At 49.1% G+C, this 112215-nt stretch overlaps 6 protein-coding genes across 7 annotated transcripts; 4 read left to right on the forward strand and 2 right to left on the reverse strand.

The window, feature by feature from the left end:
* Positions 1-9354: 9354 nt before the first annotated feature.
* Peli3 (pellino E3 ubiquitin protein ligase family member 3) lies at positions 9355-20074 on the forward strand. Its single transcript, XM_032891207.1, has 7 exons — positions 9355-9520; positions 10568-10720; positions 13632-13761; positions 15399-15500; positions 16880-17074; positions 17386-17574; positions 19085-20074. The coding sequence occupies exons 2-7, from the start codon at positions 10569-10571 to the stop codon at positions 19652-19654; spliced, it is 1338 nt and encodes a 445-aa protein (XP_032747098.1). The 5' UTR covers positions 9355-9520; position 10568; the 3' UTR covers positions 19655-20074.
* Positions 20075-23824: 3750 nt separating this feature from the next.
* Positions 23825-48369, forward strand: Dpp3 (dipeptidyl peptidase 3). Its single transcript, XM_032891208.1, has 18 exons — positions 23825-23883; positions 25011-25285; positions 27854-27943; positions 28421-28558; positions 29239-29313; positions 30801-30894; positions 35344-35474; positions 35570-35700; positions 35780-35838; positions 36644-36838; positions 37015-37127; positions 37494-37586; positions 38820-38882; positions 38985-39109; positions 39218-39338; positions 40892-41071; positions 45451-45613; positions 47810-48369. Exons 2-18 carry the CDS (start codon positions 25016-25018, stop codon positions 47983-47985), a joined length of 2217 nt encoding a protein of 738 aa, XP_032747099.1. The 5' UTR covers positions 23825-23883; positions 25011-25015; the 3' UTR covers positions 47986-48369.
* A 599-nt stretch (positions 48370-48968) lies between these two features.
* Bbs1 (Bardet-Biedl syndrome 1) lies at positions 48969-64737 on the forward strand. 2 transcript variants are annotated; one of them, XM_032891209.1, is made up of 17 exons: positions 48969-49050; positions 49388-49464; positions 49594-49628; positions 51517-51789; positions 52288-52334; positions 52428-52466; positions 52563-52635; positions 54442-54573; positions 55544-55650; positions 56990-57110; positions 57250-57408; positions 59304-59373; positions 59952-60110; positions 62082-62215; positions 63289-63423; positions 64036-64122; positions 64368-64737. In XM_032891209.1, exons 1-17 carry the CDS (start codon positions 49004-49006, stop codon positions 64452-64454), a joined length of 1782 nt encoding a protein of 593 aa, XP_032747100.1. In that variant the 5' UTR covers positions 48969-49003; the 3' UTR covers positions 64455-64737. The 2 variants fall into 2 exon arrangements, with proteins under 2 accessions (XP_032747100.1, XP_032747101.1); XM_032891210.1 differs by lacking the exon at positions 63289-63423.
* Positions 64738-70460: 5723 nt separating this feature from the next.
* Positions 70461-76634, reverse strand: Zdhhc24 (zinc finger DHHC-type containing 24). The gene is made up of 3 exons (XM_032891211.1): positions 76308-76634; positions 74920-75197; positions 70461-71536 (listed from the first exon to the last, which is right to left on the reverse strand). The coding sequence occupies exons 1-3, from the start codon at positions 76586-76588 to the stop codon at positions 71241-71243; spliced, it is 855 nt and encodes a 284-aa protein (XP_032747102.1). The 5' UTR covers positions 76589-76634; the 3' UTR covers positions 70461-71240.
* Positions 76635-77432: 798 nt separating this feature from the next.
* Actn3 (actinin alpha 3) lies at positions 77433-92968 on the forward strand. The gene is made up of 21 exons (XM_032891212.1): positions 77433-77608; positions 82351-82465; positions 82708-82827; positions 83132-83218; positions 83305-83392; positions 83855-83933; positions 84017-84098; positions 85020-85105; positions 85414-85506; positions 86032-86262; positions 86387-86534; positions 88461-88611; positions 89147-89255; positions 89343-89483; positions 89777-89959; positions 90380-90514; positions 90604-90783; positions 91704-91850; positions 91937-92002; positions 92443-92601; positions 92683-92968. Exons 1-21 carry the CDS (start codon positions 77465-77467, stop codon positions 92839-92841), a joined length of 2703 nt encoding a protein of 900 aa, XP_032747103.1. The 5' UTR covers positions 77433-77464; the 3' UTR covers positions 92842-92968.
* Positions 92969-93764: 796 nt separating this feature from the next.
* Ctsf (cathepsin F) lies at positions 93765-99549 on the reverse strand. Its single transcript, XM_032891213.1, is given in 14 exon segments — positions 93765-94266; positions 94347-94405; positions 94759-94849; positions 94945-95009; positions 95089-95208; positions 95973-96053; positions 96133-96229; positions 96318-96463; positions 96571-96684; positions 98057-98132; positions 98396-98471; positions 98473-98636; positions 98916-99014; positions 99218-99549. Coding segments are annotated over 14 exon segments (1482 nt in total). The 5' UTR covers positions 99437-99549; the 3' UTR covers positions 93765-94191.
* Between the last annotated feature and the right edge of the window lie 12666 nt (positions 99550-112215).

The following is a 112215-nucleotide window of genomic DNA, read 5'->3' on the forward strand; positions in this document are numbered from 1 at the left end:
GACACAACTGTCAAAGATTAATCCGTTAATGTAAAACGGAAAAAGCTACTGGTCCAAAACATACAGGAAATCCAGGACTCAATGAGAAGATCAAACCTAAGGATAATAGGTATAGAAGAGAGTGAAGACTCCCAGCTCAAAGGACCAGTAAATATCTTCAACAAAATCATAGAAGAAAACTTCCCTAACCTAAAGAAAGAGATGCCCGGGGCTGGAGAGATGGCTTGGTGGTTAAGAGCACTGACTGCTCTTCCAGAGGTCATGAGTTCAATTCCCAGCAACCACATGGTGGCTCACAACCATCTGTAATGAGATCCGATGCCCTCTTCCGGTGTGCATGAAGACAGCTACAGTGTACTTATCTATAATAAATAAATAAATCTTTGAAGAAAGAGATACCCATAAGCATACCAGAAGCATACAGAACTCCAAATAGATTGGACCAGAAAAGAAACTCCTCCCATCACATAATAGTCAAGACACCAAATGCACAAAATAAAGAAAGAATATTAAAAGCAGTAAGGGAAAAAGGTCAAGTAACATATAAAGGCAGATCTATTAGAATCACACCAGACTTTTCGCCAGAGACTATGAAAGCCAGAAGATCCTGGACAGATGTCATACAGACCCTAAGAGAACACAAATGCCAGCCCAGGTTACTGTATCCTGCAAAACTCTCAATTAACATAGATGATCCATTATATAAACAAACTGAAAGAACAAAACCACATGATCATTTCATTAGATGCTGAGAAAGCATTTGACATAATTCAACACCCCTTCATCATAAAAGTCCTGGAAAGAATAGGAATTCAAGGCCCATACCTAAACATAGTAAAAGCCATATACAGCAAACCAGTTGCTAACATTAAACTAAATGGAGAGAAACTTGAAGCAATCCCACTAAAATCAGGGACTAGACAAGGCTGCCCACTCTCTCCTACTTATTCAATATAGTTCTTGAAGTTCTAGCCAGAGCAATCAGACAACAAAAAGGAGATCAAGGGATACAGATTGGAAAAGAAGAAGTCAAAATATCACTATTTGCAGATGATATGATAGTATATTTAAGTGATCCCAAAAGTTCCACCAGAGAACTACCAGATAAACAACTTCAGCAAAGTGGCTGGGTATAAAATCAACTCAAATAAATCAGTAGCCTTCCTCTATACAAAAGAGAAACAAGCCAAGAAAGAAATTAGGGAAACGACACCCTTCATAATAGTCCCAAATAATATAAAGTACCTCGGTGTGACTTTAACCAAGCAAGTAAAAGATCTGTACAACAAGAACTTCAAGCCTCTGAACAAAGAAATTGAAGAAGACCTCAGAAGATGGAAAGATCTCTCATGTTCATGGATTGGCAGGATTAATATAGTAAAAACGGCCATTTTACCAAAAGTGATCTACAGATTCAATGCAATCCCCATCAAAATACCAATCCAATTCTTCAAAGAGTTAGACAGAACAATTTGCAAATTCATCTGGAATAACAAAAAACCCAGGATATCTAAAACTATCCTTGACAATAAAAGGACTTCTGGGGGAATCACTATCCCTGAATTCAAGCAGTATTACAGAGCAATAGTGATAAAAACTGGGGTTGGGGAGTTAGCTCAGTGGTAGAGCGCTTGCCTAGCAAGCACAAGGCCCTGGGTTCGGTCCCCAGCTCTGAAAAAAAGAAAAGAAAAAAAAATAGTGATAAAAACTGCATGGTATTGGTACAGAGACAGACAGATAGACCAATGGAATAGAATTGAAGACCCAGAAATGAACCCACATAGCTATGGTCACTTGATTTTTGACAAAGGAGCCAAAACCATCCAATGGAAAAAAGATAGCATTTTCAGCAAATGGTGCTGGTTCAACTGGAGATCAACATGTAGAAGAATGCAGATCAATCCATGCTTATCACCCTGTACAAAGCTTAAGTCCAAGTGAACCAAGGACCTCCACATCAAACCAGATACACTCAAACTAATAGAAGAAAAAGTGGGGAAGCATCTCCAACACATGGGCACTGGAAAAAATTTCCTGAACAAAACACCAATGGCCTATGCTCTAAGATCAAGAATCGACAAATGGGATCTCATAAAACTGCAAAGCTTTTGTAAGGCAAAGGACACTGTTGTGAGGACAAAATGGCAACTAACAGATTGGGAAAATGGGGTTGGGGATTTAGCTCAGTGGTAGAGCGCTTGCCTAGGAAGCGCAAGGCCCTGGGTTCGATCCCCAGCTCGGAAAAAAAAAAAAAAAAAAAAAAAAAAAAGAACCAACAGATTGGGAAAAGATCTTTACCAATCCTACAACAGATAGAGGGCTTATATCCAAAATATACAAAGAACTCAAGAAGTTAGACCACAGGGAGACAAATAACCCTATTAAAAATGGGGTTCAGAGCTAAACAAAGAATTCACAGCTGAGGAATGCCGAATGGCTGAGAAACACCTTAACAAACGTTCAACATCTTTAGTCATAAGGGAAAATGCAAATCAAAACAACCCTGAGATTTCACCTCACACCAGTGAGAATGGCTAAGATCAAAAACTCAGGTGACAGCAAATGCTGGCGAGGATGTGGAGAAAGAGGAACACTCCTCCATTGTTGGTGGGATTGCAGACTGGTACAACCATTCTGGAAATCAGTCTGGAGGTTCCTCAGAAAATTGGACATTGAACTACCTGAGGACCCAGCTATACCTCTCAGGCATATACCCCAAAGATGCCCCAGCATATAACAAAGACACATGCTCCACTATGTTCATAGCAGCCTCATTTATAATAGCCAGAAGCTGGAAAGAACCCAGATGCCCTTCAACACAGGAAAGGATACAGAAAATGTGGTACATCTACACAATGGGATATTACTCAGTTATCAAAAACAATGACTTTGTGAAATTCATAGGCAAATGGAGGGAACTGGAAAATATCATCCTGTGTGAGGTAACCCAATCACAAAAAAACACACATGATATGCACTCATTGATAAGTGGCTATTAGCCCAAATGCTTGAATTACCCTAGATGCACAGAACACATGAAACTCAAGACGGATGATAAAAATGCAAATGCTTCACTCCTTCTTTAAAAGGGGAACAAAAATATCCTAGGCAGGGAATAGGGAGGCAAAGATTAAAACAGAGGCAGAAGGAACACCCATTCAGAGCCTGCCCCACATGTGGCCCATACATATACAGCCACCCAATTAGACAAGATGGATGAAGCAAAGAAGTGCAGGCAGACAGGAACCGCATGTAGATATCTCCTGAGAGACACAGCCAGAATACAGCAAATACATAGGTGAATGCCAGCAGCAAACCACTGAACTGAGAACGGGACCCCCGTAGAAGGGATCAGAGAAAGGACTGGAAGAGCTTGAAGGGGCTCGAGACCCCATATGAACAACAATGCCAACCAACCAGAGCTTCCAGGGACTAAGCCACTACCCAAAGACTATACATGGACTGACCCTGGGCTCATAGGTCCATATGTCCATTGCCTCATAGGTAGCAATGAATAGCATAGTAAGAGTACCAGTGGAAGGGGAAGCCCTTGGTCCTGCTAAGACTGAACCCCCAGTGAACGTGATTATTGGGGGGAGGGCGGTAATGGGGGTATGATGGGTAAGGGAACACCCATATAGAAGGGGAGGGAGGGGCTGGGATTTAGCTCAGTGGTAGAGCGCTTACCTAGGAAGTGCAAGGCCCTGGGTTCAGTCCCCAGCTCCGAAAAAAAAGAACCAAAAAAAAAAAAAAAAAAAAGGGAGGGGAAGGGGTTGGGGGGATGTTGGCCCGGAAACTGGGAAAGGGAATAACAATCGAAATGTAAATAAAAAATACTCAAGTTAATAAAGAAAAAAAACCAATCAAAATGTAAATAAGTAATGCTCAAGTTAATAAAGAAAAAAATGACAAAAAAAAGAAAGAAGCTAATTTTGTCTATTTAGATATAGTTCAAATAGATGATCCTCAAGCACTTCAGAAGTCTGCAGAATATGGCACCTAAAATGTTTAATAAAAACCTTTTATGATAGACACATCAGTTCCCAGCAGCACTCTTAATTTCCTCCAAAGATGTTGATGTGCACAGATCAGCATCTGGAGTTTGCTTTAAATGTGGCAAAACTGGCTCCTGGGCTATAATCAACCCATGACCTTGACTACTGACAGCAGCCATACAAACTGTGGACAAGCTGGACACTAGGGAGTCAATTGTCCCACTTTTCCCAGGCAAGGTAGGACAGTACCCCCAGGTTCCTGCCTCACAAAAAAAGTCTGTCAGACACAGGAGCCTTGGCTGACTGTCCAGGTGGACAACAAGTCCTGTCATTTTTTTTTTCTTTTTTCTTTTTTTCGGAGCTAGGGACTGAACCCAGGGCCTTGCGCTTGCTAGGCAAGCGCTCTACCACTGAGCTAAATCCCCAACCCCAAGTCCTGTCATTTTTATTAGATTCGGAGGCTGCTTGCTCTGCACTTCCTGTTTGCTCAGGTGAAGTTCATCCTTCTCAGGTCTCTGATGAAGTTGAAGACTAGACTAGTTATGGTTTTACCTGTTTAACAGCAGAGACCAAGGCTTCAGATGCCTCCTCGATTCTCTTCCTGTGTAAAACTCAGGCCTTGCTCTCCTAGAGCTGCAAGTCTGTCTCAGTTTACCTCATTACCAGATTCAGAAAAGAGAAGAAGCTTAAGTTGTGAAGATTTAAGCAAGTAGTTTAGGGTCTAAGAGGGTTGGTAAATGCAAAAATATGAAGGTCGAAGGACATAGAAAAGTGGTAAGAAAGTGATTTAAGATATATAAAAAGAACAAGATGTTTCAGATAGAGACTAGAATATTTTCTCCAAAGTTGCCAGCTGCAAATGGACTGGACATTGTAAATATAATTCTGACCCTGATCATTCTCGTAATTGTTCTTTTTTTTTTTTTTTTTTTTTTTCGGAGCTGGGGATCGAACCCAGGGCCTTGCGCTTCCTAGGCAAGCGCTCTACCACTGAGCTAAATCCCCAACCCCTCGTAATTGTTCTTATCGGGTATATTTTATTGATGTTAAAGATAAAGCCACTTCTTGGACTAAAAGGGGGAGACGTTGGGATAACTCCCCATACATATTTTATAAACTGACTATGGAGTGTCCCTGAAGTCTCAATTGTTCATTGCTGTGCCAAGGGCACCAGGCCGGCAGGATATGTAAATGTTTGCTGCTTCCTCACTTGTCTAAAGAGAAAAGCAAGCTGCTGTGGAGGGGGCCCTGTGGAGGGGACCCTGTGGAGGAGGAGGCCCTGTGGAGGAGGCTGTAGCCCTCAGTCTGGTCAAAAGGCAACAGTACTGATGCTGATAGGTTCAGGGTAAGCTACAGAATCTCTCCCACTGTGCCAACAGCTTTTTTCTTTGAGAAAGAAGCCTGGCATTTGAGCAGTAAAGTGCTGGTGACTGAGGCACAGGAAGTGAGATCAGAGGGACTGAGGCAGAATGAGAGCAGGGCAGAGGGGCAGAGCAGAGAGAGCCATGTGGAGAACCGCAGTGGCAGGGACTGGTGGACGAGCTGAGGGACTGCCCCAGCAACAGGCCTGCAGCCTTACACTATACACATGTCTCCATGTTCTTATTCCTAACCCCCAGCGGGACCCCTGAAAGCCCTGCCATGATTTTTTTGGTTTATTTATGTTTGTGTGTATTAGGGCTTTGCTTGCATGTATGCGTGTGTACCACAAACACATCTGGTTCCCTTGGAACTCAAGTTACTGATGGTTGTGAATCATCATATGGATTCTGGGAACTGAACTTGGGTCCACTGCAAGAGCAACCAGTGTTCTTAACCATGAGCCAGCATCCCTCCAGCCTCTCAGCTCAGCCTTGAGTCATCCACTTCTCTCATACTTATGATGACCTCGCTGATTTCAGGATGTTGCCCTAGAGCCATAGCCCTGGGGTGAGCCGGAGGCCTGGACACCAGCGTCTCAAGAACCTCCTTGTTGTCCATGTTAGACTCTACAGAGATGCTTGCATTTTGCTGTTCTGCTTGTCAAATCCAGATACCCTGGGCCTTCTTCTCGGCTGTGAGTCCCCTGTGGACCTCCTGACCTCTCTCAGTCTTCTGAAGCATATAAATTCCAAGGCTCTCCCATGCCAATAACGCCTTGATTTGTGGTGGTGGACGCAGCACAAAGCGCACACACCGCTGTTACTCTGACGGAGTGATAGCAGGTAAGGCCAAACCTCTGCTTCATATCCCCTAATCCACCTAAGAGGTACTGCGTGTAATTTCAAATCCACCTAAACCGTCACAAATGGAAAATACCAGTCAGCCTTAATATTTAATACTAGCCAGATTCGTGTCGGTAAATCTCCAACCCCAATAAGCCTGTGTGAAGAACGCACAGCTCGGTTATAATATTTATAAGCTGCACACCTAGACTGGGCAGATTCACCACTACACTGCTCTACTCCCCAGCTAGGAGAGCCCTTGATACTTGTGGCTCCTGCAGGCCACGTGGCTCTGCTCCATCATTCTTCCCATCCTCTTCCTCTATCTTCCTCTCTCTCTTGCCCCTACCCCCCCTTCCATCATCTCTCCTTCCTCCCTCCCTCCTTCCTCTCTCTCCTTCTCTAAAACTTCCAGCCTCATCTTTCCCTTCCACTGCCCTCTTGGGGTGGGGGTGGGGAGGTCAGGATTAGCATCAAAATACAAACAGCACCAGGCAACCCACAACAGAGGGGCCTGTCTTTTCAAGCCCACCCTCTGGCCCCCAGCACAGGCTTAGGACAGCTCATTCAGTTCTCCCTTATCTCTCCCAAATGCCCAGCCAGGAGTTTGCTGCTGTTGCCTTTTGTTTGTTGTAGTTTCTTTATTTTTTAAAAAAGATTTATTTCATTTCATGTGTCTGTGTGTATGTATGTCCATGTGCATGCACGTGCCCACAGAGGCCTTAAGAGGGTGTCAGATCTTTTGTCTTGGAACTGGCTAGCTTGGAACTTACTGTGTAGACCAGGATGGCTTTGAATGTATAGAAGTCTGCTTGTTGATACCTTTTGAATGCTGGAATAAAATTCGTGGTGTTGGAGCCCTTCCCCTCCCCACACCGGGACTTATCAGGTGTACCAGGAAACTGTCACCTAGAAGAAACCTTCGAGCCTTGGCAAACTCTCAGTCCTGCTGGGTGGTCATGGTGGCAGCTCCAGTTGTTGGCTGTTCCGTACTTGTGAAACCTGGAGCAAGCTTCCCTCCCTCTCTGGGGCTCCATTTCCTATATATAAACTGAAGTCAATAATAATAGTTCAGTGCATGGTCCTAAGGAGCTTCTTGGGCAAATAGAGTGTTGGGATACAAGAGGAGGACTACATCCACACTACAGGCCTTCGGAATTGAAGCCATCCTTCAGTGAGGGATTTGTGTGGCCTTCTGGGTGGCATCTAGGAGGTTCCTAGATGACCAGTGAGTGAGTTTCTTTGACTGCTGGTCCTCAAAACAGTTGGCAGAGCAGTTGGTCTTGGGCAGGGAGTTAGCGAAGTGGATGTGGGGCTTAGAGAGTCTGGGAATTTGGGAGTGAGACTGCATTTGCTCCCTCTTAGGAACGAGCAGGCCAACTTCCACTCAACCTTTGCAGCAGAAGTCACAGGTCCTTGATTCCCTCATAAAACACATTTCAGGCTCGGGTTAGGGCAGAGGTGTAGCTCAGTTGGTAAAGTGTTAGCCTACCACTTATGAATCACTGTGTTTGACCCCAGGCACTGTATTAACTGGGTGTGGTAGCTCCCAGCACTTGGAAAGTGGAGGCAGGGGACTCAGAAGCTCATCCTCTGAGCTTGAGTTCAAGGGTAGCCCAAACTGCATAGAATCCTGCCTCAAAACAAATGAATTCAGGGATTAATTGGCCACTGGGGGAATATCGTTCCAGACCAGGCGATCCTAAGCAGGAGAGACTGCATCTGAGACTTTATCCTTCCAGCTCTGTGTCATGGCGGCTTTCAAAGTTAGGAGTTCATCAGGCTTGGCATCCCTTGCTTTTAATTCCAGCTTTTGGGAGGCAGAGGAAAGCAAGTTTCTGTGAGCTGCTCAGGAGGCTAGCCTGCTGAGGCTAGTCGGTGAGCTCCAGGCCATTAAGGGCTACTTGGTGAGACCCCTGTCTCAAAACAAACAAACAAACAAACAAACAAGTAAGGGGGCTGGAGAGATGGCTCAGTGGTTATGTGCAATGGCTGCTCTTTCAGGGGGCCTGGGTTTGATTCTTAGCACTGACATGGTGGTTCACAATCATTTGTAACTCCAGTCCCAGGGAGTCCGAGTTTCTGGCTTCTGCTGGCAGTAGGCAGGCATACAAGTGGTGCACAGACAGCGCAAGCAAAATACTCATATACATAAAAATACAATAGGTTTAGGGTTTTAAAAGAAAGCAGACAACAACAAAAATATAGTGAGACGTTCAAGGGTTGGAGATGTTGGTAAAGGGTTTGCTGAGCTGTATGAAGCCATGGGTCAGATCCTCTCTTGGCTCCTGTTTAGCAAGCCATTTCTGTAAATCTGTTTCATGGTGTTGGGGGCAGGGGTGACGGGACACAATTATTGTATCGGCCTCCCAGGGATTACAGGAGTTAATTTGCTCAAATTCAACCCAGAGAGCTTGGTATAGACAGAAGAAATGTTTTGAAAGCCTGTGGCCCTGAGAGACCGAGCACCCGGTTTCTCTTTGAGGCTTTGCTAAGGATAGGAGCGTACTGTTGAGAGGAGAGGGCAGGGGTGCCTATCTCTGGACACCAAGGAGGCCAGAGCTCACTGACTGTTGCATAGAGATAAAGTGGTCAAGCTGAATTGACAGACAAATCTGCACTCAAGACAATCGCAGTGGCTTTCCTCAGCCTCCGCGGGTGACGCACCTTCTTCCTCCGCCTCTTCTAGTAGTTTCCTTCCCTCTGTTAGCTCTGGGCTCTCCTGTAATCCCGAGGTTTCCCCATATGGAAGGCGGGGTCTTGGAGCAGGAGGTGGGGAGTCGCCAGTCTTAGGCTGGGGAAAGGAGCCTCTAGATTACTGTGTGAAAGGAGGCTCCGGTCTTGGAGAGAACCCAGGAGACCCTGGAATGAGAGTGAGGTGTCTGGAGCCTGGAATAAGAGAGGGGTCTTGTAGACCAAGGGGAATCCCTCAGCCAGCCAGGAGAGGATAGGGACTCCTACAGTGGGAATCGCGAACAGAACTTCTTTGGTTCCCGGGGCGGGACACAGAAAGAAATGGGCGAGGGTTCCTGAAAACCTCTTTAGCTTCACAGACTACAGTTTGGCTAAGCCGCAGGAGGCGGAGCCTCGGGGTAAGGCGGGGCCTCTAGGGGGCGGAGCCGGGGCGGAACGTGGGGGTACGGGGTGGAGCGTGAGGGCTTGTGTGCACATCCCTCTTCCTCCGGGCCCCGGGTGTCCCCGTGACGAGGCTGCACCGAGCAGCCGCGGGCCGGGCCCATCCCGCCGCAGCAGTCCCAGGGCGCAGTAGAGGTGAGGCGGGTGGGAGCCGGCAGCTCACTGAGAGCCCCAGAACGCCGTCAGGTGAGGCGGGCGAGGTGAGGGGCAGGGGGCTGTACTGGGCGTGCGCTGGGGGCGTGTTTGAGTATCTGGGGGTGGCCGGGTTAAGGGAGCGGGTCTGAGGGCTGGCGCCTGTGGCTGTTAGCGCGTAGGCGCGTCCCTGCCGTAGCAGGTCTTGGGTTTGCTGCGCACGTCTGGGCACTGCCGGCGGTGCTAGGGGTGTGCGGTACTGACTGCGTGCGCGCGCGTATTTGTGAGGGGCCGCCTGGTGTGTATCTGCGTATGCGCTGGGCTGTCATTGTGCCCTTTCCGAGCACGGGGTGCGGGCCTGCCTCTGCGCAGTTCCTCCAACGTTGGGGTTATTAAGTAGGCAGCCTGCGGGCGACCTGGCTCTGCTGCAGGGGGTGCCGGACTGGGGAGCGCCGCCCCCACAGGCCTCCCGAGACCGAAGCGGCCTGAGGACCGCAGACAGACACCTGAGGGAGGGAGGGCTCTGGAGGCCTGCCTGCCTGCTGTGCCAGGCCAAGATGGGGAGACTGAGGCAGGTGGGTGGTGAGAGAAGGGCAGACAGAGGAAGGCAGGTGGATAGAAGTAGGGAGCGAAAAGGCAGAAAAGGACGTGCTGGGAGGGCAGAGAGTCATTGAGAACAGACAGACTGACAGAGGCCTAGCCCTGCAAAAAAGGGCAATAAGATTAGAGTGAACACATAGACCCAAGAGCCCGACAGAGTGGGTAACTGAGCATAAGCCAGGAATTAAGTCTGAGTTTAGAGGTAAGGTAAGTCCTGGCTGCCCCTCCGCCGAGCACATTCCAACCGAAGTTGGTATATTGCTCTAACTAACCAAATACTCCAACTCTGACTTTGCCATTTCTTTCTTGGTCCTGTCTCACCAGCCCCCCTCCGTGGTATCCCAGAAACCTCACCGTTTAGGGGAAGCAGAAGTAGTTATAATAACAAGTATTGAAGGGCCAATCTTGCCTTAGGCTAAGGGTCCTTGTCTCTAGCCAGAGCTTGAGAGGAGTTGGGGTGGGAAGTTGCAAAGTTCTTTTCTCTTCTTCCACTCTGCTCAGCATGGTGCTGGAAGGAAACCCTGAAGTGGGATCCCCCCGAACCTCAGACCTCCAGCACCCGGGGGACAAGGGCTCGTGCATCCTCTCTTCTCCTGGTGAAGAAGCACTGCCAGGCGAGGAACCCATCAAGTATGGTGAACTCATCGTTCTGGGGTGAGCCTCTCTAGTCCAGGAGTGATGCGCGTGGGTTACTACCCCCTCGGGTCAGCCGAGACAACAGTGTGCACCCGCTGCTCTTCCCAGGCCTCTAAGAACAAAATTGATCAAACCCATTTCTGTTGTTTTGTTTTGGAGACAGGATTTCTCTGGCCTGGAACTTGATCAGTAGACCAGGCTAGCCCTGAGCTCAGAGATCCACCTGCCTCTGCCTCCCGAGCACTGAGGTTAAAGGCGTGAGCCACAACCAGCAGCCTGAGACGATTCTTACACCTGCTCACCACAGTTTGCAGTCAGCCGAGAAAAAGAATAGCAGAAAAAAAAAGTCTGTATAACACCTACTGTATATAAGTGTGGGGAAAAGAATTCTGATTCAGCCTGTGTTGCCTGAGACCTTGTCCCGACCAAAACTGCTTGGTCCCAATTCTACTTCGGCAAGTTGCCAAACTTTCCCTTGCCTCTGTGTCACATTTTGAAGACAGGGTTGGTACTGACCTCCCAAAGGTTACCTGCAGGAAGGAAAGGAGAAAGAGATTTCTGTAAAGTACGTAGACTGGTACCCAGCTCATCCCAAGTGTCTGGGAGGCAGGCAGTGCCACACCTTTCTGTGGCTACTATTTCATTCCAATCCTCACAAAGATGCTGTGACGAAGGACATGAGGTAATCGAGGCCCAGAGAGGGACAGTGACTGACCCAAGGGCACACAGCTGGTAAATGGGAAGGCTGGGGTTTGAACCCAGATCTTCCCAACCGTAGATCTAGCACACTATCACTAAACTGCAGCTCACCCTCGTGTTACAGATAGAAAGTGGAGGTTATTAGAGAGAAATTGGTGGCACTTGATAGTTGGACGGACTCTGTCTCTTTCTGGTCTTTGCCTGCCGGGATGCCTGCATCTCCCATGAAACTCTTCCCTCAGATGGGACAGAGCCGTCTCCCTGTCCCGATCGGCTGTCGGCTCATGATGAAGATTAACAGTACATCACAGTGGCTGGCGTTTGGTGACTTGTATGCAACACCTTACCTTTTATTTTCAAATACCCATAATAACTAACTCATATCAAGACCTGGCAAACTCTGTCAGGCATTTTAAAGCACTCTATCTTGTTCCGTTCTCAAAATCAACATTCCAAGTGGGTCCTGACAATGAGTTCCATTTTATAGAGGTCGTGTGACAGTGGAAGAGTGGGTGTGCGCTGGGCTCCTGAGAGGCCTCAGCCTGCATCCTGGCCTGTCTCCCCCTAGGCTTGCTGCTGCCGTGTGTGCATGAGAAGCGCTCAGAGGGTAAGAGAGATGCTCCTCGCAGAGGAGCTTATATCTGAGGAGCAGCTGCTTCATGTCCTGACAGAAGGAAGGACGTATTTCTCTCTGGGTTCGAGGCAGCTCTCTGTCCTGAGAAGAGCAGGAAACCCTCACTGTGTTTCAGAGCTACTGGGGAACACATAGAAATCACACATGGTCCGGTAGAGTGCACACGCTTGTAATCCCAGCACTCAGGAGGGAGCAGCCTATGTTGCCTGAGACCTTGTCCCGAAAATCAACAGAAAGATGAGAGAGGGAGTGAGGGAGAGAGAAAAGAGAAAAGAACATAGGAGATACAGAGAGACCCTCACCTCAAAAGGCAGAATCGGATGGATCTAGAGACTATGGATTTAACACTCACCAGGAAATTCTAATTGGTCTTGTGTTTGGCATCCTATTTTCCCCCTGTGTGAGACAGGGTCTCACATAGCCCAGGCTGCTTCCATCATTCTCCCTGTGTAGCTGGGGATGACCTTGATCTCCTGATTGTCCTTTCTCCCAAGCGCTGAGATTACAGGAATGGACCAGCAGACTGCACACATGTGGTGCTGGGATTTGAACCCAGGGCATTGTTCATGCTAGGCAAGCACTCTATTCACTGAGCTACATCCCCAGCCCTGTAGTTGGCAACTGCGATGTCCTTCTCCAAATTTTTCTGTGGCTTTCCGCTACTTAGAGAAAAGCGTTCTTAGCCTGTTATTCATACCACTGGAGTGTAAATCCTAGTCTCACGGATCCCTGCCAGTCTCAGGGCCTTGGCTCAGTACCTGATAGCTTTCGGGACTTTGGCAAATCTAGGTGTGTGTGACTACAGTCCACACACAATCTGGCCTTTTTCATTGCTATTGTTTTTGCTTCTTAGCTTGAGACAACTCATTTTTCCCTTCCTGGGCCTTGACTTGTCTAATTTATAAGATAGGAAGAAAGACACTTGCCTGGCAGGACATTGTGCAGACTCCATTAGGTAATTAAAAACATGAAGGACCGGGCACAGAGGCAGCCATCCACCGCAGCCATCAAGGCAATGGCTCACCCCATCCTTGCTTCTCATAGCCATTCCCCCTGAATAAAAGCTGGGAAGGAAGGTTGAAAATTAGACAAGGTGGAGATAATGGAAGGAGTGGCGTTAGAAGCTGCCTTCTTGCTCATTTATGGACGTCGTATGTTGAAAGATCCTTTGCTGCAGTTGAAGTCTTTACAGTTCTTCAAGGCCTGATGTAGGTGTTTCCTCTCCTGGAATTTTGATCCTGGGATTCTCCCCTCTCCCCCGACTGGGCTTGAGTGTACTTGACTTGTGCCTGGGTCATGGCAGGTGGTGCCTGGGTTCCTTGAGAAACTGAGTCCTTTCCTCCACTGAGCATGGCTGTGGTGCATCAGCTCTACCAGAGACGTGCAGGGAACTTGGCTCACTGAAGCAGGGACTCCCACCTCCCACCCCTTAATTCAGCCATTTGCTATTCTGGGCTTCTCTAGCTTTAGATGGTTCTATCCCTTGTTCATCAAGGTGGGGTCTGCCCCAGGTTGGCAGTTTCCTTCAGGTCTCCTAAGGACTCACTCTCTCCTCCTTTCTCTCCTCCCACCATCTCCCCACCACCACATCCACAGCTACAATGGGTGTCTGTCAAGTGGGGACAAGGGCCGCCGCCGAAGCCGCCTGGCACTGAGCCGCCGGCCACATGCCAACGGAGTGAAGCCAGATGTCATGCACCACATCTCCACACCACTCGTCTCCAAGGCAAGCCACTCATCCCAGTGACCGAATGCCATCCCGTCCTATGCCCAGGCCTAGGTCTTCAGTCTTCCTGGACCCACCTGCCAGGGCCTTTGTGGAGAAGGGCAGCCCACTGTGTCATTACTCACTCCCTGCCTGCCGGCTCAGCAGAGAAATGGTGGTGATGGGGCTGGGAGATGATGGCTCAGTAGGGTAAGAAGGCTTGCTGTGCAAGCATGAGGATTTGAGTTTGGATCCCTGGCACTCATAAATTAAAGGCACATATGCCTATAACCCCAGGACTGTTGAGGGCAAAGACAGGGATAGCTGGGGCTTGCTGGCCCTCATCCTAACCCAAAACCATAAGCTCAAGGTTCAGTGAGAGACATAAATCAGAGTGATAGCGGACACCCAATTGCCTTTGTGGACACACCCATGGACAAACATTCTCTGCAGTATGCCCAGCCCTTGACAGCCTTTCAGATGTTTCCTTGGCTGCCATACCCATTCGTTGGTTAGAAATTTTACTTACTGAAATTTTTTAAAATTTATTTTTATGTGTATGGTTTTGCCTGCATGAATGTCTATGCACTGTCAGCATGCAGTACCTGTGGAGGCCAGAAGAGGGTATGGACCTGGAGATGCAGACCCTTGTAAGCTGCCATATGGGTGTTAGGAATCAAACCAGGGACTACTGCAAGAGCAGCCAGTGATCCGAATCACTGAGCCATCTCTCTAGTGCCTATCAGCATTATTTTAGAGGTAACCGAGGTTGCAAGAGTGGAATGTGATGTTCACACAATGTGTTAGTCAGGGTTCTCTAGAGAAATAGAACCTATAGAATACATGTCTGTCTGTCTGTTTGTCTGTATGTATGTGTCTGTCTATGGGGAATTTATTAGAATAGCTTACAGGCTGTAGTCCTGCTAATCCAACAGTGGCTGCCAATGGAAGGTCCGAGGATCCTGTAGTTGCTTAGTGTATAAGGATGGATGTCTCGGCTGGTCTTCATCAGAATCCCGAACAGTGGGCTGTCGTGCCAGTGATGGAATGGACTTGCTCGGGAGAGGGAGAGCAAGCTGGCAAAGAGAGGACTTCCCTCCTCTGTCCTGTATGTATAGGCAGCCAGCAGAAGGTGTGGCCCAGATTAAAGGTGGATCTCCCCTTTCCATAAGATCTTGATTAAAGGCTTGTCTTCCCACCCCAAATACCCAGATTAGAAGTAGGTCTCACCACTTCAGGTGATTGAATTAAGCAAAAACCCCTCCCAGGTGTGCCCAGTCATTGGGTTTTAGTCCGTTCTGGATACAGCCAAGCTGGCAGCTAAGAACAGCCCTTACACACAATACCACGGAAAAACCTTTGGCTTCAGAGAGTTGGTGTGGAAGTTAAGTCTCTGCTGTTTGCAGCCGTGTGGTTGAGGGCCAGTTCTTCTCTCTGACTTGTAATTTCCAATGGTGAAAATGGAACCATAGGCACATTTTTTTGAGGTAACTGGAAGATTGAACAAGAGAACCAGCTAAGAGCTCCTTCTGTACAAGTCTCCTGTGTACAGGATGAAGCCGCCCCTTTCTGGGAGTGGCTGTTGGGCCTGGAGTTGGCCTCTGGCTCAGTTTACACCTCTCTTGTACCCTGGGAAGTGACTGCCTTCTCTCCCCCAGGCCCTGAGTAACCGAGGCCAGCATAGCATCTCATACACACTGTCCCGGAGCCACTCCGTCATAGTGGAGTACACACATGACAGCGACAAAGACATGTTCCAGGTATGTCCAGCCTCCCAGCCTCTGCTGTGCAGGAGTTTGGGATCAGGCCACAGGCTCACAGGGCCTGGGAAAGATGTTTCTGAGCACTCACTGGAGTGGATTGTCCTTCAGATGGAAAAGCGGGATGGCTTAGACTGGGTTGCTGACGTTGCAGTCAATAGCGAGACAGCAGCCCTCAGACTCAAGACTCCTAGAAGGTAGGAGACTATCTACGGCTATGAAGTTCCCAGTACAGGGCTAAGCCTCATTGTGCCTAGGTTTAGGGGCTAGCCCTGTGCACTTACCATTGGGTGACTTTGGGCAAGAGTCATTTAACATCTCTGAGTCTTGTTGTCCTCTTCTGTGAAACGAGGCCTGGGGCTGGGGATTTAGCTCAGTGGTAGGCGCTTACCTAGGGCGCAAGGCCCTGGGTTCAGTCCCCAGCTCGAAAAAAAAAAACCAAAAAAAAAAAAAAAAAACCAAAAAAACGAGGCCCATAGTAGCCTCCCCCCTCATGACAGGAATAACTGAGGTCTTGTACATAAATTGCTTAGCTTGGGTCTAGAGAGCTAGGTTAGAGGTTAAGAGCACTTCTTGCTCTTGCAAAGGACTCAGGTTCAGTTCTCAGCACCCACGTCTGCTGTCTTACAGCTGCCTGTCACTCAGTCCAGGGGAGCCCATGCCCTCTGGCCTGCACGGGTGCTTGCACACATGTGGTACAGTGAAGTCACTCAGAAACACATACATAAGCAAACACAATAAGCAGAGTGTCTGCTTACACCTTTAATACTAGCACTTGGGAGGTAGACATAAGTGGACTTGAGGCTAGCCTGCTCTACATAGCAAGTGCCAAGCCAGTGCAGGCTACATAGTGAAGCCCTGCTTGACAAAATCAACAACAACAAGAGCTGGGTGGCGGTGCATGCCTTTAATCCTAGGACCTGGGAGGTAGAGGCAGGCGGATGTCTGAGTTTGGGGCCAGCTTGGTGTGCAGAGTGAGTTCCAGGATAGCCAGGAATACATATAGGGAAACCCAGTCTCAAAACGAAAAAAAAAAAAATCTTAAAAGCTTATCCGGTGATACCTTCTTACTAAAACTTAATTCACTGCTAATGTTTCAGGTGTCACTTTTAATTGGTCTGTCAGCAGTAGAGGAGCAACCGAGTGGGGTATTTCTCAGAGCTGTGGGGCCACAGAGCAGAAATTGGTTCATACCACAGTTGGTCAGACGTAAGGAACCTGCAGGCCAGCCCACAGGGCCTAGCCTCTGGAGCGTTGTGGGTGCAGTGTGCACTGTTCTCTTTGGGACTGGCACTTCAGGTTTTGGTGACTGCTGAGACACTGGGTGAGAAAACTGTGAAATTTGTCTGCACATGTGTTCTGGCCCTCCTTTCTTATAGATTGGCCGCTCTACTGAAAACATGATCGACTTCGTGGTAACGGACACATCTCCTGGCGGAGGGACTACGGAGGGCCCTTCTGCCCAGAGTACCATCTCTCGCTATGCCTGTCGAATCCTCTGTGACCGCCGGCCACCCTATACTGCCCGCATTTATGCTGCTGGTTTTGATGCCTCTAGCAACATCTTTCTTGGAGTGAGTGATTGCCCAAGCGTGGCTAGAGAGAGCTGAGGGGAGGAAGGCTGGGGAGATGCTGCGTCCTGGAGTGATGGGGCAGTACATAGCCATCCTTTGTGTCGCTCCTCTCCTCTCCTCCTCTCCTCTCCTAAGGCTTAGCAGCCCATTTCTTGAACAAGCAAAGGGAAGAACAAAGAGGCCAAGTGGTGCCCAAGACCTGAAATCCTCCCTGGGAAACCCCAGACCTCGAAGGTGGGGGGACACCATCTCTGGCATGCAGCCTTTTGGGAACTCTTGGAGTTGTGAGCTTATCCTTCCTGTGGTCCTAGGAGCGGGCAGCCAAGTGGAGGACTCCTGACGGTCTGATGGATGGCTTGACAACCAATGGGGTCCTGGTGATGCACCCAGCGGGTGGCTTCTCCGAGGACTCTGCCCCGGGTGTCTGGAGGGAAATTTCCGTCTGTGGGAATGTGTACGAACTTCGGGATAGCCGATCAGCTCAGCAGCGGGGGAAGCTGGTAGGTGACCTCCTCCGTCTCTCCCCTCCCTTCCCAGGCCCCCATCAGCAGTTCTTTGCCTTTCCATGCTGGGAGACGGTCTACAGCACTTCCCCCCAAGGGAGTCCCACCAGGTTCTGCTTGGCGAGCCCCAGGCTCAGACAGTTCCTGACACTTGTCACTTGCCACACAGACAGGACCCGAGCAAGGTCCCTAGGTATACCTTTATACTGCTGGGGATCCAGCAGGTGATATGAAATGCAGCCATGCACATGCGCTGTGTGGAACCAAATGGCTTCGAGGCTGCCAGCAGCTTAGAAAATCACACCCTCTTCCAAGGATGACACTTGGCCTGTGCATGAACAGTTTATAGCCCAGAGTGTTGGCAGCTCCTAGGGTGTCTGTCGCATATAAGGAGGGTGTTGTTATTCTCTCCCAGCAGGAGTAAAAGGGCCTTTGGAGTGGTTCTTACACTGCTGGTCTGGAAGTGCCCCTTTGGTGCTTCTTGGAGCACTGATGTTGAGAGCTGGGAGTACATTCTAGGAAAAAAAAATAGGGCCATATAGCAATATTCCTTGACTGGACCACAGAACTCTCCCCAGGCGTCAGCACATGAGAGGGTTATGAGTTCTCAGCCAGCCTGAGCACACAGCAAGAGCCTGTCTCAAAATCAAACCAGGGGCTAGAGAGACGGCTCAGTGCTAAGAGCACTAGCTGTTCTTCCAGAAGACCCAGGTTTAGTTCCCAGCACCCACATGGCAGCTTACAGCCATGCGTAACTCTAGATCTAGGGGATCCAACACCCTTTTCTGGCCTCCATGGGCACCAGGCACGCATGTAACACACAGACATATGTGCAGGCAAAACACCCATAAAGTTAAAAACTAAAGAAACAAAACAAACTGTACATGTAACACAGATATGTGCTCGTTATGTGCCTGCTGTATACCAGACATTGTTATGTGCCCGCTGTATTCCAGACATCGTCCATGTTTTTTTCAGTTGACTTATTTAATCTTCACAAGGCCCACTTGAGATATGAAATTCACTTTGAGGTCCAGGAGACCAAGATACAGAAGTTACATTATTTTCTTGGTAACACTAAGTCAGTGACTGGCAAGATCAGGATTCAGACTGAGGCTCTCTGGCTCTAGAGTTCTTGCTGTGATCCACGACCTGGGGGCAGCCGCTTTGGGCTCAGTACCTGTATCCCCCCTGGGAGGTTATTGTTTTCTTTGTCGTATTCTACTTCTGCCATTTTGGGAGAGCTCTGGAAAACGTTTCAGAAAAACCTTGCTTTGGGCCAGACCTCCTGATTTGACCTGTGGAGATAGCAAAGCCCGGGTCCTGCTGAGATAAGGGGCTGTATGTATTTGGGGGCATCTGTCTTCCTCGGTTCAGCTGGCCTGCTGGCCTAGGGTGTTCTCTTCAGGGAATGTCACTGGTCAGGTAGGTGGCGTCTCTGGGGTGAGGCTACCTGAAGGCAGGGCCAGAGAGCTCTTGGGCTAAGGCCTTCTGCTGCCTTCGGCAGGTGGAAAACGAATCCAACGTCCTGCAAGATGGTTCGCTCATCGACCTGTGTGGGGCCACACTGTTGTGGCGCACTCCGGCAGGGTTGCTGAGGGCACCCACCCTGAAACAACTGGAGGCCCAGCGACAGGAGGCCAACGCAGCACGGCCCCAGTGTCCTGTGGGCCTCAGCACCTTGGCCTTCCCCAGTCCAGCCCGTGGCCGCACAGCACCCGACAAGCAGCAACCCTGGGTCTACGTCCGTTGTGGTCACGTCCATGGCTATCATGGCTGGGGCTGCCGGAGGGAGCGAGGCCCCCAGGAGCGCGAGTGTCCTCTCTGCCGCCTTGTGGGACCCTATGTGCCCCTGTGGCTCGGCCAGGAGGCCGGTCTCTGCCTGGACCCTGGGCCACCCAGCCACGCTTTTGCGCCCTGTGGCCACGTCTGTTCTGAGAAGACTGCCCGCTATTGGGCCCAGACACCGCTGCCGCATGGCACCCATGCTTTCCATGCGGCCTGCCCCTTTTGTGGGGCTTGGCTCACTGGAGAGCTTGGCTGTGTCCGCCTAATTTTCCAGGGGCCACTGGACTAGGCTCTCCAGGGTCCTTGATGCCATGCCCGCCTGCCCACCCAGGTCCCCCACCTCCTGCTGTTCAGAGGGAGCTCTGCCTGCTGGCAATAACCACACCAGTTGGATGCATTGGATGGGTTGTGGTCCTCCCCTCAACTCTAAGAGGGTCCCTGAGATCTCTATCCCAGTCATACTGATAGGGACTTTAGCACCAGCTCTGCCCCAGGCTTTTGGAGGGTACCCTACGCCCCTGTCTTCCCTGGGGTACCCTACATCATGCCACATACACTGTGCCCCTGGGGGAATGAAGAGGCCATGGCCCCTGACTTCCAGCTTAGACCGTTGTGCCCTGAGCCTGCCAGTCCAGTAACAGCTATCCCTCCCTGCTGCTGCCGCCGTGGGTTACTCTATAAACCTTGCTGCTCGGCTGCCCTTAAAGATCCACGTGTCCCGAATGCATGCAATACCTCCAGCCCCCAGCGAGTAAGTAACAAGCAGACAGGCAGGCTGCCATCAGCATTTGCTGACTTCCAGTACAGGCAGGATAGTGACAAGTGGGGGACACATGGGCAGTCAGGTTCTCTACCTAGTGCAGTTCACAGCCTAGCGAGGGGTGAACAGGTTCATGTTTGTTTGGATCAGGGAATTCTAGGGCTAGAGAACAGCTCTTGCTGGGTTTGGGAAAGTAAGAGGCTTTATGGAGGGGTAAAACAGGAGTTCAGCCTCCACGATGGCTTGGAACCTTCCAGGCCCACGAGGTAAGAGCTCAGTACCCTCTTGGCACAGGTTCAGGGTAAAGAAGCGAGGGTGGAGGAACAGATCAAGGGGGCATGGGGTGTGGCTACGCCTGGTGGTGAATTCAGATCCTCATTTAGGGACAGTTGGGGTCACGGTGGGGGGAGGGTTCCACAGCACCGCCTCTGAAACAAGGGCTACCATTGCTGAGTGTCACCGTGTGCCCCACCCCGTCCTAACTAGTTACAGCGGCATTCGCTAGGTACCAGGGCTCTGCTTCTCCAAGATCTGTCATTCAATCCTCACAGTGATCCAAGAAGGGAGATGTCCCGACTTGGGTTCTTAGAGAGAGAATTTTTTTTTTTTTTTTTGGTTCTTTTTTTCGGAGCTGGGGACCGAACCCAGGGCCTTGCGCTTCCTAGGTAAGCGCTCTACCGCTGAGCTAAATCCCCAGCCCCTAGAGAGAGAATTATAATCTAGCTGGAAGCTGTTATCGGAAGCCAGGACTGCCCCTGTCAGATCTCACTAAGGTTAGGTAAGACTGAGGCAAGGCAGGTTAGAGTCCGTTTCATGGGAAGCTGAAGAACAGATAGGTAGATTCGCACTTGTTCAGTGCCTGGTGCCCAAGAGGCCCAGCAGTGAGCAAGGGCCTCTAGTCGGATGTCAGAGGAGGGACTGTAGGATGATGTCATTCTGCAGGTGTAGGCAGCAAGGGACCCATGGGATTATTGCCAGAAGCTGATTACCACATCCTGCTGACCATCTGTACATGCTGAGGTTGTTCTGAGAGCTCGGACGGCCTAAAACCAGAGCCACGTCTTGAATGGCAGACACTGTAGAGACAGGATGGAGTTTGAAGGGCGACCAGGGTGAGGGTACTAACACAGAAGGGCAGGGAGAAGGCTGCACAACCAGTATGCTGGTCAGCAGAAAAAGAAGGGATCAGGGTTGTAGGCTGGGGCCTGGTGGGCCTTGGTGACTATGGAAATCAAATGTCAGTGCTGAACTCCTCCCTGTTCCTCCTGTGTGAGTCAGGACTTTCTTTGAGCCAAGGGCCGAGCTGGGGTTTTCCCTTGACCATAAAACAAGGAGGTAGCTCTGAGTGTAGGACTAATGTTGACCTCAGAGCAAGACAGACACCACAGCCTTAGGGGACAGAGATTCCACAGGAACATGCCCAAGGCCACACAGCTGCTGGTTGAGACCATGAAGACCAGGTGTGCTGTCGACGGTACGGAAGGCAGTCATCGTGGGGTAGTGTGAGCATCATACAGTGACAGTGGGAAGCATGACAGAGGAGGATGCCAGAGTGTGCTGGGAACATTTCAGCCCTACCCCCAAACACAAGAAATGGAGCTCTGCCCAGTTCTTGCTAATGATCCTGTTGGGGTTCAGGCAGGGAACACATTCTGATCTCATCTCTGGTGTTGAATCTCAGACTCTGGGAGAAAGGACAAACAAACGACACTTGACTGGGCTCTGGGAAGAACTCAGGCTGGTGGTGGAAGCCTGCCCTTGGGGCTTTCGATTCCAGGATTGTTCAATGGAATGACAATCTCTAAAGCCATGCATGGGGGTGTGTGCTTGTAATCCCAGCGTTGGTAGGCTAAAGAAGGAGGATTGTGTGTTCAGGGCTAGCCTGGGCTACATGGCAAGACCCTGTCTTAAACAAACAAAAACAAAAGGTATTTTCACTACCAGATGGATGTAAACATACAGAAAAGCCATGACCCATTAAAATAAAACGTGCTGTGTGTGTGTGTGTGTGTGTGTGTGTGTGTGTGTGTGTGAGAGAGAGAGAGAGAGAGAGAGAGAGTGAATGAGAAAATGAATGTGTTTGTGTTGGTGCAGGAGTTGGAAACTGTTTAGTGGAAGGTCTTAGAAAATCAAAGGTCCTCTCACCTGTGCAATTGCTACAACAGTGATATGCTATCTCAGGGTTTTTGCAAGAATTAAATGAGATTCTATATGGCAAGCTGCTGGTGAAGGACTTCATTTAATGTGCACTCCTATTGAGATTATAAAATGGCATCGTGCAGCTTGGTTGGGGGTCTTGGGTATTGGGATCCTTCACTTGCTTGAACCAGCCCTTGGCAGAGCTAGCCCAAGGATAGCTCTACTCCTCCTGCCTGGGTATTTCAACTTGATCTGAGTCAGACAACTTTATACCTAATCTAAAACCAATGAGAACAGGCAAAAGTAAAGAAGAGGACTTTCCTCGGGATACATTTTTACAGAATTCCCCCTTATAATGACACTCACCAATCAGAACCAACAGCTACTAGCACTGTGGTGACAAGCGTGGCCTTAAGCACCTTTGTGAATGAGAAACTGGTGTCTGTGTTGGGACACTGGTTGCACTGGGCCCTCTCTATAAACAGGCATGGTAAGGAAGGTGTGTTGGATTTCAGTCCCAAGACACTACCTCCTACACTACCCTAGGGGGCAGCGCTACCTCTTGATGGTTGCCCATCCCTTGGAGTAGACCCATTTATTAGTCCTGGAGTAAAGCTGATGGTGTTTCAGACTAAGAGAGGTGACCCATCTAAAGTCACACAGCTGGTAGGAGACAGACATCTGATTTAACCATGGACGACCTAAGTCAGGTCTCAGTCTAACCCAAGCTCTTTGCAGTGCTTAGCACGTCAGTCAACAGGTACTTGCAAGAGCCACAGGTCACCCAGACAGACACCTCCCTGACTACCAAGAGTGGACAACATGTTTGTCTGCATCCTGGGCTGCCCCGGAGTCTCTGAAGACTGCTTTTCTATTCTAGCTGGCAGATGACCTCACTAAGAAAATGCCAACTACTAGCTGGCCTCGACTCCTGCGTGTGTTGAGGAAACTGGGGCTCCTAATGTTTTAAGGACTGTTCCCAGGTCCATGGTGACCCAGCGGAGCACCTGTAGGATTTTTCTGCACCCCTGGGTGGGTGAGACTACTATTCGCACAGCGTACACTCTTTGCAAGAGCGTTGCACTCTCCAAATAGCACCCTCAAAACCTAAACCCAGAGAGGAGGGGGGAATCTACATTGCTATACTCTTCTCTAAGTGGAGGTTGCGGTAACTGCCAAACCCAGGGGAGGGACACTGGAGGTGAAACCCCAAAGAGAGCAGGTTTCCAGCTATATCTGTGGAAGCTCCTGATGTATAGGGACCATTATGTTTGGGGACCTTGTCAGTCCTCTCCGTCGGTATCTATCAGCAGTCTCGCGGGGTACTGAGATACTCAAACTACTTCACCAACCCTTGCCACACACCACTCGTCTGTACTGTGATGGCCAGTAGACAAAAGGCTAAGGCCTCAGAGTCCTTGCAAGCAAGCACCACCCGTAGCGCCTGGGGGCGGGGAAAAATGAGGGGAGGTGCTGTCTTCGGTCTCTCTACTGGCTGTAGCTGCTGCTCGTCTGCTCCCTGGGGCCAGATTATTGGTGGGGGCGGAGCTTGTGTCCCAATGTATGGGGAGGAGAGCCGGAAGCAGGAAGTGAGTTTGCGAACCGAGCAGCTGCAGCAGGTGAGGCACAGCGTCCTGGTTTGGGGGTCACGATGTGTCCTCTTCAGGAGATCAGCGCGAGGCCTGGATGTGCATGCAAGATCATCCTCTTTCTGTCCACTCTTCAGTCCCTCTTCCAAAGCCCTCCCAGCTTTCGGGCAAGGAGAATTTCCAGACAGTAAAGAGTTAACACCTCTTTCCGAGCGAAGGGATAGATGGGGTGGAGCCGCGCGAATAAGGGGTACGGAGGGTGGAAACGTGTCCTTAGTCAGGGGCGGGGCGTGGAGAATGTGGTGGGTTTGGAATTCCCAGTCCCAGCTGGTCTGAAAAGCTTTCGATAAGTTGCTTGCTTTCCAAGTGTCATATGGTCCCTATCTGGAAAATGGGTTGTGACCTTATCTGGCTTCCCAACAGAGCCACAGAAGAAAACAGGGCTGAAGAAAGAGATGAGACTGGGGCAGATGCTGGGAGGGAAGAACTGGGAAGAAGCATCATTATTACTCTTTTTGATTTATTTATTTTTTGACAGGGTTTTAGGGCCTGGTTGTTGCTGGGCAAACCCTATCAACTGCCTTCCATCGCTGTCCTGGAAAGGCCTTTTCTAATTTCCATACCCAGCTGTTGAGCTGGGTGTCATATTCACAGTCAGTTTTACAGAGGAGGAGAGATGCAGGAAAATGAAGCGGCTGGCTTGGCTTTTAGACCCTGTGGTGGAGCAGGAACAGTGGGGTGGATATGCAGCATGAAGCCTGTCTCTGTTGTGATGAGCTAGAGGGGTTGGGAAATCCAGGACAGAGGTTAGGAAGTCCGAGAAGGTGGAAATGAGATAGGGAGTGGCCAGGGCTGGGAGTCTAGTAATGAGGCTCTATTCTGCTGGTTCTTCCTTCGTATGCTTGGCATCTTTGAGCCTCAGTTTCCCCATCTGTAATAAGGAGGTAGTTGGATTCAGACTTTAAGTCCGAGAGGCCACTGGCCAAAGCTGGCCCAGTAAGTATTTGAGTCTTTGGATTTTAGCATTTCAGGTGAATGTGTGCTACTGATTACTCCGTCCTGGGCTTTTGGGTGGAAGAAGTTAATTGGTTCATGAGATTTCAGAGCAGACGTGAAGATGGTGTGTTCTCTGAGATGGCTGTGATGTGTTTTTGCAGGGCTCATGGCAGATACCCAGTACATCCTGCCCAATGACATCGGTGTGTCTAGCCTGGACTGCCGGGAGGCATTCCGCCTGCTGTCACCCACAGAGCGCCTCTATGCCCATCACCTCTCTAGAGCCGCTTGGTATGGAGGCCTGGCTGTGCTGCTCCAGACATCTCCTGAAGCCCCCTACATCTATGCCCTGCTTAGCCGCCTCTTCCGTGCCCAGGACCCTGACCAGCTACGCCAACATGCCCTGGCTGAGGGCCTGACTGAAGAAGAGTATCAGGTCAGTTCTCATATGCCAGCCTGGTTTCCTGAGGCGCTTCTAGAAGGGTGTGAAGGACCAGGATCAAGAGGCATAGACCTCTCTCTCCAACCAGGTAGAGGATTAGGCTAGTGTGCTTGTGTGTGTGTGTGTGTGTACCGCTTCATTTTCCTGCACACACACACACACACACACACACACACAGACCTCTGTAGCTTCAGGCTTGTTATCTGTAGAATATGTACATGGTCTGCCCTTAGTATTGTGGGCACTTAGAACAGTGCCTGCTTCAAGACGCAGGGAAGCAAGCCAGGCATGGTGGCACACACCTTGAATTCCGGCACTTGAGAAGCTGAGGCAGGAAGATTGCTGTGAGTTTGAGGCCAGCCTAGGCTCCATGGTTCTTGGCAGTCTGCCGTGATTGTACACCTGATACTGAGGGACAGAGGAAGGCAGGCAGCCTGGGTAGAAATCGGGGTTTGTGAGGGACCTGGGTAGAATGTTCTGTCTGTCTCTTAGTTCGTGTCTGTGATTGTATTGGCCAAATAACATACTTAAGTCTTGGTACATTGCAGCAGTTCAGAAACGTACAAAGCATGCACAGTCTCTTAGGAGGTAGGTACTGTGGCTGGTCCCTTTATTATCCCTCGGAACAGGATCTCTTTTACAAAGATTTGTTTTATTAAGTGTATGTGTGTGTCAGCGCATGTTGCTTATGGAGGAAAGAGGCCTAGGATCCACTTGACATGGGTGCTGGGACCTGAACGTGGGTCCTCATAAAGAGCTCTCAGTCACTGAGCCATCTCTTCAGTCCCCAGACAGGGTCTTATAGTGAACCTGAAGGTTGTTCTGGTGAGGCTGACTGGCTGTCAAGCTCCCATGATGGCCCGTGCACACAGCCGTCCTCCCAGTGCTGGGGCTCTGTGTGCGTGGCATGCCTGACTTGTATGTGAGTGCTGCATATTCAGACTTAGGTCCTGCTCAGCAAGTGCGCTCTCCCCCCGAGGCCTCTCCCCAGCCCTGTTTAACCATTTATGTCCTGTTCTCAGTGTTCTGTATACTGCCTGACTGCCTGTTTTGCAGATCTCTGTGTCCTGGAGAATTTCCATGGAGTATATATATTTATTTCCTTTTATCGGCTGTGAAGCACTCTAAAGCAGTGTACATCGTTATCAAATTAGTATTTGGGAGGTTTTGTTTGTTTTGTTTTGTTTTTAGGTTTTTCAAGACAGGGTTTCTCCATGTGCCCCTGGCTGTTCTGGAGTTTGCTATGTAGACCAAGATGGTTTCAAACTCATAGAAAATCTACTTTTTTTTTTTTTTTTTTTTGTGCTGGACATTATAGATGGTTTCTAGTTTTTTTTGCAAACAATGCCACAATGCTCATTCCTGTATAAGTTGTGAATGGGAACTGTCTGTAGAAATAGAAATGCTGGGTTGGAGGCTCTGAACATTTATAGTGATGCGATTCTGTTAAGTTACCTTCTAAGGCCATGTGTGGTGGTGCACGCCTTTGATTTTAACACTCTGGAGTCAATGGTAGGAAGATCTCTGAGTGCAGGCCAGCCTGTTCTACATAATTCCAGACCAGCTAGGGCTATGTAGTGAGACCCTTTATTAAAAAAAAAAATGCTTGACCTGTTCCGTACATCCCATCAGGAGTGTGTGGGAATGTGACCTGGTTTTCTATAAGGGGAAGAAATTGATCAGATTGTTTATTTCTGAGCCAAGGTCACTACTTTTCCATGTCGTTGGAATTTCTGCTTATTGCGTCCTGTCTCTGGGCCTTGGTCTACTGTTTAAGAGTAAATCTCTGTGGAAATGCCTGTAGGTAGGAAGGACTACCCAAGTGTCAACTATTTTCAGTCTTGTCGGTAAGGAGCAGAGACCCAATGTCATGAGCCTAGTGTGGTGACGTATACCTGTGACTGAACCATTTGGGAGGCAGGCAGAGGTGAATCTCTGTGAGTTACAGGCCAGTCCGGTCTACATAGTACATTCCAGAATAGCTGGTAATACACAGTGAGACCTTGTCTCAAAAAAAAAAAAAAAAAAAAAAAGAAAAGAAAAGAAAAGAGAAAAGAGAATTATTAGCTCATGTAAGTGCAAGGTCCAGGGCCGGAGGAGGCTTCGGGTGTGGCTGGACTTAGTTGTTGAATGCTGTCTTGAGATAAGATCTTCACCTCAGTTTTCTCAAGTCATTTCAGTCATAGAGCATCTAGGCCCGGTGATAGTGGGCAGCTTGACCGTTAATCAGCCTATAGCAAGAGAAGGTGATTCTCTGGCCGAGCTAGCTTACATGCCTACCCTTGGAGCTGTGGGTGGCAACTTCTTGCTATCACCAGCCTAGGTAGGGGTGTGTGGTAGCTACTGAAACCAGTTTGGCTACCCAGTAGGATAGGGGTAAAAATTCATCTATGACAACAAGTTCGGCCGGACAGGGGCCTCCTAGGATCAGGGTTCTGCCCTGTGATTCCTCAGCCTCTCCCACACTGGTATGCCCTGGGGAAAAAAGAAAGGCAGACCTTGTCCTGAAAGGGAAAGGGAGTAGTCTCATATGTTTGATACTGTGTTGTCTCCACTCCCCAGGCATTCCTGGTCTACGCTGCAGGGGTCTACTCCAACATGGGCAACTATAAGTCCTTCGGTGACACCAAGTTTGTCCCTAACCTGCCCAAGGTAAGTTGGGGAGGGTGTCAAGGAGGCAGCAGTGGGCTGTGGTTAGAGGATAAAGAAGAGGCCATTGCTGGAAGCAAAGGGGCAGAACTACCCACAGCCCTGTCCCTGGGACAGTAGGACTACGGTGTCTCTCAGCATCCCCAGGTGCCGCAGATGGACACAGAGGAAAAGCACAGTCCTTTCACACTGCTGACCTGAGAGTCACACAAGTGCAGGCTGTGCAAATGTGAGCTGTTAGGCGCCTGCTGCTCATCCCTGGGAAAAGGCAGAGCGCGTGCACTGCGGTGCCTCAGGTGTTAATGCCTGTGGTGGCCTGGTAATGTTGAGTGCCGTGTCTGATTGAGTAGTTCTGAGGTTCAGCTCTTCTCAGGGCTTGCTGCCGCTGCTATTCCTACGAGGTCTTAGGTTCAAGAAGAGGGAGGTTCTGGGAGTCTGAAGGACGTGTGACCAGACCAATGACTTCCCTTCTCCTTGCAGGAAAAGCTGGAACGTGTGATCCTGGGGAGTAAGGCTGCCCAACAGCATCCAGAAGAAGTCAGGAGCCTTTGGCAGACCTGTGGGGAGCTTATGTTCTCCCTGGAACCAAGGCTTCGACATCTTGGGCTGGGGAAGGAGGTGAGAGCCCCACTCTTTGAGAACTTGATAATGTGGAGGCGTCCTTGAGGCTGCTTGGTATGCAAGGAAGGGCAGCTGATGATGGGAGACAGCAGGATCTTCCCCCTACTCTCCAGCTAGAGCCCCCCCCCCCGCACCTCAGAGAACTGCATAGAATGTTCTAGAAAGTTCTCCCAGATCTGTCCTGGCAGGGTGTGGGTGCATAAAGAGGGAAGGTGAGAAGGGCTGGGAGGAGAAGGGAGTCTAGGAGAGAATGATGTGGGGGGGAGCTGGGGTTCCTGCCTCTAGGGGTTGCTTGGGCTGCATGGGGGGAAGCCTTACGGGTGGGTCAGCTAGAGAGAGGGAGGGTGAAGGAAAGACTGAGTTAGGCATGGTGGCACACACCTGTAATTGCAGCCCTCAGGAGGGCGAGGCATGGGAAGTGTGAGTTTGAGGCCGATGTGGGGCTACATACTGAGACTCAATCTCAAAGAAGAAAATATTGAAAATGTCCAAGGTGAAAATCTGTTTTACAACCATTCCCCCTGGAAATAGATGGGACAGGGTGGAGGTGCTGGGACGACACGAGGAGCCTAGGCAGGAAGCCGTCAGCTGCCTCATAGGGTCTGCCCTGTGTCCTCAGTAATTCCAGTCTCTTGTCTCTCTGAGCACCTCTTCTCTCACTGTCTCTTCCCCGACAGGGAGTCACCACCTATTTCTCTGGGGATTGTACCATGGAAGATGCCAAGCTGGCCCAGGACTTTCTGGACTCTCAGGTTTGGGAATCGGCAATTTGGGACACTAGTTTGTTGGGGCTTTTTTTTTTTTTTTTTTTTTTTTTTTTGGTTCTTTTTTTGAAGCTGGGGACCGAACCCAGGGCCTTGCGCTCCCCTAGGCAAGCGCTCTACCACTGAGCTAAATCCCCAACCCCTTGTTGGGGCTTCTTGTCCCTACCCCTTCACCACTGCCACCTGCTCTTGGGTTCCCGATTGAACTCAAAGACATATGGGTACCTTGGGTCCTTGAGAAGGAAAAGACTTAAGGATTCTTTGTGCGTGAGGTAAACCTGCGCCAATCAGAAAGACAGATGTCACACATGTGCCAGGATGCATCCGCCCTGTCCTTCCCACACTCCCGGACCCTGTGTTTCTCAGACACTGACAGCTATGTGGCTGTTTCCCAAGACCATCTCACACAACTAAGAGTTAACTGAGGTGGCTCTGTGCCTCATACCATCAAGCTTGTGAAAATTGGCGCTTGTGGGGCTGGTGAATGGTTCAGTGGTCAAAGGTGCTTGGCAGGAAGCCCAGTGACTTGAATTTGATCTTCTGGGATGGTAGAAAGAGAATTGATTCTTCAAACGATTGGGATTTCCACACACGCTCTGTGGCACATGTGTGGGCCCCCTAGGCCTATATTTGTAAATTAAAGAGGGAGAGGGAAAGAGGGAGAGGGAGCGAGGAGAGAGGGTGCACATGCATGACTCGCACACCTGAAGTATGTAATGTACACCCCTGTATGTAGGAGCCCATGGCTGACCTGAGACAGGAGTTAGACCGGGTTGTGAGCTCCTGTTTACGTGCTGGGAACCAAATCCAGGTCCTCTGCAAGAGCAGTGCAGTAAGCACTCTTAATGCTGGCCCACCTCTCAGCCCCAGTGTATTGTTTTATTTTTTTGAGACAAGGTCTCACTATGTAGACCCGGCTGGCTTTGAACATACAGAGATCTGCCTGCCTTTGTTTCCTGGGTACCGGGATTAAAGGTGTATACCGACAATCTTTTTCTTAAAGATTTATTGGGGTTGGGGATTTAGCTCAGTGGTAGAGCGCTTGTCTAGGAAGCACAAGGCCCTGGGTTCAGTCCTCAGCTCCGAAAAAAAGAAAAGAAAAAAAAAAAAGATTTATTTATTTAACGTATATGTGTACATTGTAGCTGTCCTCAGACACCAGGAGGGCATGGGATCCCATTACAGGTGGTTGCAAGCCACCATGTGGTTGCAGGGAATTGAACTCAGGACCTCTGGAAGACCAGCCATTGAGCCATCTCTCCAGCCCAACCTTTTTTTTTTTTAAATTAGCATTTAGTGTATGGCTCAGTGCATGACAGTCATCCCTTGCCCTCCCTGTGGGCTTGGGAAGGTTCCTCAGAGAGGCCCTAGCCTGCTTTGCCTCATTGACCATGGGATGGCCACTCCTCCACTCTCTTCAGTCTTCTTGATCTCACCATCCTCCAAACCCTGCTCTGTTTTTTTTTTTTCTCCAGAACCTCAGTGCATACAACACCCGGCTCTTCAAGGTGGTCGGCCAGGAAGGGAAGTACCACTATGAGGTGCGACTGGCTTCAGTACTCAACACAGGTGCGCTCAGGCCCTAATGTCTGATGTCAGCCACCTATGACCCAGGTGACTCAGGGCAGCTGCCCAGTTGTTCCAGCGGAAAGAGTTCTTTAATGTCAGTTCTCTCTTCATACAGCAAAAGACTGGCTCCTGACTCTCTGGAGTCCTTTATTAATGTGAGCCAATACTTGTGGGTGGTCATGGGTTTCTGATTGGCTCTACCTGGTTTCAAGCCCACCCCAGAGTGAACTTAGCCTGTCCTCACTCACTCACATGGAGAAGCAGCAGGCACCTGTTATAAAGCAAAGATAGGGAATACGTTTAGGCCCCTGTGTCACCCTCTGCTAGCTCTTTTTCACTCACCCACACCCCTAGTCGGTCCACGCCTCCAGCACTCTGCCCTAGGCACGTTCTACAGCCTCCTCCCTTCATCTCTCCACCTGTCTTTACACAGGTCATTGCCTACTTCCTGCCCAGAGCAGCTGGGAGCTCATCTCGTTTACCCAGCCAGCTCCTCTCCATTCCACAGCTAGATGTGGATGATTCCTTTTCAGAGATCCATCCTGCACTCCCGCTAGTGTCCTAGCTGATCTGTGTCTTGATGACAAGCCCCCTGCTAGAATGTGTTTCTGTCAGAGTCTTTCCCTGTGCCCAGTGCTTGGTAATCCTCAGGCGCTCAATATGGAAACATGGGGCATATAGTGAAAGAACATGCTGTGTGCTCCAGACAGAGGGCCAGTATGAGCTGCAACAGGGCAATAGCAAAACTTAGGGGCAGCACAAAGTCTGCTCTGACAAAAAAGGGGCACATCAACTGGAGAGGTGGCTCAGCAGTCAAGAGCACTTCCTGCTCTTCTAGAGGACCTGGGTTAGGTTACCAGCATCCCAGCTACCAGACATGAATGTAGTGCACACACACACACACACACACACACACACACACACACAATACATATACACACACAATACATATACACACACATGATACATATACACACACATGATACATATACACACACAATACATATACACACACATAATACATATACACACATAATACATATACACACACATACACACAATACATATACACACACATCATACATACACATACATATACACAATACATATACACACACATAATACATACACACATAATACATATACATACACATAATACATATATACACACATATAATACATATACACACATACACACACATACACACAATACATATACACACATCATACATACACATACATACACACAATACATATACACACACATAATACATATACACACATACACACAATACATATACACACATCATACATACACATACATACACACAATACATATACACACACATAATACATATACACACATACACACACATACACATGCACACACACATACACACACACACACGCGTGCACACACACATACACACATACCTAATACACACACACATAATACATATACACACACTCATACACAAAATAAAAACAAATAAATCTTTAAAAAAGAAAGAAAAGGGGGTTGGGGATTTAGCTCAGTGGTAGAGCACTTGCCTAGTAAATGCAAGGCCCTGGGTTCGGGCCCCAGATCCGAAAAAAAGAAAAAGAAAAAAAAAAAAAAAAAAGCAAGCAAGAAAGAAAAGAGACACAGGTCTGGGAAGCAGAAGGGAGTCATGTCAATAGCTCAGATGATCCCATGCTCAAGCAGAGGTTGCAGGGTAGGACAGTGGCCAGGAGTGGCTTTGGGGCTGGGAATGTGGATCAAGGGTTGAGCACTGACCTTGGTGTTCAAGACCCTGGATTCTGTTCCACACACTGGAAAGCATTCCTTTTCTAGCTTCTAGAACACTGCCTCGGTGTCTCTTGTCCTTGGCTAGTGGTCCCTTCCTTGCCTCACACAAACTCCTGTCGCTGGCTTCTGTTCCCCAGTTATACTCAGCTTTCATGGTTTTGAGATGTGACTCTCTTTTTATTCTTTTTATCTTCTTTCAAGGATTGATTTCTTCCTCCTTTTTCCTTTTTGAAGATTTATTTTTATGTGTATAGTGTGTATGTGCCTGTGTGAGTTTATGTGCACCTTGTATTTGTAAGTGCTGGAGGCCAGGAGAGGGTGTCAGACCCTGTGGGATTAGAGTTCCAGATGGCTGTGAGACATCTGATGTGGGTGCTGGGAACTGAACCGGGGTCTTTTGCAAAAACAAAATGTGCTTCCATCCTCCCATACCCCAAGACATAGTTTCTCTAAATTGCCCTGGCTGTCCTAGAACTCACTCTGTAGACCAGGCTGGCCTTGGACTCAGAGATCTACCCATCATAACTCTTAGTGTGTGTATGTATGGAGTATTGGGCTTTTGTTGTTGTTGTTGTTGTTGTTGTTGTTTATTTTTTGCTTTTTGAGACAGGGTTCTGTGTAACTTTGGCTGGCCTGGAACTCACAGAGATCCTCCTGCCTTTGCCTTCCCAATGCTGGGATTAAAGACATGCAGTGTTGTCTGGCTGGAGTATTGTTTTTTTTTGTGGAGGTTTGTGGGCCTCCGCGCTGGAAGTTTTCCACTGAGGTCTCTGGTCAGGCTAGGTAGACGGGTCCAGGAGAAAGGAGGAGAACTCGCCAGATGTTCCCTCTCCATTTCAGGCCAGGCTTAGCCAGCAGGAGACGGACTAGCTAGTGAGGGGTGCAAGAGGGCCTCTGGCGGCAATTTTGGGAGAGCAGATCTCTTCCCCAAGAGGTGGTGTTACAGCTCTTACGACAGAAGCTGTCAGCTGTCAGCTGTCTTGCACACCTTTAATTCTGAACATGACCATTAAATACAGATTTTTGGATGGGTCAGACCTCATCTACATATTCAGTGGCGTGGTCCTGTCTCTAGGACTGATCTGTCTTGAGCCTACTTGACCTGTGGGGGAAGGGTTTGGGGCGTTGTCCTCTACAAGTGACTGAAGTGTCTTAAGCCTATGTAACTGTGGTCACGTCCGCACCTATGGAGGAGGGGCTTGGGGCATTGCTGTATGTGACTTGGTTAGTCTCAAACCTCTCTACAGGAGTCTGTGGGGAGCTGCAGCTAGTGACACCCTGATCTAGGTGGGAGGCTGGGAATGCACCTGCTGTCCCTTTTAGGGTCCCTGGGGGATTCAACCTGTCTCGACCAGGAATCAGGGTACCTTTCACAACCCGCTGCCCCATGGAGGTTATTTTTTTTTTTAATTTAATTTTTTTTTTTTTTAACTTGAGTATTTCTTATTTACATTTCGAGTGTTATTCCCTTTCCCGGTTTCCGGGCCAACATCCCCCTAATCCCTCCCCCTCCCCTTCTTTATGGGTGTTCCCCTCCCCCTCCTCCCCCCATTGCCGCCCCCCCCCCCAACAATCACCGTTCACTGGGGGGTTCAGTCTTAGCAGGACCCAGGGCTTCCCCTTCCCCTGGTGATCTTACTAGGATATTCAATGCTACCTATGAGGTCAGAGTCCAGGGTCAGTCCATGTATAGTCTTTAGGTAGTGGCTTAGTCCCTGGAAGCTCTGGTTGCTTGGCATTGTTGTTCATATGGGGTCTCGAGCCCCTTCAAGCTCTTCTAGTTCTTTCTCTGATTCCTTCAACGGGGGTCCTGTTCTCAGTTCAGTGGTTTGCTGCTGGCATTCGCCTCTGTATTTGCTGTATTCTGGCTGTGTCTCTCAGGAGAGATCTACATGCGGTTCCTGTCTGCCTGCACTTCTTTGCTTCATTCATCTTGTCTAATTGGGTGGCTGTATATGTATGGGCCACATGTGGGGCAGGCTCTGAATGGGTGTTCCTTCCTTCCCTAGCTTGGAGGTTATTTTTTTGATTTTTGGTTTTCTTTTTTTTGGAGATAGTGTCTCCTGTAATCTTTGGGGCCTCCCTAACCTCATTGTGTATGAATCTGAGATGACCTTGAACTCTTTCTCTACATCTACCTCTCAACCAATGGTGTTTCCGTGTGCAGTACTGTGCCCAAATTTGGTGCTTCCTTCCTTCTTTTTAAATATTTAGCCTGTGCACAAACGTTCTGGAATAGAAGTCAGAGGATGATCCACAGAAGTCAAGTCTGTCCTTTTATCCTGTGGAGGACACACCCTAGGGACTACACTCAGGCTGTCAGGCCTGATAGCTAGAACCTGTACCATCTGAGCCATAGCTCTAGCCCCTGTGTGTTTTGAGACAAGGTCTTACTCTAGCTCAGGCTATCCTCAAACTCAGTGTAATCCTCCTGTCTCCACCTCCCAAGCGCCAAGATTTCAGGTGTGCACCACCGTACCTGGTTTATGCAGTGCTAGGTATCAAATCTGGGGTTTTGTGCATGCTAGGCAAGCACTCTGCTTAGCCTAATTTCTGTTGGCAATAGAAACCATTAAAGTTCTTACTGGGCCAGAGTAGAAAGCCTGTTGAGGTGCCTGTTCCTGTACTGCCTTTTCCCTGAGTGTCGCCTCATTCCTTAGAACCTGCTCTCGACTCTGAGTTGACTTCCAAGCTGAAGAGCTACGAATTCCAGGGGAATCATTTCCAGGTCACCCGGGGAGACTATGCTCCCATCCTCCAGAAGGTGGTAGAACACTTGGAGAAAGCTAAGGTAGGGCTGGCTGGAGACTGAGGGGCTCACCCAAAACACCTCTGGGCAGCAAAGGTGGACGGTCCAAGGCTCACCAAAGCCCTTTTTACCTCTAGGCTTATGCAGCCAATAGCCACCAGGAGCAAATGCTGGCCCAGTACGTGGAGAGCTTCACCCAGGGCTCCATTGAGGCCCATAAGAGGGGCTCCCGCTTCTGGATTCAGGACAAAGGTCCCATTGTAGAGAGGTGAGGTGCCAACCTCTGCTCCTCCCCACCCCCGTGCCTTCTGCCAGGTCACCTTCATCTCTCCCCCTTTCTCCTCCAGTTACATTGGCTTCATTGAGAGCTACCGTGACCCCTTTGGCTCCCGAGGAGAATTTGAAGGTAACTTGTGGAGGGGGGAGACTGGGTGGAAATCCCTTTGCACAGGTCCACATTCACTCTTCTGTTCTTCCTTGAGGGTTCTGTCCTTCCTCCTAGAGGTAATAACAGTGGTCTGGGACAGTTTACTTGTAATGTCCCAGGTACTGTGTAGTACGAAGTTAACCTGAGGATTTACTGTAGTGGCAGCTGAGCCCAGTTCCCCTGACTCTGAGCCATCTGCGGCTGACCTGACAAGGTTCTCAGGAGACAGGCAAACATGACTTCTTAGCCTGGATTTGCCCATCATCCATTCTGTGACCGTGAGCCATGTGGTCAGGCCTCTGAGCGTCACAGAGTCCTGTGTATGATGATGATGATGCTCTCAGCAGGTAGGAGTGGCAGTGCCAGGCTGCCTGTGAGACGGATGTGGCAGCCTTTATTGCTAGCTGACAGCAGACTGCTTCTGTTGTCATCCCACGGGCTAGCCGTTGGTGGGCGGTTCAGACTGGTCTCTGCCTCCTCTCATTCTCCCCATTCTATCTAGGGAGTGGATATATCAAGTTGCTAAATCCAGAGATCAGCCTGACGGGAGGAAGGAAAGAGAGGAAGGAAAGTGCGGGCAGTACATAGGGCCTGTCGTTTTCCTGCCTGGGGCCTGGGGCCTGGGGCCTGGGGCTTGTGGCTTGTGGCTTGCGGTGCCCAGTAGCCAGCATAGGCTGCTGCAGACGGCCGTGTTCAGTATGAATGAGATCCATGGAGGAACTGGGGAGGGTGCAGTAGCTAGGATCCCGGGAGGCTGCCAAACCACAACCCTACCTCCCCACAGGCTTCGTGGCCATGGTAAACAAAGACATGAGTGCAAAGTTCGAGCGGCTGGTTGCAAGTGCTGAGCAGCTGCTGAAGGAGCTGCCCTGGCCTCCTGCCTTTGAGAAGGACAAGTTCCTCACCCCTGACTTCACTTCCCTGGATGTCCTTACCTTTGCCGGCTCTGGCATCCCTGCGGGCATCAACATCCCCAACTGTGAGTTCCCTTCATATCCTCCCAATTCAAGGAAGCCATCCCCCCTCTCCCCCTCCCCATATACTCCTCCCTCTCCACAAGTTTCTGACCACAAACTGACCTTTGCCCCTCAACCTTCTCTCAGTGCCTGTTGACCTCTGCCCTTCCCTCTGTCAGCTCTTTTCCCTGTCTTCCAGATGATGACCTGAGACAGACAGAGGGCTTTAAGAATGTGTCTCTGGGGAATGTGCTGGCTGTGGCCTATGCCACAAAGCGGGAGAAACTCACCTTCATGGAGGAAGAAGACAAGGTGGGCACGGGCTCCCTGAGGCTTGGGGCTAGGCTGTACTAGTGTGGGAAGGCATGCGGTCCAGTACTGTGGTGAAATCAGAGTCCAGCTTTGGTTCTGGCTTAGCCACTTTCCTGCCCTGTGACCGACCCTTTTGTCACTGGGGAGCTTCCGTTTCTTCACAGGGTGCATAGTGGAGGGTCACTGTGCTGGTCCTTCCCACTGGGTCATCGTGGAGGTGACAGAGGTTGCTCCACATGTGTAGGATGGAATAAGCTTGACTCCCAGAAAGCACATTCCCCCCACAGGCCTTACTGGGAGGACTGGTGTGCTGTGTGCACACAGTGAGGTGGTGGTGGTCAGTGGGGTACTTGCTTGTCTTGACAGGACCTATACATCCGCTGGAAGGGGCCGTCCTTTGATGTGCAGGTGGGGTTACATGAGCTGTTGGGCCACGGCAGCGGCAAGCTCTTTGTACAGGTGAGTGGGGACAGCAGGGGCCACCTGACCTGCCTCCTGTAGGTGAAGCTGTCCATTCCCAGGGAGCCACGGCTCCCCTCAGTATCTGGAAAAGTCCAGGCTCAAGGTGCAATGGCAGACAGTGCCTGCAGCCTTGGCGCAGGCAGGGGCAGAGACTGGCCCCTCTTCGTCTCTGTCTAGGGGCCACCTGAGTCATACTTTCAAGGGGAGCCTCCCCAGCCTGAGCCCAGCAATTCCTCTTGGTCAGTAGCCACCAGGTGAGCTATCCTGAAGAACCCTGTTTACCTATTCATGTCTCTGGGCTCCTGGAACATTTGGCAGGGAGGTCAATTCAAGTCTTTTCTGAGTCCCCAGAGCACTTCTTCCCCATTGGCCACAGTGCCCGGAGCCCTTGGCTTACATTTGGGAAACGTGGGAAGGCTGATAGTCTTTACAGCATGCCAAGGAGACTTGCAGGCTCCCAGCGTGGAGCCACATAGCCGAACTAACCATAGGAGAGTAAGGACCATCGGTGAGAATGGGGTTCTGGGCTAGGCTTGCACTCACTAGTGGGGCTGCCTCCCCAGATGAGGGAGGGATGGAGCTGCATCTGGAAAGTCCAGAGACTTCAGAGAGCAGCTGAAGGGTCAGCAGCCCAGCATGGTGTCTCACCCAGTCTTTTATCTTTTCTTCTGGCTGGGCCCCAGTGGACCCATCCGTACAGTGGGGTTCCATCATGTGAACTACTGTGAAGAAGGGAAGGAAGGTGAAGTGTGAACCCTGGCACAAGGGGGGTTTAGTAAACGTGTTTGTACCTGGGAGGCACAGAGGTTACTGGGGCCGATTCCAGTTTGGGGCTCTTGGTCTCTGAGCCTCCTTTTTCGCACCGGTGACGTGTGTTGGTGACAGAGCCTTCCCCAGGAGGTGGCTGTGAAAGATGCTTGGCCTGGTGGCGTGGGAAGGGCTGTGTTGGTAGCATGCGTGGTGGCACCAGAGGCACGTGGGGAGAAGCAGCCATGCTCAGGGGTCTACACTGGGTGTCTCTCCACAGTTCTGGAGAGTGAGTTCCCAAGGTAGTCCCTTCCTCGTCTGGATGCTGGTTTCCCCCTCTGTACAGGGACCTGAGGAAGTGGTTGGCATCACAGAACTCTGTGGGTTGCCTTAGAGCCTCCCCTTCCTTTCTGAGCCACTTCGATTCTGCCCAGGGACACTATTAACCTAGCCCACCCCACATTCACGGTCTTTCTTCTACAGGATGAGAAAGGTGCTTTCAACTTTGACCAGGAGACAGTGATCAACCCAGAGACTGGGGAGCAGGTAAGGAGAACCTCTGTGGAGCCAGGCGGCTGGGACGGGGTGGGGGTGGGAGTGGGGGGCACAGGCAGGGCCTGACTCTTGAGTCCTGGGCCATCCTTCTAGATCCAGAGCTGGTACCGGAGTGGAGAGACATGGGATAGCAAATTTAGCACCATTGCCTCCAGCTACGAAGAGTGCCGGGCTGAGAGTGTGGGCCTCTACCTCTGTCTCAACCCCCAAGTGCTGCAGTAAGGACAGTGGGCTGGAGGGGCGGAGGGCTGAGTCCCCACCCTGCGCAGCTCGGAAGGTCCTGGAGCGTGGCGCTAACCTGATCATCCCTGTCTCTGCTCCCACAGGATCTTTGGCTTTGAGGGAACTGACGCAGAAGATGTCATCTATGTGAACTGGCTCAACATGGTCCGGGCTGGGCTGTTGGCTTTGGAGTTCTACACCCCAGAGACGGCCAACTGGCGACAGGTGGGACAGGCGAGGAGCCAGCCATGTGGCCACAGTCAGGATTCTGGGTGCAGGGATGGGACAAGTGCACCCCCTAAGGCAGATAAGCTTAAACTCTAACCCCGGATCTACTGTGGGAAACGCCCTATCACATTTCTGCCGGAAGAAGAGTCAGGATTCAGATTCATGCAGTCTTCCTTCTTAGCCATTGAACTCAGCCGCTCAGTCACAACAAATAGGTTTTTGTTGTTCTGTTTTGTTTTGTACTTTTCTAGACAGGGCTTCTCCGTGTAGCCCTGGCTGTTCTAGAACCCACTCTGTAGACCAGGCTGGCCTTGAACTCACAGAGAGCCCTCTGCCTCTTGAGTGCTGGGATTAAAGATGTGCACCACCATACCTGGCCAATATATAGTTTGAAACTATGGTAACCAATAGTGATTTAATTTTTTTTAAACTTATAATGTGGTGTGTGTGTGTGTGTCTGTGTGTCTGTGTGTGTGTCTGTGTGTCTGTGTGTCTGTGTGTGGTGTGTACCACAGAACAGTTTTTGGAGAGTCAGAGAGCCAGTTTTCTCCTTCCATTTTGAATCCTGTGAATCAAGCTCAGGTCGTTAATGCTTGCGTGGCCAATGTTTTACTCGTCAATTTATTTTACTGGCCTTTTTATTTTTATTTTTTAACAAAATCAAATAAGCACATTTTGAGGAGTCAGTGTATGTCATCAAGGGATACACCCTATAAAGCCTTGCAGCTACTAGGGAGCTAATGCGGGGTTTCCCTGAGTCCAAGAATTCCTGAGAAGCCTGGGTGACATAGCAAGATCCCATCTCAAAAAAAAGAGGGCTGGAGAGATGGCTCAGTAATGAGCCCTGGCTGCTCTTCCAAAGGACCTGGGTTCAATTCCAGCACTCAGATGACAGCTAGAAAAATTATGTATAACTCCAGTTCCAAGGAATCCAACACCTAGATTCCACAGACACTGCATGCATGTGGTGCACATACGTGTAAGCAAAACACCCATACATATAAAATAAAAATGAAATACATTTTTAAAAACTTAGAAAATTAATGTGTGCGCACACACACACACACACACACATAAAAGTACACATTTTAGAGTTTGACTGAGGTTTGACTCCTGACTCCCTTAGAAGCTGTGTGACCTTGTACCAGGCACTTCACTTCTCTGGGCCTCAATGCTTTGTCATGTAAAAGTGGGGATGCTGATGCCTTCTTGGTTCCATTGTTGAGCATAAAAAGGTTGGGAGAGCCCTCCAGGTCTTTAGTGAGGGGATTGCATGAGTAGCTGCGGTCTGGAGCACTGAGAGGCGTGGCAAATTGGTGGGGGGTAGGAGTGTTGATAGAGTACCAGGGTCTGCTCACAGCACCCGCCTCTGTGGATACAGGAGAAAGGAAAAAATTGAGGGGAGAGGAGCAGAGCGGGCAGAACAGACCCCCAGGATAAGAGGGAATAAATGGATGACAGATGACGGTTAGCATGTTGAACACATTAACGAGTTTTCTCCAAGCACTCAATATCGGCTACACACGGACTCTTTCCCCTGGCCCTGGCAGGCTCACATGCAGGCCCGGTTTGTGATCCTGAGGGTTTTGCTGGAAGCTGGCGAAGGACTCGTTACCATCACCCCCACCACAGGCTCTGATGGGCGCCCAGATGCCCGTGTCCACCTGGACCGCAGCAAGATCCGGTCAGTGGGCAAACCTGCCTTGGAGCGGTTCCTCCGGAGACTGCAGGTAAGGGAAGGTCTCTCTCTCATCTTGGCTCCCACCAGCCTCTTTTCTGTCCCTCTCTCCCACCTGTCAAGACCTCTTAACCTCCTGGACGGTTCCTTCATCCTGCAAGTCTTTCTAGTGACAGAGTAAGCCACGAGCAGTTTCTCACATGGACAAGAAGGAATGCAGACAGCAAACGGGAAACAAAGTTAGCAGGGCGCCTTTAGACCACGACCAGAGTGAATGGCGGTAACCCTGCTGTGAGCGATGTTGAGCCAGACTGGAAAGGAAGGCCTGGTGCTTGCAGGGGCCGAAGAGGGCACCGAGTCACTTGCATCTGGGCTGCATGTGGTTGTGAGCCACTATGTATGGGGGGAATCAAACCCAGGTCCTCTGGAAGAGTCCTCTTAACCCCTGAGCCATCTCTCCAGCTCCAGGAGGAAACCTGTCTTTACGGTGTAGCGCTTTCTACCAGAACAGGGCTCTAGTGGGTGCTTTCAACAATTCACATATCATAAATCATAGAGTTATGAGTACTTGAATTAGGAGTCAAAGTATGTCTCCATGATAGTGTGAGGATCGAAAACAACTTTCGGTAAAATGTGTGGGAATTGGGGGTCTTTTTGCTTCTGAGAGAGAGAGAGAGAGAGAGAGAGAGAGAGTGTGTGTGTGTGTGTGTGTGTGTGTGTGTGTGAGATACTGAGGGTTGTGCATGTGCCTTGGTGTGTTTACGGAGGTCAGAGGTAACTTGTGGAGCTGAACCTCCCGTGCTTCTGTGTAGATTGGGGGGCTCAGCCTCGGGTCATCAGGCTGTGTAGCAGGCGTGTTTACCTGCTGAACTCACTCCCTTTTTCATCTTTTTAAATTTTTTTTTTTTTTTTAACATTTTGAGACAGTCTTACATGTATCCCCAGACGGCCTAGACTTCACTATGTTAGACCAGGCTAGCCTTCAACTCGTATCCTCCTCCTCCTGCTTCTGCCTCTGCCTCCCAAGTGCTGAAATTCTAGGTGTGTATGATTACACCCCACTAAAACACTTGTTTGTAAAGTTTAATATAATTAAACTAGGGGCTGGAGGTAGAGTATGTGCTTAATACATGCGAGACCCTGCCTGGGTTTCATCCCCTCTGTCACCACAAACGTAAATGAGGATAAAAGACACTAGATGAGAAGCATGGTGTCTGTGGCAGCTGAGATAGGAAGGGCACTATTAGCAAAGCGGATGAGAGGGACCTGAGTGGGCCTGTGACTCTCTGTGTAGACCAGGATGGTGTCCGACTCACAGAGACTGACCTGCTTCTGTCTCCCTAGTGCTGGGATAAAGGCGTGCTGGCTGTGAGTGGCCCCATTTGGTCCGTGCACAGGGCAATCCTAGCTCATCCTGTTCAGCCTCCTCAGCAGAGTTTCATAGAAACAAGATGGCATCATCTTTGAAGCAGCTATTTATTGTGTCAGCCATGGTGGTTTGGTTTTTTTTTTTTTTAACTGGTGTTAGCAAAGATTAGGTATGAATATGAATTTGTAGCTTCTTGGAAGGTCTGGCAACAGTGGGCTCAATTCCTCTGTGACTGGCTGGCTGAACTGTGGCAGCCCCACACTCACACATGACATGGGCTCTTCGTTCTGCCCGGGGACCCTGATTCCTGTTATTCCTATAGTCCTCTTTCTGGAGCCCCCAATTCCACATCCATAAATTCAACCAACCGTTCACACACACACACACACACACACACACACACACACACACACACACTCTCTCTCTCTCTCTCACACACACACACACACACACACACCCCACACATTCTCTCTCTCTCATACACACACACACACACACACTCACACACTCACACACACACACACACACACACACTCAGGAAAATCATCTCGTATGTACTGGACATTCACAATTTTTTTCCTGTCATCATTCCGTAAACAGTATGGATTAAGAGCTAATACACCATTGCATTGGGTATTGTAAGTAATCTAAGGGCCTGGGCTATCAGGCAGTTGGTAGAGCGCTTGTGTAGTGTACATGGAACCCTGGGTCCTGTTCTCAACACTGAATAAAAGTGTTGGCTCAAACCCGTGATCCCAGCACTGAGGAATGGAGAGTGGAGGACTAGGAGTTTAGGGTCATCCTTCACTACCCAATGAGTTTGAGGCTAACCTAGGCTCTGTCTCAAACAAAACAAAACAAAACAACAACAACAGCAACAATGTAAGGCTGAAGAGATGGCTCGGTGGGTAATAATGCTTGCCACATAAGCATAAGGCCCCGAGTTCAAATCCCCAGTCCTTATGTAAGAGGCCAGGCCTGGTTGCGCACCCCTGTAACGGTAGTGCCGTGGAGGCAGGAGAGTCATTGGAGCTTTCTGGCTCCAGATTTGTGAGAACTCTGTTTCAAGAGAATAAAGAGGAAAATGATAAAATAGGAGCCCAATACCTTTCTCTGGTTTCCTCTGCACACCAAACACATATGTGCACATACATCAAACACATACACATATATAACTTTTCAAAATGTGTAATACATCAAATGTGACTTAGAATATGCTATACCAGAAGATGCCTACAGCACGTCATTTTAGATTGGAGACTTAGACATTCAGACTTCGTGATCCATCGAAGGTACTGGAACCCATTCCCAGTAGTCTGTTCTGCCTGAATCACTCCTGATGCTACTGGCTCCTTTGGCGTCCCCGTTGCTAACTCTCCAGTTTGAGCTCCCCAGGTCTGGCTTGTCGGTGTGATGATCATGTATGAAGAGATTACATATTACCAAGAAGTGAGAGAGGTGAACCCCGGAGTCCACATAGCGGAAGGAGAGAATAGTCTCCCACAAAGTTGGAGGTGGGGGGCAAGACTAGGGATTGAGCCTCGGGCTTCCGTCCTCGGAGGTGTATACTATACCATGAAGAGAAGTTGAGCGATGTCCACAATAGTGAGGAAGTCTACTATAACCAAAGTCCAGGAGCGTGCGAGAGACTGAGCGAGGAGACAACGTAAGAGTAGAACCTCTTGGTTGGAGGGAAAGGTGATGCTTCCATAGCTGCCTCTGTGTGGGCCTTAATCCCGCTTACAGCGGAGGAGCCTGGGTGCTTTTAAAAGCCCTACCTCTCCTTCCATTTTTTCATTTAAATTGAGAGAGAGAGAGAGAGAGAGAGAGAGAGAGAGAGAGAGAGAGAGTGAGTTATGTATGTGTGGCATATGCACATGTGTGTGTCCTGTTCCATTACTCTCTGCTGTGCTCCCTTGAAACAGGGTCTTTCACTGAACCTGGAGCAAGACTGGCCGCCAGCAAGCCCCAGTGATGCTCCTGTCCCCCTACCTCAGCACTGGGGTTACAGGCCCATATGTCAGTACCTAGCTTTTTACTGGTACTCAGGATTTGAACTCATGCTTGTGGTTCTTACCCACTGAGCCATCTCTCTTTTTTTTTTTTTTTTTTCATCTTTATTAACTTGAGTATTTCTTATTTACATTTCGAGTGTTATCCCCTTTCCTGGTCAACATCCTCCTAACCCCTCCCCCTCCCCTTATCTATGGGTGTTCCCCTCCCCATCCTCCCCCCATTACCACCCTCCCCCCAACAATCACATTTACTGGGGGTACTGAGCCATCTCTTAACCCCAAAGTCCAACCTTTTTTTTTTTTTTTTAAAGATTTATTTTTTTTATATGTCACAGTCACCATACACCCTAGAAGAGGGCATCAGATCCCATTACAGATGGTTGTGAGCCACCATGTGGTTGCTGGGAATTGAACTCAGGACCTCTGGAAGAGCAGTCAGTGCTCTTAACCACTGAGCCATCTCTCCAGCCCCCCAACCTCTTAATAGACACTAGCCTTTTGAAGAAATTTAGCTGTCGGCCATCCTACCTTTAATCTTAGCACTCAGGAGGAAGAGGCAGGCAAGTCTCTTGTGAGTTCAAGGCCCGGCTGGTCTATATATTGAGATACTATCTTTTTTAAAGTATAGAATAGAGTTTATTCAGGGCATGGGGAAGGGAGTTGAGGGAGGAGAGACAGAGAAAGGCAGAGAGAGAGAGGAAAGGAGTAGAGGTCGGCCATGAGCATGTGGAGGAGGGGGGAAGGGTGGAGAGAGGGTAAGAAGCAAGAGAGCGAGAGAGCAAGATACTATCGTTAAACAAAATTAGCTGTCTACGATTGTTGACTTTTTAGACAGTCTTACGTAGCTCAGGCTGTACTCCCTATGTTGTCTTCTAAGTGTGTATGCCACCATACCCAACCTAGCCTTTAAGCTGTAGCTGTGGAATTTCATAAAAGACAAACCATAGCACATCCTATCCAGAGCTACAACTGGCCATGGTTGCTGGCAGACTCCTGTGGGTGCAAGGTGAGTGCCCATCCTAGGCACTTAATTCCTCCTTCCTACAGGTGCTGAAGTCCACAGGGGATGTGGTTGCAGGGCGTGCCCTATACGAGGGCTATGCGGCGGTCACTGACGCACCCCCAGAGTGCTTCCTCACTCTAAGGGACACGGTACTGCTGCGCAAGGAATCCCGGAAGCTTATTGTCCAGCCCAACACTCGCCTGGAAGGTAACAGATGTCACACCATTTGTCGGAGCTACCTGAGGTCTCTCCAGAGAGCCGATGATGCGATTGGTTCAGGGAGGGCTCCCTCTGCCACACTCTTTCTGACAGACTTCAGGCCCAGAACCTCAGCATTTTCCATCTCACACACACAGGGACTCCGGTTGTCAGGCAGCAGCAAGAGGTGTCAGGAAGGCCAACAGAGTAGGAGCTTGTAGAGGCCAGGCCAGGCCATGGAGGATCCTGACTGTGGAAGGTCCTAGTAGGAGGTAAAGCCAGGCAATGAGCTGGGACTGCGTAGTCCTGGGACCTCAGAGAACTTGAATCAGCAACATTCAGGATGAAGATGTTCTGGACCCTTCTCAAGTAACATTTCCTTTTTCAGCATCCCTGACCCTGCCTGCATGGTGCCGGTACCTCATATGCCCTATCTCTCCAGTGCACCAAGGCCACTGTACTCGACAGCCTTTGTACACACTGTTCCCTCTGCTTGGCACGGTGTCCCTCGAATCTGTGCCGGAATGATTCTCCTTGTTGGTCAGGTCCCCGTTAAATGGCACCTCTCTGAGACATGCCGTCTCCAGCCCTTCAACATGAAATAACCCTTTCAGTCTCTTACCTCTCTGCCTCAGTTTCTTTGTGCTTTGATACATGGAGGCCCCTGAGGGACAGAACAGTGGATGGAACTGAGGCCATTTTCTGAAGTAGTTCAGAGCCCATTAGGAATGAAAACTCAACCAAGATATTAATCACACAGGTTTAAAGGATACTAACAGTGCCCAGAAGACTCGGATAAAAGCCTACATCTATAGCTTCAGAGTGTCCAGGAAAGGTCTTGGGAGGAAGTGGTGGGAGGAACAGGTTGGAGGTTTTAAAGGTAGTGGTGAGCTGGGGTGTGGTCCATGGTAGAACATCGGCCCCATATGTAAGAGGCCCTGGGGTCTACCCCCAGCACTTGGTAGGTGGTAGTAGTGGAGGTGGTGGTGGAGAGGACTTGCAGGCCCTCGGGACTGGCTGAAGTGTTTTCACAATAGGCTGGGATTGTAGCTCACTGGCAGCCATAGAAGGTCCCAGGTTCCGTCCCCGGTACTGAAAAAAATAAAATAAAAGAAAGGAATTTTTCAAGGTTGAACTCCCCAAGCCCAGGGAAGAATGGTCTTCACATCCCCTCACCGCTTCATCTGGGAACTGAAATACACACAAATGGTCTTCACAAAGTCAGGACTTGAGCTTAGGTCATGTTAGCCTGAAGCCTGCACTCTTAGCTACTGTATACCTCAGTGCCACATACCACACAGTGCAAAGGTTGAGCAGCTGAGGAGTGATCAAGGGGACCCTGAGACAGGCCCATTAAACAGGTAAGATGCCCAGAGCCACTGCCGAGCACCCCGCTGATGCTCTAACACGTGCAGTCCCCATAGCACAGGAGGAGAGTCACTGTGCTCATTCCCCACTTTACCCACAAGGCACGGAGGCTTAGAGCAGCTTGGGAAACTCGCCCATGGTCTAGACATGAAGCAGTTGCTGCATTGTGAGTTTCAAGAGGCTGAAGACTATCTTGTTTGATCTAATATAGCACTTGAAAATTGATTTCAGATTTATATATTTGATGTATGTTTTGCCTGCATGTTATGTGTGTGCACTATGTGCATGCAGTGTCCTTGGAAGCCACAATAGGGCACTGGATCTCTTTTGACTGGAATAACAGATGGTTGTGGGCCACCACATGAGTGCTGGAGGCCAAGCTAAGAGCTGCCTGCTCTTCAACAAGAGCAACAAGTACTCTAAGCCCCTGAGCTATCTCTTCAGCCCCTGACACAGCACTCTTAATAGTCATTTTTGTTAGTGATTGTTGGGGTTGTGTTGGCATTGGTGAAACCAGGATTTCCTAGGCTAGCCTTAAAATTAATGATCCTTTTTCCCCAGCTCCTTGAGTGCTGGAAGTATGGTGTGTGTACCACACCAGACTTGATTTAAATCTTGACTTAAGGGAAGGATGAGAGTACAGGTGGCAGATCATTTAAGTCTCCCCCCCCCCCATGTAATTCTGCCTTCCTCCAAGCCTTAACTAGATAACTAGCCTGAATGTTGAACAGTTTGTCAACAGTTTGTACAGGAGAGCTCAGTCAGAACTTGCTGCCCCTGTGAATTTTACTGTGTAACCACATCTTTCTGTGCTGCTGTTTTCTCCCCATCTCCCAGGCTCAGAAGTGCAACTTGTAGAGTATGAGGCCTCAGCGGCTGGTCTCATCCGATCCTTCTGTGAACGGTTTCCGGAGGATGGGCCTGAGTTGGAGGAGGTTCTTACCCAGCTGGCCACAGCAGATGCTCAATTCTGGAGGGATCAGATCCAGGAGGCCCCATCTGGCCAGGCTTGAGAAGATCTGTGTGGACTCTCCCCTTTCATCAAACCAGGGCTGTCTGTGGCCCTGAATTGTGTTTAGGAGGTGGGGGAGGGGCAGGAGCTCGGACTTTGGTGCTACCTCAGCTGAGGGTGGTAATGCTAACCCCTTCCATTTGTCAGCACTTTCCAGTTTACCATATGTCCTCATTTCCTGGATCTGCACTGCCATCTGTGGCGGGAGCTCAACAGGGTGCCTAGTCTGGTTTTCCAAATGGGAAGGTGGCAGTTCTGAGAAGTAACTGTTCTAGATCCAGCAGGTGGCATGTGACAGAGCCAGGGCTCAAAGCATTCTCACCAAATCCAGCGCTCTTCGTGTATTACTTTTATAGCCAGAAAAATAAATATGACAACCACCATCTTTGCAATGTGTGTGTTTCTTCGGTTCAAAGCACAGTACATCACTTTTGGCTTCCAGTCCACAATAAGATTTTAATATTATTTCCAAAGGAGGGCACAAGCTCACAGCATGGGTTCTGGATATCTCCTTTATGACTTATTTTTTAAGATATGTATGTATGTATATATGTATGTATGCATTATCTCCACATGTGTGCTGATGCCAGCAGAGACAAGAAGACAGCATCAGATTCCCTGGAACTAGAGTTAAAGAATTGTGAGCTGCCATGTGGGTGCTGAGAAGCAGTCCAGGGTCTTCTGTGAGAGCAGCAAGCATTCTTGTACTTTAAAATATTTCAGGAGCTTAAGAACTAGAACACACTAACATGAGCTCCTACACTTTAATTTGTTTCTCAGCTTGGTCTTAACGCCTAAAAAGGGCTCCTCCCCAGGCCTCGAAGCCAAGGCCCCTGTTTTTGATGCAGAAACCTTAAATCAATGTTGCATAGGGCAAGGAAACCAGCGCTTATCTTATTTGTCCCAGCCCGGACAATTTCATCCCGGAACTTTTGTTCCCCGTGCTTTCGGATGCCCGGATTCTATTGGGCGTTGCTCAACGGCTGGCTGACCTGGTTGCCAAGACGACGCCTGGGAAGATGGCTGCGACGTCTTCACCGGATTCTGACAGCGGGCGAGCTGAGAGGTTAAGTCCCAGGACCTCACCGTTTCCTTTCCCTTATATGAATATGGTGCTTGGTAGCGGGTACTGGGCTCTTGCTTTCAAGTAGCGGTGGAAGTTCTGGAGCGGCCCTTTAGAAATCAGATACGAAAGCCGATGGCTAAGAAGTGTCTGTGTGTGATTGGCTGATCACTCCCCCGGCGCCAATTAAGCCCAGTTTTAGAAGTACTGTATTATCTTTTCGGAGTTTGTGCTCTCAGTCTCCGGCATTATCTAGCTTAGAGTTGCTGCTCCCCCCCCCCCTCCTCTTTTTTTCTTTGCCGTGGGATTCACTTTTCAAACTATCTTCTTTCCTTCCAAGCAACGAAGCCAATTCGAAATGGCTGGATGCACACTACGACCCCATGGCCAACATCCATACCTTCTCCTCCTGCCTGGGTGAGTCTCCAGACCTAGGAACACCCAGATGGGACTCCAGACCTAGGAGGTTGGGAGGAACAGGTAACAGTTTCATGGAGAAACCTTAGGGATGCTGAGACTCATTTTCGACCCTCTTGTGTTTTCTAGCACTGGCAGATTTGCATGGCGACGGGGAGTACAAGGTAGGCAATTAAAAGGTTGAGTGGGAAAACTCATAAGTGAGATTTGTAAAGACGCTCAATGTACTCTGGAACTCACCACTACTAAAAAGGCACATTTTGTTGCAACTTCTTTCTTTTAATGATTTATTTATTTTTATTTCATGCGTATTGGTGCCTTGCTTGCACGTGTGTTTGGGTAAGGGTGTCAGATCCCTTAGAACAGGATTTACAGATAGTTGAGAGCTGCCTTGTGGGTTTTGAGGATTGAACCAGGATCCTCTGGAAGGGCAACCAGTGCTCTTAACTGCTGAGCCATCTCTCTAGCCCCAGAATTTCTTTGTAATTTGGAAAGTGAGTCTTAATTTTATAATGTGATCTGTGGAAATAAAACAGAAAGCAAAATGTTGTGGATTTATAGTACGAAGACATATGATTCTCTTAAAAAAAAAAAATTGGGACCAGAAGTGGTAGTGCATGCCTTTCATCGCAGTACTTGGACTTCAGAAACAGGGAGAGCTCTGAGCCTAAGGCTGACCTGTGAAGTTCAAAGCCAGCCGGGTCTACCTAGTGAGACTGTGTCAAAAACAAAAGCAAACAAGCGAAGGAATCCTCATCCCAAAGCAAAATTAGCAACAAAATTAATTTGCAGACATTTATGTATTTAGTGTGTGGGAGGATGCATGAAGTGTGGAGGTCAGGTAACGACATTTGAGAGTCGGCTCTCTCTCGTCATGAAGGTTCCAGTGATTGATCTTAGGTCATCAGACATGGTGACGAGCACCTTTACCCACTCGGGTCCCAATTCCTTATGCCTAATTGTTATTGCTTAACTTTCTAGTTTATTACAAAACAATGGGCTCAGAATGTGGAATGATTCACAAAGCTGTGTGTATTTTTTTTTCTTTTTTTGGTCAAAGTTTTTCTATGTAGTTGTCTTGGCTGTTCTGGAACTCAATATGTCGTCTAAGCCTGGCCTCAAACTCACAGACATTCACCTGCCTCTACCTCCCAAGTGCTGGAATTAAAGGCATGGGCCACAGTGCCTATTTTCTGTGTGTTTCTTTTGAGTAGAGACCATGTTAGTAATCTTTTCCATATCATTCACAATTTCGTATCCGTACTGCAGAAGTGAACATACAGCCTCTTAGTTTAAATACTGTGGCATGATTCTTTGGTGTAAGGGAAATTACCTGGATTGGAAATAGGCATTAGAGTCTCACTGGGTAAAGGTGCTTGCTGCTAAGCTTGATGACCTGAGTTCAATCCCTAGAATGAATAGGATAGCAGGAAAGAACCAACTCCCTAAAGTTGCCCTCTGAGCTCCACACGTGAACTGTGCCATAGATGTCCTCACACACATATAAATATGTGTAATTTAGAATGTGAAGGGGAAAAATCCTCAGGGAAGTGAAATTTTTCAGTTTCTCAAGAGCACGTAGATTATCAGGGGGTTGGTGATCATAGAGACTGATAAGTAATATGGGGGTTTATAATATTTTTCTCTCTTCTTTATAATTTGTTTCAATGCAAATATAAAATAAATATATCTTAGCATCATAACAGAGAAGAACATTACAGCTATGCTCAAAGTCCCAAGTTCAATCCCCACTGCCACAGGAAGAAGGGAAGGAATGAGCAATGAGAGGATAAACCCCTCCTCCGCCCCTGAGCACTCACGCGGCCCTATAATTCAGGATTTTATTTGATTTTTCCTCCAGGTATCATGAGGTAGGCATTCTCATTTTGCAAGAGAAACCTGAGTTCAGAATAGTTAAGTAACTTTCCTAAGGGGATACCTCTCTTCTAAGCCTCATGGCAAAACCTTGGTGAATGTGAGGATGGATTAGGAAGCACCAACAGAAAGGGTGATGAAATGGCCCCTGTGCTGAATGGTCCCTTCTCCCTGCAGCTGGTGGTGGGAGACCTTGGCCCAGGTGGGCAGCAGCCCCGCCTGAAGGTGCTCAAAGGACCCACAGTGCTGACAGAAAGCCCACTGCCTGCCCTGCCAGCCTCGGCTGCCACCTTCCTCATGGACCAACATGAGCCCAGGACACCTGCCTTAGCACTGGCTTCAGGACCTTGTGTCTATGTTTATAAGAACCTTCGACCCTACTTCAAGTTCAGCCTGCCCCAGTTACCTCCAAACCCTTTAGAACAAGACCTTTGGAACCAAGCCAAAGAGGTAGGTGACATAGCAAACAAGAACTCAGAGACAGCAGCCACCGAAGGCAGAGAACCAGACTCTCAGGAGAGTGGGCTCGCAGGAGTTAGTGGAAGGTAGGTCAAAGCCCAGCTCTGGCAGCAACAGTAAGATGCTGTGCTCGGCCCTAAGTAGTAGCTTCCAGGAAGACGCCGAGCCAGGTCCTTTGGAGAGCAGAAGCCATAGGCTCCCTCAGCACTAACTACATCCCTTCCTACCTGTGGAGAAAGAGGAACCAAAGAAGGAAAAGCTCACCTGAGTGAGTGATGGATGACTCTGGAGAGTAGGGACACATCAGGAGGCAGCAATAAAGAGGATGACAAATGTGCACATGATCCTGAGACAGAGTCAAAGCAAGACCTGGGACTTGGGGTTGAGTGCAGGCCACTGGGAAGAAAGTGAAGAGGAAGACATGGGGAGCTGGCTAAGGACATGGCTGCTAGAGCTCACAGGCTCTCTCCTCTCCCCATGCTGCCACAGGACCGGATTGACCCCTTAACCCTGAAGGAGATGCTGGAGGACATCAGGTGAGAGCCCACTTCCCCACTTTGCACCCCTTCATTCTGAAGCTGTCCTATGAACTCTCATGAAAGCCACCATGTCGGCCACTCTCGTTGCAGGGAAAAGGCAGAGGTGCCTTTGTCTGTGCAGTCACTCAGGTAGGAGTCCTTTGCGGGCAGGCTGGAGGAGATGTCTGTGGACGGCACCAGAGGCAGCCAGGCCAGGGCATGCTGGTGCCTGTTCTGTGTGTGCAGGTTTCTGCAGCTGGAGCTGAATGAAATGGAGGCGTTTGTGAACCAGCACAAGTCCAAGGTTATCAAGCGTCAGGTAATACCTTTCTCTTTGTATTGCCCTATCCAAGTGCCTACGTACTAAATTGTGTGTGTCCATATGCAGACAGGTGCCTGTGTGTGTGGATGGGTGTGGGGGGCAGAGGATGACCTCAGGCGTCATCCTTAGGAATGCTGCCCATCTCCTTTGAGAGAAGCTCTCTCTTGGCATAGAGCTCACCAATTAGGCTACATTAGCCAGCCACGAGGCCACAGGGTTTCATCTGTCCCTGCCTCCCCAGCACTGGTTTTACAGAGCTGTGTCACCATGCCTGGTATTTCTTACATGGCTTCTAGGGATCAAACTTAGCTCCTGCGGCCAGGCAAGCCCTTTACCAGCAGAACTGTATCTCCAGCTCCAAACCCTCCGGTTACAAAAAGAAAGACCGTGTGGTCAGCAGTAAATTCTAACCCTGGGCCTGGCCAGTGGTGCTACGCGTCTAGGGTCTCAAAGCCTTCTACATTTCTAGTTACCAAGAATGGACGGCTATGAAACAGCTGTGACATCATATTATCACACTCACATTCTTGAGGGTAAAGATAATCACATTCTTATTACAGAATATCAAAAAATAAAAGAAAAGTCTAAAGACGAGTCCACTACCTAGAGACACCCACTTCTTGCCATTCCTGAACATTTCCCTTGAGTAACATTTTGAGAACACCATATTTTGGGCCTTACATAGCCTTTGAGAACTCTAATTTTAGGAGCCCCTTGATTGATTATTTAGTTGGTTATGATTTTTTCCGTTTGTTTGTTTTGGCTGGTTGCTTTTTGTGACAGTATCTCATTAGTTGAGTTTGGCTTTGCTCTCCTGATCCTCTTGCCTCGCCTGCCAATGCTGAGTTTGCAGGCCTGCACCGCCACCCTCAGGGGTTCGCTTCACCATGTGTCCCCACCATCCCTCCAGCACTGCTCTGTGCAGTTGTAATGACGCGTGTACAGTGTACAATGCAGTCATTCAAAGGAAAACACCTTGCTTCTGCTAGTTTCCACAGAGAAACAGAATGAAAACTGAAGCCTTCCTTTCTGACGTCCCGTTATAATTACAGAATGAGCAGGTGTCTCGTTGCTCAGAGAGCCAGTGTCTGTGCGTAGGGCTTAGCTTCTAGCATGTTTCTATGTTCACATATATTGTTTTGTTTTGTCTTGTTTTTGAGACAGGGTCTCACTAGATAGTCCCAGCTATCCTGGAGCTTACTGTGTAGGCCAGGCTAGCCTTGAATTTACAGAGTCACCTCTCTGTGCCTCCTGACTGCTGGGATTAAAAGTGTGTGCCACCACTCCTGGATTGTAGACATTTGTAAAAGATGTATTTTATTTTTATTTTATTTTATGTGTATGACTGTTTGCTTGCAGATGCCCACGGCATTGGAGCTTTTAAAACATGCCCTTTTGTTGTCCAGAGTGTTAGTTAGTTAGTTAGTTAGTTAGTTAGTTAGTTAGTTAGTTAGTTTGCTTGATTGTTTGAGACGAGGTCTTGTTAGGTAGTTTGGGCTAGCCTGGAATAGAGTTTTAAGCCAAACTGGCCTTGAACCTGCAGCAATCCCCCATCCCCTGCTGCCCCAATTCTTTGACTACAGGTGTGAGTCACACCCAGCTCTTAAATGTGTGGCCGTGTTGGTTTTGACAGTGTAAGTGGCTCGCAAGTGACTTAGACAATACTTACTGTTAAGCATTTAGGTTTGTTGCAGAAACACCTTTGCCATCAGCATTCAGGCACACTTATGCTTGTTCTTCTTTTGCCCTCCCCTTCCCTCATTGGCTCTGGGTTATCTGGGGACATGGTGGGGTCTTCTGCAGACAGTCATCACCACCATGACCACCCTGAAGAAGAACCTGGCAGATGAGGATGCAGTGTCCTGTCTGGTGCTAGGCACTGAGAACAAGGAGCTCCTAGTGCTAGACCCTGAAGCCTTCACCATTTTGACCAAGGTCAGTATCAGGTTTGTCCCTAGCTATATACAAGATCTGGGCTGTGTTGCTTTTGTTCTCCCAGTGTGCATAGCATCTGCTCAAAAAGTATAGCTAAGCATAAAGAAAGATTAGATGTCCCAAAAGCTCACCACTCCTAAGTCTGGTGTGAAAGGTTCACATGGGTGCTTCCAGATGTCCGCATGTGTGGAATGGTTGTGTAGCTTTATAGAGAAGTATATTTCTAGTTCATTAGGGCTGCTGTGAGAAAACACTCTGACCAAGACCAACTCGGGAGGACAGGGCTTGCCTGACTGACCTAGGTAGCTCCTCACTGAAACTCCTATCATTTGCTGCATTGATAGTGAGTGGGAGCAGCAGTGTCCTTAGATGGCTCATGTGCAGAACCCAACAGTTTGCTCTTTTCATGTTACTGTATCACGTTAGTGTCTTCTTTTGTTCACAAAGCCACACCCACTTTTTTGTGGTTATTCTTTGCTTTTTGCAGTGTAGCCCAGGATAGCCTTGAACTTGTGATCTTCCTGGCTGCATTTCCCAAGTGTCCCCTTCAAACCACCAAGCCAGATGTTTCTTTCACACTGAGCCCTCATTTCTGGGAGTGGACTATGGGGTGTCACCTCTGCAGCTTCATGTCAGCCCTTTCAAAGGCTCCACATTCTCTATGCAGTCATATATGTAAATGTATACATACATGTATTTACCTGGCCACGTGGTGGCCACTTAAATGTCTTTTAACCATTATTAATGCTGCTCCAGTGGTCTTCCTTGTTCAAACACCTTTGTATATCTACGTACATAACTCTTATACGTTGCTGGAGGTGACAGGGTTTAGCTAAATGGTGTAGACTTAAAACTGCATAGGAATTTAAGCTGTGACCAGTAGGAAGTGAACAAAGAGATCAGGACTTTAGTCAAGAATTAACAGTTTCTTCCAACCATGGTCAGTAGGTTTGAGCCATTTTCTCTGCAGATGAGCCTGCCCAGTGTCCCTGTCTTCCTGGAGGTTTCTGGCCAGTTTGATGTGGAGTTCCGATTGACTGCTGCCTGCCGAGATGGGAGCATCTATATCCTGAGAAGGTAGCTAGATGTGGCCTCAGACACCTGGTGGCTTCAGAGGCTTGCAAGAGGAATGGGATTTAGGCTGGAATTTAGGATTGAAAAGATAGAATTTTGTAAAGGAGGCTGACTTTCGAGGGTAGAAGGGAGGAGCAGCCTGCCAGTAAGAGCCTGGCATAGCATAAGGGCTATAATACGAGAGCAGCACAGTCAGAGGGTGGAGGAAGCGGGCATAAGCTCTTGTATTTATTACATTGTCTTATAATGTATGTGACACATGCATTAGTGTGGTATTCCAGACAGTTTTGGTTTGTTTGATTGTTTGTTCAAGATAGGGTCTCTCTGTGTAGCTCTGGTTGGCCTGGAGCTTGCACTGTAGACCTCTGTAGCCTCGAACTCACAGAGATCAGCCTGCCTCTGCCTCCCAAGTGACTGGATTAAGGGTGTGCACCACCACTGCCAGCTAAATTATTTTATGTTTATGAGTATTTTGCCCATGTGCATGTCTGTATACCACATGCATGTGATATCCAGAGGCTAGAAGAGGTCATCAGCCTCCTGGGACTAGATTTTCAGGTAATTATGAGGAATGCTATGGATGCTGGGAATGGAACTTGGGTCTTTTAGAAGAGCAATCAGTACTCTTAACCTCTGAGCCAGCTCTCCAGCCCTCCAGACAGTCTTTTAACTCAAGACATGTATTAGCATCCACTGTGCTCTCAGCACTGTAGGGGGTTGGAGTTCACTGGTAAGTGGGATGCTGTAAATATGGTTCCTGCTTTCATGGGGAAGACATATAATAAACATAACGTAAGTTAGATGAGTAGTTATTGAGAAGCAATGAGGGCTCAGTGGGAAAAGAAACATCATCTGGGTTGGTGGTTGGAAAGGGATGTGCACCTGTAGGCCCAACATCTGAAAGGCTAAGAAGGGAGAATCCAGCCCCAGAACCGTCAAGATGCAGTCTTTACACCGCCTGGAGAAAGTGGGGCACAGCCTGCGGTTGAAAGGCAGAGTTACTGTCTAGAAAAGGAAAACTAAGAAGGAGAGATGAGAAAACGATGGGCCATCCTTTCCTGATAAATCAGTAAACTTTCCAAGTCCAATAGCATTGGCTAGACCAGGTTCTATTCAGAATTCTGAAATCTCAGGACACTTGTCACCATAGTGAAGGGCAGGAGGGGACAATACAAAAACAGACCTGGTGTCATCCAGGGTCACACATCTTCTAAGTGGTAGGTGGAGAAATGATCTCCTCATCTCTCAGGTAAATATGGGGGGCTGAGAAGGGATGGGTCAGCCAGCCCGGGAGCAGACACAAGGCTTCTCTGGGCAGAGGGATTGTGTTTTTATTCCACAGAGACTCCAAACACCCCAAGTACTGCATCGAGTTGAGTGCCCAGCCTGTGGGGCTGGTCCGGGTACACAAGATCCTGGTGGTGGGCAGCACCCAAGAGAGTCTGCATGGCTTCACCCACAAGGTGTGGTCTCTAGCAAGCCCCTACCCCTCCACACTGTGTGCCCTGAGCCCAAAGCTGTCCATTACTTGCCGCTTCCCTACCTTATCTCCATGTGAAGTAGCCCTTGCACTCCCTGCAGACACTGGCTGTTTCTTGCCAGGGTAAGAAGCTGTGGACGGTGCAGATGCCTGCAGCCATCCTGACCATGAACCTTCTGGAGCAGCGATCCCGAGGCCTGCAAGCTGTCATGGCCGCTTTGGCCAATGGGGAGGTCCGGATTTACCGAGACAAGGCCCTGCTCAATGTCGTCCGGGCCCCTGTGAGCATGCCTCCCGCACTGCCGCTGGCCCTTCCTTACCCGCACCCTATTTCTTTTCCTTCTCTGACTTCTTATTTAATCTTTGACAGTTTCATACATGAACATAATTGATCTCATTCACTCACATTCCCTTCTTATCCACCCCCAACTCCCTGTGATACCCTTGTCCTCAGCAGGTCTTCCTTCCTACTTTCCCGGGGTTTTGTTTTGTTTTTTTTAAATATAACCCACTGAGTTTGCTTAGGGCTGTTTGCGTGGGTATGGGGTGGGTTTATTTAGTGGGTCATGGCCAGTTTTCTGGTGGCAACACCCCTGAATAAAAATGAGGCCCCTTCCTCTAGCAGTGCTAACCACCATAGCTCCTTAGCTCAGCTGGGCCTCATCGGCCTGTGTTCCACCCGCCCAGCCCTGCTTCCTCACTGCCTCTCCTGATCCCATAGGGATGGGCCTTAGAAATGCTGGTTGATCCCCTCACAATGTGTGCAGCTGCCACAGGACAGGGAAAAGGGCATAAAAATGAGTAAGCCCTGATTCCAGGGAGTTTCTATGTGGTAAGAGCTGGCCAGAGACAAATGAACTCACACAGCGGACGGGAGCAAAGCAAAGCACTAGAAAGCAGAGGGGCTGAGTGACTCTGGGCCAGATCAGTTTGCCAAGTGGATGAATTGCAGAGGAACATTTTAGACCAGGAGCAGCATGAGTAAAGGTGGAGGGCCATAGCAGTTCTTTGTTTTTAGAGATAGGTTCTCACTGTATAGCTCTATGGCCTGGAACTCACTATATGGGCCAGGTTGGCTCTAACGCACAAAGATCTATATAACTTTGCCTGCTGTTATTGCAAGCATGTGGCAATCAGAGGACAAGTTTTAAGAATGGGCTCCTTCCTCCAAAGGGTTGTGGGGTCTGTGCCACGATGCCCCACCCATCATCACCGCCGCCACCACCACCACTATCATCACCATCTAATTTCATCATTTTCCTTTCTTTCCCTCAACCCCTTCACACATAACCACTCTCCTTGGTCCCTCTCAAAATTATGGTCTCTTTTTTCAGTTGTTATTGTTTTACACACACACAATTGCAATCCGATCAGTCCCTATAATACTATTAGATTTCAGGGCTTACTGTTGGGTACTGGATAGCCAATTGGGATTCTTTTAATTAATTTTGTGTATATAACCATGTTTGCCTACATGCATGTCTGTGTACCACATGTGTAGTTTCCGTGGAGGCTAGAAGACATAGGATCCCTATTGTATATTTTACAAATATATTTATATGTTTCACGCATGTGCATGTGCCACAGCAAGCATGTGGCAATCAGAGGACAAGTTTTAAGAATGGGCTCCTTCCTCCAAGGGGTTGTCAGACTCACACAGCGAGAGCTTTTACCCTCCAAACCATCTCACCTCATAGAACTGAATTCCCTATGGAGTTTGATGGTCACTGTATAAAATCTGGAAGCAGTGGTTGGCCCTGTGGTACTGAGAAGGTATGGGGTTGGGAGAACTAAGAGGAGGAACTGGGTAAGACAGACCAGAATCCAATGCGGAAGACCTGAAATATCCTGCTAAGGAAAGGAAAAGCTGTTGGAGGATTGCGGTTTTAACAGGCAGCAAAGGTAACCAAGGACTCAGTGCAGACAGATTAGGTAGACCAGGAGACTTGATTAGACGGCCACCCCAGAAGAGGGTAGGGGTGTTTAGTGCAGAACTTCAGCACAGCCAGGGAGGTTAGAAGGGAATGGCTAATCCAAGACATATTTCCAAGGCAACATTGCTATAACTTCTCCTTACACTTTACCCATTTTAACTCTCATCCGACTCTCCCCTCCAGCCTGTCTTGCTTTCCTTCTTAAGATGTTTTCCCCGCTAAAGTCTGGTTTCTCTGTGTAGGATGCAGTAACCAGCCTGTGCTTTGGCCGATATGGACGAGAAGATAACACCCTCATCATGACTACTAGAGGTGAGGACTCGGATCTGGGAAGGACAGTGGGGCTGGAGTGAGGAGGGTGAGACTCTGTGGGGACAGACAGGTGGGGCCCCAGGCCTGTGGACATGCCCTGTGTAAGATTGGATCCGACCATACATAGTATTGGATTTTTACCTCGGAGCTAACCCAGGTCAGGCTGTGCCTCTCCAGCCTGTGCCTTCAGCATCCACCCGAGAGCCACGAACATCACAGTTCTTCACAACCAGCTGCCGGGTGAGTGAGTGAGTGAGTGAGTGAGTGAGTGATAAGAGACTGCTGACAGCCAAGTGTGCTGTCACACAACTGTAATGGCAGCACTTGGAAAGGCGGAGGTAGGCGGATCAGGAATTCAAGGTCATGTTCCACTACAAAGGGAGGTCAAGTCTATCCTAAGCTATATGGATCCCTTCTTCAGGAGATGAAAAAGACAGACTTGAGATATTTCATTTCTTCTAGAAAGTAAGTCTTGTCAGAAAGACAGACATGTTTGGACAAAAGTGCAACTGTTTTGGGAAGAATGGGCCTATGGGATAGGACGGGAATGGGTATGTTTGTGTTTGCCCACTTCTCAGGTGGGGGCCTGATCATCAAGATCCTGAAGCGCACAGCAGTGTTTGTGGAAGGGACAGGCGAGGTGGGCCCACCGCTAGCACAGACAACAAAACTCAGTGTGCCCCGAAAGACCCGGCTGTATGTGGATCAGACCCTACGGGAGCGAGAAGCTGGCACAGGTGAGACTTAGGGAAGAACACAGAGAGTTCCAGGGTATGTTGGGCATGAGGGAGATCTAACCAGTGGGGAAAGCCAGAGGTTTACGGGCTTTGGGTAAAAACTAATCCTCACGGCAGAGGGTGATGCTGGTGAGAACTAGGGCCCTTAGCACCAGAAGCAGCAGTTCCTTTCGGATGCAGATAGTCTCAAGAGAACAGTGAGGACTCACGGGGTTCCTCCCCTTGTTACATCTCCTGCTCACCGTTCATGTTCATTCGTTACTGTGACACCAGGCACGCAAGGTGTTGACCCATCCCCACCTTGGGCAGGAGCTTAGTCCATGTGGCCAACTTCATGGTGTGCACTAGTTGATTTCCTCTAAGGGCTGCTGGGGCCGAAAGACACTGTCTGGAGCATGTGATGGCGCATGTCTTTAATCCCCTACTTGGGAGGCAGAGACAGCAGATCTCTACGAGTCTTGAGGTCAGGGAAAATTATGTAGTGAGACCCTGTCTCAAAAACAAACCAAACAAAATAACAAAAACATGTAAATGAAATCATGGATAAAATTCTATAAGGGGACCAGATATAAAAGTCTTAAAATCTCATAATCTGGGCTGGAGAGATGGCTCAGTGGTTAAGAGCGCTGGCTGTTCTTTCAGAGGTCCTGGGTTTGATCCCTAGCACCTGCATGGTGGCTCACAACCATCTTAAGGCCTTTCCTGAGGGATTTGATGCCCTCTTCTGGCCTCCACAAGCACTGCACTCTTGTGCACATACCCACATGCAGGCACGCACATACATATTAAAAAAAAAAAAACTTGGGGTTGGGGATTTAGCCCAGTGGTAGAGCGCTTGCCTAGCAAGCGCAAGGCCCTGGGTTCGGTCCCCAGCTCCGAAAAAAAAAAGAAAAAAAAAAAAAAAAAAAAAAAAAAAAAAAAAAAAAAATTAAAAAAAACCTGTAAGCTTTTTTAAAATAATGTCCGAATAATATCTGACTGGCAAAAGTGATGGGGAAAAGTCTGTTCACAATAGCAAAGATATTCCTAGAAATAAATATTGACAAGAAAATGTGTGGTCTAGGGTTGGGGATTTAGCTCAGTGGTAGAGCGCTTACCTAGGAAGCGCAAGGCCCTGGGTTCGGGTCCCCAGCTCAAAAAAAAAAAAAAAAAAAAAAATGTGTGGTCTATAAAGGAAATTGTAAAACTACCTTCATGATGGATGTTGTGGCACACATGCTACCCTAGCTCTCAGGAGGAGGAAGGTAGTATATCAAGTTCATGATCACCCTTGACTATATAGTGAGACCCTGACAGAAAACCAAAACAGCAGCCTCAAACAACAGCACCAATGCCACATCTGGAGAGGGATTTGAAGAAGGGTCATTTGCACCTGGCAAATGGTTAGGGCTAAGGGATCAAACAAGGGGACTTAGGGATGGGGCAGTGGGTGGGTGGTTGAGCGTGGTGTGCATAGGACCTTAGACGGAGGTGACTAAGAAGTAGTTCAAAGCAGAGGCAGGCCTGGGTCTCCACAAGCTGCTGGAGACACCATACAGTAGTGTCTGCACATCTGGGGCTTAGCATGTGGGATATGGGAACAAGTTTGAAGCCTTTAGGAGCTGGAAGCTGATATTCTTTGGGGTGGCAGAGTCAGGGCAAGTCCTATATTATCCAGAGAGCAAGATGGTAGGTGAGAAGACTAAGCCCAGAGTCAGCCTTGAAATTGTGAAATTCAGCATTGAGGGCTGAACAGAAGGAGCAGGCATGGAGACTGAGATTGTGTGAGCAGTGAGGTGGTAGGAGAACCAGGAAGGAGGAAGTAGGGTGTGGTTTACAGCATCCAGCATGGCCCTCCATATCCCCGTCTTGCCAGCGTCTGCAGGCCTTGCCCTGCCTATCCCATCATGCCCTCCTTTTCTATTCTTCTCACATACACTAAGCAAGAGTATTCTTGCCTTCACTGCTTCTGCCTTCATGTTCCCTCTGCAGCCATGCACCGGACCTTCCAGACTGACCTCTACCTGCTGCGTCTGCGAGCTGCCAGAGCCTATGTTCAGGCCCTGGAGTCCAGCCTGAGCCCCATGTCAGCCACAGCTCGGGAGCCACTCAAGCTGCACGCTGTGGTAAGTCTCCAGCTGTAGGGACATTAGGGGGAGGGGGAGTGGCATCCTCTGCACAGGTAAGCACCAGAGCCACTGCTAAGCCACCTAGCCCTGTGCTCCTGTCTCACCTCCTTACAGATCTAGAGCCTGAGGCCCCCGTGCTCCTGAGAGGGCTGCTCAGCCTTCTGTACTCTCCTCTTCTGTGGCTGCTACAGAGGGGACATGCTCTTTTGTTCCATGCTGTGCCTCAAACAAACCCCTAGCTGGAGTGGGGTATAGTAAGTTACAGTGCGACGTTGTACATTCCAGCAACCTGGAGAGACTCTCCCGGCCACAGATGAAGGCAGAGAGTGATTTCTGTTGGCATGGACAGCCTATGGAATTAGGACTGGCTGGCACAGGGAAGGTTCACACTGACCCCACCTAGGTATACATGTGCGCACACACACACACACACACACACACACACACACACACACACACACACACAAAAGCCTAAGGGTCCTAACCATTTCTGAGTGAGCCTGAGTGTGTTTTCAGAGCCTCCTGTATTCTGATTGCTCTGTCTCATTTTTTCCCTCCTCCTCAAGGCAAGGTTTCTTGTGTAGCTCTGGCTATCCTAGAACTTGTTCTGTAGACCAGGCTGGCCACAAACTCAGAGATCCACTTGACTCTGCCTTCCAAGTGCTAGGATTACAGGCCTGTGTGACCATGCCCAGTTTCAGTCATTTCTTTTCCAAAGAGAGTGGCTGGACACAGAAGAAGAAAGGATTGCTGAGCCACTCAGAATGGGAGGAGGTGGCCTTCACATCATCAAACCACTAGGATGGGAAAGGAAGGCAGTCATGCCCGTGCTAGGGTCAGTGATGAGCACAGCCTCAGCCAGCCGTACTTGCAACTTGCTAAGTAGCATCCATCAAGACTTCCTGATCGGTGCCTTTGCCATCTCTGCCTCTGTGCCCTTTAAGAAGCAGATAGGTGGAACTGGAGAAGTGTCTCGAGGCCCTTGATGGAGCAGCAGCAACCAAGATGGTGGCATTCAGCGTCCAAGGCCAATGGGTCCTAAGGACTTCTGCATCTTACTCTCTCCACAGGTTCAAGGCCTGGGCCCCACCTTTAAGCTCACACTGCACCTGCAGAATACCTCAACGGCTCGGCCAGTACTGGGGCTACAGGTCTGCTTCCTGTACAACGAGGCATTCTATGCCCTGCCTCGGGCCTTCTTTAAGGTACTAGATCTCCATGCTGACATGGACTCCAACAGTCAGGGTTGGGCTGATAAAGTGCCCCTATTACGTTGAGTTGAGAGTAAGGGAGTGTCCAGTAAACCAACACAAGCCAGAGACCAGACTCAGCCCTGCCTCCACTACCTTTCTCCCAGCCAACGAGACCCCAGGAAGCCACACAGAAGGAGCTGGAAAATAGCTGTGTGAGTTTTTCCTCTGTACACCTGATTGGAGAGGGCAGACTCTCCAGAACTCATGCTGCTTCCCAGCTGTTCCTGCTAAAGAAGAGGAGCCACTCTCTGCCCCAGTTACCACAGAAGCAAAGGGCCCGCTTCCCCCAGGGCCAAGGTGTCCTCAAGCTGGGAGAACAATAACCAAAACTCTCAAACATGGAGGAGTCAGCCTTGGTCGCTGTCAAGAGGTCTAGGTTTAGCCACAGTCACTGGGCATGCACTTACCCTCCTTGCACCTTGTTCCCTGGATCTGGTTAGTCACACTGGCCCAGACTGGAAATCCTGAGATGCAGCGGAGAGGACAGACTTAACTGTTGTAATCTGCCAGATGCTGTCTAGGTATGTGGGCTTTGAGGGCTAATCTATTTCTGTCCCCAAACAGGTTCCCCTGCTGGTGCCAGGACTCAGTTACCCACTGGAGACCTTTGTAGAGAGCCTCAGCAGCAAGGGCATCTCAGACATAATCAAGGTAGGTGGCCATGTCAGAGAAGCAAGTGGGACCCTGGGGAAGCCAGGAGGATGAGGGTGGACAAGACTGCTGCGGCCAGCCCTGGGCTGTGATGGGGTACGTCAGCACAGCAGAGGCCTCCCAGTCTTCCCATCCCTTTGACAGGTACACTGGGAGTCTGACACTTGAACCAGCACACACACATTTTCTGTTAGCAAGAGTAGAGGTCAAGCTGAGGCCCTCTTGCCATGTCTTCTCCTCCCTAGGTGCTCGTGCTCCGGGAAGGCCAGAGTGCACCCCTGCTGAGTGCCCACATCAACATGCCTGTGAGTGAAGGTCTGGCAGCTGCCTGAGCCCTGGGCCAGCATTCAAGCCTCCACAAGATGAAGCCAGTCAGATCCAGTGACTTCCAGTGTCACCAGACTACTTCCCCCAACAGCAGTGTAGTGAGGCATCAGCTCCCTGTCCCTCTCAGACAGTCCCTTGCTCCCCACCTCGGCAAGTGGGCCTGAGCAACAAGACTGGAGTGTTCAGTCAGGTCCTCCTCCCTCAGAACCCACCCAATTACTGTCCCTTAGTTCCATGCCTACCACTCTCCCCAGCTCTTGAAAGACACCTCCCCAGGTCCCAGGACGAGATCTGAGATGGTCAGTGTAAGCAAAGCCCCAGTCCATCCTTCCTTCCCTCCATCCTTCCCTCCTTCCTTCCCTCCCCTCCTTCCTTCCTTCCTTCCTTCCTTCCTTCCTTCCTTCCTTCCACTTACCTATTTCAGATCAAGGCCACAGTTGATCAAGGGCTCCAGACGTCAGTTGGTACCAATCCCTCTGCTGCCCTTTGAAGTTTCAGGGACGTGGATGCTTCGAGCTTAATTTACAGGCACATGTGCTAAGCCTCCTCAGCTGAAGAGAGGCTCCACTTTCTACCCTGAAGCCCAGCAGTCACGGGGCTCTGTCTTAGAGTAGCCACAGAGATTGCCTGAGGAGGTGATGTGGAAGAAGGGATCTATGTGAGGAGCTAGGTTCACACAGCAGCTGCTCCTGATGTGGATGCTCCTGTCCAGAGATAGTGTTCTGAAATGGAATGCCAAGCAAGATAGCACAGCTAGGGCTGGTGGCACCGGGAGAGGTGTTTCTGGGACCTGGGAAGTGACCCAAGAGGCAGATGCTGACAAGTGCCTATCAGAATGCACTTAGGTCCAGGAGTTCAAGATGGTCCTGAGGGTGGAATGTTTACTGTGCAGTGGCCAGAATATGCCTGAGACCACTGAAAAGGTATACACAGCAGGGGTATGGAATGAAGCTGAAGACTAAAGGAAGATGTGTTTAGATCTCAAGTGCTGGGACCCCTGGCCCTCCAGACTATTCTGAATCACTTCGGAACCAGGAGCCCTGCTCCATGAAGAGCACATTTTTCCAGTTGAATCAGGTTTACCTGCTATGTGGCAGCCAGCTCAGTCTTGCAGGCTTCCACCTCCTCTCCAGTAAAGACAGACGTTGGCCCGGATTAATTCTAAACCGTTGTCAGCTCTAACACCATTAGAGCTTGGCAGCTCCTCAGGAGGAAGGAAAGAATTGGTCCAAGAAGGTGATACGTCACTACACAGCTTTTGTCCACAAAACCAATGTCTCCAAGCTAGCCACCACTGCCCAGTAACAACCTCTGTGCCCACCCAGGGACCAGGGTGACACTGCCTACCTTGTCCCTTCCAAGGGTACTTCAGGAGCCAGACTAAGAGACATTGAGTCTGGACCAAAGAAACAGCCCAAGCCCTCGAGACAGGCACTATGTGAGCAAGGATAGCCAGGGGGGCACAGCAGGACAAAGTGGGAGGTCTGACTGGAGATGGGAGATGAGAGGTGGGAGGAGTGTTGCTGTGAGTCAGAGACCCCAGCCTAACCTGCAACACTAACCAGGGAAGGAGGGTCTGCCCAAGGTGTTGAGCCTCTTGTCACTGGTGCCCCTTGTCACTGGTGAATGGGGCTGTGCTATCACAGGTCCAGGTCGTGTGTTGGATCATGACACTCCACTTTCACCCAAGTCAAGCTGTGAAATCAGAACAAAAATATTTGATGTGTGCTCTCTCCATAACTATCTGCGATGATCCAAATTGGTGAGACATATGCCCAGGCCCTACCATGAAACACAGTGTTGTATTACTGTGGCCTAGTAAGAAATGTGTGACATGAACCTTATGCACATAAAAGAACCATCAACAGTGCAGAGCATCCAATACTCAGAGTGAGAGCTCTAAGAAATTGTGAACCTTAAGGATGAGATGAGTCTATGAAACACATACCTATGTAGTCATCTGGAATAGACTATTTAAAATAAAATGCACTCTTCCCATTCCACAGGACCATTCCTGTACAGCAGCCATTTTCATTAACTATTTTAAATTCTTTTCAAATGATGTGTGTGGGTAGGAGGAGGTATGTCTGTGAGTACAGATACCCAAGGAGGACAGAAGAGGGCATTGGACCCCCAGGAGCCAGAGTTACAGGTGGTTGAGCTACCCTGTATGAATGCTGGCAGCCACACGTGGGTCGTGGGTCATTGGCAAGAGTAAAGGCTCTGCAGCCCCTCTCCACTCTCACTTCGGTGATCTGTCTCAGACATTACCTGTTGACTCCCTGTTGTAGGAGGTTAGTCTTTGGTGCTCTTGAGACGCCCTGCTCTCCATGCTGTAGGTCGTGGGTACTCACTGCTTACGTTGCTGTTTATATTGATTTGTGAAAGTCTCAGTAAAACTGAGAATTAGGGGTTGGGGATTTAGCTCAGTGGTAGAGCGCTTGCCCAGCAAACGCAAGGCCCTGGGCTCGGTCCCCAGCTCCGAAAAAAAAAAAAAAGGAAAAAAAACAAAACAAAAAATCCCCTGAGAATTAACTATAACCATTTTTCAAATTTTAGATGTTTTCATGGAATTGGCACTTGCTTAGTTTTCTAATATACCATTGAAAATTCTCCCATCCAACCTCAGTTCTTTTCTTGGGACACTTCCTTCATACCTTGCTTTTCTGTAGACTTCTCTGTAAGAAAGTTCCCCTTCCTGTTATCCCAGAGTTAGATCCCCTGATTCCTGGGTTCCATGTCTTCTTTCTTATTCTGCCCTCATTGGGTAAAGCATACCCACGGGTAACTTCATTTCTGGTTGTCAGCTTGGCTACATCTGAAATGAACTATACTCCGGAAATGGAGGGCTCACCTGTGATCCAGACCTTGAGGCTGGAAGACAGGCTTTTCTGGTTTGGATCTTGAAGCATAGTGACCATGAGAAGTTTAGGCCAGGGAAGGCAATTCATGCCTTTATCCCCAGGAGACAGAGGCAAGCATATCTCTAAATTCCAACCAGCTTGAGGCGGAACAAATTCCAAGTGAAGGACAGCTTAGGTCCAGGCGTGGCAGACACACCTTCTGCTGGAGGCCTACATCAGGACAGTGGAAGAAGGAAGGCTGCTGCTTTGCCTGCTTGCTTCCTTGTTACTTGCCAGCACATCAGTTGGAGCCTACTTCTTCAGGATTCCAGCTTATACAGAAGACCAGCTCAAACCCCCCATCTTGTGGGACTGAGCAACTACTAGACTCCTGGACTTGCCATTCATAGCTGCCCATTGCTGGGTTAGTTGGATTGCAGCCTGTAAGTCATCCCAATAAATTCCCTTTATAGAGACATCCCATAAATTCTGTGACTCTAGAGGACCCTCACCGAGACACCACCCAAGCCTACCCCATGGCCTGTCTGGACACTGCTGGACTCAGTTCACATGTGTAACAGTTTGGGAGGTAGAACAAAGCTGGGAGTAGTTGTCCTATAGACAGCGCTCCCACGTCCTGTGCTCGGTCCGTGTTGTTGCTTCGAGATGGGGATGGGTGGACATTCCTCCTCAGGGCTGGCCTGTTGATCTCTCTCTGGGACTCCAGGTAAGCCCAACATCTGACAAATGGTCACTCCTGAGAGGACTAAATTGATCTTAATTTTCTTCTCTCTCCTTTAATGGTCATCTTTTTGCTTTGTTTTCTGAGAATGAACTTTGTGAACTTTTCTAAAGTTTCAAACTGTTTTTCTTAGTTCTCAACTCCTCTCTTCAGTCCTTATATTTTCTTATCTTTAATAAGTTTTGCTTTTATTTGTGTATGTGTGTGTGTGTAGCCTAACAGCATCTAATTAAACAAAAACTCATAATTATTTTATTGGGGGGGGTAATAGGAAGCGCTCAAGGGCTTTAGTTGATATTGAACCAGAGGCCAGAGAATGAGGTAAAAATACAGAGTCCTTCATCTGGGGTGGGGAGAGGGGGATGGCAAGGCTTTGTTTTTACACAAAAACCTGGGCCCTTTGTATGCAGAGTGTGCAGGGCCACCTGCAGCCACAGCAAAGCCCCCAAGGGGCACAGCCTGAGCCTGACCTCACCCTCCAGGCCCAAGATTGGGCCCTTTATTCTCTTTACAGTATAATTAGAATTTCATAATGAATATTTGATAAAACAGTCTAGCTGAGCGGGTGGCTCAGAGATGAAGCGCAGTTGCTGATCTTGCAGAGGCTCTGGGCTTAGTTCCCAGCACCCACAGGGCAGGGTTCACTTGCTAGGACTCCAGTTCCAGGGCATCTGACCATTGGCACTCGGCACCCACCCGGTTTACATACATACAGGTAGACACTCATAAGCATAAAGTTTAAAGTTTAAAACAACGTGAAGGTGCATGCTACACTGCACAGTGATCTCACCCATGCAGAGAAGCAAGAACCATAAAACTATTTTAAATTACTTTTTATTGGTATTTTGCCTGCATGTATGTGTGTGAGGGTGTCAGGTCTTGGAGTTACAGACAGTTGTGAGCTGCCATGTGGATGCTGGGAATCAAACTCTCATCCTCTGGAAGAGCAGTCCGTGAGTGCTCTTTAACTGCTAAGCCATCTCTCCAGCTCCCTATAAAAATATTTTAAAGGTGGAGAGATAGCTCAGTGGTTAAGAACACTGGCTGCTCTTCCAAAGGTCCCTAGTTGAATTCCCAGCAACCACACGGTGGCTCACAACCACCTATAATGAGATCTGGTGTCCTCTTCTGGCCTGCACATACATGCAGGCGGAATGCTGAATACATAATAAGTAAATAAATAAGTCTTTTAAAAATATTTTAAATGCAAAAGGAAGCTAGGTGTGGTGGCTCACACTTCTAAGTCCAGAATTCAATGAAAGTTCAAAGCCATCGGGGCTACATAGCTCCAGGCCAGTCTGAATGCTGTCTCCACCAAAATGGCTTTTTAGAGTAAGAATAAAGATGTTATGTTTACAAATACAGTAAACAAAAGAACCTACAATGAGGGTTGAGACAGCCCAGCAAGTAAAGTACCCACTGCCAAACCTGGTGACTGGAGTCCAATCCCAGGTCCTCCCCAGTGGGAAGAACCAAGTTACCCTCTGACCTCCACACACATGCTATGTTTGGCACAGTCATGCCTCTCCCATATACACAAAAGGAATTAGTGCTCTTTATGTATGCTCAACAATTTCTTCCTAAATCCTTTATAATATTAAAATATAAAATATAAAAATAAATTCACTCAAAAGACATGATGTGTGTCAGAAAAACAAGCTTTATTGAAATATTTAAAGCTGGCGTGGTGGTGCACACGTTTCCTCCCAGTGCTTAGGAGACAGGTGGATCTCTGAGTTTGAGGCCTGCCTGGTCTGAAGAGTAATTTCTACGCTAACCACAGCTACAAAGCTACAAAGTGAAACCCTGTCTCAAAAAATATAAGTACCCACTGAGGAGACAGACCACGTTCAGGACCTGAAAAGCTGGATCTCACAGACTCTGTTTTCTCCAAGCTAACATACTGGAGTTCCACTTCTTTCAGGGTGGCTTTCATTGGTGAAATCTGAAGAGTGGGTTCCCAGATTGGTATGGGAGAGCAAGGGCTTCTAGGGGTGACTCCAGTGAGGGGAGTGTGCCTGGGGGGGGGTGGGGTGACTCCTAAGTGAGGGGAGTGTGCCTGGGGTGGGGGTGGGGTGACTCTAGTGAGGGGTGTGCCTGGGGTGGGGGTGGGGTGACTCTAGTGAGTGAGTGTGCCTGGGGTGGGGGGTGGGGTAGAAAATGACCCGTGGAAGAAAATAGAAAATGTTTGCTTATGGTATATTCAGATCTTCATGTGGAAGGAAAAAAGAGTACCATACCACTACATGCAGTAATTTGGACACATCTCAGAAACAATATGCCCTCTTCTTGTCTCCATGTGCACCCAGATATACATACCCGTGCACGCACACACACTCACTCGTGCACACACACACACACACACACACAGAGAGAGAGAGAGAGAGAGAGAGAGAGAGAGAGAGAGAGAGAGAGAGATTAAAATCACCCTTTATGAACTCTGGAACGCTTGGAAGCTAGTTACTTTGGCCCTGATGTTCCCTTTCTCACTTCAGCTGTGCAAAAGTAAAGCAGATTCAAAGACCTGGGTTCAAATCTAACCTCTTAGGCCAGGCATGGTAGTGAATGTCTTTAATCCCAGCACTTAGAAAGGAGAAGCCGGTGGATTTCCTTGAGTTTGAGGCCAGTAAGGTCTACATTTCTACTCCACAATCTCGTCACGTGGTCTAGCAGGGCTTTTCTGTTTCTTACAGAACAAAGATCCTAACTGTGGCCCCACATACAGGTGAGCTACAAGAGCTTCCTCGAACCCTGCTGCAGACATGTTTCTGTGGAGTGCTATTCTCCAGAGCAGGTGTGGATTCTCCTTGCCTGGATCCCACCACACCCTGCCAGGGCCAGAGGAGGCAGAGCCCTGGCCCAGTGGGATCTCAGTCTGTAGTCTCTAGGCCTGCCATGGGAACTGGAAAACTGCAACCAAAACAAAGTGAGGGACAGGAACCTAGCAAAGATGTGGGAGGCCAAGAGCCAGGTGGGCACCCTACTACGCTGTAGAGAGGCAGCCAGTCAGCCCAAGGAGACCTCTTGCCAAAAGGGCCAACTGTAGCGATGGAAGAGCCCACACTGGGCAGGTTCAAAGGAGCCGGAGCTGCCCACTACACACAGGAAGGGGCAATCTGGCCGCCCTCCTGTGGCAGGAAGCTAAAATGTTCTCAGTTCGCTCCTCTGCTCCCTTCTGCCCTGTTCAGCTCTGGCTCTACCTGGACTCAGGAAGTCATGAGACCCACATCAGTTGGAGTCTGGAAAGTGATCCCATCTCCAGGCAAAGGAGAGGCTATAAAAGGCCAGAACCAGACTAGGGCCCAGCGAGGCCCCAGGGCTGCCTGCAGGTTGTGGCTCATGCCCAGGTCGTAGGAGTGTTGACCCCGAGCCCACTCCCACGTGGTCTGGCCCCGAAGCAGCAGCATCCCATGGAAAAGCAGCCCAGCACCGCACAGCAGCGCACCGGCCACACACGTGTCCACCACAAAGGCTAGGGCGAACTGAGCCAGGGACACTTTGCCTGTGGGAAGAAAACAGAAAGGGTCTCAAGGAAGAGCAGTTGACTGGCCTTCCCAGACCCCATCCTGCCCTCCTTCAACCAAAGAAACTCAGGCCTCCATTCTGCAAATTCAATTACTTAGTTACACCTGGAATCTGTGTTACATAGAAAAGTATAACATTTACCATCTGGGCCTCAGTAGGCAGCTAGTTCCTGCTGAATAATTAATTGACCTTCAGAGGTCATGAAAACACTGCTAAGTGAAAGAAGCAGGGATGGAGAGATGGCTCAGTGGTTAAGAGCACTGACTACTCTTACAGAGAGGTCCTGAGTTCAATTCCCAGCAACCACATGGTAGCTCTCAACCATCTGTAATGAGATCCGATGCCCTCCTCTGGTGTGTCTGAAGACAGCTACAGTGTACTCACATACATTAAATAAATATTAAAAAAAAAAAAAAAAAAAGAAGAAGGCAGGCATGAAGGGCCATGGGTTGTGGGATATGCTTTCTTTTCTGTAAGCTGTCTTGAATGGGCAAATGCATGCACAGAAAGCACATTAGTGATGGTCAAGGCTGAGGGAATTTAGGGAGATGTGAGAGGGGCTCTTACTAGACACAGCATTTCTCTTTGGAGTGAAAATGTTTTGCAATTAGATAGCAGTAAAGATTGTACTATACTATATAGTAAATATAGACATTTAGTGTATTTAAAAATATACTAAAATCTACCGAGTCGTACACCTCCAACTGCCTAAAATGATGTGTCTGGAATCAATAAGAGTTCTTGGTCTGAGGAAATGACTCACTTAGTAAACTGTTTGCCTTGTAAGCATGAGGCTCTAAGCTCAGATCCATAAGACCCACATAAAAGTCAGGATGTGGTGACATATGCCTGTAATTCTGGCAGTAATTGGATGGGAAGAGGACACAGGGGTATCTGGAGCCTATCAGCTAGCTGGCCTGGCCTAGTTGGCAAAGTTCCAGGCCAATGAGCTACTGCCCCAAACACTCGAACAGAAGGTGGAAGGTGCCCAAGATTGTCTTCTGACCTTCATAAGTGTGTGAGCCCGAGCGCGCGCGCACACGCACGCGCACACACACACCATGGCAGAAGTGCTATGCAAAAAAATACTAAGAGTTAGAGAAAATAGACTTCACTATTTTTTTTTCTTTTTTTCGGAGCTGGGGACCAAACCCAGGGCCTTGCGCTTGCTAGGCAAGAGCTCTACCACTGAGCTAAATCCCCAACCCCTAGACTTGACTATTTTGATAAAAGAGAACATTCACCCAGAAGAGACTCTCCTAGGAGACAGTGGTAATGGTTTAGCAGTTTGTGGTACAGCAAACGTCTATGCAGTGGGAACCTGAAGGGAAGAGCTCCAATAACAGCAGGGCCTGCCAGAGTGAGAGAAGAGGTTCCCTACACTCGAGTACAAGTTACCAAGTCTGTGGAGACCAGATGAAAGCAAGACCAGAACAGAAGGTAGAGATGGAAATACCAAAGGCTGAGCTGTGGGTGATGCCACAGGCAAAACTGTGAAGAATGTGGCGCTGGAAGCATCTGAACCTGAGAGGTCCCTAAAGCAAGAGGAGAGCTGGATTTTTCTAGACAGCCTGGCTTGTGCCACCCTAGGAGGAAGGGCAGGGCAGAGACCAGGAGAAGAAAGCAGCTATAAGCCTGTTCAAGTCCTTTGAAAGGAGAAGGCAAAGTAAGAAGGTGTAGGGGAACCCCCAAGAACACCAATGAAGAGAGCTGGAGCACAGGAACAGGAGTAGACAAAATAAGCAGAGGCCTCCAGATAGGGGAGCTTTCGAAAGCCCTCCCACGCCTGTGGGAGAGTTGAACACAAGAACATTGTTGTTCTTTTGTTTTTGAGCCAAAAATAGCTCAGGCTCATCTATAGCTCCATATGTAACCCAGGTTACCCACAAACTCCCAATGCTCCTGTCAACCTGGGTTTCACATGGAGAATAAGATGAACCAGGGCATGGACGTGGCACTGTGTATTCTAACAGCTCTCAGCAGCCAGGGGAGGGAGGTTGAGCTAGGATGCTTGAGATGTTGGCAGGAGAGAGGCGGAAATGAAAGGCTCTAGGCTACTTAGACCGGAGCAGTAAAGACGGGAAAGGCGAGATGAATAGTGACCCATTCTGGGTTCTGACAGGAAGTGGGTGTAGATGTGAGAGCTGAGGGAATGAAAACGCAGGCCAAGAAATGGAAGCCAGAAGTGAGCACATGTCTGTAGGCCCAGTATTTGGAGAGCTGAGGCCAGCCTAGGCTACACAGCAAGACTGTATAGAAAGCAAGGAAAGAAGGAAGAAAATAGAGAAGAAAGGAAGAGAGGCTATCCAAGCAAGCCTTCTGAGCATGGGCAGTGCTGCTGGCAGTTGGTGCTTTTGGTTTCAACAGATCCTGGGGCTGAGAGGCTGGGAGCCCAAGTCAGTATCTAGGGACAGTGAAGTAAGCTATAACTTCAGGAAAGAACCCAGCCTTGGAAAACACAGAACCACCGAGAAGAGCGCTTGTGCATGTATGTGTGTGTGCGTGCATGTGTGTGTGGGGGGGGCTATTTGGGACAGAGGTAGGGTTCAACAAGATGAGGAGGCATGGTGATTTCTCAGGATGGCCAAGGAGGCTGCAGACAAAATTAAAGAAGCAATGGAAAGGTCAGGAGGAAGGGTTCAGGAAGCAAAGCCCAGAGTGTTCTGGCCAGAGGGACAAAGGATGCACAAATCCATGGGACTTGGATCTTGGGAGGTGTCTGAGGAAAGAGGAGTACTCAACAATCCAGAACCCAGGAACTCAATCAAGTCTCCTCCCAATTCCCAAAGGGAAGCTTCCCTGCCTGTAACCCCACTGGCTCCCCACTGCCCCATCCAATCAGACTCATCTCTCACCCCAGCATTTATGGCTTCCAAGTTCTGACCCGCCATTCTATTCTCTCTGTGTCCATGGGACTGCTTTCCTTCCTTTCAGGGTTTGTGTACATGCAATGGTACTTATCCCCCCCCCTCTCTCTCTCTGTGTGTGTGTGTGTGTGTGTGTGTGTGTGTGTGTGTGTGAGTATTTGGACCATTAGGTCCATCTCCCCTAAGATAACCTTCTAGTATCCCAACAACCCATGGGCTCTCAAATGAGCCTTTCTTCTTCTGTAGTAAACCCTGGGTCCTTCTTGATTCTGGGGACCAGAACTCTGCTCTTCCCTTGGAGCACTGGATAAAGTACAGTACTTCATACTCAGCTAGGGACCAGGCTTCCCTCTTTCCTTAAATGGCCTTGCCTGGGTCCCCAAAGCATTGGCCAAGAGAACCAGCTGGACAGCACACTCCCACGGGAAGGGGCCTTGCTACCCAGCCCAGTGCAAGGGTCTCTGGCTCCCAGAAAGTTCAGAAAGCTCCCCACCTGTGAGTAGCATGAGCCAGGGCAACAGCAGGAGAGCCACTGTGTAGAGGGCTGAGTGGGCCTGCAGCAAGGCCGACAGGGCAGGGCTCAGCAGCACTGAGATGTGGAGCAGGACACCAGCAGCATGAAGCAGGAGGCACAGAAAGGGCCGGTAATTATGGAAGCCCACACAGCGGCCCAATAGGCGACAGTGGTGGTCACGACGTAGGATACACACACGGCAGGCAGAGCAGTGCCCACTACGTGGTGGCACCTGGCTTTGGCACTGGTAACAGTAACTGCAGGGAGTGGGGGCGGGGACACAGGTCAGTGCCTCCAATAGCTCTCAGTGCCCCAGACCATGCCCAACCTCAGCCTCAGAGACCACCTTGGGAAAGCAGTAACAGTCACTGCCTTTGCCAGGCACCTCCAACTAGTGTACCTCCTGTGACATGCCCATTGAAAAGCAACGTTTTCAAAGGCTTAGAAGTACTTCCACCACTAACATCTCTTTCTCCCTCTCCACTCCAGTCACTGACCTTGTGGTTCTGGAATATTCTGGGCATACAGTGGCTTCTGCCTTTTCTTGTTCTGCTTCTCTCTTCCAGAAACCAGTTCAAAATTTCCCAAGTGGCTCACTCCACCACCTCAATGCTTTGTGCAAATGCCCGAGTGGCTTCCACTTTGGCCACTTATTTCGGTTTTTAGTTGCAAATGGATAAGTTACTCTTAATATATTTGCAGATGCTATGGCTTTTTAGTAAAATGTAAATTAATTAATCAAGTTAATTAACAGATCCATCACCTAAAAGCCTTGTGCTGAAAACTGACCATCTATTTAAAACTGAAACTTTGTGCTGGGGAGATGGCTCAGTGGTTAAAGGCATTTGCTGCACAGGACTGATGACCTGTTCACGCTTCTGAACCCACATGGTAGGAGAGAACCAACTCCCGAAAGTTGTCCTCCGCCTTCCACCTGTATGCCTTGGCATGGGTGCCCGGATTCCGACACACATCGTGTATACAAGACAAAAATAATAAAAAATAACTGAAATTTGCCCTTCTTGCCTTCTTTACCCTGCTCTATTTTTTGTTTCCGTATTATCATCCTTTACCATCTATTTTATGCAATTTGCTTTTTTATTGGCAGATAATAATACTGCCCCTTCCTCACTGAAATTAACTCCATGAGGTCGGGAACCTGTTTTCACTTGAGTTCTCAGACCAGTACCTGCTCAATATCTGAATGAATAAGTAGCGGATGCCAGGTTCTAAAGGAGTTCTACGACACTAACAACCCGGATGCTAACATCATCTGGTTTCTGACACCTCAAGTTCTGGGGCCTCTCTTGGTTCCAACGCCCCCCAAAACCCGCTTCTGCCCGGGGACTCCCAAGTCCGACACTCACGCCCAGCCCTGGCCCAGGCCGCGGCCAGCCAGCATCACTCCTCGAATGCTGGGATCCGAGCGCAGGAAGAGCCCCATGTTGCCCAGCAGATTGAGCAGCTGATAAGCAGCCAGCGCCAGTTGCAAGGCCCGGGCGAGTGGTTCCAGAGGGGGCGGCCCAGGCCCCAGTACCATCACGTAAGTCAGCTCCAGGACCACGACGGCGGCCCACAGCGCGGTGAACACCACTGGCATCCGCGCGGGCGCTCCTTCTGTGCCCCGAGCTGCCCAGGGTTCCCCCATGGCCCGATCCACCGGCTTTCGGATAGCTGGGATCCCACTGCTTCCGTATTGGGGAGGTCATAGCAGCGGACTGATGTCTGTCGCGACCAATAGGAGCTCCTCAGGGGTGCGTCGAGCGCCAGACTTACAGGGAGGGGCCACAGATACAGAGAAGTGATTGGCTAACTGACTAGATGTTCGAAATCCGGTTGGTGCCGGCGCCCAGGTGTCAAAAAGAAGTCGTCGCCCAGCAGGGGCCGCCCCCTGGTGTGGCTTGCTGCCACTCCGAGAGGATTGAATTGCAGCCCTCGGGGCGTCGGGGTTTCCCGGCTCAGCACATTCTCCCTACCCTCCTCTACAGCCGCCCCGGTATTAATAGACCTGGCTGGCCCTATCATCTGGCCCCGAGCCCTTCCCCATGCTCGGGTATCTCCATCACCCTAGAAAACTCCCCAAACAACTTGTTGCCTTGGTGTTATAGACTGTGAAATAGAAATAGGTGTCTGTTTCTCACGTGCAATGCTTAAAAGGGACAAACTCAGGTCCAAGGGGCAGCCTTTAGGATGGCCTGCAGCCACCACTTAGACTCCACTTTCTAGATGAGGAAACAGACAAGGTTCATGACTGTCCCAGGACCACACAGCAAGCTAACCACAGAGCTGAAATGCGAACCTGCTATCTAGGCCAGTAGTCACCCCAGCATCCCCCGCGATTCCGCAATCTTTCAATCTCTTCGCTGGTCCAGACCCAACCTCCCTCGCCCCCTATCTGGTCCCACCCACCTCCCCCATATTTAGTACGAACCCGATCTGGGGCTGAACCGGGCAGTACTTAACCCAGCCTGAGCGTGCAGGAGCTCGCCCAGTGGAGCAGAGCGGAGCCAAGAGCCTGAGCAAGATGATGATGGTTATGCAGCCCGAGGGTCTGGGGGCCGGGGAGGGGCCCTTCTCTGGCGGCGGGGGCGGTGAGTACATGGAACAGGAGGAAGACTGGGACCGCGACTTGCTGTTGGATCCTGCCTGGGAGAAACAGCAGCGGAAAGTGAGTGCTCACCCAATTCCCAAAGGCAAAAACTGAGGCTGGGAGGGCAGGTAGTTCTTCCCGGGCATCTGGGCAGATCAAGAACAGAGCCTTCATGTAATCTAAACTACAACTCCCCAAACAGGCAGCTATCTGCTGTCCTCAAAGATTAGAAGAAAGGCTGAAAGTTCTCATGGGGGATTTAGGATGTCAAGGACACTGGGAAGTCCCTCAGTGACGCCAGGACTCCTTTAAGCCCATTGCCCCTCTTATGCTGGTGAAAGTGGGTTTTGGACAAGGTCCAAGAGACCTAACTTGTTCTTGGGTGGGAGGCGAGGGGTTCTCAGGAAGTTATGCTCCTCTACACACCCACCCTTTTCTCCAGTTAAGTATCCCTAGACCCCATCCTGAGGAGAACATGCCAGACACACAACCAGTGGATTTGGGGGTATAGGAGAGAAGAACCATCTATATTCTTTCCTGGCCTTTACTATGTCTTCTGCTCAGGGTGAGACCCACAGTCCCTCTACTGGCTTGACAGACAACTGAGGAAACTGAGGCCCAGAAAAGGGCAGAGCTAGAGCAGCCTGTTATATACCGTGAGGAAGAAAAGAATGCCCCCATCCAAGGGTTTTTGTTCCTTGCCCCACCCCACTCTTTCCCAAGATACCCCTCCCGGTCTTAGAAGCCCTGAGTCTGCTGAAAAGGCCAGAAGGTCAGGAGGAGGGGAGCCCCGGGTCCCCTTACCAGTAACTTAACCCAGGCTCCCACATGGACACTTGTGCTGAGGCAGCGCCTCTGTAGGAGCTCAAAAGGGCCATGTGGGCAGCTGTTGCCCAGGCACAGCCTTGTAGGGCACTGCCCCCTCCTTCCCTGGATTATTTTCACCCCTAGCTCCCCGACTGAGGGAGTAGGACACCTGGGATGCCTGAGGAGAAAATTAGTCCAACCGAACTGAGGAACTTTTGAGGACCTGCAGGCCAGCCTTAGGGTGGGTATCATGAACCCATTGGACTTGCCTTCTGCCAACCGTGCGTGCTTTCAGGAAAGTAGAGGACTTTGCAGGACCTGAGAAACCCCCCGAGAATTTACAACCAGATCATTTCCGCTGTGTTAGATGACAGGAGCTGACTGTAGCGGTAGCGGTGAGAAGCCTGAGCTGAATGGAATGAGGCCTGGGATGGTCCACCCTCCACCCTCCCCCTCCCCCACCCACCTCCCTCCTTCCTCTGCACCTGTCTCCCAGCATGGCTGTAGTCCTGAGTTTCTGCAATCCCTGGGGTGATGTCATCCCTGCCCCTGGCTCCAGCTGCCATTGGCTCCTCAACAACCCTTGCCCTACCCCCGGCCATCCATTCCTCTCCCAGATCAAAGTCTGTGTGTTCTTACCATGACATCTGTCAGTCTTATTCTTGCCTTTGTCATTTAAAACATCAGAACCATCCTTTCATGCCAGTTTCTAGCCGTCCACGTCCATCAACAATGTCCACCACTAACCCAAGTCCACCATTAATCCATCAATAGAATGGGGTAGATGCTGTGAAAGCCAGTTAACGTGCCCTGTGGATGGATGGGTGGGTTTTTCTTCCTCATTCCACATTATCTCACGCCTGTAACACCTTTGCGGTACAGCAGGTACCCCCCCTGCCCCACCCATCCCTGCTCCCGCACGCTTCCTCACTCACCGGTGACCCCAATAGCTATGATTTCCAGCTTTGGAACACTCTGTTCTCCCCTGATACCTGAGTCCTCTTCAGCTGACAGTAGTAAAAAAGTGGTTCATAAGCATTTCTAGGCTTTTTTAAGGTCTCACGTACCCCAAGATGGTCTTGAGTTTGCCATGTAACCAAGGATGACCTTAAACCTCTGATCCTCAGCTTCCTCTTTTTTTAAAAAAATTTTTTATGAGATTTACTGATTTTATTTTATGTGTTTTGCCTGTATATATGCATGTGTGTTACATCCATGTTTGGTGCCTGAGGAGGTCAGAATAGGGTATCAGATTCCCTGGCCCTGGAGTTATAGGTGGTAATTGATGCTGGGAATTGAACCTGGGTCTTCTGCAAGAGCAACACGTCTTCTTAGTCACTGAGCAATCTCTCCAGCCCTTTCTCCACTTTCTTTTTTTTTTTTTTTTTTTATTCTTTTTTTTGGAGCTGGGGACCGAACCCAGGGCCTTGCGCTTTCTTGGCAAGCGCTCTACCACTGAGCCAAATCCCCAACCCCCTTTCTCCACTTTCTAAGTGGAGGGTGCAGATATGCACTACCACATCAGGTTTTAAGTGATGATGGGAGTCAAGCCAGGGCTTCTTATGTACTAGACAGACAGTCCGCCAACCCAGCTACATGTCAGAATTCCCACTGAAGATTTATTTGTACTTATGTGTATGTACATGGCAGTCCATGGAGACCAGAAGAGGGTGTCAGATCTCCAGAGTTGGAGTTACAAGCAGTTATAAGCCTCCTGACATGGGTGCTGGGAATCCAATCTGGGCAATCTTTCCACTGCTCAAGCCCCATAAATAGGCCATAAGAAGTCTGGAATCAGAATGATACAAATGCAACCCCCACCTCCTCGTTCCCACTCCCATCCCTCTCTATCCCTTGTATCCATCCCATCTTCTCATTTTTCCCTTCTGTTCTGACAACCATCGTCCCTGTTCTGCAACCAGAGTGAGCCTTTAAATGTTCTAGACTACATTTGGGAGACAGAGGCAGGCAGATCTCTGTCAATTGGTCTGTTCCACACAACGAGTTCCAGGGTAGCCAGGGCTCCATGGAGAAGCTTGTCTCAAAAATAATTAATTAAGTTCTGATGCCTCCCTCTTGCCCGAAGCTTTGCCAACCCTCTGTAGCTCTCAGGATCAAATTCAAACTCCCTGGCTTAGCACCCAGGATCAGGCATGACCTGGCCCCTTTCACCCCTCCGGTCTGTCTCTCACCACCAATAGCCCAACACCCCCAGCTTCATTCCAGCAGTGCCACAGTGCAGTCCCATAAACAGAACAACTGTTTCTCACTGCACATTTCCCCTTGCGTCTGCCCCTGCCTGGCATGCCCGCCCTTGTCTGTCCTTCCCGAGCCCGCACAAGCTCCTGCTCTTCCATCACTGCTCTGATAGAACACGAGCCGACATCGAGAAAGTTCTGCCTAGTTGAAACAGTCCCCCTCCACCCCACACTCCTCTGCATGTTTCTGTCAGTATACCTCAGAGACCAGCATGACTCTGATAGGCTGTGGACTCCTTCAGGGCAGGGCTACATCGTATTGAAGCTCACACTTGGCACTGAGGATGCAGCTCAGTTGCTAATAAAGTTTTGACTTAGTTTAGCGTGAGTGAAGACCTAGCTTGGATCCCTAGCAGCAGATAAACTGGGTGTGGTGGTGGTGCATGTCTGTAATCCCAGGACTTGGGAGATGGAGACAGAAGGGTCAGAAGTTCATTGTCACCACTGGCTACACGAAACCCTGGGATACATAAGTCTCCGTCTTAAAAAACAAACAAACAAACAAACAAAAAACAAAAACAAAAACCTCTCCTTTTCTGCCCCCCTCACCAAGCTGCCTACCCCCCACCAATTGTAGTCTCGGGGCATTCAGACTCCAGTATCTGAAGCAACTGTGGTAATACGAATGCAATCTCTGTGCTTGGTCCCTATTGACTGAGAACCCACTTATACCCCACCCCCCATGTGACAGAAGCTCATCAAGTTCTCTTAGCAATGATAGCTATCTGGTATTTATAGCATCTGGTATTTATAGCATCCTCTTCTACTCCAGATCCCAGCACACCTGGAAATCTGGCTGAGGAGAGAATTCCAATTGGCTTCGAGGGTACCTCTTAGGAGCCTCTGTTTTGTGGTGGAAGGAATGATCTGAATTCCAGGATCCTTCCAGGTCAGAGGAAGAATGACCAGAGACATAGAGTCTGACTCCCTGCCCCTCATTTGGATGAGTATGGAAAGCTAGGGACAGAGAGGTCAAGGGCTGGCCTTAGATCATGGAGAGGGATGGCAGCTGGGATTGGGGTCCAGCTGTGGACTCCATCAAGGATCCAAAACCAGCAGTAGTGCTCAGGGTTTGAAGACCTGGGAGGTTGGCAAGTGTTGTGTGTAGTCACAGAACTCCCCCATTCCCAACAGACACAGCCGTACCCCAATCCTCTTGTCTCAGGTGGAAGCTGAGGCTGTAGGGAAGGGGATCACGTGGATTGCAGTATCCGGCAGGCATCAACAGGTCACTGCTGTGAGACCCTGTGGGGATATTTAGGTGCTTAATGGATCGTTCTGAAGCAACAGACTGTGGATCAGCGGTGCAGTGCCTTTCTGTCCAGAGTCTCCCCGGCAGGTGATTGCCACTTCTCATCCAGATGTGCTTCCCTCGAGGATCTCTCAGTGTAGAGAGCATATCTCTAGTCTGCTTGGACCTCAGGGAACTCCACACTTGGAAGTGTGGTAATGTTTCCTAGTCCCATCTCCAGTGATTAAGACTAGATAAAGCTGGAGCGCTGATACAGGGAGGTCCCAAATCCAAAATGGTACCCACAGATGCTCCAGGGCCATTTCTCTTCTCTCAAGAGAACTAAAACTCTAGGAAGGAAAGGAGTAGAGGATACACAGAAGTCAGTGGCCAAACCAGGATTTACATTCAGGGCCTTGGATTCTCAGACCTCTCCTAACAGAGCAGCTAGGTCTGTGTGCCAGACCCAGTCACAGGCATCCCTGTCCCTAGTCCTCCAGTCCATCACTGTCCTCTGTCCCCAGACCTTCACTGCATGGTGCAACTCCCATCTGCGCAAGGCAGGCACTCAGATCGAGAACATCGAAGAGGACTTCCGCAATGGCCTGAAGCTCATGCTGCTCCTGGAGGTCATTTCTGGTGAGGGCGTACAGCAGTGGTCAGGGAAATCAGGAGACCTATGGGAATGGTGGCAGCCGGAAGGGACTTGTATTGGAGAAGGGAGAGCTTGGGAACAGCATTTTTAAGTTTTAAGTTTTAATTTATTATTTATTTATTGCTAAGAATCAAATTCAGAGCTGCAGTCGGGCTCTACTACTGAGGTACCTATCCCAGGCTTCCTCTCATGACCTTTGACCCTTGCCCACTCCTTATATTCTCAGGAGAGAGGCTGCCCAGGCCAGACAAAGGCAAGATGCGCTTCCACAAAATCGCCAATGTCAACAAAGCCCTGGACTTTATTGCCAGCAAAGGAGTTAAGCTAGTGTCCATCGGTGCTGAAGGTGAGGAGGGGACAAGAGCGGTCTTGACAAAGACTCAGAGGAGTCAAGGGGTTTCTTCTCTGTACAAGACCCAGTGGAGACAATTATTCCTGACTGTCAGAAGCAAATGTACCCAAAATGCTAGCCCAGCACCTGGTACCTAGCAGTGTCCAACAAATCATTCTAAACTAACACTCACTGACCGCTGTGTGCGTCTTAGGTATTTACTTACGAGCTACCAGGTCTTGGGTGGGACACAAAGGTCAGGAGGCTGAGGCCTGGACACAAAGGCCTGGAGTCCAACCCTGACCCCTCTCCCTGGCAGAAATTGTTGACGGGAACCTAAAGATGACCCTGGGCATGATCTGGACCATCATCCTCCGCTTTGCCATTCAGGACATCTCTGTAGAAGGTGAGGAGAGGAGCCTTGTGGAGGGGGCCGGAGATGAGACCCTTTTCTGTTTTCCCAGCTAACACTTCTGCCCCTTTGCCACCCAGAGACCTCAGCCAAAGAAGGCTTGCTTCTCTGGTGTCAGCGGAAAACAGCACCATACCGCAATGTCAACGTACAGAACTTCCATACCAGGTCTGTTCGATGGCCTCAAGGGGGCACAGTGAGCAGCCCTGGTCTGTGAGGGGCAGACTGGCCTCATCCCAAAGCTCAGCAGTTGGAGGGGCTCTGGTTCAGTTCTTGGAACAGCCTCTGAAACGAGGACTCAGGGTATCTTGAAGTGAATGAGAAAGAACAAGGGGGTTGCAGAATACTTCCAGGATAAGGAGCAGTTGTGACATCCCTGGAAATATATTTCATCCAGAAAAGACGTGGAGAGCCTACAGATCTAGAAATTGGTCTGATCTGAGCCCTAGGAGTGGGACAGGGTCATGAGGAGCTGGGAGAAGCCGACGGGGGCGAGGTGGGAGTGGGCAAAGGAATTTGCACTTGACTGGGTCTCACAGAAAAGGCTGTCCTGCAGGAGTGCTTCTAGGCTGAGGGTGGGACATGGCCTCAGCCTGAACTGGAGTCTGACAACCCTTTCTCTCTGTCCAGCTGGAAGGATGGTCTGGCCCTCTGTGCTCTCATCCACCGCCACCGGCCAGATCTCATTGACTATGCCAAGCTTCGCAAGGTGGGCCTCCATAACTCACAGAGCCAAATCTGCAGTCTCTGCCTTCCACTGACCTTTCACCTTTCTGCCTCATGCCTATCTAGGATGACCCCATTGGAAACCTGAACACTGCCTTTGAGGTGGCGGAGAAATACCTGGACATCCCTAAGATGCTGGATGCAGAAGGTAGGTCAATGAATGAGAGCAGCGTTCAGAACTCACTTGACCCAGTCCAGCCTTGGCACAGTGCTCTGCAGCCCCCTCCTCCTGTGATATTTACTCCTCCCACCTCTGACTCTATCCCGAGCCTTCTTTTCAAGATCTTATGTTTCTTAAGACAGAACCTCATGTAGCTCAGGCTGGCCTTGAACTCCTGCCTTTACTGCCTCCACCACACCCAAGTGCTGTAATTATAGACATGTACTACAATGTTTCATGCCATCATTCCTCTTCTCCATGAGCTTTCCACTACACTCCCCCTGCCCACCCTCTCATGGCTTTCCTCTATGGGATAGATCTGCTCTGTCTCATATCCAAGCCCCCTGATTATCCAGGACAATATTGGTTCCCATGACTGGAAGCTTCTCTGGGGCACATTCTGCCTGAGGACCCTGGGCCCATGCAATGCTCAGTCAACGAAGCAGCTATATTTTCTGAGCAATTGCGGATGGTACACTAGATGCCTGTGTACCACAGAGAACTGCTTTCAGCCTCCACCCCACCCCCAAGGAAATCATAAGCCTTAGGGAAAAGGCAGAGAGACTCAGTTATAGACTGACTGGGAGCACCAGGCACTGCGCACTGATTCTTCATGAGGGGCTCAGTGGCTGCACACTCCCGCATGGTCTCACATCAGGCCCTGGGGTGATCTTAGAGGGCTTTCCATCATTCCGTCATTCTGAGGGTCTTCTCTGCATGGATGGGAGAGTCTTGAGTTCATTCCCCACTCTGGCTTTGGTCAACATACACATTAGAAGAGAAGAGTTGGGGATGTAGCTAAGTGGCAGAACACTTACTATCGTGAGAAAAGCCCTGGGTTTGATTCCCAGTGCCTCAAAACAAACAAATGAACAAACAAATAAACGCCACTTTGCTGTCTTCCCCCAGATATTGTGAACACCCCCAAACCAGATGAGAAAGCCATCATGACCTATGTTTCCTGCTTCTACCATGCATTTGCTGGGGCTGAGCAGGTAAAGGAGGGCCTCACTGCTGCCCCACTGAGTGCCTTGCTGTTTAGGTAGGGCCCAGTGGCCTAACCTCGGTGTTAGCCCAACATTTGGAGGTGCCAAGGTATATAACTGGGAGGGAGGGCCACTGTCTCAGTTGTAGACCATGGATTTTCAGGGAACCTTTGTCCTGAGAGCTTCCTCTTACCTTAAAGATGTACTTACCTGTCCTTGATGTGTACATGGGCCAGGTTTTTAAGGACTTTACAGAGGGAGGAAGGATGGTGTGTCTGGGGTAGCTGACCTAAGCCCTCTTGCTGTCTCCACTACAGGCAGAGACTGCTGCCAACAGGATCTGCAAGGTCTTAGCTGTGAACCAGGAAAACGAGAAGCTGATGGAGGAGTATGAGAAACTGGCTAGTGAGGTGAGGCTAGGGCCAGAGAGGCCCTTCCTACTGTGCTCCTCATCTATCCCCGCTGACCCTCCCAATTCTTCTAACCAACCTCTGCCGTGAGTCTGTAGAGCCCCCTTCCAGCTTCTCTCTGGCCCTGGCTCCCCACCATCTCCTGCCCTTCTGTCAACCTAAACTCACCCGGTCATTGCTCATTCACTCCCTGATTCCTTCCCTTGTATTTACACAGCCACATGTTGGCCCCTGGACTCAGAGATTGCCTGGAACTGGGATGTGGCTCAGGAGTAGAGTGCTTGTCTAGACTATGGGAGGCCCTAGATTCAATCTCCACACCTCTTACCCCACCACACACACGTATCCTGTTCTTTCTCTGACTAGTAAGGACAGGCTACCCGGTTCTGTGCTCCCCAGTTTTGAAAGTCCCCTCCATGTATTTGAGGCCTGACCCTCTGGCCACAGTCTATGTGTGGAGTGGCGCTGGGCCTGCGAGGTGTGAAGGTCAGCTCAGAACTCTCTGCCTTGCTCTGATCCTGGCAGCTGTTGGAGTGGATCCGCCGCACTGTCCCGTGGCTAGAGAACCGCGTGGGTGAACCCAGCATGAGTGCCATGCAGCGCAAGCTGGAGGACTTCCGAGACTACCGGCGCCTGCACAAGCCTCCCCGTGTGCAGGAGAAGTGTCAGCTGGAGATCAACTTCAACACGCTGCAGACCAAGCTGCGGCTGAGCCACCGGCCGGCCTTCATGCCCTCCGAGGGCAGGCTGGTCTCGGTGAGCTAGGCGAGGCGTGGTGATGTTCTAGCTTTGCCCATATGTCCTGGGTGACCTTGGGTTCTTGGTCCTCATCTGTATAATGGGTGAACCATGATGGAGGCCACCTTTGTTTTCCACACAGGACATAGCCAATGCGTGGCGGGGACTGGAGCAGGTGGAGAAGGGCTATGAGGACTGGCTGCTTTCAGAGATCAGGCGTCTGCAGAGGCTTCAGCACCTGGCCGAGAAGTTCCAGCAGAAGGCTTCCCTGCATGAAGCTTGGACCCGGGGTAGGTCTATTTCATGGAGCTAGACTCTTTCCTGGGACAAAATGTTCAGGACATAAGCAGATGCTCTGCAGGGGACTGGACACAAAGTTCTCTCCCCCTACCCCCACTTCAGAAATTGTCCTGCTATAGAGTTAGTGCTGACTACTTGGGATTCACTATGTAGACCACGCAGAGATTCACCTGCTTCTGCCTCCCAAGTGCTGGGACTAAAGACATGAGCTACCGAACCTGGCTGGAAATCAGAGTTTTCATTCCATCCTGACTTGCTGCTATGCAATCTGGGCTCCTCTTGGGACTAGTTTTTGTTATCTATAAACTTAACCTCCCTCTGCGCAGGCTCTGGTCCTCTGTACTCCTCTCTACTAATTTGTCACTTAGCTTCTGTATACGAAATAGGTGTCCAAAGATAAGCCTGTCCCCAATCTCAACATCACCGTCATAGTCCAAGTCTATTGATACAGAATACTTTATGAGACATATATATCATTCTCCATCACCCACTTGGAAGCCTGTCAGAGATTTCAGTCCTACAAAAGAATGAGTCCTTGGGGCTGGAAAAATGGCTCAGTAGTTAAGAGATTTGACTGCTCTTGCAAAAGACCTGGGTTCAATTCCCAGCACCTAGATGGTCACTCGCAGCCACCTGTAACTCCAGTTCCAGGGCATCCAGAAACTCCTTTAGTCTCCTTATGCACCAGACATGTATGTATTGCACACGTGTGTGTGTGTGTGTGTGTGTGTGTGTGTGTGTGTGTAGACAAAACACTCATACACATAAAAATAAAAAGAATGACTCCTTTTTTAAAAAGATTTATTTTATTTTATTTTATTTTATTTTATTTATGAGTACACTGTAGCTGTCTTCAGACACACCAGAAGAGGGCATCAGATCTCATTACAGATGGATGTGAGATACCATGTGGTGGTTGGGAATTGAACTCAGGACCTCTGGAAGAACAGTCAGTGTTCTTCTTCTTCTTCTTCTTCTTTTTTTTTTCCGGAGCTGGGGACCAAACCCAGGGCCTTGTGCTTGCTAGGCAAGCGCTCTACCACTGAGCTAAATCCCCAGCCAGCAGTCAGTGTTCTTAACCACTGAGCCATCTCTCCAGCCCTACTTTGGACATTTTTGTAAGAATTTCTTAAGTTATGGTGGCATACTCAGATAACCCCAGCATGGGGGGAGAGAGGCAGATCTTTGAGTTTGAGGCCAGCCTGGTCTATATAGTGAGTTCCAGGACAGCCAGTAGAGAGACCCTGCTGAAAAACAAACAAATAAAAAAAGAATTTCTGAAACTTACAGCTTAGGTGACCCTGGGGCAATCTCTGAATATTTATACCTGTAAGGAAGGCAGGGCCTCTAATGAAGTATTCCTACCACTGTCGTGATGAGGATGATGCTCTCTATTTGTAAAATTATACTTATCATTTATCATTTACTTATAAAGCAATTTCACACACAAATGCTTTTACATTTATCATTCATTCATACATGAGGGTCTGCCATCCACCAAGTTGTCTGTCAGGCACTGTGCCAGGTGCTGGTGTGCAAATGAAGCCAGGTCAAAAGATTGAGGGGTCCACATAGGCAGGGTGGTGATGGGATGGCAGAGGCTGGCAGATCTCTGAGTTCAAGGTCAGCCTGGTTAAAATAGCAGGCTCCAGTTCTCAAGGACTACATAGAGAGACCCGATCTCAAACCAAGCAGCCAACCAAACCACAATATAAATAACAAACCAAAAACTAATAACGGGGGGGGGGCAATATAAAAAATTCCTTGTAGCAAAGGTCATCCTAGCTGGTGCTGAGTCAGGGAACACTGGTATCATCGGTAAGCAAAGCCAAAGATCAGGCTGGCATCTCAGCGTAACCTAACACTCCAGCTGTGGTGGCCTCTGGGTGGCAAAACCCTGCTTTCTTCCGGAGCAGGCAAAGAGGAAATGTTAAACCAGCATGACTACGAGTCAGCTTCGCTGCAGGAGGTGCGCGCGCTCTTGCGACGTCATGAGGCCTTTGAGAGCGACTTGGCTGCACATCAAGACCGGGTGGAACACATCGCAGCCCTGGCCCAGGAACTCAAGTAGGCGTGGCCAGAGACCCTGCCCCAGCCCCTCCTCATTGAGCCCCGCCCTTCTCTGTCAGACCCTTGGTAAACAAGTGATTGCATCCTGTTTCCTCTCACACCCTTACTTGCTTACGCCCTTCCTGAAACGGCCATCCCCAGCTCCTTACCCACTTTGCTGCCTTTACAGTTATCCATTGGCACTCATCTGTCCCACTCCATGTGAAGACCTGTCCCCCACAACCAGGAAACCCCTTCACCTCAGGATATTAGCCCATCACCCCAGTCAGCCTTGGCCTCACCATCCACAACCTCAAGTTTCCCTTCTCCCACAATCCTGCTTCTGTAATACCAGGAGCCACATCGGGACACTATCAGGGACTAGAGCTGAGGGTCCTGGGTGCCAGTCTTCCTGAAGCAACACAGAGACCCCTGGAAGAATAGCGCCTCTGCCCCACGCCCCACCCGTGCTCTGGTGGCACTCCTGCACCCTCACCTTGCCTTGGGTTCCACCAGGGTCTGCCTCTACACTCATTCCCCTTTTGCCCATCAGTGAGCTGGACTACCATGAGGCAGCCTCGGTGAATAGCCGCTGCCAAGCCATCTGCGACCAGTGGGATAACTTGGGTACACTGACCCAGAAGAGGAGGGATGCACTAGAGGTGGGCAGGAGGGCCAGGGAACCGAGGGCAGGGTGATGAGACCAACAAGCTGGAAAGGCTCTGATCCACGATCCCTCTGGCCTCTAGAGAATGGAGAAGCTCCTGGAAACCATTGACCAGCTGCAGCTGGAGTTTGCTCGGCGGGCAGCACCCTTCAACAACTGGCTGGATGGGGCTATTGAGGACCTGCAGGATGTGTGGCTAGTGCACTCTGTGGAAGAGACGCAGGTCAGTGAAGGCATTAAAGGAAGTTTGGGAAAAGGCACTGGATGTGATGAGAGGAAAACTGGTCTCACTCACATCCCATCAGCCAAACCTTTGGGTTCCTGGATAATCCAAGTAGGAAGTAGGAAAAAAACCCAAACCAAACAGCCCAGTTATAGAGTGCTGGGTGTGAGGCAGGAGGCATAGGCTTTTGGACCAGTCCTGAACCAACTACTAGGTGTCCTAGCTCCCTGTTCTGCCCCCTCTGTTGCCTGTGACAAATGGGTGTTCTGACTGATTCTTCCTGTTTTCCCCAGAGCCTGCTAACAGCACATGAACAGTTCAAGGCAACGTTGCCTGAGGCGGATCGAGAGCGAGGCGCCATCCTGGGCATTCAAGGAGAGATTCAGAAGATCTGTCAGACGTACGGACTGCGGCCAAAGTCCGGCAACCCCTACATCACCCTCAGCTCGCAGGACATCAACAATAAGTGGGACACGGTGAGTGCTAACAGCTGCCTCGTGTGGCTCCCCACTTGTTCTCGAACACTTGAATCAGTGAGGTCTCTGACGGCCCAAAATATGGGGAATAAAACCCACCTCCATCCATCTGGGGCCCGCCACAGAGTCCATGTGGCCTTGGCTAAGCCTCCAACATTATTCCTCTGTCAGGACTGACAGACATATAGAGCATTGTTTGCATACCACCCACCAGCCAACCTCTATGTCATGGGCCACATTTTACAGATGAGAAACCTGGAGCCTATAAATATGAAGCCATTTGCCTCAGAATCTATCCATACATCCCATTTTGGCTCATGAGAACAATAACTGAGGTTTGAGGGCCTGAAGGCCATTTTGCCGCAGCACCATCTCCTGGCCCCCACGGTTGGCTATGGTATGACCACTTCTCCTTCCCAGGTCAGAAAGCTGGTACCCAGCCGTGACCAGACACTGCAGGAGGAGCTGGCCCGGCAGCAGGTGAATGAGAGGCTCCGGCGACAGTTTGCAGCCCAGGCCAATGCCATAGGACCCTGGATCCAGGGAAAGGTGGAGGTAAGCGCTTAGAGAGCTAGGCCAACTCAGGGACTGGGGTGAGCCCACTGGGAGTTGTGAGTTCTTATCCTGCCTGGGTACCCTTGCAGGAAGTAGGGCGGCTGGCAGCTGGGCTGGCTGGCTCTCTGGAGGAGCAGATGGCAGGTCTGCGACAGCAGGAGCAGAACATCATCAATTACAAGAGCAACATCGACCGGCTGGAGGGTGACCACCAGCTGCTGCAGGAGGGCCTAGTCTTTGATAACAAGCACACGGTCTACAGCATGGAGGTGGGGTCTCACCCTTGGGAGAAAGGGAAGGGAAGGCTGACCCGATCATAGCTGGATAGAGCCTGTCTGTCCCAGGAGGGTAACCAAATCAGTCTGGCCATCTTTTACAATGTCCCAATGTTACAATGTCCCAGTGTTACAATGTCCCAATGTTACAGTGTCCCAATGTTACCATGTTACAATGGCGATTTGGCTATCCTGCAATAGAAAGTGACTTGTCTGGGCTAGGTGTGGTGATGCACATCTCTTATGCCATCACTTGAGATGCTCCAGGATCAGGTCATTCCCAGCTGTGTAGGAAGTTCAAGGTCAGCTTGGGCTTTATGATGCAAGGAGGGAAGGAGGGAGAAAAGAGACTTGTTCAAAGTAACAAAGCAGTCTAAACTCAGGATTGGCCAAGCTGGCCAACCAATACTTAATCAAATTTTAAGATAGAAAGGGCTGCTTACAGTCACTTAAGTGAACATTGAGGTAGGTTTAAGAGGTCCAATAAGGGGAAGGATTTGCCCAATGCCACATAGTGGATTAAGAGTACAGTTAACTAAGGGGTTGGGATTTGGCTCAGTGGTAGAGCGCTCGCCTAGGAAGGACAAGGTCCTGGGTTCGGTCCCCAGCCCCGGAAAAAAAAAAAAAAAAAAAAAAAAGAGAGAGAGCACCTGGTGCCTTAAAAAAAAAAAAAAAAAAAAAAAGAGTACAGTTAACTAGACAGCCAGGTACAGTGGTCCATGTCTTTAATCACGGCATTTGGGAGGTAAAGGCAGGTGGATCTCCATGACTTCGAGGCCAGCCTAATCTACAGAGAGAGTTCCAGGCCTGCCAGGGCTACATAGAGATCCTGTCTCCAAACAAACAGAAAAAGGAGTAGAACTGGAGTAAGAACCAAGGCCTGGCCATTCACTGACTGCCCTCTCGATTCCTAGCACATCCGTGTGGGCTGGGAGCAGCTGCTCACCTCCATTGCCCGCACCATCAATGAGGTGGAGAACCAGGTACTGACCCGAGATGCCAAGGGCCTGAGCCAGGAACAGCTCAACGAGTTCCGGGCATCTTTCAACCACTTTGACCGGGTCAGTGGGGGCTAAGCCCTGTGGGCTGAGACTTGGGGACTGGTGGAATTTGGAGACCAAGCCTGAAATCTGTTTGCTGTCAACAGAAGCGGAATGGGATGATGGAACCTGATGACTTCCGAGCTTGCCTCATCTCCATGGGCTATGATCTGGTGAGTCTGGTGACCACGTCAAAAGTATCATCAGATCCCCTCCTTCTGCCCAGCCCCCTCTAAACACAAACTATCTTCTCTGCTTATCACACCCATAAAAAAAGGCTATCAAAGACACTGAGAGGTAAATTAATTTGTCCTATGTGACTTCAAGGTCTTAGCTTGGACCATTTTTCCCCTCTAAGAAACAATGCTAAGTTATAAAGTATCAGAACCAGGAAGCGAGAGGAGGGATTGCTACAGGCAGACTGCATACTTCTGTCTGCCCAGCATGAAGGACTCCCTAAAGTCAAGCTGACTGATGTCTTGGGTAGAAGAGGGTAACTTGTCACCCAGGAGATATAAGCCAAGTACAAAAAAATCCCCAGGAAGGGACATGAGGAGCAAGACCTCTTGCCTTTAGCACGTATGGACACAGTGCCTGACCTCTATCTTTGCAGGGAGAGGTGGAGTTTGCTCGGATCATGACCATGGTGGACCCCAATGCAGCTGGGGTCGTGACCTTCCAAGCCTTCATTGACTTCATGACCCGAGAGACTGCGGAGACAGACACAGCTGAACAAGTTGTAGCCTCCTTCAAAATCCTAGCAGGAGACAAGGTGACTCTCACTCAGTGTAGGGGCTGGAAGGCTAGGACATGATCCAAGAGCTATGGGCCCTTAATGTCTCCTCTCTTCTAGAACTACATTACCCCAGAAGAGCTGCGGAGGGAGCTCCCAGCCGAGCAGGCTGAGTACTGCATCCGTCGGATGGCACCCTACAAAGGATCGGGGGCTCCGTCCGGGGCCCTGGACTACGTGGCTTTCTCTAGTGCCCTCTACGGAGAGAGTGACCTCTGACATTCTTAGTGGAGAAGAGGAGAGGGCACTTCCTGTGGTGGATTCCACTGTCCCTCAGAGCAAGGGCTTCAAATCATCCAGCACCAACCACATTTCTGAATAAAGATCGGGCTGTGGGCCTCTCCCATCTGCTTTTGATTCTTCTTCTTCTTCTTCTTCTTCTTCTTCTTCTTCTTCTTCTTCTTCTTCTTCTTCTTCTTCTTCTTCTTCTTCTTCTTCTTCTTCTTCTTCTTCTTCTAGATTTATTTATTTATTTATTTATTTATTTATTTATTTATTTAGTGTATTCGAGTACATTGTCATTGTCTTCAGACACACCAGAAGAGGGCGTCAGATCCTATTATAGATGGCTGTGAGCCACCATGTGGTTGCTGGGAATTGAACTCAGGACCTTTGGAAGCTCTTAACCTCTGACCCATCTCTCCAGTCATCCCCGAACCCCACTTTTAGATTTATTTATTTTATATTTTTAGTACACTGTCACTGTCTTCAGACACACCAGAAGAGGGCATCAGATCCGATGGTTGTGAGCCACCATGTGGTTGCTGGGAATTGAATTCAGGACCTCTGGAAAAGCAGTCAGTGCTCTTACCCACTGAGCCATCTCTCCAGCCCTGCTTTTTGTTCTTTTTTTTTTTTAAAGATTTATTTATTATAAGTACACTGTAGCTATCTGCAGAGATCTCATTACAGATGGTTGTGAGCCACCATATGGTTGCTGGGATTTGAACTCAGGACCTCTGGAAGAGCAGTCAGTGCTCTTAACCGCTGAGCCATCTCTCCAGCCCCCCTGCTTTTTGTTCTTAAGGGGAACCTAACCCCTGGAGCTACTTGGCAGGACCTACTACCCCACCCTGACCCACCAGGGGTCCCTAAGACCCATCTTTTCCTTCAGAGGCTAAACACTTACACCACACAAGGGGAGCAGGCTACCTTTTATTGCTCTTAGGGAAGGCTGGGTGTGGAAAGGGACCAGAAGATGTACAGCATCAGGCTGAGGAACAACAAAGCAGAAAGACAGAGCCTGCTGAGGACAAATCTAGTTTCGTGACGAGCAGACTTTCATCCTGCATCATATTGTAGCCCAAGGTTCTTGCCCCAGTGTTGGCTTCCGGGAAAGCCTCCTTCACCTCAGGATCCTCCTAGCTACCACAATCCAACAAAGATGCAGCTGGAGAACTTCAGGCAAGCATGAGAAGGAGGGAAGAAAGGGCGCAGGGCCTGCTGCTCACCCTGAGGTACAAAGTGCCTGTTCCTCAGCCGTCTGTCTTCTGAGGAGGGGCCCGCGCATGACTCAGGCTAAGGAAGGGGCCACTGTGGTCAATGTCAGGTCCTAGGCCAGCAAGTCTCTCAGTTCACCACTGCCGAACTGGCCATGGTATTCACACCACAGGCCCCGGACCCACGATATAAGTAGTAGTAACCCTGCAGGACAGTGGGGCTTGGTTAGAGGGCTTGTGTAAGGGTGAGGCTGCAGAGTCAGGGGCCAACCAGGCAGAACTCACCTCCTCACCCCAGTCCCTGCCCCAGCTGTTCTTGATGGCCCAGTAAGGAATGTTGGAGCCTGGGGAACAATAATGGAGTACAAGAAGTCAGAGGCCCTTCTCCACTCAGAGATTCAAACACTGCACCCTCCAAACATCTTCAGTGGGCCTATGATGTAGTAGGAAGTAGGAAAACAGCAAAGAGCTGGTAGGGCCCACCCCTTCCTCATGGAGAGTTCATGTACCTATAAGGCTTGGAGAAAGCACTTATCCAATTGCCTCTGGAATAACCCTTCAACCTCCCCCAGCCCCAGCCTTCCTGCCTACAAAACACAGGGTTGTTCCCCCTCAGAAGTCCCTGAGAAGCTGCTATCTAGCCTCTGACTGGGGCCTGCAGTAGATGGAAGGGAAGCAGGAAGCTAGTGGAACTTACGGTTTCCATAGCCCACCAGCAACACAGCGTGGTCGATGAACCAAGGGCTGCAGAGGGGCCGGAATGGGTGAGCAATCCCATGGCGATAGAACTGAGAAGAAAACAGGGAGCAGGGGGCCGGCTTAAAGGGGAAGTGAGGAAGGCACAGACAAGAGGTGGGGAGGGACAGAGAGGTCAGGATCTCACCTGCATGCCAAAGGCATTAATGGCAACTGAGATAGGTCCTTTCTGGGCCAGCCAGGCTGCTATCTCTGGAAGGGGAAGGCAGTGCCAATGGTACTTTGGCCCAGCAGTATCAACCTGGACACCCCCACAGTGGCCCCCACTCACTGTTCTCATCCCGGCTCAGCTCCACTGAATCGTTGATGTAGACTTTTGCCATCTGTGTTGAGAAGTTACAGGCTTGAACGTGGCCCTGGTAGCCATAGTCATCCTCTGTCTCCAGCCCTCCTGGGGAATGAGTAGACTCCTGTTTATTACTTACTCATGTTCTCCCAGACAGAAGACTGCCGAGCATCCCACAGACATGACGTCAAGTCACATGCTCCTTACATACCCCCAGGGCTCCCGCACCCCTCTGAGGAGTCTTGTCAGACTAGTAATGAGAGGGTGTAGGGAAGAAGCTACGGTATCAACACAGACAGGACTGCATTCCTGCCTCTGCCTCCTTGCTGGGGCCTTATCTCAGGCTGCCTGGCACCTTTGCCCTCTGCTGCTTGCCCTGCTCTTGACCATCTACTGCTAATGTAGCCCACGACCTTGAAGGTTCCTGGACCAGCTTCTTTCTAAGCTACCTCAGTCCCTTAGCTCACCATCCTGCTACCACTGCAGCCCATGGCTGAATTTAATACCTCCCCTCAGGAGAGAGATGTGGCGCTATCTAGTTTGGCAGAATAAAAAGAACACAGACTTCCAGGAACTGAAAACACCAAGATTCTCTGGGTCCTCGTCGTGCGTCAGAATCTTACATCTATTTACTGTCAGCGTCAGAATCTTACATCTATTCACTGTCAGTCGCCACTCGAGACGATCATACAAAGTGAGTATATCCCATCTCATAGCTAAGATAACTGAGGCTCTGAGGAAACTGACTTACTGTAGGTCTTCAGACAGAAAGGGTCAGCATAAAGACCAGGACCCAGTTCTGTGTGACTCTCATGACCTCTTGCAAAGAGGTGGTACCTGCTGCCCCTCCTATCCAAGTTAACACATACCCAAATTCTTTATGGCTGTGTAGGCGTTGGAGGGCAGTCCACCCATGCAGGCCTTGTCCATCTTGTCACAATCCAAAAGCTCTAGGAGACAGAAGGCTTGTTCCAAGGGGCCCTCTGTAGGAGCTACCCCGGGGAAAGGGCACTAGAACAGGAAGCTCACCCTGCTCTGACAGGGAAAGCAGTGTCCCCCGGTTCAGGAACCACTGGCCCTCCACGTTGCCTGTGACAGAGAAGGCCCAGCAGGAGCCACACATGCCCTGCAAGACAACGGATATGGTCAAGGCTGTATCTTCAGGCCCCATGTAGGCAGGTCTGCCTTCCTAGTCCCACTTCTGAGATTCCAACCTGGTCCTTCACTTCAGTGACAGCCCCTTTCTTCCTCCAGTCCCATTCAGGTGGGGCGAGATCATTTATGGACTTGGCTAGACTCATCTTCCCGCCAGACTCCTTTTGTAAGAGGGGATTCAGGTAGATGGTGTGGAACTCTTCCTCTGTAGGTAGAGATGGGCAGGGGAGCAGGGAGTGAGTATTTTAAGCCAGTCCTCGTGAGGAGCCTGAGGGGCACAAGCTCTGCACAGGCTTTCGTCGCCATCCCCACCTGTGAGGTCACTGAACTTGGTGATCCCATACTGAGCTGTGCCACGGTCCAGAGCCTGAATCTTCTGCGCTCGTATCATATTTCTGGCAAAGACAGTTAAGCGCCACTGGGCTTCTGAGAACCAAAGAGAAGGAGAGAGTCTTGGACCCAACCAGATCATAAAAGGAGAGATAAGTGTGGGTAAGCTTTTGAGTGTGTTTGAATGTGAGTGTGAATGATTGTGCATATGAGTATATGTGTGAATTAGTGTGTGTGCACAAATGAGTGTGTGCCTTTGCGTACCCTTCTATATGCATACATGTGCGTGCATGAGTGTGTGCTATGTGTATGTATGTGCATGCATGAGTGTGTGTCTTTGTGTGTTGTGCATGAGTGTGGTGTATGTGGTGTGTGTGTGTGTATGTATATAGACCAGAGGGCAACCTCTGGTGTCATTTCTCAAGGCCTTTCACTTTTGTTTGAAGCACAATGGTCTCTTATTGTCTTGGAACTCAAGTAATCTAGGCTAGCTGGGATGAGTCTATTTCTCCCTTTTCACTGTTGCTGGGGTTACAAGTCCTGCCCACCATATTGGACTTCTTTGGTGGGTTCTGGGGATTGAACTGAGGTCTTCACACTTTCAAGGCAAGGGCTTTATTTACTGAGTCACTGCCTTAGTCCCTGAAGGTGTTTGTAAGGATAGATCCCTGGGGCCAGTAGAATGAGACAGGAGGGAAGCAGACTTCAGAGTGACAAGGTGAGAGGCATGCTCAACTTTGGGGGCTCAAACTGGAGCAATGACTTATTGAATATAAAAGCAATAACCTGAATGAGACCTAAGGGTGTCACCCAGGAGAGGTAATCCAACAGAGAAAGTCCATGGTTTCTGGTTAGGAAGATAAGAGGGAAGAAGGAAACAGGCCACTCCTTGGCAAGATGGCTGCCTAGAAGAGCTGAGGGGTATGGGGTCCTTGAGGGACATGAGATCCTTTTTGTCTGGTTTCAGACCCTGGACCTGGGACTAGGGTGCATATTTTACATATGAAAGCAGTCCTGGCCTCCAGGTTCTCCCAGCATCCCTCAGTCCCTACCCTGGCATACCTTGTTGCCAACCCTTAACTTTCCAGCCCGGGGGCTGGGCTACCCCCAGAGGCTCGGCTGCCCCCAAAGGCTCATCCTGATATAATCCAGACATTTTGGTCTCCTCACTCTCTCCTCTCTTTTTCTTCCTCTCTTCTCTCTGTGTGTGCCCTTTCTCTCTTTTTCTCCCTCACCCCCCTCCCCATGGTGATTCCTATGGCCTAGTCCTTGGGGTCAGTGATCTCACCAGAGAGCAGCTTCCCAATAAACCTGCATTTCATATAATCTAATCTGGCTTGATTTGGCTCGTTTTACCGGCAGAGAAAAACTTATATCACATGTGTTCTTCATCTCCTCAGTATCAAGGTACCATGACAGGAAAAACCCAAGTCTGCCTGGGACAGATGTGGACAAGGCTGGGGCCTACCTTCCCTTGATTCGTAAGTCCGGTTATAGGTAGTCATGAAGTCCTTGAAGAGTGTAGCCATCTTCACAGAAAAGTCCTAGGAAGGCAAAAGGGTGTTCACTTACAAGTTCAGCCAGACCCAAGTACAATAATTGAGAGCTCTACCCTGGAGGACCAAGACAGGGAAGTAGCCACAGGAAGAGGAAGTGAGGGGGAAGAGAGAGAAAAGGCAGAGGGGGGGGGAGAGAAAGAGAGAGAGAGAAAGAGAGAGAGAGAGAGAGAGAGAGAGAGAGAGAGAGAGAGAGAGCACAAAGCAGAGGAGTAAGGGGCCATTATCTCTCTTAGACACAGGCTCCACACCTGGGGCAGGGGATCCTTGTCCAGCATGGGAAGGAATGCGCGGAAGGTCTCGTTCCCATACTCTGGATAGGGTTGGAACAGAAGTAATCAAGGCTGGATTCTGAGTCAGGTATGGTCTGGGCTATCCCAGTCTACTTGAGCTATCTATCCCAGCACCTGTAACCTTGGCATTCACTGGGCTACAGTCCTTCCTCAGCAGCAAGTGTTCTTTTAGCTCTTCCAGGACTTCAAAACTGCAGAGCTGGAGGGAAGGAGGGAAAGGAAGACAGTTTGGGGACAGTTTGGAACAAGGTCCTGACTAGGGTTGCTAGAAGCTCCTCAAAGGAGAGCTTCGTGGAAGGCAATCATAACGTGGTGAAAGAGGGGGACGCCAGCAGCAGACACCCAGCACCCAAACACCTACCCTTTCAGAGCATCTTGGTCTCTAGCTGGTACCTCAGAGGTAACAGATGACTCGACAGAACCCATCATTCCAATTGCTTGCCAGTTAGGGCCAACAATAGCCGACCACTTCACTCACCATTGTTTTCTTCGTCTCAGGGTGCAGGCACACCAGGGGATCATTGCAAGGTGGCTCCTCTAATGTGGCTTCCAGGGAGAACAGAGAGCCCCGGCCGGCCTGGACAGAGCAGAAGATGGGGCTGGCACAGCCATCTCCCCTCGCTCCTCTTAAAAGATCATTGCCCGTCTGTGCCTCCCTACTGGGTCTTAGTCTGTACAGGTCCTTCCCTCCCCGTTCAGGCCATCAACCCCAAATTTAAGGCAAAGTCCTTGCACCGTTCCTGGACCCAGGCCTCGCGCCCGCTCCCCGCGCGTCCTCACCCGCCGGACGCGCCCGTGTACCGCCCCTAGCACGGCCCTTGTCCCCGCAGTACGGCCGTAATTGTACATGTCCAGCGCGAAGCGGGCGGGCGCCAGCAGCTCCTGGGAGGACAGGCTCCAGGCTTGCTCGTCATCCGCCCAGGGCTTGGCAGGGACCGGGCTCAGGACCACGGTCGCGATCAGCGTCAACAGCCACAAAAGCTGCAGCAGGGGCGCCATAGCGAGGTCGAAGCTGCTCGCCCCGATTCACTGACCCACAAACTCGCAGATCAAGGGACCCAAGGCGGAGCCTGCCTTCAGAGGCTACAGAGTGTCTCCCTACAACCCTGGAACCCTGGGGCGGCCAATCGGCACCGATTCCGGGCGCTTGCGCGCTCGCTTATTTACGCGAGGCACGTGGACCACGGGGTGGGGCGGTGGTGGTGGTGAGGGGAGAGGACACTAGGTTGTGAATAAAATGAGAATCTACGACCATTTTTATCTTTCACAGGAAAAACCAGACCTCTTTAACCATGGCAGATCTGTGAAGTAGGTGCTGTCCCATTTCTTAGATAAGGAAAAAGAAGCTTACAGATGGCTCTGATAGGAGTTGAACTTGAACCCAACCCACTGGTTCCTGAGCCTGCCTTCACAGTGTGATCTCTCCTTTGAGGCCCCTGTTGTTATTCACGAGATGGTCAGTAATATTATGGGTTCTGGGGACCAGAGGGTGTATGTAGTTCAGTGGCTAGTGCTTGCCTAGATCTCACAAACGCCCTGTATACTATCCGCTAGCACAGGATAAATCTAGCGTGGTGAGGCACGTCTATAATGCCAGCATTCAGGAAGACGGGAAGTTCAAGGTTTGAACTTGAGAATTTGAGCCTAGGCTATAAGAGTCTGGCTTTGTGAGGCTTAAAGACATCTATACATATAATCAACAGAACCGTGGGAAGGACAGGATCATACCCTAAATCACTTAAGCACTGTGTTCCAGGGCTGCCAAGGGACAGCCTCATAACTGAAAACAGAGTGAAAGAAAATCTCCAAAGTGTAAAAATGTATGTGGGGAGAGAGAATCGGCCGGGAGAACATAGAGGTGAACGATAAGATTCCTCTCTGCACCTTTACAGGTTGTTATGAATATTCTTTTTTTTTTTTTTGGTTCTTTTTCTCGGAGCTGGGGACCGAACCCACGGCCTTGCGCTTCCTAGACAAGCGCTCTACCACTGAGCTAAATCCCCAACCCCTGTTATGAATATTCTTAAAGGATGGATGTGTACAGGGCTTTGTGTGTCTAGATGAGCAAATTATATATTATCAATTGGACCAGAAAAAACTGTATGTGGGAATAAAAAATGAATCATAAACCAAGGTGCATTCTCTGTAAGCCTCAGTTACACCTGGAGAGGGAAAGGAGGACTTTTATTACTAAAGGGGAATCTTCCATAAACTGCTTGGATGCAAAAATCCACTGGTTTTGGATTGGAGAGGCAGAAATTATCTGCAGCTCACTACTCTGGAGCTGCTGCCAGAAGTATCTTATCTAAAGTTGTTAACATAAGCCTTGACACAGGAGTCTTTTGTACCTGTGTAGAGTGTACAAAGTATGTATGAAGGAATTATTTGAAGTCTTTCAGACAGTTCTCTTGGTTTGTTTGTCTTCAAGACAGGGCCTCACTATGTAGACCAGGCTGGCTTTGAACTTATAGAGATTCACCTGTCTCACTGCCTCTCTAGTGCTAAGGTTAAAGGCATATACTGCCAAGGCCAGCTAAGGGATGTATTAGTTGGTAAGGCACTTACTTGCCTTGCAAGCTTGATAAGTTAAGTTTAATCCTCAGCACCCACATTTTAAAAAAGCTACGTATGGGACACTCACTGTCATCCTTTTACCTGGAGGTAAAAGCAAGAGGATCCCTGGGGCTCGTGGGCCACTCATCATCCAGTGTAGCCTAATTAATGAGTTCAAGGCTAGTGAGAAAACCTGTTTCATAGGAGGTGAATGACTTTCCTGATGATGACATCCTAGGCTGTCCTCTGGCCTCCATATGTGCACACACACACACACAGAGAGAGAGAGAGAGAGAGAGAGAGAGAGAGAGAGAGAGAGAGAGAGAGAGAGAGAGAGAGGTGGATAACATCCAAAGTTTTCTTTTGGCCTACTCAGGGTGTTCTCGTACAGGACTATCCTCTGAGCCAAACTGCTGTCATCCTGAGGAGTTTTTCTGGGCCTGCTCCAAAAATCACCACACTGAAGATGTTAATCTGGGGGCTTTTTTTCACCCTTTTGCTCTCAAATAACAGGACATTTCTATGCTTTTTCTAGCCTGTTTTAGCTCCCGAATAAATGGCACAGGGACCTAATACCTAATAGCTTTATTAACAAGCTGCAGGCACTATGCCGGACAGATACTCATCTATTCTAACCCTCTATGGCTGCCTACTTCCCAGCCACGCCCTTTACCTGGCTTGCTCTGTTCCATGTGTGTCCTCCTGGCGACTCCTGGCAAATGCTCCTGATCCTTCTCCTCTTCCTCTCTGCTTCTCTGCTTCTCTCTTTTTGCTTGGCCCCCTAACTGGGATTGGAAGTCTCCTCCTATTCTCTTCTTCCCTCTCTTTAGTCTGAATCAGCTCTTTATTAATCAATCAAAGGTAAAGGAAAAGAATTTTTATACATCACTGACACCGGAGATGCTCCAAATATCATGATGATGTCAATGTCTAGACTGCAACCAGATCTCTGGGCACAGCAATCAGCATCTGAATACACAGTGCATAAAACCTCTTTCTTAGTCAGGGTTTACTGCTGTGAACAGACACCATGACCAAGACAAATCCTATAAGGACGACACTGAATTGGGGCTGGCTTGCAGGTTCAGAGATTCAGTCCATTATCATCAAGGCAGCAACATGGCGGCATCCAGGCCGGCATGGTGGAGGAGGAGCTGAGAGTTCTACTTCTTCATCTGAAGGCAGCTAGCAGAGTACTGGCTTCCAGACTAGGGGAGGGTCTTAAAGCCCAGACCTACAGTGACACCTACTCTAACAGGGCCACACTTCTAATAGTGCCACTCTTTGGGTGGAGCCTATACAAACCATCACAACCCCCAACATCACAGCTGGGCTTGTTGGCTCTCAACTGTTCTGTTCCTCTTGGAAGGAGGGGGCAAGGCATGAGACCCTCACCCGAGCATTCACTATCCTTCCAACCAGTTGTTTGCAATTCTATCCTAATTGCACATGGATTCGTGGTCTCTGGGAAGGGCTATGGCAGTCTTCTCAACTGATGGGTTGAGACTCATTTGGCAGTTAAATGACCTTTTCACAGGGGTTGCGGGTCCCAATATCCTGTATATCAGATATTTACACTATGATCCAGAACAGTAGCATAATTGCAGTTACAAAGTAGTAACAAAAATAATTTTATGGCTGGAGTTCACCACAACACAAGGAACTGTATTAAAGGGTTGTAGCCTCAGGAAGGTTGGGAACCACTGGTTAGAGGATATGGTTGAGGAAGGATTAGGAACAGAGCTCCATTTACACAGCCATACGTGTTGGCTTACATTACAAATCCTCTAGGCTCCTCCCGGGGATCTAGCAATAAGGACCTAGCAATAGGGACCTAGCAAGACATTGGTTCATCACCTGCTGCCACTGCTTGCCAGGTGCTAGCCAGGTGCTGCAGCAGCCATGCCCTCCACCCCACCCCCTACCCCCACCCCCTCTCTCTCTCTCTCTCTCTCTCTCTCTCTCTCTCTCTCTCTCTCTCTCTCTTTGTTGTCACATGCTCCTGTCTGGCCTCTCTTTCTGTCCTTCTTTCTGTCCTTCTCATCCCTGCTTTCTCTGCTCTCATGGCTCTGTCTGTCTCTACCCCTTCTCCAGGTCCTCACTCCCCTCCCTTCCCAAACAAACCTCCCTTATACCAGGTCTGTCACGTGGCATGATTTCTCAGGGGACACCTTGGTGTGGGCCTGCCAGGTAACTCCTTATCCCCGCTGCCGCCACATTATATTTCATAGCAATTAATGTGTCTCATGCATGCTGGGTGCAAAGCTTCCAGGGTGGCTACTTTAAGGTGCTCCTAACTTAACCTCTCACCCATTATCTGAAGGAGGCCTGATAAACTCTGGTTCAGCAGAGTGTACTTCGGTGGGATAGTGTGTTGGTTTGCTTTTGGGACCCTAGGAGCAGGGTCGACATCGAGATAGACATTGCCTTCATCACCCTCGGGAAAGGAATTTTAGCCAAACGTGTGCACACACGAATACACATGCTCAAAAGAGAAATGAAGAAAAAAAAACAAATTATAGTTAAATATCTTGTAAAATGCAAAGTGAATTTATAATTTTGATATAACACAGAATGATTAAATCAAGCTATATCAACTCAAATGTTTGATGTTTGGGGGATGAGAACATTTGAGATTTATTCCTTGGTCTGTAGAAATACACAGCATTTATTAGCCATAATAGACCTCAAAGGGAAAAAATTCTAGAAGCTTAACCTTCGTAACCTTCTAAAGAAATCTAGACACAACCTTTGTAGGACGCTTAAAGCTTCACAACTTTTGTTTTCATTTTCCCACAGCTCCTCCTGCACCCCCCACCCCCTGCTCTGGTAGCCATCATTCTACTCTCAGGATCTGAGTTCAGTTGCTTTAGAACAAGTGTGTGACCAATAGCTTGCCTTTCTGTGCTCGGCTTACATCACTTAGTGGTTTTTAGTTAAGTGTCTGCTGGCTAGTATATCTTTATCTTGAGGATCCTCCCTTCCTTCCCACTTCTAAATTTCCCACAATTCGTAGTCTTTCACTTAGACGTTTGCTCCTTCAGGTGGAGCAAGTGGAATCTGGAAGTCCACTGCTGCTATGACTCCTCACTGTCACAAGGTGACACTGTTGAGATTGGATCCTGCACCATCCGGTGTTAGAAGCCCTGGAACTCCTTGAACCTGAAGATTAGAATTTGAAGCTTCCACTCTGAATGTGCAGACCCATGCAATTTCCCCAAACGTGGGAAACTTGACTGCATAATTTTTTTGTAGTGGGGAACCACATTCACACTTTCCCCTAAAAAGAGAGAGAAAGAAAAGAAAAGATTAAAAATTTGAGATGTGGTAGCACACACACCGGGATCTCTGTGAGTTCGAGGTGATCATGAACTACATAAGGACTTCTGGAACAGCCAGGACCACACAGAGAGAAACTGTCTCAAAAAAAAAAAAAAAAAAAAAAAAAGGAGGAGTTGGCGAAGAAGAGGTAGTCTGAGGCCACCCTGGCCTACAGAACTACTGCTGGGCCAGCCTGAGCTATAGGCAACTCCGTGTCGAAAACAAAGACTCATGGATTTTCTCTGCTTTAAGGGAAACATGAGATTTAACGGAGAGTCCATTATGGAAAGCATGCTGTCGTTGGCAAAGCGCCGGCAGGCAGACACTGATTTGATGGATATGAGACCTACCAGACCTATCAACAGGATCAATAGAGTGTGAATATAGAACGAGCTCTGACAAACCGAGAAAATAAAAGTCAAAACCTCGGGGCCTGCAGAGATGGCTTGCTGGGTAAGGGCACCTGCTGCTCTTGGAAAGGACCCTGGGCCTGCAGCTCTCACATGCAGCTCAACCACCTGTAACTCCAGGCAGGGTATTCAATGCTCATTTCTGACACTACACATGTGTAGACAGGCATCCAAACACCTATACACATAAAACAAATTTTAAATTTTTTAAAGGTTAAAGAAATCAAAACCCTGAGTAAGAATAACATACCATGAAACAGAATAAACTAGGCCGACATGGGTTTCTCCTTTTAGAGAAAGCTCTTGAGTTTCTTTATGGGAAAGATGTTACAGAGTTTGTGGCCCCTGGGGAAAGGCCATAGACCCAGTCCAATTATAATTAGCAGATTGACTGATTAGCTGCCATGAGGATGACCAATCTCTGAGTCAAATTTGAGATTGCCATGAAGGAATGATACGGGGAAGGGCTTCAATAGCTATACAAGCTAGTAAAAATTGTTTTGTTCTGGGGTTGGGGATTTAGCTCAGTGGTAGAGCGTTTGCCTAGCAAGCGCAAGGCCCTGGGTTCAGTCCCCAGCTCCGGAAAAAAAAAAAAAGAAAAGAAAAAAAATTGTTCTGTTCTGCCAGGGCGAGTGATTAAAGCAGCTCACAGCAATCTGTGGGTATCCGTGTAAGCAAGTTACAGAAGCAACCGCAACATCAACAACAAGAACAAAAAGCTGTTAGTCATATCATAGCAAGTAGCTAGGCATAGCTGCACATTTTTGAATGAGTGGGGAGAGTCACTGAGTCTGGGTTACTGGGAACTTCTCTTCCAGGGATTGGAGTCAGAGATAAATGGCTGGTGGGTACCAAAATGAATGCCTAGTATAAAGTGGCTTCTTCAGCTATCAATACTCATATAAAAAGATGAAATTGGACAACTTGGAGATAAGAAACAAAACTCCAAAGCTATGATAGATCTAGAACCACATGGGAAATTCAGTGAAATGGACTTGGGGCTCGGGGCTGGGGCCTCGGGGCTGGGGGCTCCAGGATCAGGATGTTTCTCTCTCTCTCTCTCTCTCTCTCTCTCTCTCTCTCTCTCTCTCTCTCTCAAAATAGGGTTTTTTACCTTATAGCTACAGTTGAACTTGGAATTCTCAGGCAAGCTTCTTGGCAGCCCTCTTGCCTTGAACCCATTCTGTAGTCTGGGCAGATACTGGACTTGCAAACCTCTCTCTTCAGAAGCCTAAGTAGCTAAGGTTACAGGCCTCTGCTACTAGGTCAGACTCTATGTCTGAGCTCCATCCCTGGCCTACCCTGCCCCCATTTTTCAGATAGGTTCTCACTAAGTAGCCAGTTCAGGCTGGTTTTCAACTTGTTGCCCATGATTCTCTTGCCTCAGTCTCCCAAGTGCTTGGGGTCATGGGCGTGTGCCACCATGTTCAGCTCCAAGATATGAAGGTCAGAGGATGACTGTTGGGTGTCAGCTTTTGCCTTCTACCTTGTCAAGGTATGGTCTCTTTTATTTCTGCCATTGCCTGATTTCTCCAAGCTGGCTGACCCATTGCTTGGGTTCTGGGGACTGAACTGTTAGACTTCTATAGGTAGTGCTTTTACCTTCTGAAGCATTTTCTTAGCTCCAGAGCTAAGACATCTATTCATTCAGTTAAGTATTTTTGCAAGACTGATAGTTGAATCCAAACCTGCACACCAGATAAGCACTGTTTCACTGCCTGATCTGTGTAGTCCACTCTCCCCCCACCCCGCCTTAAAGGTATCCCCCTCCTTTTTTTTTTTTTGAGACAGAGTCTGTCTACATAGCCCTGGCTGTCTTGGAACTCAGTGTATAAACTTGACCTCGCAAAATCCATCTGCCTCTGCCTCTCTGGGACTGTGACTAAAATTTTATACTCAATACACTTAGCTCTAAGATATTCTTGATGTCCTTAAATATCTGTGATGGCTGGTCTTGGATGCCACCTTGACTACATCTGGAATTAATTAAAACCCTAAAATGACTGGGTGCATGTGTGAGGAATCATTGAAGTGGGAAGATCCACTTCTAATCTGGATCTTTGGTTTGGGAAGACACATTTTTTTTTTTTTTTTTCGGAGCTGGGGACCGAACCCAGGGCCTTGCGCTTCCTAGGCAAGCGCTCTACCACTGAGCTAAATCCCCAACCGGAAGACACATTTTTAATGCAGATCTTTTCAGGTGGGTGGATCTACCTCAAATCTGGGCCATACCTTCTGCTCCGGCCTATAAAAAGGACATGGAAGAAGGAAGCCTTTCTCTTTGCCTGTTTGCCTTCACTCTTGCTGGCATTAGAGCCTACTTCTTCAGGATTCTAATGTACATTAAGGATCAGCTGAGACATCGGCCTCATGGACTGAACAACTACTGGATTCTTGAACCTTCCATTGGTAGACAAGCATTGCTATACTAGCTAGAAGTTGTTGGACATTTTGTAAAGCCATTCTAATAATTTTTTGTCTGTCTATCTATCATCTAGTTACCTATATATGTATATATAGACATGAATATATAAATTTATTCTCTAAGTTCTGCTCCTTTTGAGAACCCTGATTAATACAGTACAAAGTTACAAAAGTTTAACTAATCATTAACAAAAAAATACATCTAGTCAGGCAGCAGTGTCACACACCTTTAATCCTAGCACTTGGAGGCAAAAGCAGGTAGATTTCCAAGTTTTAGGCTAGCCTGATCTACAGAGTAAGTTCCAGGCTATCCAGGGCTACACACAGAGAAACCCTGTCTTGAAAAACCAAAACAAGTAAAAATAAAAATGAAAAATACAGCCTATTGCTCTTCATCCCCCTTCAGAGGTGGAAAGTAAGTCCCTGTTGGTGGGAAAGACAGGAACGCCTCCTTCCTGAGGACTCGCTGTCACGCTGTATTAGAAAGATTCATTCAAGCTTCCACAGGAGGGAGGCAACCAGCAGTCCTATCCACTATGACACCTATGCTTGGCATGGCACGATGACCCTAAGGGTGCCATGGTGGCATGTACACCTTGGTGATAACCAAAAGCCCTCTAATTGGCTTAAGGCCTGATGAACAAGAGGCAAACCATGCCTGGAATGGGAAACTTAGATGACTACTCAGGGCTAGTGAAGTCTGGGATCCTGCGGGAGAATTCGAAGCCATTGCTTTACTAAATCAGTATGATCCCTAATGACACTCGAGACATTTGTCTTTATGCCTGCAGAATGTAGTTTGAACCCTCAGTAAGGAGACTTCTCTTCGCAAAGGATGGAGCGTAAACAGAAAATCACGGCCAATAAAGATGGAGAGTAGGGTAGGGATGTATTCCAATGGATCCATTTACAAAACACTCTGCAGCTGAAGGCTCAGGGAATATTTTGGAAGAGGGGGTAAAAAGGTTGTAAGAACCAGAGGATCAGAGTGTTTTCTGTGAGACTGTGTCTTCTAGTAACCTCAGAAACTACATCATTAATCTCACCACCATGACTTCTTAAACATAAACCGAACAAGGGCGATGCTATCAGACAGGTAAGTAAATAGAAGAAAGCCCCAAGGCCTCAGCCCTATATATATATACACCCACAGAAAAGGAAGGAATGCTGAGACTGGGGCGGGGGAGAAAGAAATAGTCTTTCCCAAGGAAAAGCACACCAACTGGTTGTCTATCACTAAATAGTCAGCCCTAAAAACATAGATACACTATTCAGCAAGGTGTGGCGGTGCACGCTTTTAATCCCAGCACTTGGGAGGCAGAGGCAGAGGCAGAGGCAGGTGGGTCTCGGTGAATTTGAGGATAGACTGAACTACATGGCCAGGTTCAGGATAGCCAGAGCTGTAAAATAGAGAGACCCAAAAATAAACAATAAAGCCAGTAAAACAGATAACATAATGCAGACCGAGCAGATCATATTTAGGAATCTACACACACACACACAAATAAGTATATAATAATACAGTGAAAGAAGATGCAACGAGTTTGAAAGAGAGCAAAGAATTCCATGGGAGGGTTAGGAGGGAGGAAAGGGAAGGGAGAAATGTAATTACATTATAATCTCAAAAATAAAAGAAATAAAAAGTAAACAAACATAATAAAAGGTTTCATTATGACAGCCTTAACAAAAAAAGTAGTAAGCTGGATGTGATAGCATAAACCTTTGATCTTAGCACTCAGGAGCAGAGACAGGCAGATGTCTGCAACTCTGAGGCTAGCCTGGTCTACACAATGAGTTCCAGACTAGTCAGGGAGACATAGCGAGACACTGACAAAAAAAATGGGGGAGGACAAAAGACATTGATATTTTACAAAACTGGAAAGCTTTTAATCACACGAAATATGAAAATCCAGGGCTGGAGGACAGCTCACTTGGTAAAGCTTTGCTGTGTAAACATGTAGACCTGAGTTTAATCTCCAGCACTTGTCTAAAAAGCTGGGCATGGGCTAGGGAGATAAAGATCGTTGGAAAATTGAGCCTCATCTACCGGGTGAGCCTCAGGCCAGTGAGAGACTCTGTCCACAAAACAAAATGGAGGACTTAAAATCGGCCTCTGGTTTCAGAAAAAAAGAAGTGCGTGCGTGCGTGTGTGTGAGAGAGAGATGTGTGTGTGTGTGTGAGAGAGAGATGATGTGTGTGTGTGTGTGTGTGTGTGTGTGTGTGTGTGTGTGTGAGAGAGAGAGAGAGAGAGAGAGAGAGAGAGAGAGTGTTGTGCTCATGGAGGCCAAAGAACAATTTGTGGGAATCATTTTTCTCCTTCCACCCATGTAGCCCAGGCTGGCCTAGAACTCTCTACATCACCACTGCTTCTCTCTTTTGCCCGCTATATAGTAATCTTCTGTGTGTATATTTTATTTAATTAGTTCCTTGTTACTGGACATTTCGATCAAAAACAATGTTCCAAAAATCATATGCAGGGATTTAATAAGTTCAACTCTCTAATTAAGTCCTAAAGATAACAGTAAAATTATTTTTGAGACAGGATATTATGATGTAGCCCTGAATGACCTCGAACTTGTTACATAGACCAGGCTGGTTTCCAATGCAGGTCTACCTGCCACATATATATTGAACAAACCTAGGGTACTTAAGAAAACAGGTATGCCTCTTTCCAACTGGTGTGGCTGTAAGTACTTGCACACATAATGCACACATGCATGCTTCCTACCTGCATAGGCTGTCTCTGAAACAGTGTCTACAATGGCCTATCAGGCCTCACATAGTCTAGTTTGCCTTTTGGCATTTAAAAAAAAAAAAAAGACATGGGGTTGGGGATTTAGCTCAGTGGTAGAGCGCTTGCCTAGGAAGCAAGGCCCTGGGTTCGGTCCCCCAGCTCCAAAAAAAAAAAAAAAAGAAAAAAAAGAAAAAAAAAAAGACATATTTTTAAAGACTTGTGTGTGTGTGTGCATGTGCGTGCACATGCACACACACACTCGTGCACGTACATGAATTTATGAGCAGTGTGTGCATGCCTGATGCCCAAGAAAGCCAGAGGTCATTGGGTCCCAGGAACTAGAGTTACAGGCGGTTGTAAGCCATCTGACATGCTAGGACCTGAACTTGGGTCCTGTGGAAGAGCAGTAAGTGCTCATAACCGCTGAGTCACCTCTCTGGTCCTACTTTTTGGCACCTTTAATAACCTTTTCTGGTCCATCTCTTCCTTACATCCGCTGGCTTGGCCACCTGCTGTTCTTGGAGCTTTGTGAGCATCTCTGATTTGGAGCCAGTTCCTCAATGGCTGTCAGGAAAGCTCTCCCCGATGTCTGTAGGCTTTACTTTTCACCTTCTCCCTTTGCTCAAATCTTGTCTTCTGAGTGAGGTCTACACTGACAACCTTAATTAAAAGGTGCTCACCTTTAATTTTCCCCTTTCCTTACCACTTTTCTTTTTCCCACAGTACTCACCACCGTCTAACATTTTATTATTCTATGTACTTAGTGCCATGTTTGTAGCCTGTTTATTCCAAGTGGAATGTGAACAAAAGAAAAACATCCTTATTTCACTCACTGATAGCATCATCCCTAATATGGTTAACTTGACAGAATCTAAAGTCACCTACTAGACAAGTCTCTGAACATGTCCGATGGAGTATCTAGATTAGGTTGAAGTGGAAGGGGGCAATACTAAATGTGGTAGCATTGTTTCATCGATGAGAGTCCAAGATTGCTTAAAAAGAAAGAAGATAGGCCGGCCATGGTGGTACCCACCTTTAATCCCAATACTCAGGAGTCAGAGGCAGGAGGATCTTTATGAGTTTGAATCTAGCCTGGTCTGTATAGTCAGTTTCAAGATGGCCAGGACTACATAGTGAAACCCTGTCTCAAAAAATAAAGAAGAGAGAGAGAAGAAGAAGAAGGAGAAGAGGAAGAGGAGGAAGGGGAGAAAAAGAAAAAGAAAAGGAGGAGGAGGAGGAGGAAGAGAAGGGGGAGAAAGAAGAGGAGGAAGAGGAGGAGGAAGAGAAGTGGAGGGGGAGGAGGAAGAGAAGTGGAGGGGGAGGAGGAAGAGAAGGGGAGGAGGAGGAGGAAGGAAGGGGAGGGGGAGGAGCAAGAGAAGGGGAGGAGGAGGAAGAGGGGGAGGAGGAGAAAGAGGAGGAAGAGGAGGAAGATGAGGGGGAGGAGCTTGACCATATTTAGCATTCTCCTTTGCAGATGAAATGTGACCATCCCGTGGCTGTCATTATACCTCCCCTCCATGGTGGACTGTATTCCCTGGAACTGAGGACAAAACAAACCTTTCCTTCTGTAAAGTGCCTTTTTGTTCAGGTATCTTATCATAGCAACAAGAAAAACAAGTAAAGGCTACATGTGGTGGTACACACCTCCAATAATCCCAGCACTCAGGAGGCAGAGGAAGGCAGATAGATCTTTGTGAGTTTGAGCCCAGCCTGGTCTACTACATAGTGAGACCCTATCCAAAACAAAACCAACCAATCAACTAAAAACAAACCAAAAAGAACAAAGAGGAAAGCCACATACAGTTTGAGCATTTAACACTTTGTAGATGGCTCAACGAAACTTGCTAAATACAGAAACTGATAACAATTGTTTTGTAAGGAAGGAAACTGACAGTTGAAGGTAGGAAGGAAACTTACTTTTTATCGTTTGCTTATTTTAAATTGTGCATTGTGTGCTATGTGCAGGTGCCCACAGAGGCTAGGGGTGTCAGGTGCTGGAGTTACAGGTGGTTGCTGGGAATCCAACTCCAGTTCTCTGCAAGAGCAGTTGTCTTCTTAACCACTAGGCTGTATCTCTGACCCCGGAAACATACTCTTCAGTATACACCTTGATATACCAAGTGATTTTATTAACAGGTAAAAATCTAATAAAGAACGCTTCAGACCTGCCAACAATGTGTAAGCACCAGAAGTGACAACATGGACCCAGCTCCTCACAGAGAAGTTAGGTGACTTACCCTAAGTCATACAGGCAGGATTTACATACATCTGTTAATTCCAGAGCCCTAGCAATTAAATGTTATGCTATTGCTAAACACTTAATTGTTATGCTAAAC

Source organism: Rattus rattus, chromosome 2 (assembly GCF_011064425.1).
Source record: "Rattus rattus isolate New Zealand chromosome 2, Rrattus_CSIRO_v1, whole genome shotgun sequence".
NCBI classification, from domain to species: domain Eukaryota; kingdom Metazoa; phylum Chordata; class Mammalia; order Rodentia; family Muridae; genus Rattus; species Rattus rattus.

Bases quoted from the DNA above. Each gene is read 5' to 3' on its own strand.
- Peli3 (XM_032891207.1), top strand. From the start codon at position 10,569: ATGGTGCTGGAAGGAAACCCTGAAGTGGGATCCCCCCGAACCTCAGAC. The intron at 10,721-13,631 runs GTGAGCCTCTCT...CCACATCCACAG, and splicing joins GGTGAACTCATCGTTCTGGG to CTACAATGGGTGTCTGTCAA. The intron at 17,575-19,084 runs GTAGGTGACCTC...TGCCTTCGGCAG, and splicing joins CTCAGCAGCGGGGGAAGCTG to GTGGAAAACGAATCCAACGT.
- Bbs1 (XM_032891209.1), top strand. From the start codon at position 49,004: ATGGCTGCGACGTCTTCACCGGATTCTGACAGCGGGCGAGCTGAGAG. The intron at 54,574-55,543 runs GTCAGTATCAGG...TTTTCTCTGCAG, and splicing joins CCTTCACCATTTTGACCAAG to ATGAGCCTGCCCAGTGTCCC. The intron at 59,374-59,951 runs GTGAGGACTCGG...CCCACTTCTCAG, and splicing joins CCTCATCATGACTACTAGAG to GTGGGGGCCTGATCATCAAG.
- Actn3 (XM_032891212.1), top strand. From the start codon at position 77,465: ATGATGATGGTTATGCAGCCCGAGGGTCTGGGGGCCGGGGAGGGGCCC. The intron at 77,609-82,350 runs GTGAGTGCTCAC...CTCTGTCCCCAG, and splicing joins GGGAGAAACAGCAGCGGAAA to ACCTTCACTGCATGGTGCAA. The intron at 88,612-89,146 runs GTAGGCGTGGCC...TTTGCCCATCAG, and splicing joins GCCCTGGCCCAGGAACTCAA to TGAGCTGGACTACCATGAGG.
- Zdhhc24 (XM_032891211.1), bottom strand. From the start codon at position 76,588: ATGGGGGAACCCTGGGCAGCTCGGGGCACAGAAGGAGCGCCCGCGCGG. The intron at 75,198-76,307 runs GTGAGTGTCGGA...CACTCCCTGCAG, and splicing joins GGCCTGGGCCAGGGCTGGGC to TTACTGTTACCAGTGCCAAA. The intron at 71,537-74,919 runs GTGGGGAGCTTT...TTCTTCCCACAG, and splicing joins CTGGCTCATGCTACTCACAG to GCAAAGTGTCCCTGGCTCAG.
- Dpp3 (XM_032891208.1), top strand. From the start codon at position 25,016: ATGGCAGATACCCAGTACATCCTGCCCAATGACATCGGTGTGTCTAGC. The intron at 37,587-38,819 runs GTGAGTGGGGAC...TTTCTTCTACAG, and splicing joins GCGGCAAGCTCTTTGTACAG to GATGAGAAAGGTGCTTTCAA. The intron at 39,110-39,217 runs GTAAGGACAGTG...CTGCTCCCACAG, and splicing joins CTCAACCCCCAAGTGCTGCA to GATCTTTGGCTTTGAGGGAA.